Here is a 144,179-nt window from a genome sequence, read left to right as displayed (position 1 = left end):
GTACAAGGTTGGCCAAGGGATGCAAGGGATATATTATCTAAACAGTTCCCCAAGCCAGAAGGCCAGCAGTTGCTAAGCAACCGGCAAGTGCTGTCTCAGAAATAGCACAGCGTGGACCACTGCTGCCCCTGTCAGGACTTTACTTGCATGAAATCCCTGACAAATTTTGAATGCAGCTCCACTTGTTTACATTATTTTCAATCCAATATGGCCACGAGACCACGTGACCGATAACATCATAAATATATTTCTTTATTCACAGAACAGATGCCTGACATTTCAGGATAAGGGTTTTGATTCAACCAGTTTTAGCTGGAATACAACTTCACCGATGATCTCATCGTTATCACCCGATATACCCCATGGGGAGTTGATGAGATATGGCAAGCTTCAATCTTTTTCGTTGAGCGGATTTGGAATTATCCATTTTTTCCCTTTGATCCAATATGGCTGCCATACAAGGCGACCTATGACATCAGAAATATAAATAAAATATTCTCCAAGGGTACGCCCTCCTATGTTTAATGTTTTGCATTGATCAGACAGGCAGTTGCAAAGAAAACAAATTTTTTCAGTAAAAAATACATCTGGATAGAGAGTGGTGTTACAATTGTCTGGCAACTCCTTTGGAGTGAAAATATGAAGGAATATTGGGATGAAAATGGTTTGGAGAGGAGGGAAAAACTTTGGAATGAGATAGGCTTGTGGGTGGGAGGATTAACAAGGACAGAAAATATCATGATTTTGTATGAGGGATGATCCGAAATGATGGTGAACAGCTGTTTTTAAAACATGGAGAGAATAATGAGATTTAAGACAATGTGGAAGTTGGTTGCACAGGCTGGAAAAAAGAGGAACGAATGAGTGGAGGTGAGCAGAAGGGAATGATGTTTGGGACTTTGGGAGGACAGGAGTAAAGGAGCCATGACATAATCTCGGGAGTCTTAAATTCCGACACGTGCACCCTTCGGGGCCCGGTGATGATGTCATGCAGCACCTGGTGAGGAATAGGAAAGGAGAGGTGGACAAGAATCCGATTCCCAAAACGTAATTCAATTAGTCCGTGGGCTGAGTAGGGTTTACATGCACCCCCCCCCCCACAACTTAACTTCCCGGGTATGTCCATGTACCCCCCACCCTAGGGGTTAGGAAAAACCATGTTAACAGAAAAAAAACTCATTCCCAAGGTACCTCCCATGCATATTTTGATGTTACCCCCCCTGTGTCAGTGATTTCCGAAAATTAGGGGTAGGCGAAATTCAAATGGCCATAACTTTTTACCTAGTCATCCTATGGTTGCATATGACCCCTTAAAATGTTTGTCCTGGGACACTCTTTACAATGATATGTGTTATATGCAAATGAGGTCACTTATGAGGGAATGAGTTTTTTTTCTGTTAACATGGTTTTTCCTAACCCCTAGGGTGGGGGGTACATGGACATACCCGGGAAGTTAAGTTGTGGGGGGGGGGGGGTGCATGTAAACCCTACTCAGCCCACGGACTAAATGGCAAACTTCGGCTGGGAAAAACTAACTGAGGGAAGGCATGGTTTTTTTATGGTTTATTGGTCAAGGAACGAAAAATGTCTCATCTTGAGAAATCTCATCTTGAGAAAACGTCTCATCTTGGAAACGACGGCAGGGATTTTCGAAGCTCCACACAGTCTCCACGTTTTCAAAGTTAAGTCTGTTCACAATTGTATTTTATCGCAACTGTATTTATCTTTCGGTGTGTGAACATATAGTGTGCCCCTTGGAAGTTTCTCGGTGTTTATCTTTCATAAATTAGTCGTTTGTTTGCCGCGTCGCGAGCGAGGCCTTGCAGCCTCAGGCTTCCACCGTCAAAGGTTGTTCCTTCCTTCGCTGTTTTGCTAGGTTTTTTGATTTTCCCCTCTCCCCCCAACTTCACCAAACATCTACTCTTTGTCTAACGTTGTAACCCTCCCCCCGCCCCCCCCCCAAAAAAAACCAACTTATTTCCCTTTCTCCTCATGTGCTTTTGTTCCATCGTGCGCCTCTGTACATGTGCACTGTCCCGCCCCACCCCCATTATCCCCTTGCCTTCCACCTTCTGCCCTGTTCAAGTGACTCGTGGTGTCCCTCTCGGCTCCCTCTCCCCATTGGTATTTTTGTGAATATAACATTGTTCTTCAAGGTTCTGTTTAAATATGTTTAAACTTTCCCCTTCAGTGTTTTATTCAGTGGTTTATTACAACACGCTGTTTTTCTTCCTATTTAAAAGGCTCCTTTCAATTTCCTCTTCAACTCATTCCATATCAGAAAAATATTCAATATCTTATCATTCTTTCTCACTACATGCTCTAAATTCTCATTCATTCCAACCCTCCTCCATCGTTCTTAAACGGATCGCTAACTTGAAAATCACAGCAACCCCAATTTGTTATAAATGTTCATCTTTCATTAATCATCCACTTTCGAAACGTCCCCCTTGCCCCTCCCCTCCAAATCTCCCCCCTTGCCCCTCCCCTCCAAAACTCCCCCCTTGCCCCTCCCCTCCAAATCTCCCCCCTTGCCCCTCCCCTCCAAATCTCCCCCCTGGCCCCTCCCCTCCTAAACTACCCGCTTGCCCCTCTCCTCCTAAACTCCCCCCCTTGCCCTTCCCCTCCTAAACTCCCCCCTTGCCCCTCCCATTCAAAACTCCCCCCCAACCCCTCCCCTTCAAATCTACCCCCCAACCATCCCTCCCAAATTCTCCATCCTCCCACCTCCTTCTCAAAGCTGCCTCCTCCCCACTTTGTCTCCCTTCTATCTCATACCTCCACCTCCCCCAACTTTCGACCTTCCTCCGCCCCTCCTCAAACAACCCCTCACTGTGCCTCATCCCATCACCATCAAACCTTTCGTCCTCCTCATCCTTCCCTTTCTTGTAACTCTTCTGTAATCTCTGCCACACTATCAACTGCTCTTCCTACCTCCCCCTCACATCCTTCATCTGACCCTACCCCTCCCCTGTCCTGCACCCGATGCTCCCCTCTCTCCTCATTAACAGTATGGACCTCAAACATCCGGGGCCTTCGCTCAAACCTGATTGATCTCTCCATTCAGGTTGCTTCTGACAATCCAGACTTGATCTGCTTAACAGAAACTTTCCTCCTTCAAGATGTCTCTGATTCCTTAATATCTCTTCCTGGTTACTCCCTCCTCCGGTATGATAGACCTGAGCCTCATCCTGGTGGTGGGGTTGCTATCTTTATCAAAAACTCTCTTCCTCACTCTACTTGCACCGCCCTCTCTCCACCCCACCCCCAGGAGTACCTCTGGCTGCGGCTTCCTTTCCGCTCACACCTTTTGTTCATATGTGTTCTGTACCGTCCTCCAAACAGTGATGACTTCATTTACATTTCGCTGTCGGACAACATGGACCAACTTCTATCAACTCATCCAAACTCTCTCTTCCTCATATGTGGCGACTTCAACTGCCATCATGCCAGCTGGCTGGGTGTGGGTTCATCTCTCACCAGCCATGGCACCTCAGCAAAGGACTTCTGCGACTCATTGGGACTGACACAATCTGTCAATTTCCCGACCCGGATCTCAGTCAATGGAGTATCTTCTCTTCTGGACTTGGTTATGACTAACTTCCCTGCAAATGTCTGCTGCTCTTCTTCTGCTCCAATCGGTTCTTCTGATCACGTGCTTGTTAAAGTGGACATCTCTCTGGCCATTATCAGAAAGCCTCCTCAGCGTCGACGAGTCTGGCATTTCACTCAGGCTGACTAGCACGGTCTGCAGGCAGCCATCAATCATCTGGACTGGTCTCCCATCTCTAATGCCTCTGACATAAATTCTTCCTGGGAATTCTTCCAAAGTAAACTGCTCTCTCTCATGCACAGATTTATCCCATCTCGTCTTCAGTTGTCTTGCCCTTCCTCCTGTCCTTGGTACACTGAATCTTGTGGTGAGGCAGTTGCCCTGAAACAACTTGCCTTTGCCTCTTGGAAGGCAAATCCAACTGAAGGAAATCTCAGTTCCTTCCACCAAGCTTGGAACAAGTGTGTGTCTACCCTCAGGAGTGCCAGGAAGCACTATATCTCCACACTCAAGATTGAACTCTCAAGCCTATCTCCTTCCTCCAAATCCTGGTGGCGTCTGGTCAAATCCGTTTCTGGTGTTTGTTCCCCCTCAATCCCCTCCCTTACCTCAAAAGGCTACACAGTTGACACCGCACGTGACAAAGCCGAATGCATCAACTCTGTGTTTGCCTCAAAATCTTGTGTCCCAAACCCATCTCTCTCTGTTCCCACTTTTCCCAGTCGAACCCAACTGCTCCTGGACTCTGTGTCCTTCTCTCCTGACAAGGTGGAGAAGTTTCTGTTAAACCTTGACTCTGATTCTACAACTGGACCAGACGGCATCAGCCCACAGGTCCTAAAATCCTGCTCTGCCACTCTATCTCACCCTCTCTCTGTTCTTTTCACCCTCTCTTTTGCTCAAGGTCATCTGCCAGCATCTTGGAAATCAGCAAACATTACCGCTTTACACAAAAAATGTGCAAAAACAGATCCTTGCAACTACAGACCAATCAGCTTGCTTCCAATTATCAGCAAAGTCATGGAATCCATCATTGCTTCGGATATCAAATCCTTCCTCTTCTCCAATGGCTTGATCTCTGATCATCAATTTGGATTTAGACCAGGTCATTCTACTCTGGACATGTTGCTTCTGCTGTCTCAACAATGGATGGAGGTCCTCAATGCCAAACAGGAAATCAGAGCTGTCTCACTTGACATATCACGTGCCTTTGATACGGTCTGGCACCCAGCTCTGCTCACCAAACTCTCCTCCTATGGTATCCATGGAAATCTCCACTCATGGCTTGCAGACTTCCTCTATGGCCGAAGGCAACATGTGGTGTTACAGAGTCCTCAATGATCTCCTGGTCTCGGTAACCTCCGAACCCTGAGAGGAGCCCCGGCAGAAAAATATGTTACCCTGTGTGGAAAATCAATAGTGAAACCACACCAATGATTAATTATAAATGAACAAAATTGTATTAGAAATCACACACAGGAATAACGGTACCACAAATGGCATGCAAAGGAAATAGTGGCAAGCCAAGGCAATTTCGAGTGCACTCGATATATATCTTATTGCTTATGATGGTAACTCACTGCTCCCAGTGAAGGAAAAAGGACACTCCTCACTGTCTCTGCAACCTTTTCCAAGGCGAAGGTGATTCGCTCCAGCTAGTGTCAGAGCGAGGTCGAATCGAGACCGCACTCCGTGGATGCTGACGAGGCGTAGGCATAACGTAGGAAAAACGTAGCAGGTCACGTGGTCCGAAACCAGAGGCAAACTCGATGTGCCCGTTCACAGTTCAATCAGCGAACCGCAGCGTACTCTTCAAACGCAGCGTTTGCGCACACACATCCCCGACAGACGACAGGATGCAGAGAAAAGCAAACGCTTAGCAAGAACCTTTTCGGTGAGTGAAGCATGAGGTTCAAAATGGCCGACGGCTCGTAATTGAGTCGATGCGACCAGGCGAGGATTTGTCTCGAATCTCAGCGCCCAAAACCTGACTACGCAGATTTCACACTCCCATCGATAACTTCTACCGCAGGATGTCCTTTCAGGGAAGTCAAAATTCCATCGCGACCTTCGTTAGACAACGCTCGTTACAGAGCTCGACGTCACGCGTCTTGTCCGAATTTCCTCGCCACGCCGCTTCCTCTTCACCTCCTTCTCTTCCGGTTCGGTTTCCTGTTTCACTTAAAGTTATCCTTTTTAACTTTTGATGACCGTTCGTGACTAATAAACCTTTTGAAAATAATAATCGTACAATATCAGAAATATGTCAAGTGGATGAAAACCACAACAACGGAAGTGACGAATCCGTAACACTTCTCCCCCTCAAGAAAGAAAGTTTGAACACAGCGAAAACTTTCTTTTCATGCAAACTCTTTAAACAAACAAAAATAAACTCACAACCCAAATCATCAATTCCCATGAGCAACAATTATCAATACCTCCAAAAATAAAGCAACAAAAATTTCACACAACCCACAGAGATTTCTAAAGTTAATTCACTCTGGACAAAGCATCAGCAACAACATTGTCCCTGCCCTTTACATGTTCAATTTCCCAGATGGACTCCTGCAAAGCCAAACTCCATGTCATCCCCCTCTGATTTTAATTTTCATTTCTTTTGAATGAAGGTTAAGGGGTAGTAATCAAAATTCCAAGTCAAGCAAAACTACAACACTTTTCCTGGGAGGCCGAGCTGAAAGCCAGGTTCCATGATGGTTGGGGTGGTGAGGCCTGGAAGTATTCACTACATGGATGCCTTTAGGAACGTGGAGTTCACGGTTCATCCGTGTAGGAATCTTGGCTCGGCGGCTCCGCAGCATTCAGTGCTTCAACTTTTCCGAACTTTCCTAATAATTACGGTGGGACCGCTTGTCACTGTAGTCACATGAATAGCGGTCTCCTTCTCGGCCACTACTCTGACAATCCTTCCTTCGGGAGTTGCCGTAACTCTGGGAGCCTCCATAATAATATCGATTGCGGCCACCACCAAAACTACTACTCCGTGGTCCTCTTCTGTAGCTCCCACGACACCTATGAAATGCCTTCCCTACTGTTATGGTACGACCCTCCAACTCCTTGCTATACAGATCCTTTTCTGCATCTCTGGCGTCCTTTGAGTTTTCAAACATGACAAAGCCAAACCCTCTTGACTTTTGTGTCTCCCTGTCTTTTATCAGCAGCACTTCCAAAAGCGGTCCATATTTGCTGAAGGCAGACTCCAGAACATCTTCCTTTGTTTTGAAGTTCAGTCCACCTACAAATAACTTGCTAAATTTGTCGCCATCCCTAACTGGTGTGATGTTATTTTCCCTACTGGGCTTTTTAACAACCATTGGGTTACCATAAACTTGACCACTGGCCAAATCATTCCCGATAACAACAGATACTCCCTCTGCAGGAAGAGTGGCTTGTAAACCTACGGTGACCGGTCCTGACACCACATCGGACTCCAAATGGATGGTATGAAGTGGAGCTCAAACACAGCCACCAATCCTCTGTAAACGAACTCTATCACCAGTTGCTGTCTCCTCTGACAATGGCAAGATGCCTTCAAGCATTAAAGATTGATGTGCTCCGGTGTCCCTCAATACCCTAACAGGTTTCCGGGTAGTCGGGTCTCCATCCAGTGACACCAACCCCTCTGAAATAAATGGTTGGTAACCCTTTTGAGGGCGATTACTCACATTTGTCATTGCATTCGGAGTGGTACCAGTCGAACTCCGCTCCTGATTTTCCTTTCCCAGAGCATAACAGTGGGACATCAAGTGTCCAGGTTTATGGCAAAAAGCGCAAGTAGGCCCGGAGGAGAACCTCGTGGTTTGTCTCGAGCCCCCCGGAGGATAAGTCTGCCTTGGAACTGGTGTCTTCAGATTTCTAGAAGTCGTGGTATCAGAGTGGTCCTCATAGTCATCGTGAGGTCGCCCCCATGAAGTTTCTTTCTCTACCCCTGATGTACCATAGCTCCCCTGGCTAGGTCTAGGCGAGAAGTTAGGTTTGTGGAACCCCATCCTGTGGGTTAAGGCATAGTCATCAGCCATGGCTGCTGCCTCATACAGCTTTGGTACTTTCCTTTCCTCCAGATGAACTTTAATGTCCTCGTGGACACACTGTTGGAATTCCTCCACCAGGATCAATTGTCGCAATAGTTTGAAGTCTTTTCCAACCCCTTTGGAATCACACCACCTGTCAAACATGGTTTCTTTCATTCTGGCAAACTCCACATGAGTCTCACTCTCCCTCTTCCTGGCATTCCAGAATTTTTGCCGGTAAGCTTCCGGGACCAATTCATAGGCTTTGAGAATGTTTTTCTTCACTACCTCATAATCTGCACATTGGTCAATCGGTAAAGCCGAATAAATATCTTGAGCTTTACCCACCAGAACACTTTGCACTAATATGGTCCAGGACCCCTCAGGCCATTCTAGCAGTTGAGCCACTTTCTCAAAGTGTAAAAAAAACTTGGCTACCTCCTTTTCATTGAAGGGTGGAACCAGCCTCACGTCTGCCAACAACCCAGGTGTTTTGACTGGTTGTCGAACCAGTCGGCATGGGTGGTACCTCTCCTCATTCTCTCATTAAATCCAGCTCCTTGACTTTAATTTCCTGCTGAAGCGCCATTTCACGTGCCCTTAACTCCCTTTCGGCTTTTTCCCCCTCTGCTTCGAGTTCCCTTGCAACTCTCCTCTGTTCTTTTCTCTTCTAACCTTTCCTCGAGTTCTCTTGCAGCTTTCCTTTCCTCTGCTTTTTCCTTTTCTAACCTTTCCTGGAGTTATCTTTCAACTCTCCTTTCTTCTGCTTTTTTCTCTTCTAACCTTTCCTGGAGTTCTGTTGCAGCTCTCCTTTCCTCTGCTTTGATCCTTTCTTGGCTCTGCAATTGCATCTCCACTTGTTGGAGTTCCACAGTTTCTTGTTCTTCTGGTAACCAATCCAAGGCTACCTCTCTCCATGTTCCTAGTTCCACCATAGATTGCAACACCACTGTCTGCATCTCTGTTTTCTTCATTTTAGCTCGGACCGCCAAGCTAAAATGTTTGCCCAATATCAAGAGTTCCGATTTTAGAAATGCTCGGAACTGTGCCTCACTAGGGGTCGTTGCAAACTTCTCTGCGTCAAACTCCATGGTGACTATCCGTTAGCACCTGTTAACCTTCACACAAGAAATTTTAAAAAGGGGAAAAAAATTTTTTTGTTGTTTTTTGAAAAATTTGGGAATGTTGAAATATTTCCAAAATTGGAAAATTTGGGAATGCTAGGGAATTCTTTCCCAGACTAAATTTAGGTAATTTTAGATCCCGGACGAAGACCCAATTGTCAATTGGAGTCAATTGGACGAGCCCCCAATTTCTGTTACGGAGTCCTCAATGATCTCCTGGTCTCGGTAACCTCCGAACCCTGAGAGGAGCCCCGGCAGAAAAATATGTTACCCTGTGTGGAAAATCAGGAGTGAAACCACACCAATGATTAATTATAAATGAACAAAATTGTATTAGAAATCACACACAGGAATAACGGTACCACAAATGGCAGGCAAAGGAATTAGTGGCAAGCCAAGGCAATTTCGAGTGCACTCGATATATATCTTATTGCTTATGATGGTAACTCACTGCTCCCAGTGAAGGAAAAAGGACACTCCTCACTGTCTCTGTAACCTTTTCCAAGGCAAAGGTGATTCGCTCCAGCTAGTGTCAGAGCGAGGTCGAATCGAGACCCGCACTCCGTGGATGCTGACGAGGCGTAGGCGTAACGTAGGAAAAACATAGCAGGTCACGTGGTCCGAAACCAGAGGCAAACTCGATGTGCCCGTTCACAGTTCAATCAGCGAACCGCAGCGTACTCTTCAAACGCAGCATTTGCGCACACACATCCCCGACAGACGACAGGATGCAGAGAAAGGCAAACGCTTAGCAAGAACCTTTTCGGTGAGCGAAGCGTGAGGTTCAAATGGCCGACGGCTTGTACTTGAATCGATGCGACCAGGCGAGGATTTGTCTCGAATCTCAGCACCCAAAACCTGACCACGCAGATTTCACACTCCCAGCGATAACTCCTACCGCAGGATGTCCTTTCAGGGAAGTCAAAATTCCTTTGCGACCTTCGTTAGACAACGCTCGTTACAGAGCTGGACGACACGCGTCTTGTCCGAATTTCCTCGCCACGCCGCTTCCTCTTCACCTCCTTGTCTTCCGGTTCGGTTTCCTGTTTCACTTAAAGTTCTCCTTTTTAACTTTTGATAACCGTTCGTGAATAATAAACCTTTTGAAAATAATAATAGTACATAATATCAGAAATATGTCAAGTGGATGAAAACCACAACAACGGAAGTGACGAATCCATAACAGTGGCCCTGAATGGATTTCTCTCATCTCCCCTTCCTGTTCTGGCTGGAGTTCCCCAAGGCAGTGTTCTGGGCCCTGTGCTATTTCTGGTCTTCATCAATGATCTCTCTGACTCTCTGGAAAATCCTCTCTATCTCTTTGCTGATGACTCCACTCTCTGCCGCTCCATTCCTCATCCCTCAGATCGGCAGTCTGCAGCCTCCTCACTCTCTGCAGACCTGGAAAAAATCACAGACTGGTCAAACAAGTGGAACATGTCTTTCAATCCTGACAAATCTCACACTCTTACAATGTCTCTCCGAAAGGACCGACTGGAAAACCCTCCCATCTACTTTCTCAACAATCCTCTCCAAGAAGTTCTGTCGCTCAAGCTTTTGGGTCTCACTATCTGCCATGATCTTTCTTGGGAAAACCACATTTCCAAGCTGGCCTCCAAAGCCAGTCGTCGACTGGGCATCCTCCATCGTGCGAAGTCCTTCCTTGGCACACCTGAGCTCCTCACCACATACAAGGCTTTCATCCGCAGCTCAAGTGGAACCCGATGTCCCTGATCTCAAATGTTGTGTCTGTGTCCTTCCCCTTCTCTCCCCATCTTGTCCACCGCTCGCCTTATTATACGAGGTGTGTTCAAAAAGTATGCGACCTTAATTTGTCGTGCGTAAACAAATGAAGTTAGGGAGGCGTTGATTGGTGCACGTATGTAGGCGATCCTAATGCGCACGCGTGAATTTTTTCCCACCTGCAGAAGCTGTCATTCGACGGCAGACCGCCGATGAGTAAGGAAGTGTAAGTGAGCGCCGTCGGATTTTCATTTTTGACAAAATGACGGAAAAACTTGAACAATGCTACTGCATCAAATTTTGTGTAAAGCTTGGCGATTCCCAAGTGGAAACGATCCGCAAGATTCAACAGGCCTCGGGGACGAAGCAATGAGCACCTCACAGATAAAGGAGTGGTACAACCACTTCAAAGATGGCCGCCCATCAGTGGAGAGTGAAGCACGTTCGGGTAGGCCCTCAACATCCCGAAATGAGATCGTCATTGACCAATTGAGGACCCTGGTGATGCAGGATCGTCGAATCATGATCAGAGAACTTGCAGACGAGGTGGGCGTCAGCATTGGATCCGTTCATTCAATTATGAAGGAGGATTTGGGCTTCAGGAGAATCTCAGCGAAGTTCGTACCAAAGCTGCTAATGATTGAGCAGAAGCAACTCCGTTTGGAGATCGCACAGGACATGCTGGAGACTGTGAACAGCGATCCCACCTTCCTCAACACAGTGATCACTGGCGATGAGTCCTGGGTTTATGGGTACGACCCAGAAACCAAGTTGCAGTCATCACAATGGAAGCATCCAACATCCCCGAGGCCAAAAAACACAAAATTTGATGCAGTAGCATTGTTCAAGTTTTTCTGTCATTTTGTCAAAAACGAAAATCCGACGACGCTCGCTTACATGTCTTCACTCATCGGTGGTCTGCCGTAGAATGGCAGCTTCTGCAGGTGGGAAAAAATTCACACGTGCGCATTAGGATCGCCTACATACGTGCACCAATCAACGCCTCCCTAGCTTCGTTTTTTTTTTACGCACGAAAAATAAAGGTCGGATACTTTTTGAACACACTACGTACTTTGAAGGAGATTAGTGTAAGTTTGTTGTATCTGGATACGAGTATTTTTTATGAACAAAGGTCGGATACTTTTTGAACACACCTCGTATACTTTCTGTGTCTGTTTGATTTTTTTGTGTGATAAATGTTAGCTCTTTCATGAGCCTCGATCTTGTATACAAAAAAAATAATAAAAAATGGAATACTGTTCCCCCCTCTGGGCTGGTGCTCCTGCCTCACACCTAGCTCGGCTTCACGCTGTTGAAACCAAAGCTTTCAGAATCATTGGAATCTCCTGCGATGAAGTTAACTCCGAGGGCCTTTTTCTCACTCACCACAGGCAGGTTGGTGGTCTTTCTGTCTTCTGCCGACTCCTCTCCGGCCTTGCTCCCCCAGCTCTCTCTGTGCTCTGTTCCCCCAATATTCCTTCAGGTCGCACGAGATCTGCCTGCAACCCTCTTATGGTTAAACTGCCAAAATCTAGGCTCTCTGCTCACCTTCACTCTTTCATTCCCCTTTTCTCCCACCTCTGGAACAAACTCCCCCACTCCCTTCAATCCCACTCCTCCCTCCAGGTCTTTAAAACAGCTGTTCACCACCATCTCTTATCTTCCCCCATCCAAAACCTTGATCTTTTCTACCCCCACTAATTCACCCGATACTTTTTTTTTTTTTTTTTTATTCCAACTTCTTTCCTGGAAGTCCTTGCAGTGTTCATATGTTTTATACCTCTCCCACCTCCCCCAAAGCCCTCCCCCTCCCACATTTCTCCCGTTGTCCCTGCTCTCAAATGTTGTGTTTGTGTCCTTCCCCCTCTGTCCCCGTCTTGTCTGCCGCTCCCCTTATGTTTTGTGTTTTGTGTGTCGGTTTGACTTTTTGTGTGATTAATGTTAGCTCTTTCACGAGCCTCGATCTTGTATACAAAAAAAAAAAAAAATGTAAAAGGACCTTCAAGGTACAGCAGCTACATGTAACGTTCACCTGAACTGTGCTACACAGCGAAGGTGCACTGATTTACAAGATAAAACATCACTTTGTGAGGTGACGTACCTGTCGAGGTCGATCAGAACACAAAGGAAGGTTGTCATATCATTGGTCCTTGGACGAAAGACGTGTCACGTTGCCCCTAAATTACCACGTGGTGAAATCATCAACATGGTTTTTGAACTTCCTCTCTTACCTGAATAATCGGAAGGTGGGATTACGATTTGCAGTCCACAGGTATCGGGTTCACCTTCCATAATCCCCATCTCTCTGTCTCTCTCTGAGGACACCGGGAGGATATTAACCAAAAACCTCGTGATAAAACATCCGCCGGCCACGAGCAAGCACATATTGGGGATTCCGCGGGAGCAGATTCGTCACGTTCAAAAGCAAAGCAGGAATATTGAGTTTTTACCCACAATTCCAAGGCTGTGCTGGCTTAACCGGTAGGGCAGCTGGCTTAAGATCTTAGGCCTTAGGGTGTTGAGTTTGAGCACCTGTCGTGCTGTTGAAACAACACCAGGTGGGTTGACTCAGTCTTCTGTCATCTTTCCAAAGTCGGTAAAATCGGTATTACTATTAGCTTACTCGGAAAAGAGGCACTGCATCAGCGGCACAGAAAATAGGCCGCGCTTACCCAAAATGATGTAACTAGCAGCCAGAGTCCACATACCAAGTAACACCAACTACAATTCCGAGTCAAACCTTTCTCGTTAACTGTTAACGCCAGGAATAACACACCGCTGACACTCACTCTTTGCTGCTATGTTTACATGCGTGAACCTTTTTACTGCTGTGCTCAGAAATGTTTTTTTGCAATCTGTTGATGCCATGTCGTTGTAGTGTGTGCCTGTGATCATTGCCTTTTTATTATCATTTTTTTCCACTGGAAATGCGGCGGCTTCCTGCTTCCTGCTCACGTGAGCGAGATTGTTGCCACCATCTTTGTCCTTGCTTTATTGATCAGTTGTGCTGAAAAGGAAGTTTGGTGTCTCGTCTTATCCAAAGAATTTAATCATGCCATTATTCCTGGATCCACTGTTCTCTACTAGTACCGACTGCAAAGCCGCAATGAGCCGGCGAAGCCAAAGCCTCTTGCCACTATTTTACCCATCACCATGGCATCAGTAGGTTAGGTAGTTGGTAGTAGGTAGGTCGGTAGTTGGTAGTAGGTAGGTAGGTAGTTGGTAGTAGGTAGGTAGGTAGTTGGTAGTAGGTAGGTGTAGTAGGTACCGTACCTGGTAAGACTTGGTAAAAGAGAACAGCAGACAGTCCTCCCCAATACCTGCATACCTCTTGCCACTATTTTACCCATCACCATGGCATCAGTAGGTTAGGTAGTTGGTAGTAGGTAGGTAGTTGATAGTAGGTAGGTGTAGTAGGTACCGTACCTGGTAAGACTTGGTAAAAGAGAAGGGCAGACAGTCCTCCCCAATGGCAATACCTGCATACAATACAATAAATGTCACAAGAAGCTTAAGGAAGTAACTATACGATGTGCTAGCTTAAGGCCTATTTTTAACTGGGCTTAACATACGTTTTCACAGTAAGTGTGTAGTCTTCTAACTTCAGTCGCTGTCAGGCGCCAGGGCTGGTTCTCTGACTCTCCGGGCACGGCAGCTTCGTCCACCAGAAGACGTTAGCTTGCAGTGATTAATTCGGTGAATTCCATCTCAACTTCGGATATTTCCGGCCGTGAAAATCTATCCGTATTTCTAAACTAAATATGTAAACCGCTTATACCATATTTCTGGCCGTGAAAAACTATCCCGTACGGCCGCGAGATTTCTAAAAAATAATTCTTCGTCAATTTTAGAATATTTGACGCCGTTTTCACCGTCCGAAACGCGTAATAATATTTTTTCAAATGCTCGAATCTCATTGGTTCTGGTCTTTGATGACGATTTTCGTTGAAGATAACGAGGTTGGTCTTAACGTATTTTAATTACTAATGAGTAATGAGAGGTTTCATTAGATTATGAATCAAAGAACGGTGGGTGAAACAAGCTCCTATTGAACTTTTTTGCAATTGTTTTATGCAAACTTCCGCATCCGGTCGATGGCTGTCTCCAGCACTCCATCCAGTGAGTGATTTCATTTTAGACATATTTTTGCAAATGCTCGACTCTCATTGGGTCCGGTGTTTGGTGACGCGTTTTGTTGAAGATAACCAGGCCCGTGCGGGCCGATGTTGGTCTTAAATTATTTTATTAATACATCGGAGGTGCATAAGATTGTGAATCAAACGACGACGGGTGAAAGAAACTCCTAATGAACGTTTTAAATTTGTTATGCATACTTCCGCCTCCGCAAGATGGCTGCGTCCACTGCGCTTCGGATTCTCGAGCCAAGGCATAATCAGGTTTTCAACATAATACGTACTCGTTTATTGACAACACCGGCTTCGCCGGCTATTATCCTCCACACTAGCTAACCTTACAGTAGGAGTCCAGAGCCTACTTTCATGCTCCTTTGAGCCAGATGTCAAAAGCTGGACAAGGAAATAATGGATGAGAATATCGCCAACACCTTGACGACCAACTGTACTAGAATTGCAGACAATACCGGCGACATTATCGTGGGTCGTCCTTTAATCGCTGCTGTCACGAACCCTCTGTCGCCGTTTCCATGGCCGCCGTCGGTCTCATCACTGCTGTGTCCACATCGGCTCCCAAATTACCGACCTGGCCATCATCGGCATTGGCAATGAATTACCGGCGGCGCTTTCCCAAGCCGAACAGAATAGACGTATTCCTGAACATTTGAAAGGCCATGTTCTTCGTAACTTGGAACACGAGCGGTCCTTCCTTTAATCAGGAGAGTGGACCGAGTTCTTCCTTCAGACGATATTTGTCAGGAAGCCACCGGCCATAGACTGCCTCACCATGCAGTACACAGAGCTCACAACTCTGCCATTCTTCTGGCTACAGCCGTACATCTATTACATCCCAGCTGAGTGATTTCAATCGGCAATTCTAATGGAAACCTAAAACAGAAAGAGGAACCAACATGTCAAGTCGAGGAGGACAAGAGCTGAAAAATGTGGGCAACAGCTGCAGGGTAAAGGCGTGTCGTTGAAGTTGGAGGGGAGTGTCGTTGAAGTTGAAGGGAAAGGTGTATGCTGCATGTGTGAGAAGTGTTATGATTTATGGGAGTGAGACATGGGTAATGAACGTAGAGCAGCAACGAAGGTTGGAAAGGGTGGAAATGCGAATGGTTCGGTGGATGTGTGAAGTATCGTTGAGAGAGAGGAAGACAAATGATGAATTGCGAAAGATGATGGGAATAGAGGCTGTGATTGATGCTGTGAAGAGGAACAGGTTGAGATGGTTTGGTCATGTGTTGAGGAAGGATGAAAGTGACTGGTTGAGAAGAGTGATGGAAATGAATGTAGAAGGAAGTAGAGGACGGGGATGACCGAGAAAGACTTGGCTAAAGATGGTGGAAGAAGAAATGCGGGCAAGTGGGTTAACAAGGAGAGATGCAGAAAATAGGGCAAGATGGAGAAGATTGTCATGGGGACCGCAAGGCTAACCCCCGCTGTAGCAGGGAAAATGGCCTTAAAATGCATGTTGTTGTTGTGTTGTATGAAGACTTAGGTGAGTTATAAGTGTGACAAGCATGTGCACGGGATTCTTCCCAGAAGAATGAGTGGTCGCATTAGCTTGTACGACTTAAGATGAGCGAGTTTTGTTTTCACGTTTGGGCCAGTTTTACATGTTGTCTCCTTAAGGAATGAAACGAACGTTTTTCCTGGATTACAATTTTATTTGAAGTCACACATGCCTCAAAATACATTCACTTTTTAGAATTGAATGCTGAATCCGAAAATGTAAGTGAAATTGCCTTGTTTTTTTTTTAACATTATCTTCTATATATTCTATATATATATATATATATATATATATATATATATATATATATATATATATATATATATATATATATATATATGTTGGAACCCATCTGTGGATCGGTCCCATCGGCCGATGGGTCTGACCCATCTGTGGATGCACGAGAAATGACAATGCAGACCCATCGGCTGATGGGTCTGCGCCATCTGCGGATGTGTTCTTCACCTTGAAGGAATGTGTATGCATCATAATTCATCTCTGTTAAATTCTGTTTAACGTATTGTATCCGTATTCCGTAAATTGTATCCGTAATTGTATCCGTATTGTATCCGTAAATTCTGTTTAACGTATTGTATTGTTTGTGTTAAAAATCATCTCTGTTAAATTCCTACCACATGTAATTCCAATGACTGTGTACCTGATTGAAGAGCACCATTCTGTCAACACATTCCTTCAAGGTGAACAACACATCCGCAGATGGCGCAGACCCATCGGCCGATGGGTCTGCATTGTCATTTCTCGTGCATCCACAGATGGGTCAGACCCATCGGCCGATGGGACCAATCCACAGATGGGTTCCAACATATATACAGTCACGTGAAAAAATAAGTACACCCCATGTAAAGTTTTGGCTTTTACAACATATTTCAACATACAACAACATATTTCCTCCAATACATTCAGAACTCCGCTGCCCGTCTACTCACCCATTCCCGGACCCGTGACCACATCACCCCCGTCCTTTACAAGCTTCACTGGCTCCCCATCTCCCAGAGAATCCAGTACAAAATCCTCCTCTTGACCTACAAAGCCCTCCATAACCTGGCCCCATCCTACCTGGCTGACCTCCTCTCCAGACACACTCCCACCCGCAACCTCCGCTCTGCTGGTACCAACCTCCTGACCCCCCCCCCCCCCCCATCCGGACCAAATTCAGATCCTGGGGGGACAGGGCCTTCTCCATCGCTGCTCCCACACTCTGGAACTCACTACCTCACACCATCAGAGACTCCTCCTCACTCACCACATTCAAAACATCACTCAAGACCCACCTGTTCAGCACTGCATTCAACATTCAACCCACAGCATTTAACCCCTGACTATCACTTCTCCTTCTCCCTCCTTTTGCTTTAAATATTTCCCTATTGATTCTTGTCTTTTTGCAATTGTTGTTTCCATGTTTTGTTATGCATTATGTTTTGCACTCTGTCAAAGCGCCTTTGGGCTTCATGAAAAGCGCTATACAAAATAAATGAATTATTATTATTATTATTACAGCTATTTGGTCTTCATTTCAACAATATTGATAGATAAAGGTGATATTGTAGCGGTTGCCGCTGAGCATACACAATCGCCTTACACCTGCCGAAGACGCAACCAGGGAGCGATCACTGTACCGGGCTCGCCCAGGCATTCCCAGACTCGCCTTTCCCGGGCATGCCCAGACACGCCTTTCCCGGAAAAACGCTCCGGCATGACGTGTTTGATGGTGCTTATATATTGCTACCTGATAAACGGGCTGGGGAGAGTGTGCTGGGTTCTGTACGAATAAACAAGCTTTGAACTCAACCAAATGGCCTCGTTCTCTCGCCTTCCGCGACTCCTAAAATATAATACAACAAATATCATGAAACATTTACATTTTGTAGTCCATTGTATAATTTAAATAAACATAAATGCAAATTTCGCATGTGGAAAAAGTAAGTACACGCTTGGCCCTAATAGGTAGTATTGCCCCCTTTGGTAGAAACAACCTCAAGTCGGCATTTCTTATAACTGTCTACCAGTCTCTGACATCGACTGGGAGAAATTTTTGCCCACTCCTCCATGCAGAATTATTTCAGCTGTGCGATGTTTGAGGGGTTTCTTGCATGCACAGCTCCTTTCAAATCCCCCCACAACATCTCGATGGGATTTAGATCCGGGCTTTGACTTCGCCATTCCAGAACCCTCCATTTCTTTCTTTTTAGCCATTCCTTGGTGGATTTACTGGTATGTTTAGGGTCATTATCATGTTGCAAGGTCCACCTTCGGTTGAGCTTCAACTTTCCGCCAGATGGCCTCACATTATCCTCAAGCACCCTCTGGTACAATGAAGAATTCATAGTGGATTATATGATGGTGAGCTGTCCAGGCCCAGATGCAGCAAAGTTGCCCCAAACCATAATATTTCCACCACCACGCTTTACAGTTGGTATCAGGTTCTTGTGGTCAAATGCTGTCTTTGGCTTTCGCCAAACATGTCTTCTGGTACTATGGCCAAATAGGTCTACCTTTGACTCATCTGTCCAGAGCACATTGTTCCAGAAGTGCTGGTCTTTGCCTAGGTGTTCATTGGCAAACTTTAGTCTTGCCCTGATGTTCTTTCTGGACAGCAAAGGTTTCCTCCTGGCACACCTCCCATGGAGATCAAATTTGTGCAGCCTCTTTCTAATGGTAGACTCATGCCTTTGACATCAACAGTGGCAAGAGCTACCTGTAGGTCCCGTGATGACATTCTGGGGTTCTTAGAGACTTCTTTCAGCATCTTGCGGTCTGCTCTCGGGCTGAACTTGCTGGGACGGCCTGGCCTGAACAAGTTGGCAGTTGTTTGGAATCTTCTCCACTTGTAGATTATCTTCCGGATAGTCGAATGATTGATTTCAAATTGTTTGGAGATCTTTTTAAATCCCGTCCCAGACTCGTAGGCATCTATAACCTTCTTTCTGAAGGCCTCAGAGAGCTCTTTTGATCTAGGCATGGTGACGCCGCACACTTCAACAACAAAGAGCAAACCAAACTAAATGTCTGAGGTTTAAATAAGACGGGTTCCTCCAAGATCCTCTCTAACGATGTTCTCATCATTTGCACCTGAGCTGGTGCACCTGATTCTAATTTCAGGTATTTGAAGTAGTGATAAATGTAGGGGTGTACTTACTTTTTCCACATGCGAAATTTACATTTATGTTTATTTAAATTATACAATGGACTACAAAATGTAAATGTTTTATGATATTTGTTATATTATATCACCTTTATCTGTCAATATTGTTGAAATGAAGATCAAATAGCTGTATGTTGAAATATGTTGAAAAAGTCAAAACTTTACATGGGGTGTACTTACGTTTTCACGTGACTGTATATCTGTGCAGTGTCTTTCTTGTGTTGTCCCTCAAACTTTTGTGAAATCGTACTGTTCCAACGTGACCCACGGTCGGAGTAGGCGCTCTTCTGAGTGCCGTTCTAGTTCTATAATATGTTTCCAGTGAACAATTAACAATACACTGCTTAAATCTCGTAACTTTGATGATTCAGGAAATTGAGGAAGAAAACTTCATGGCAAACAAATCTACCTCCTTGGAGAGGAAGTTCTGCGAATGTAGAAACCCAAGAGGCCTGTGTTTATGTGTTATTGTTGGTATTTCCGGGACTTGGTGTTGTTGTTGGGAGTTTTGCCATTATCCGAGTGTGGAGCTGTAATGAGATCCCACATAGCAGTAATGTGATTCGGTGAGACATCAGTGGCTCATTGGGGTTTATTTACAGTTTACATTTACCATTTACAGCTTTACATTTTACCATTTACAGCTTTATCATGCTTATGTTTATACATGCTTTGTTTATGCTGCAGATCTCGCTTTGATTGGGTGGATTAAAGCCTTCATACTGAAGTCAGCTCATTTCTATTCCACATAAAGTCTGAAACTAATTGGCATTCTGCAAAATAAGCCAATAGGCAGTGTTTTCCATGCTAACAGAAAGAGTCTACAGTATCACACCCTGACAGGCAGTAGATTGGCAAGAAGATATTTTGCTGCTCAGTTGAGTGGATCAAAGATGGTATGAACAGGAATGTAGCGGGTCATTTGTGTGTGTTTTCCATCATGTCCTGTCAGGAACTAGACTTCTTTTGCAGGACATTTGTGGATCAGAACACAAAGACATCTGTGTCAGGACTGCATCGAACAAGCGTGGGCACCATTTTTAGCCACTGCTATTGCATGAAGAATAATTCTTGTATCAGCTTCGTCCTGGATTGAACACAATGATTCTATGTTTTTTACCTCATCTTGTCTGGTTAATGGTGTTGTTTCCTCTTGGCCACCACTGATATACATTGTCTGCTCAGCTTTCAGCTGTTCTGAAGCATGTTGCACAATATACTCCGTGTAGTAACCGTGCAAGGTTTGCTTTTTTGTCCATGGGTCAAAAACTGTTTCCAGTTTTGAGGGACTGCAACATCTCCCTGTACATGGTATGCCTGGCCTTGGCACGCTCCCCTCCTTGAACAGGCCTGGCCCTTGATACTGTTCTCCATTAACTTGTTAAAGATGATGTGAGTCTGCTTGCCATCGTCTTCTGGTGTGAATCTACCATTGTGCATGAGATGGCCAATAAAACATTCAGCCATGTATCTTGTAATGAAAATGTATCTAAGTTGAACCCAGGTGTGATGCTCTCTCTAACCACTGAGAGGCGTCTATAAGACGTCGGATGACTGCTGCTCCGGCACATTCCTGTGACATTTAATCTAAGACATGTAGACTCGGATGGTGCGTATACATACATATCTAGGCTTGTTTGCATTGATTGATATTACTGAACTTTCTTTATGATTCCATGATCCTGATATATATTGCATGATTGTATTTCTACAGGATATTGCCAGAGATCGAATTGTCATTAAACCTACATTCAGGACAATGTTGTGGAACTGATTTCCATTGCAATTAATGACAATTCGTCTCGCTGTCCAATCGAGAACAAGAGGTGAATGTGAACGACATGGCGGGACACAGAATGATTCAGGTGCCGCAATTTGCAGCCGACCCACAAGCAGCGGATGCGGGCGCGGAACTGACACATTGGCTTAAAACCTTGGACAATCAATTCAAGGCCCAGGAAACCGCCGTCACCGATGAAACGAAATTAGAGGTGCTACAGACTAAAGTGCATCATAACGTTTACCGGGCCATCGAACAGTGCGTGACATTCGATGCCGCCGAGACAGAGCTGAAGCGAATTTACATTAAGAAATGAAGCGCGGTTTATTCTCGGCATCTGCTCGCAATACGGAAGCAACAGCCCACGGAGACTCTAGACCACTTCGCGCAAGAGCTACGGCGTCTGCTGACCGATAGTGCACCGGCGGTTCGTACACATGAACAAGTTTGCGATGATCTTGTACGCGATTCTTTCGTCGCTGGACTCAAATCCCCAATCGTAAGACAACGACTTCTTGAAGAAGCCGACTTGACGCTCGCTGAAGCCCGACGGCTGGCTCACGTCTATACCCAAGCGAGGGAACAATCCGACACGTATGAACACCTATACGTCACTGCGGGGACATCTCGGCAAGCTCGACCGGAGAGAGCAAACGCCACGGACACGGATGCAGCCACGGCATCGCAGCCGGAATCGGAGACCCCAGCCGCTCCCAAGGACGACCCTGATCCGGGCTTGACAGCCGCAGCAGCTGCCGGACCGAAGCCTGGACGTAATGCTACGTGCTACTTCTGCGGGAAACGACAACACCCCGGGTCTGTTTGTCCGGCTCGTGAAGCGATATTTCATTTGTGCACAAAGACAGGGCATTTTGCGAAGGTTTGCCGAAAGGCGATGCAAGGCAAACGAACCCGCTCGACAATGAATGTGCTTATCGCCTCGGCAGCGCGCCGAGCGAAGAGCGGGGTGCCTCGCCCGACTTTGATGAGAATCGCACCTCCTCGTGGGCCCCTGGCTGTGCGCTCGACCTTGGTGAGGTCCATCGCGCCGACTAAACAAGTGGCGCAAACGCGACAGAACGCGGTGTGACCGTCCTTGGCCGACATCCTCCAGCACCCCTGCCAACTTCCCGGTTCAGCCACCCGAACGGCTAATATTGGCTTTGAAACTCCACGCATGACGCGAGCGCCATCCGAAGGCTGCTCATACAAACTACAAGCTCCTGCAATGGCACGGACACCTCTAGCTGGCTTTGAAACTCCGCGCGTGGCACGAGCGCCCTCCGGAGGCTGCACGTATGGACTACAAGCTACTGCGGCATGGAAAACTTTAGCTGGTGTTGGATCCACACGCGAAGCCCGATCATCTCGCCCGGATGGCTCGATACCTGCAGGACCACCTGGCCTGGCTCGGGCTATTATTCCACTTATGATCGAAGGGATTTTTGCCAGTGCTTTGATCGATACTGGTTCTACTGATAGTTATGTTGATTATCGGTTGGTGCAAAAACATGGATGGCCGATACTTGGGACAAGACGTCGGATCTTTATGGCCTCTCAAGGGCTTAGGCTCAGCACAAAAGGGGAATGTCGATTGAAGCTTGTGATAAAGGGACGAATGTTTCCAGACGTGCATCTCATGGTCTTACCAGCATTATGTGCAGATGTTTTGCTAGGACATGATTTTCTTAAGCGACATGGACGGTTGGAAATGGATTTCGGTGGCACTGACACACTTGCTGTGTGCGCTCTTGCAGGGATGGAAATTGAGCCGCTGTCGCTGTTCCCCAATATGACCACGGACTGCACACCTGTAGCGGTTAAATCGCGACGCTACTCACGAGCTGACGCGCAATTCAATGTGGAGGAAACGGCCCTGCTATTAAAGGAAGGTATCATAGAACCCAGTCGGCCGCCACGGCGGGCCCAAGTCCTGGTAGAACGAAGTGAAGCGCATCGCAAACGCAAGGTAATCGACTATTCACAGACGATTAATCGATTTACACAGCTGGATGTCTACCCCCTTCCGGGGATGGACGCCCTGGTTCGACAGGTGGCCCAGTACTCGGTCTATAGCACTCTCGATCTGCGTAGTGCATATCATCAAATCCCCATCTCCGAGGCTGACCGTATCTATACTGCGTTTGAATCAGGTCAAAGGTTATACCAGTTCACCCGGCTACCTTTTTGGGTCACGAACGGGGTCATGTGTTTTCAGAGGGCTATGGACGACCTCATCGCTAAGGAGAACTTGACCGACGTCTTTGTATATCTGGACAATCTTACGGTTTGCGGGCATGACCAGGAACATCATGATGCAAATCTGAAGCACTTCCTCGAGGTCGCGCAGAGGTATCGCTTAACTATGAATGAGGATAAATGTCGTTACTCCGCGAGCACGATAGATCTTCTGGGGTACACCGTGACCCACGGCTCTGTTGCTCCGGATAAGGAGCGTCTGCGACCCTTGCTTGACATGGCCCCGCCCTGTGATCGTGCTTCGCTGAAGCGTGCTCTCAGGCTGTTTGCCCATTATTCTAAGTGGGTGCAGAATTTCTCTGCAAAACTCCACCCGCTTGTGGACTGCGAAGCATTCACCATGAGCCTTGACGCCAAGGCTGCCTTTCATGGCCTTAAGTCCGACATCGCTGGGGCCTCTGTGGCGACGATTGCCGATAATACGTTTTTCGTTTTCGAAAGTGATGCCTCGGATCATGCGATAGCAGCGACTCTCTCCCAAGGGGGGTGCCCTGTGGCTTTCTTTTCGCGAACTCTCACCTCCGCTGAGCGGAGACATTCATCTGTCGAAAAGGAGCGTACGCGATCGTCGAGTCGATTAGGCGATGGCGTCCCTATTTGCTCGGGCGATGCTTCCAGATCATCATGGACCAACAGAGCGTTGCGTTTATGTATGACACTCTGCATGCTCAACGCATTAAGAATGAGAAAATCACTCGCTGGCGCATCAAACTCGCCGATTTCTGCTACACCATCAAATATCGCCCGGGGAGGGATAACCTGGTTGCCGACGCTTTATCGCGGCCGGCAACGTGTGCGGGTGCCGACGCTTTATCGGGGCCGGCAACGTGTGCGGGCTTCATATCTTTGGAGGGTCTGCGTGCTTTGCACGGCACTCTGTGTCATCCGGGAGTGACGCGTTTCGCTCATTTTGTACATTGTTGTTATCTGCCATACTCAGTTGAGGACATTCGCCAGGTCTGTCGCGACTGTGCTGAAAGTGCGGAACTCAAACCGCGTTTTTACAACCCTCCCATGGGGACGCTGGTCAGGGCTACTAGACCGTGGGAGCGATTGGCAATGGATTTCAAAGGGCAGCTGCCGGCGTCGGGTAACTCTCGTTATCTGCTCACTATCGCTGATGAGTACTCGCGATTCCCTTTCGCTTTCACATGCGCAGATATGACGGCCGCCACGGTTATAAGGTGTCTGCAGAACTTGTTTTCTATGTTTGGGAGTCCGGCCTACGTGCATAACGATTGAGGTGCAGTGTTCCTGTCCCGGGAAGTGAGGAGCTTCTTACTACAGCATAATGTCGCTTCGAGCTATACCACCCCGTATAGACCACAGGCGAATGGGCAGGTCGAACGTTTCAATGGGATTATATGGAGGGCCGTCATGCTAAGCCTTAGGTCCCTCGGCCGGGGCCTAGATAAATGGGCTTGGTCATTACCTGCGGCGCTGAACTCAATCAGGGCTTTACTATGTACGGCCACCAACCAGACTCCTCACAAACGGATGTTTCATCACCCGAGGAGCTCGGGGGGTATCCGATTGTACCTATTTGGCTCGCTGAGCCCGGGCCGGCCTACCTCAAATGTGCTGTTCGCACGAGCAAGTATGATCCACTAGTGGATAAGGTGCAGGTACTCCAGGCTAATCCCGAGCATGCTCGCATGTTGATGGCTGATGGACGCAAGTCCACTGTCTCCGTACGCCACCTGGCCCCTTGCGGGGCCATCGACCCTTGCGGGAACATCGACGAACCAATTTACGAGTCAATGGACTCTTCCGTGGCTCTGCCTATGGAACATCTGCCATCCCTCCCGTCGCAAAATACACCCCTGCCTGTAGGCAAGATTGAACCCAGGTGTGATGCTCTCTCTCTAACCACTGAGAGGCGTCTATAAGAACTCGGATGACTGCTGCTCCGGCACACTCCTGTGACATTTAATCTAAGACATGTAGACTCGGATGGTGCGTATACGTAGATAATCTGGGCTTGCTTGCATTGATTGATATTACTGAACTTTCTTTATGATTCCATGATCCTGATATATATTGCATGATTGTATTTCTACAGGATATTGCCAGAGATCGAATTGTCATTAAACCTACCTTCAGGACAATGTTGTGGAACTAATTTCCATTACATCTCTAAAACATATCTTCACCACAGTCACTGTTTTATGAGGTCCCATCATCTGTATGGTTAAATGTCCTTCAAAGATAATAGCATTGCATCTCTGGATTTCTGCAATCTTGTCTCCAGGTACGAACTCTTGAAGTTTGTGCATTAAATATGACTGGGTGCAGGACATAATGGCACCCTCCTCAATAAAGCGACTTGGTGGTAGTGGAGCATTCTCAAATGCAAGCACTCTTTTAAGAAGCACCTTCATGTGTGCATTCACAGCCAGAATTCTGAGATACACCACTTCACAATCGATGGATACATCCTTGTGATGCACCTTTACCTTTTGATGCATACCAGACATGGTCCTAATTTTTACGCTGTGCTCGCGAAGCAAAAAGTTAGGCGATCAGTTGCGCATTTTAAAAATACATTTTCTCGGCCACCGTTGGTCCAACTGACACAAAATTCAGCTGTTCTGAAGCATATTGCACGATCCCTTGTGTTGCAGGATGTGACCACAGTGCGGTGATGCTTGTTCAATTCTAATACCTGGCCATATTCCGAATTTTCAGGTTATAAATGTGGGATCCGACCCTGCTCATCGTCCTCCAGTTAGATCGAGGTAGATCGAGCCTCGAGTCCAGTTCTTGTAGAAGTAAAAAGTTTAATGAAAAACCAAGACACAGCTGCGGAGACACGTTAAGATGGTCGCCAGAATCAATCGTAACGCCTTCAAAACGATCTGAATTGTACCACAAAAAGGTCTTCTTTAAGTATAGTTCGACCTGTGATCGTTATCATAATTAATTCAAACAAAACATTCCTAAGGACAAAGAAACTGCTGCTCATCTCTCACTCACAGAGTGAGGTGATACAATCAAGTCATTGGTATTAGAACAATACCAGGATATCTCTTGCTGCAGATGTTGCAATCTTCAGAGATTGGAACACGGCGAGTCAACATTAAATGGAGACAGCAGTCTTCAAATATGTGCTGAGCTAACAATTAATGTTTCTATATAGAATTTCTCAATTTAAGTATCATTTTACCATTTGAATGGACCCTTGGTCTCCACATTTATACCAAAGTATGTAGGAACAGACACCTCAATAGCAATGCCGCCTTTTCTTTTTGTATAGGAGTCCTCTGCTAAGTTGTAATTCTTTGTTTTCTATGTTGAGAATGTGAATATCTTGTTGATTGTTGTCTCCATATTCAAGGAGGTGGAAGAAAGTTCTCCCAGAACTCAAAATCTCCACCTCCTTTTTTGGGAAGGGATCATAATTCATAAAACAGATTGTGAAACCTCATTCTCATAGCTTTGTTCCAAGGGGTCTTTTTAGTTTCGTCGCTGAACCGCTGACAGCCTCCAATTGTAGCTCATTTGTCGTGATATTCCCTGGAATGTTTTTTAATTACTCAGTGAGGGTTATCTTGATCATCCCTGTTGCTCCGACTATCACTGGCACAATTTTAACCTTCAATTTCTTGACATCATTCTTCAATTTCCAAGAGCTCTTGACCTCATTTTTCAGATCCTGGTATTTGAGCATTTTATTGCTTTCCACAGAATTTAGTTCAAAGTTATTTTGTCTTGTCTTGTATTATTGCGCGAATGTCTTGTTGCAGATTGTGCACTTAAAAGGCCTCTCTCCTGTATGAATTCTCTGACGAGAATGCAAACTGCCTGACAGCGTGAATGCCTTGTTGCAGATTGTGCACTTGTAAGGCCTCTCTCCTGTATAAATTCTAAGATGAGAATGCAAATTGTCTGACTGCGTGAATGTCTTGTTGCAGATTGTGCACTTGTAAAGCCTCTCTCCTTTATGAATTTTAAGATGAGATTGCAAACTGCCTGACTACGTGAATGTCTTGTTGCAGATTGTGCACTTGTAAGGCCTCTCTCCTGTATGAATTCTAAGATGAGAATGCAAATTGCCTGACTGCGTGAATGTCTTGTTGCAGATTGTGCACTTGTAAAGCCTCTCTCCTGTATGAATTCTAAGATGAGAATGCAAACTGCCTGACAGCATGAATGTCTTGTTGCAGATTGTGCACTTGTAAAGCCTCTCTCCTGTATGAATTCTAAGATGAGAATGCAAACTGCCTGACTGCGTGAATGTCTTGTTGCAGATTGTGCACTTGTAAGGCCTCTCTCCTGTATGAATTCTCAGATGAGAATGCAAATTGCCTGACTGCGTGAATGTCTTGTTGCAGATTGTGCACTTGTAAAGCCTCTCTCCTGTATGAATTTTAAGATGAGATTGCAAACTGCTTGACTGCGTGAATGTCTTTTTGCAGATTGTGCACTTGTAAAGCCTCTCTCCTGTATGAATTTTAAGATGAGATTGTAAATTGCCTGACCACATGAATGTCTTGTTACAGACTGTGCACTTGTAAGGCCTCTCTCCTGTATGAATTTTAAGATGGGATTGCAAACTGCCTGACTGCGTAAATGTCTTGTTGCAGATTGTGCACTTGTGAGGCCTCTCTCCTGTATGAATTTTAAGATGGCATTGCAAACTGCCTGACTGCATGAATGTCTTGTTGCAGATTGTGCACTTGTAAAGCCTCTCTCCTGTATGAATTTTAAGATGAGATTGCAAACTGCCTGACTGTGTGAATGTCTTGTCACAGATTGTGCACTTGTAAGGCCTCTCTCCTGTATGAATTTTAAGATGAGATTGCAAACTGCCTGACAGCGTGAATGTCTTGTTGCAGATTGTGCACTTGTAAGGCCTCTTTCCTGTATGAATTTTAAGATGATATTGCAAACTGCCTGACTGCGTGAATGTCTTATTGCAGATTGTGCACTTGTGAGGCCTCTCTCCTGTATGAATTCTGAGATGAGAATGCAAATTGCTTGACTGCGTGAATGTCTTGTTACAGATTGTGCACTTGTAAGGCTTTTCTGCAGTATGGATTTTAAGATGAGAATGCAAATTGCTTGAATGCGTGAATGTCTTGTTGCAGATCGTGCACTTGTAAAGCCTCTCTCCAGTATGAATTCTAAGATGAGATTGCAAACTGTGTCTCCGTGTGAATGTCTTGTTGCAAACTGTACACTTGTGCATCTTTTCTCCTGTGTGATGAAGCACGTGGTCTTTTAAAAGACTTGATTTTGAAAATGATTTGTCACAAAATTTGCACTCGTGAGGTTTTCCCACCATGTATCCTTTCAGCTCTCCTTGCAAAAACTTTGATGTACGGGATGACTTCTTAGCAACAATAGATTTTTCTTGATGCTTCCTCAACTTATCAACATATTCAGTTCTATTAAAGTTGTGTTTAGGTTTCTTGTTGCATGGTTGCTGTTCTTGCTTTTCCGAGCGAGGTCTGACTTGGACATTCGGAACGCAGCCTGGAACACTTTTATCAGAATTATACTGATTATGCTCAGTTTGACGGCCTGAGGAGGGGTTTAGGGTTAGAAACAAATCGGACATAAATTTCAATTGGTTAAGAAAAGGGTTCTTCATAGTTTTAACACAAATTATCTTTATTCCTTGAATGTACAATGTGGACAGTTAAAGTCCATCTCAAATATCCAATTTATCAAATGTCCAAATTTCTTAAACAATCTGATGAATTAGATAAACATGGAAGTTTGTTGCAATGAAAGAAAAACACATTGTTCTAAAAAGAAACGAGAAAGCATCTGATGATGCAAAGACTGTCCGCGTCCGCTTTGTATATTATATAGACTTCCTCTTGCGTATGCTAAACATGATTAAAAAAATTTTTTTTAAATTGACGATTTTATGCGACCTTACCCTTTAGACATCAAAACCATTAGGTTTCAGTCACCCAACATGCAAACCCTCCTCAAACCTCAAGTGAATCACATGGATATTGACGATTTTGTAACTTTCACCTTTTGACCTCAAAACAACTGGAGTCCCCCAGCATCTTATTGGTGAAGCAATTCAATGATGCAATATGCAAATTGTGTTCAAATTTAATCAAGTCAATCGGATGAACCCTGGTGTTGGGCTAGCGGCTAGGGTGCCGGCTTAGGATCCTGGGTTCGAATCCCGGTCGATCGCTGAATTAACGCCAGGGGGGTTGACTCAGCCTGTCATCCTTCCGAGGTCGGCTAATTGAGTACCAGTTCACTGGTAATTCCCTGTTTGTCGTTAAAGGCGGCAAAAAGGGTTGGCGTCAGGGGACCAAAAGGTCAAAAAGGGGACCAAAAAACAACAACAACCACGGTTCCCGAAAAAGGCCAACCCCCGCAAAATGGCCTCTAAAGGTGGTTTAATCGGATGAAAATTGATGATTTAGTCAGGTTCACACTGTTAACAAATATAATTTCGTTCAAATTTTTGGGAGATTAGCAAACGTATACATTTTTGGAATCATCAGAGCATGGAGAATCCGAAAATCAATGTTGGCATTTGCACAGACACAGATTTTGGATTTTCAAAATGGCCACCATAAAAATACATATTTTGCGCTATCTCGGCTTCTAGTCAACCTAGAAACTTAATTAAATATGCTAATCCTATGTGTTCTGGGTCAAGGAATCCAATAAAGGCCTCAAAATAGTGTTCAGGATTATAGAAAAGCAAGAAACAAAGGTAATTGAAAACCATTGTCTTTATATTTGTGATATAACTGTTGTCGCGCGAATCCCTCCGGTTAACACCGTGGACCGCGGATGACCGAACGGGCTTTAATGGAGGCGACGATCAATTACGGATTCAACTATAAAAGTGCGGGGGGAAGAATGAAGAGGAAGAAGCGGCAAGCGCGTACCTGTAGCGATCCGACGGCAGCTCCGATCCTGGAGGGAATGAACTCAAACGAACACAGGATTTGGAATAGACAATAAAATAACACAGGGGTTTATTTACAATAAATAGCGGGACAGGAAAATAACGTGCCGGTAAATAAATGTCCTAATCGGGACGTCCGCACACAGACTTCAAATACAGGACAAAGGACATTAATTAAATCAAATAAAACGTTCGCCATGGATTTGTGTGAGATGTCGTACGTGCTTATCTGTCTGGAGTCTGCAGTCAAGGAGGGTCCGGTGTTGGCACGAAGCAGGCCTCCGTCCGCCTTGCTCACGCCCGTGGCGTCCTTCGCACAGGAGGTCCGGTCTGCTCGTAGCGCCAAGCCTCGCTCCGAGCACCAAAAGCACCGAGCACCACGAAGATGACGAACCAACAGGGAAGAACACAGGAAAGAAGGCGAACGACCACCAGGGAAGAAGAAGCAACAGATCTCCAAGAGCGAAGCATGAAGGGTCCAGCACTAAGGGGCGAAATGCCTGTGAACCAGACGTTTTGTCACACGCGGTGTGACGTCAGTTCTGGCACGTTACCAATCAGAGCATTTATTCTTCGTGGTGTTTCACGCCTTCCGACGTCAGCGGCCCTCTTCCTCCAATTAGCGACCCCCTTCTAAATGGACGTTTGGCGCCTTCCGCGCTGATTGGCTGAAGGTTCGCGCCTTCTGCTCCAACCAATCACACGTTCCCTGGGCGTGTAGATAGCTTGCCACGATGTTCGTAGCCCATGGTGGCATTGTACGCGGCCGCTTCCTGCTTGGCTTTCCCATAAGTCTTTTTGTAAGGGAAGGGAATTATTTACTGTGTGCATTAAGGGACCTATCTAGTGTCTATGTGAATGTGTTGCCATAATGGACAGTGGACACTGGATTGGCGACAGAGGGAACCGACAAACGAGGGAATGTTATCCATAATCCCTGTACTATTTAGCACGACCCGCCCCTCGTGGGGGGGGGGACACAAATACGCACTTTACCGACGTCCGGGCTACACACAGAACTTATTACATATAGATTCCCTATGACAGTCGAGTTACCTACCTATACAGATCTACCTGGCTTTAGATATTCCTATACCCAAATTCATAACACTGTATTACATAATACATGATATTGCAAGTCCTTTGAAGTTATAAGTATGGGTTTATGAAGCAAGAAAGCAGCCTTGTTAGTATCAGATTGAACTGTAAGTCCTATACACAGGATCTACTACGTCTATACCATTCAGGATTATGCTTTTACAGATCTTCATCACTGTCCTGAGTGTCATTTTCACAAAGGTGTCTTCGCAAATGCCAACATTAATTTTTGGATTCCTCATGCTCTGAATATTCCAAAAATGTATAGTTTTGCTAATCTCCAAAAATTTTGAACGAAAAAACATCGTGAACCTGACTAATTGTATGCATCCTTGACCATTTGGAAAAAAAATAATTAGTCTCATCAGATCACAGAATATTTTGCCTCATGCTTTGAGTCTTTCGTGTGCCTTTTTGCCTTTTTCATGTGCCTTGCCTCTTTTTGCCTTTCATGTGCCTTTCATGTCATTTGCCTTTTTCACAGGAATGGCTTCTGTCTGGCCACTCTCCCATTAAGCCTAGATTTGTGAAGTGCTGCTGATATTTGTCCCTCCATCAGGTTCTCCCATCTCAGTAAACCAGCTCTGTAGTTCTTTCACAGTGGTCATTGGGTGCTTCGTCACCTCCCTGACAAACGTCCTTCTTGCCTGGTTGCTCAGTTTGTTCGGACCGCCAGCTCTGAGAAGAGTCTGAATAGATCCACACTATTTCCATTTCCTAATGATGGAGCTCACTTTGCTCTTGGGAACTTTCAACACTCGAAATTGTTTTATTGATCTGTGTGTCCTCACAATTATCTCGAAATTCTATGGACAGTTCCTTCATGGTAGAGTTTCAGCTCTGAAGTGCACTGTGAACTGTGGGACCTTATATCTGTGTGTTTGTTTCCAAATCATGTCCAATCAAGTTGTAGAGATATCTTGAGGATGATCAAAGGAAATTGGATGCCCATTAGCTCAATTTGGAGTGGCATCACCAAGGGGTTGAATACTTATTGCCTGAAGACATTTAAGCTTTTCAATTTTTTATTATTTTGTAAAAATGTCGAAATTTTTCTTTTCTTTTTCCTCATCTTCAAATACATATAACACCAAAAACACAGTCCGTGAAGCAGTGAGGCGGTGAAGCTGTGCAACTATTAATCACGTAGTTTGAATATTGGTTGCATCCTGGCTGTTAATTACATACATCAATGAATTACTTACTGTTGGAAATTACATTTCGACCCTTTAGACTGCTGAGTCCCCTTAGAACCTTGAAGTATTCCAAGACCATTAAGTCCCCCAAGACCGTGAAGACCATCAAGACCCCAAAAGACCCAAAATAACCAGAATACCTAACCTCACCTCTCCACCCCTCACTCTATTCTCCTTTCCACACCTCTCTCCTCTCCACTCAACTCCTCACTCTCCTCTCATCTCCACCCCTCAATCTCCTTCCTCCACTCACTTATCTCCTTCCCCACCTCCCCCCCCCCCCCCTCCACTCACTCCTCTCCTTCCCGCATCACTTCTCTCATCTCCTTCCTCACTCCTCTCTGAAGCTCCTCATTGCTCTCTCCCCATCACTCTCCTCTCCCCTCACTCCTCTCCTCCCCTTTTCCCACCCCTCCCTCCTCTCCTCTACCCACCTCTCACTCCTCTCCACCATGTCCCCGTTCCCCCTCCCATCATCACCCCCCTCCTTTCTTCCTCCTTCCTTCCCCTTCCCGTTACCATGTCCTCCCTCCCTCACTCCCCCATCCCCTCCTCCTCCCTTCTACTCGCCACCCCCTCTCCCATTCCCCCCTCCATTTCCATCCCCCTCTACCTTCTCATCCCCCTTTCCCTCCCCTCCTCTCCTCTCTCTCTCCCCTCTCTTCCTATTCCCGGCACAAAGCAACTCTGCGTTGCCCGGCAACGCTGGCTACCTTTGCTAGTTGTACATACATTACAAATAAACAATATCACCAATGTTACAAATAAATTTGCAGAAAACAATAGTTGTGTTATGATTGGTGTAAATCATAACAACATAGCAACTCAAGTTGTCAGGTCATTATCCTCAGTTAAAACAAGCCCATGCCTCTGTGGTGATGTGTGGGGAAGCAAGCGTAGCGAGGCGATGAAGTTCTCATAATAAAGCTTTGTTGAAAATTTGATGACAAAAGCTAAAATGGCAAAGAAGTTACGGCCCGGACAGGCACACAGACAGACAGACAGATACACACAGAAGTGATGACAAAACCCCTGCATGGTGAACAGGCTAAAAACACATCATACGCCACTGCTTGACATTCCTAGTCCTGCATGAAATATGGAAAAGCTTCTCCATGAGCCTTCGACAATGAAGACGAAAATTCTTCATCTTCTTGTCCACCTTCAAAAGTTTCCCTTCACTATAGTTTCACGTATTATTTTCATAGTGTTGCATGAATGGCCTCCACCAAGAAAGCATGCAATGTTGACAGAAAATCGCACACGCTCGGGTCGTCTGACATTAACATGACCGGCTTAAGACAAAATTTGACACGGACCACTCCAAGTTGTGGGAGATGCACCGCGTTTCAATGAGTATGTCTAAACACTCTCGTCATCACGATTCCAATTATCCAATTTTCGTCCTCCAGGGACGATAAAAAGTACAGAAATGATAAGCGCGGCAAGTACAGCAGTAGCTGGGTTGAAACGTAAGAACTGAAATCAGGCCACATTTACAACAAGTGCATACAGTCACGTGAAAAAGTAAGTACACCCGATGTAAAGTTTTGACTTTTTCAACATATTTCAACATTCAGCTATTTGATCTTCATTTCAACAATATTGATAGATAAAGGTGATATAATAAAACAAATATCATGAAACATTTCCATTTTGTAGTCCATTGTATAATTTAAATAAACATAAATGCAAATTTCGCATGTGGAAAAAGTAAGTACACCCCAACATTTATCACTTAAATTAAATACCTAAAATTAGATACCTAAAATTTAAACTTATTTAACTTAAACTTATTTAACTTAAAAAAACTTAAAATACCTAAAATTAGAATCAGGTGCACCAGCTCAGGTGCAAATGATTAGAACATCGTTAGAGAGGATCTTGGAGGAACCTGTCTTATTTAAACTTCAGACATTTAGTTTGGTTTGCTCTTTGTTGTTGAAGTGTGCGGCGTCACCATGCCTAGATCAAAAGAGCTCTCTGAGGCCTTCAGAAAGAAGGTTATAGATGCCTACGAGTCTGGGAAGGGATTTTAAAAGATCTCCAAACAATTTGAAATCAATCATTCGACTGTCCGGAAGATCATCTCCAAGTGGAGAAGATTCCAAACAACTGCCAACTTCTTCAGGCCAGGCCGCCCCAGCAAGTTCAGCCCGAGAGCAGACCGCAAGATGCTGAAAGAAGTCTCTAAGAACCCCCAGAATGTCATCACGGGACCTACAGGTAGCTCTTGCCACTGTTGATGTCAAAGTGCACGAGTCTACCATTAGAAAGAGGCTGTACAAATTTGATCTACATGGGAGGTGTGCCAGGAGGAAACCTTTGCTGTTCAGAAAGAACATCAGGGCAAGACTAAAGTTTGCCAATGAACACTGAGGCAAAGACCAGCACTTCTGGAACAATGTGCTCTGGACAGATGAGTCAAAGGTAGAGCTATTTGGCCACAGTACCAGAAGACATGTTTGGCGAAAACGAAAGACAGCATTTGACGACAAGAACCTGATACCAACTATAAAGCATGGTGGTGGAAATATTATGGTTTGGGGCAGCTTTGCTGCATCAGGGCCTGGGCAGCTCACCATCATAGAATCCACTATGAATTCTTCATTGTACCAGAGGGTGCTTGAGGATAATGTGAGGCCATCTGTTGGAGAGTTGAAGCTCAACCGAAGGTGGACCTTGCAACATGACAATGACCCTAAACATACCAGTAAATCCACCAAGGATAAATGGCACAAAACTTGGCACAAATGATATTTTGTATGTTGCAACTCAAATTTGTTCACAGCAATAAAAAGAGTTGGGGTGTAAGGGGGTCGACCGGGCATCAAAATGGGTTTTTGACATGTTTGACCCAGAAAAATAGGTATTTCCTTTCTTCTCTGAAACTACACTCACAATTTTGAAGAAACTTGACCACAACCTTTACCACCTATGATTTACCAAAGTTTGACATACTGGAAAACGACATACGACTTCCTGGAAGAAATACACACTTCTTTCTTTCCTTCGCTCCTGCGAGATTGATCGCCTGTTTTCGTGCCGCGGGCTTGTTTGAGAGAACTGTCCGGGGCTATACAACAACAACACTATACGAGCAGTATCCATGTGTTTTATACCTCTCCCCCCCCCCCCTTCCCATGCCCCCACCCCCAAGCCCTCTCCCTCCCACAGATCTTCCGTTGTCCCTGTTTTCTACTGTTGTACTTGTGTGCTTCCCTCTCTCTCCCCCTTTTGTCTCCGCTCCCTTTATTATATGTTTTATGTGTCCGTTTTTATTGTGATCAATGTTAGCTCTTACACGAGCCTAGATGTTGTATACAACAACAAAAAAAAAAGGTATGGCTGAAAAGAAAGAAATGGAGGGTTCTGGAATGGCCAAGTCAAAGCCCAGATCTAAATTCCATCGTGATGTTGTGGGGGGATTTGAAACGAGCTGTGCATGCAAGAAACCCCTCAAACATCGCACAGCTGAAAGAATTCTACATGGAGGAGTGGGCAAAAATTTCTCCCAGTCGATGTCAGAGACTGGTAGACAGTTATAAGAAACGCCTACTTGAGGTTGTTTCTGTCAAAGGGGGCAATACCACCTATTAGAGCCAAGGGTGTACTTACATTTTCCACATGTGAAATTTGCATTTATGTTTATTTAAATTATACAATGGACTACAAAATGTAAATGTTTCATGATATTTGTGAAATTATATCACCTTTATCTATCAATATTGTTGAAATGAAGATCAAATAGCTGTATGTTGAAATATGTTGAAAAAGTCAAAACTTTACATGGGGTGTACTTACTTTTTCACGTGACTGTGTAGTGTGTATGCTTGGTGGTGAGTGCATGAAAGCTAAGTGGTGAGTGCATGAAAGCTTTGTGGGGAGTGCATGAAAGCTTGGTGGTGAGTGCATGAAAGCTTGGGGGTGAGTGCATGAAAGCTTGGTGGTGAGTGCATGAAAGCTTGGTGGTGAGTGCATGTAAGCTTGGTGGTGAGTATTTGAAAGCTAGATGGTGAGTGCATGAAAGCATGGTGGTGAGTGCACGAAAGATTGGTGGTGAGTGCACGAAAGCTTGGTGTTGAGTGCATGTAAGGTTGTTGCATTTCTGTCAATGGTGTGGGTTTGATCTACATGGCTGCTGAATGGATATTCCAGCATTATGCGACAAAGCGTAACCAATCCAGGATCAATTCTAGCCTTGAAGTGTTCACGACTCACAAGTTACCAAAACTCTATCAAGTGTCGGGGAGCTTGAAGTTTGTATCTTGTAAATGTGCAAGTGTGAACCTCAACAAGGATAACTAGAGGTTCCAGGGAACCTGAACTCAACTGCTCTATATCAATATGGTTAGAATATGCATAATAGAACCACAAACGATATAGTTTATATGTGTGTTTATATGTTTATACGTGCGTTTATATGTGTGTTTTCAAATATCTTTAAGTGGCAAAAGGCACAAGTTTCATCAAATTTTATCAGTATTTGTGACTTTTAGAGCTTGGACATCGTCCAAACTGATGTTTATGGGTCGTCATGTCATAGGTCACGACGAGGTCATTTTTCGGACATCATGAAAACCCGTAATATATGTGTTGGGGTTTGTTAATACTGTCTACACACCAAGTTTCAGCCTTCTCGCTACATTAGGAAGTACCAGATTGACAAAAATTGTTTTTTCAATATGGCCGCCCTGCCACGCCCATTTTTGGGCGTGCAACGCCCAAATGCAATCCCAAACTAGTTTATGTCTTAAAGATGCTGCATAACAAGTTTCATCAAACTTTATCAATATTTGTGACTTTTAGAGCGCAGACGTCGAATTGTTTACAGACGACAGACAGACAAACAGACAGACGACAGACGACGGACACTCGGTGTCGACCAAAAGTCAGCTGGACATAGTCCAGTTGAGTTATAAAATACAAGGAAAGCAACCTTATTATTACCTGCAGTGTCCACAGCATCCCAATCAGGTCGTTCAATCTTCACAAGGGAAACTGAAAAAAAAGAGTAAATTGGTGTTGAGTTAAAATGTAAGGAAGTATTCCACGCACAAACAAATCAAATTGGTTTAACGTTACAAAGTAAGGAATTGCATAAAAAAGCAAATTTAATTATGCATGGAAAATACCCAAATAGCACACAGACGCTGGGACAATGTTGGCAATAGATCGAGGATCACTTTTTTAACTCAACTGGACTATATCCAGCTGAGTTTTTGTTGACACCCAGTGTCCGTCATCCGTCGTCCATCTGTCATCTGTCTGTCTGTCTGTCTGTCTGTCGTCTGTAAACAATTCGACGTCTACGCTCTAAAAGTCACAAATATTGATCGCACGGCAGGGCGGCCATATTGAAAAATCAATTTTTGTCATATATTTTTAGCACATATAAACTATATAGTTTGTGGTTCTATTATGCATATTCTAACCATATTGATATAGACCAGTTGAGATCAGGTTCCCTGAAACCTCTAGTTTATTTTTTACCATGATTCACCTTACTTGGGGTTTTAAACAGTCGTCTCACAAATCATAACTTAACACTGAGCCATCACCTGTCACAGGGAAAGGGTGGGAGATTCGAGGGAGGGTTGGAGGAGGTAGGGGAAAGAGTGGGAGGGGGGAGGGGAAGGGGTATGTGGCAGGACAGAGAGGGGGGTGGCTGGGTGGTTACGAGGGAGGGGAAGGGGTGGGATTCCAGAGGGGGTGGCGGTGGGAGGAGGCCAGTGGTGGGGTGGGATGAAAGAGGGAAATGGGTGGGTTGGTGGTCCATGGGAAGGAGAGAGGGGAATGGGTGGGGTTGGAGACCTGAGAGGTGGGGTGGGTGGAAGTAGGAAGAGGGAGGGGAACGGGTAGGAGGAGGTGTGAAGAGGGAGGGTGAGGGTGGAGTCTGGAGGGAGGAGGATGGAAAAGTTGGGGTGGGAAACCGGAGGGAGGTGTGTGGGTTGTGAGGAGGCAGGGGTGAGGTTGGGTTGACGGAGGGGAAGGGGAGAGGGTGAGATGAGGCAGGGTAAGGGGAGAGAGTAGGATGAGGGAGGGCAAGGGGAGAGGATGGGATTAGGGTGGGCAAGGGGGATGGGTGGGATGAGGGAGAGGAAGTGGTTGGAGGCTGCACATGGCGCTGCCTGGCTTATTCAACCAATTCATTCTAGTTTTGTATTTTTTATTTATTTTCTGACATTTGTAGAATGTGTTTTTCACCCGGAATTGTGGGTTGTGATGTGTAAATAAAGGTGGAAAAGTCTGATTTGATGAAATTTAATGCCAGGATTTCAGGCAACAAAAGGTCAATTTTTTGAAAGGGGGTGCAGACTTTCTATTGGCACTGTATATGTGAAAATTTTATTGAATAACCATCCACTCACGACCTCCCCCAGCACCACCCATTCAAATATACCCACTCCCCTTCCTGGCAGAATATCATGGCAAAAGCAAAGCAGTGAATCGCAAAGTTGTTAAATACTTTCAGCATTACTGTGTAATTTCCGCGAAGTGATTCATAAATCGATAGGTAACAAAATAAATTTGAAGAGAGTCCAAAAATTCTCATCACCTTTTTGATCCAAAGCTTCCAAAGCTTCAGGTTCAATCTTTATCATGTGAAGATCTGCAAACGCATCACATGAGAGACTAATAACAAAGTTTGTGTGCAGATAAAATCTAAAATTATAAAAACAGACATTCCTGCATTTAACAGTAACATTTTCTTTCCCCAACAATCTGAGATTCTCCACATTTTACCAAAAACAATAGATGCTGCACAGGTAATGCACGGCAAGCATGCATTTAAAAGGGCACGAATTACCTGCACACATGTGAAGTTCACTCGGAATTCGAGACATTGCGGGAAAACAACCTCAGGGTGAAAGGACCGAGATGAATGAAGACTTGTAATTCAAGAAAATGTGGATGAGAAATAATGAAATTAATTTGTATCAAACTGTATTTACATCCTTGTTGTTACCTCCACCACCAAAGGGCGAGGAGGTTATCATTTTACCCCTGTCTGTCTGTTGGTATGTCAATCGCCTGCAGGAGTTGTACGCTGATCTTCACGAGACGTTAACACCGAGTGGAAGTAGTGAGAAGCTGAAAGCCTATTGTTTTTGAGGGGCAATCGGTCAAGAGCGCATGAGGTCAAAAGGTCTAGGTCACAAAATCGTCAATTTTCATTGGATTCATTTGTTATCTCTGTTTATTTTCTGGATGTAAAACCGAAAAACATGGGCAGATGGTGAATCGTTGTCTAGATAAAGCCTTTGTCGTCCCATGTGAGTGCGTCTCTTAATTACATTTAACATATCCAAATACTGCAAAACCAGAGGTTCTTGAAGTGCAACGGAGAACATTTGTGTTCTTCAGTGATCAAGTATGTCATCCAATTTAAATAAAATATAAAGAGTGTAAAAGTTGTAGAAATTAATGAATTCTGGAATTTCCGATGTTAACACCGTTGAAGCAATGTCTGTCACACCACCCGATCTAAAACTTACATTAGTGTTTCATGCTTGTCGTTTGTGTTCTTAATGACATCCTAAAAAACAGTACGTGTCCTGTTTGGAATGATTTTCCATTTTGTTGGACAGCCAGACAGGCAGACAGATTGAAATAATTCTCTCACTACAATCTGCCCATGCGGGATCGGGATAAATTCAGAGCCAAGGTACTGTTAAATAGCAGGATTGTTTTATGATTCATATTCCGATTAGTGTTCAAAATATAACATTCAATTTAAACAAGTTGTTCCTAAACTGTCGATTGTAGACAGACAATGAGACAGACAGACGAATGGGCATGAACCAATTGCTTAACCCCACTTTTCACTAAAGGTGTTGAAATGAATGAGATGAACGAATGAAAGGCAATGGTGTGATCCTGGGGTGGAAAAATACTGAGAAGAAAAGGAGAAGCATGACTGGTCGGTTTTATGGTTTCTAATTGGCCTTGAAGTGTATCCAATCAAAATTGACAATAGGACACCATTTAACAACGGGACTCAAAAACACCATCATCATACTAAAATACGCAATTTGGTGTCTGTCTGTCTGTCTGTCTGATGATTTTTGACCGTGATGCATTCGGTCGTTAATTATCCAATCTCAACAAAACTTAACAGGAGGACAAACTAAGGGTAACACAATGAAGGTTGTAGCGAATTAATTTGCCCCATTCCCCAAGGGGGTTTTCTAAGCCAGGAGGGTTCCCCCGCCAACGGGGTTTTCCCACCAAGGGGGTTGCGTGTTGAGGTGTAATTCAATGTTAAGTTAGCTTTATCGTGGCGTTTTCCCAAGGACACTTCTCATGACAAAACTTATGATCACAGCATACTATTAATGTTATCATCAAATAATGTTAATATGAATAATATCCCACCTCACCAAGGGATGTTTCCTCATTGGCCAAATGCCGGGTGAACGTTAATAAACAGGTTATCCTGCCGTGTTTGTGGCAGCAACAGCCCATACCAGAAGTAAAAAGTTTATAAACCACAAACACATTATATTACCTTTATAAACAGTCGCTAATGCTGTTTAACACTAAACTGAAAGAAATTTGGAGGAATCCGTGCATCAAGATATGTATTTACGTCGATGCACACACCTGACGAAGATCTGCTGTAGTCTATATACCCCACAAAGATTAATAACACAACCCTTCCTGCCGCTTCTGTGGCGTTTTTCAAGGTGTTTTTTGTGGCGTTTTTCCAAAGCTGCTTCTCGTTAAAAAAAGTAATAACATTTATGATAATATCATCATATTATTGAAAGAGGAAAAACAATATCCCCATTCCCCAAGTGATTTTTTGACTTGCGATATTGCCACCCTCTCCCCATTACTCTCATGGAAGTAAATTTTATAATCGGGAATTTTGAATGATGCGGCACGGTCTGATCTTTCCAATTATCTGATGTAACATAAGTAATAGTACTAATAATTCGCAATAATAATAACGATAATAACGTGAACCCCTGCCTCTCCCGCAGGGAATGTGTGCATGAGTGATAATCAAAATTGTGTTGTTGACAACAACTCACTTCAACCTAAATATACGATCTTCACAATACAAATTACTCGATCGCTCCCGGGCAAAAACCCAGGCAGTGTACAAGCACAAGACACGACAAAGGCATGAAGGGTAATTATCTGGTTTTATCTGGGGTTATTTTCTTTTTCCAAGCAGAGACCTCGATCTTCCTCTGGATGAAAGAGGAGGCCATGAAAACTTTGGTTGTACTGGTTCCTGCAGGGTACGAATGCACAAATAAACATACAAATACACTTTCTTCCTTTTATAAAATAAGGGTGTGGGGACAACAAAGCAATATCAATTGGAGAACAATGAGCATGACAGTAACTGCTCACATAAAGTGAAAACGTTCTCATGCCAATCTTAAAACTAATCCTAAAGACACTTACTCGCACAGTTAGATACAGGACATGAGATGGGGAATAGAAAGAAAATGAGGATGTAGAGGAGGGTGGCCTTCCCTCCTTTGAGATGATGGAGGATGGCGCAGAGTGAGGCGAGATGGACCGGAATGGAGGCGTGGTCATCAATGTATTTCCTAAACTAGTACAGCATGAAGTCTGGCTCCAATCTTTGAGGCCACAACTCGACTAACTGCCACCTGGTGCAGCTCGGATGGTGACTTGCCTCTCTAGATTCGATACTCTAACTGCTGGTGAACATCGACGGCAGCTCTCGTCTCAATCTCCAAAACACTTCTGACTGATCTCCAAGTCATGACATGCCTCTGACGGGCCTGCCTCTCAAACTTGAGACTCCTTTGACTGGCCCTCATCAGAACCTCATGATGTGCCGCTGACTGGTTTCCAGGTTGTGATGCACCCTCTGACTGGTCTCCAACTTCAACTAGAGGTGCATGCTCAGTTGATGGGTTTTTATTGGCTTGATGTGTGATGTCACCACCACTGCTTGATTAGCCTCACTTGTCTTAATGTGACCTCTGGGGCACAGAGCACTGACCGTGGTGATATCACTCCCTGAGGGTGTCACCCACTCAGGCGCCATGACAGCAGGCACATGGTTGGGAAAATAAATCGAGTGGAGAGGAAATGGAAAACACATATAATAGAGAAAATATGGAGGGCTGCAAGGAAGACAAGGGACCATCTACATGCCATACAATTACTCCTGATGGCTAATTGGGGTTATTTTGAGATGGCGAATGGAAACATTCATTTGCAGATAACTGTCTAATTAATTAATCCCTTTTTCCCTCCTCCCCCCTCAAGTCATTTTCATTACAATATATAAATTGGAAAAATAGTGCTGAAGAAAAACTCACTCACGAGCTCTCCCAAAGCTACTTTAAGCAAACTTCTGAAGTGCAATTTGCCATGCAAACTGCTTGCTCTCCTTCCCTCCACCACCCAACCCAACCACCAAATATTCACACTCCCTCTCCCCCAAAAATTATAATGGGAAAAGCACAGCATTGAGTAGGAATACTACTGAATCAATTCAACAATACCAAGAAATCTCCACAAAGTGATTAACAAAACAAAAGGCAACAAAATATATTTAAAGAGTACAAAACTCTCATCACCTTTTTGATCCAAAGCGTCCAATGCTTCAGGTTCAACCTTTATAACGTGAAGATCTGCAAACACATCTTATTAGAGACTAATAATAACGTTTGTGTGCAGACAAAATAAAAAACTGCAAAAGCAGAAATTCATTCCTCCATTAAACAATACCCTCTTCCTTCTCCAATTTGTATTTTGTTGTTGCACACAAAGTCAAGGCTCGTGAAAGAGCGAGAGTGTAACAGAACAAAAGAACCAGTAGAACGAGGTGCGGGTACACCAATGGCAGCGTTGAAGGATAAAATCGAGGAAAACTTGGACAAACAGGAACGTCACTCGGTAGTGCGCACAGTCTCGCCTCACGCGCTCATTCTGAGCAAAAATACCATCGTGAACTGAACACGCTATTAATATGGCACAATGATATTGTAGCATAAGGTTGAAAGGTGCGAGGAGAGCTCGGCGGGTGAAGTACCAACCGAGAATGAAGGTGTGGAGGTTGAAAGAGGTGACAGTGAGGGAGGCATTAAAAGAGAGGCTGAGTATGGTAGACTGGTAGAGGATGATGTGGTTGAGCTTGAAAGTGGTGGACGTCAATGAAAGAAAGTCTGTTGGGAGCCGTTGGTGAGGTATGTGGATGGACAAAAGGACCACTGAGGCACTGGGAAACATGGTGGTGGGATGATGAAGTTGGAAAGAAGACTGACAAGAAGAGGAAGAAGTTCAAGGAGTGGCAGAAGGCGAAGGGTACGGGGGCAGAAAAGGAAGAGCATGAAAGTTATAAGGCAGCCAAGAAGGCTGCAAAGATAGAGGTAGCAAAGGCGCAGGAGGCATGTCGGAAAATGTTCGGAGAATGCTTGGATTTGGAAGAGGGTCAGAGAGCGGTATTCAGGATGGCAAAGCAGATAGCGAAAGAGAGGTGTGATGTGATGGGGGTGAGTTGCTTGAAGGATGAAGTGGGACAAATCGTTGTGGACCCAGATGGAATTAAAGGAAGATGGAAGAGATAGATGGAAATACTGTTGAATGCAGAGAATGAATGGGATAGCAACATAGAGAGTAACCCAGTTTTAGGACCGGCAGAGAAGATAACCGAGAAGGAAGTTGAGGAAGCGATTAAAGCATTGAAGAGTAGAAAAGCGGGAGGGCCGATGGGAGTTGTGGGAGATATGTTGAAGGCAGCGGGAAATTGGGGTGTGAAGAGAATGACAGAGATCTGCAATCTGGTGGTGAAAGAAGGCCGCATTCCAGTGGATTGGGAACTGAGTACCCTCGTCCCTCTATACAAGGGGAAAGGTGACCCTCTGGACTGTGGCTCGTATCGAGCGATAAAGTTATTGGAGCATGAAATGAAGGTATTGGAAAGGGTGTTGGAGAGGAGGATAAGGAAGAAAGTGAAGATTGACGAAATGCAGTTTGGATTTATGCCAGGAAGAGGAACGACAGACGTGCTTTTTATTGTGAGGCAGTTGCAGGAGAAGCACCTGGAGAAGAGGAAGAAGTTGTTTCTTGGGTTTGTTGATCTGGAGAAAGCATTCGATAGGGTTCCACGTGAAGTAGTGACATGGGCATTGAGGAAGTTAGGAGTGGAGGAATGGTTGATCAGAGTAGTGATGACAATGTACAAAAGAGGGCGCACAGCTGTAAGGACGAAGGACGGGAACAGTGGTAAGTTTGAAGTGAAGGTGGGAGTGCATCAGGGGTCGGTACTAAGTCCACTACTATTTGTAGCTGTGATGGAGGTGCTGGCTCGGAACGTAAAGAAGGGTTTACCGTGGCAGTTGTATGCAGATGATCTGGTGTGATTGCAGAAAGTATGGATGGACTGAAGGAGAAGATGAACAAGTGGAAGGAATGTATGGAGACGAAAGGTCTGAAGGTGAATATCAGAAAAACAAAGGTGATGGCAAGTGGTAAAGCATGTGGTGAGGTTGAAATAACTGAGAAGTGGCCATGTGCTATGTGCAGGAAGGGTGTCGGAGTGAACTCAATTCAATGTACAATGTGCGCTGGGTGGGTTCATCAAAAATGTAGTGGTTTGAGAGGGTCATTAACCAGTGTGGCAGCTACATTCAAATGTAAGGTGTGCACAGAGGAAGCTGCAGATGGAGGAAATGTTGAGTTGGATCTTGGAGACGGCGTGAAGCTGGAAGGTGTGAAAACATTTTGCTACCTCGGAGACATGCTGAATGGAGAAGGTGGATCAGACTTGGCAACGGTTGCTAGAGTGAGATGTGCATGGAAGAAGTTTCGGGAACGGAGTGCTGTGCTTACGAGGAGGAGAGTGTCGTTGAAGTTGAAGGGAAAGGTGTATGCTGCATGTGTGAGAAGTGTTATGATTTATGGGAGCGAGACATGGAAAATGAATGTAGAGCAGCAACGAAGGCTGGAAAGGGTGGAAATGCGAATGGTTCGGTGGATGTGTGGTGTATCGTTGAGAGAGAGGAAGCCAAATGATGAATTGCGAAAGATGATGGGAATAGAGCCTGTGATGGATGCTGTGAAGAGAAACAGTTTGAGATGGTTTGGTCATGTGTTGAGGAAGGATAAAAGTGACTGGTTGAGAAGAGTGATGGAAATTAATGTGGAAGGAAGTAGAGGACGGGGAAGACCGAGAAAGACTTGGCGAAAGATGGTCGAAGAAGAAATGCGGGCAAGGGGGTTAACAAGGGGAGATGCAGAAAATAGGGCAAAATGGAGAACATTGTCATGGGGACCGCAAGGCTCACCCCCACTCTTGCAGGGAAAATGGCCGTTTAAAATGCCTGTTGTTGTTGTTGTTGATATTGTGGCCCAAGTATCAATATAATCCATATGCACCCCATTATGTCACATATATTGCCATTATCCATAGTTTTTGTCGATCATTTTTGTGCACATTTATGCGAAATTGCATCAATTAAGATGTACTTTAAAAAAAATTCAAACTATATTCCCAATGGCGAGTCGATCATATGTATGAAGTTTTGCTTCAATCTGTGCAGTAGTTCTGGAGAATATTTGTGTGCGCTCTTTGTATTTTCGATTTTTGTACGTGACATCATCGGCAGGTGCAGAAGTCCTGGCAATGATGCACGCCGAAAGGGAAGACTCGGTTTTCATTCTGTTTGTTTGTTTTCTTTCTTTCTTGTTTGTTTGTTTGTCAGGGCAATATCTCAGCCATCCTTTGAGCTCGGAAGCTGAAATTCTGGCACAATAGTGAGCAAGTGCTCTGGCAAAACAGTATGTCTTGTTTTTTGATTAATCAATTAATTACTTAATTATTATCCATTTATTAAGCATTTATTTATTTATTTATTTGGCATGGCGGCGGTGTACTTGTCGCAGGCACCAGACTCCCCACCAGGAATAAGCACATTGTCGAACCCGGACAGTTTACAAAAGATTTATTAAAAGTACATGCATGGAAGAAGTTTGATTGGCGTGTAAGCGAGGAAAACCAATGCAATGATGAAGTAACATCAATGCCACTCAGTAACACAAATGCAACGATAAAGCAACATCAATGCAACGATAAAGCAACATCAATGCAACGATAAAGCAACATCAATGCCCCACACAGCAACACCATTTCTCAAAGAGCTGTGGCCAGCAATCAGTTTATATACTTTCCCAGGGCACAAAGGAATTCTCAACAACCAGCTGTGTTTTGCCTCACAAGGGAACAACTCTTTCTCACGAGAAAACTATTTGTCTCCTACTCAGAAGTGAACAAGATAAGATTCAGTCACGCCTCTGCATTAATAGACTTTGCCAAGTTAAAATGCATTGAAAATGAATGTTTGTACAAGGTTGGCCAAGGGATGCAAGGGATATATTATCTAAACAGTTCCCCAAGCCAGAAGGCCAGCAGTTGCTAAGCAACCGGCAAGTGCTGTCTCAGAAATAGCACAGCGTGGACCACTGCTGCCCCTGTCAGGACTTTACTTGCATGAAATCCCTGACAAATTTTGAATGCAGCTCCACTTGTTTACATTATTTTCAATCCAATATGGCCACGAGACCACGTGACCGATAACATCATAAATATATTTCTTTATTCACAGAACAGATGCATGACATTTCAGGATAAGGGTTTTGATTCAACCAGTTTTAGCTGGAATACAACTTCACCGATGATCTCATCGTTATCACCCGATATACCCCATGGGGAGTTGATGAGATATGGCAAGCTTCAATCTTTTTCGTTGAGCGGATTTGGAATTATCCATTTTTTCCCTTTGATCCAATATGGCTGCCATACAAGGCGACCTATGACATCAGAAATATAAATAAAATATTCTCCAAGGGTACGCCCTCCTATGTTTAATGTTTTGCATTGATCAGACAGGCAGTTGCAAAGAAAACAAATTTTTTCAGTAAAAAATACATCTGGATAGAGAGTGGTGTTACAATTGTCTGGCAACTCCTTTGGAGTGAAAATATGAAGGAATATTGGGATGAAAATGGTTTGGAGAGGAGGGAAAAACTTTGGAATGAGATAGGCTTGTGGGTGGGAGGATTAACAAGGACAGAAAATATCATGATTTTGTATGAGGGATGATCCGAAATGATGGTGAACAGCTGTTTTTAAAACATGGAGAGAATAATGAGATTTAAGACAATGTGGAAGTTGGTTGCACAGGCTGGAAAAAAGAGGAACGAATGAGTGGAGGTGAGCAGAAGGGAATGATGTTTGGGACTTTGGGAGGACAGGAGTAAAGGAGCCATGACATAATCTCGGGAGTCTTAAATTCCGACACGTGCACCCTTCGGGGCCCGGTGATGATGTCATGCAGCACCTGGTGAGGAATAGGAAAGGAGAGGTGGACAAGAATCCGATTCCCAAAACGTAATTCAATTAGTCCGTGGGCTGAGTAGGGTTTACATGCACCCCCCCCCCCCCACAACTTAACTTCCCGGGTATGTCCATGTACCCCCCACCCTAGGGGTTAGGAAAAACCATGATAACAGAAAAAAAACTCATTCCCAAGGTACCTCCCATGCATATTTTGATGTTACCCCCCCTGTGTCAGTGATTTCCGAAAATTAGGGGTAGGCGAAATTCAAATGGCCATAACTTTTTACCTAGTCATCCTATGGTTGCATATGACCCCTTAAAATGTTTGTCCTGGGACACTCTTTACAATGATATGTGTTATATGCAAATGAGGTCACTTATGAGGGAATGAGTTTTTTTTCTGTTAACATGGTTTTTCCTAACCCCTAGGGTGGGCGGTACATGGACATACCCGGGAAGTTAAGTTGTGGGGGGGGGGGGGGGGGTGCATGTAAACCCTACTCAGCCCACGGACTAAATGGCAAACTTCGGCTGGGAAAAACTAACTGAGGGAAGGCATGGTTTTTTTATGGTTTATTGGTCAAGGAACGAAAAATGTCTCATCTTGAGAAATCTCATCTTGAGAAAACGTCTCATCTTGGAAACGACGGCAGGGATTTTCGAAGCTCCACACAGTCTCCACGTTTTCAAAGTTAAGTCTGTTCACAATTGTATTTTGTCGCAACTGTATTTATCTTTCGGTGTGTGAACATATAGTGTGCCCCTTGGAAGTTTCTCGGTGTTTATCTTTCATAAATTAGTCGTTTGTTTGCCGCGTCGCGAGCGAGGCCTTGCAGCCTCAGGCTTCCACCGTCAAAGGTTGTTCCTTCCTTCGCTGTTTTGCTAGGTTTTTTGATTTTCCCCTCTCCCCCCAACTTCACCAAACATCTACTCTTTGTCTAACGTTGTAACCCTCCCCCCGCCCCCCCCCCAAAAAAACCAACTTATTTCCCTTTCTCCTCATGTGCTTTTGTTCCATCGTGCGCCTCTGTACATGTGCACTGTCCCGCCCCACCCCCATTATCCCCTTGCCTTCCACCTTCTGCCCTGTTCAAGTGACTCGTGGTGTCCCTCTCGGCTCCCTCTCCCCATTGGTATTTTTGTGAATATAACATTGTTCTTCAAGGTTCTGTTTAAATATGTTTAAACTTTCCCCTTCAGTGTTTTATTCAGTGGTTTATTACAACACGCTGTTTTTCTTCCTATTTAAAAGGCTCCTTTCAATTTCCTCTTCAACTCATTCCATATCAGAAAAATATTCAATATCTTATCATTCTTTCTCACTACATGCTCTAAATTCTCATTCATTCCAACCCTCCTCCATCGTTCTTAAACGGATCGCTAACTTGAAAATCACAGCAACCCGAATTTGTTATAAATGTTCATCTTTCATTAATCATCCACTTTCGAAACGTCCCCCTTGCCCCTCCCCTCCAAATCTCCCCCCTTGCCCCTCCCCTCCAAAACTCCCCCCTTGCCCCTCCCCTCCAAATCTCCCCCCTTGCCCCTCCCCTCCAAATCTCCCCCCTGGCCCCTCCCCTCCTAAACTACCCGCTTGCCCCTCTCCTCCTAAACTCCCCCCCTTGCCCTTCCCCTCCTAAACTCCCCCCTTGCCCCTCCCATTCAAAACTCCCCCCCAACCCCTCCCCTTCAAATCTACCCCCCAACCATCCCTCCCAAATTCTCCATCCTCCCACCTCCTTCTCAAAGCTGCCTCCTCCCCACTTTGTCTCCCTTCTATCTCATACCTCCACCTCCCCCAACTTTCGACCTTCCTCCGCCCCTCCTCAAACAACCCCTCACTGTGCCTCATCCCATCACCATCAAACCTTTCGTCCTCCTCATCCTTCCCTTTCTTGTAACTCTTCTGTAATCTCTGCCACACTATCAACTGCTCTTCCTACCTCCCCCTCACATCCTTCATCTGACCCTACCCCTCCCCTGTCCTGCACCCGATGCTCCCCTCTCTCCTCATTAACAGTATGGACCTCAAACATCCGGGGCCTTCGCTCAAACCTGATTGATCTCTCCATTCAGGTTGCTTCTGACAATCCAGACTTGATCTGCTTAACAGAAACTTTCCTCCTTCAAGATGTCTCTGATTCCTTAATATCTCTTCCTGGTTACTCCCTCCTCCGGTATGATAGACCTGAGCCTCATCCTGGTGGTGGGGTTGCTATCTTTATCAAAAACTCTCTTCCTCACTCTACTTGCACCGCCCTCTCTCCACCCCACCCCCAGGAGTACCTCTGGCTGCGGCTTCCTTTCCGCTCACACCTTTTGTTCATATGTGTTCTGTACCGTCCTCCAAACAGTGATGACTTCATTTACATTTCGCTGTCGGACAACATGGACCAACTTCTATCAACTCATCCAAACTCTCTCTTCCTCATATGTGGCGACTTCAACTGCCATCATGCCAGCTGGCTGGGTGTGGGTTCATCTCTCACCAGCCATGGCACCTCAGCAAAGGACTTCTGCGACTCATTGGGACTGACACAATCTGTCAATTTCCCGACCCGGATCTCAGTCAATGGAGTATCTTCTCTTCTGGACTTGGTTATGACTAACTTCCCTGCAAATGTCTGCTGCTCTTCTTCTGCTCCAATCGGTTCTTCTGATCACGTGCTTGTTAAAGTGGACATCTCTCTGGCCATTATCAGAAAGCCTCCTCAGCGTCGACGAGTCTGGCATTTCACTCAGGCTGACTAGCACGGTCTGCAGGCAGCCATCAATCATCTGGACTGGTCTCCCATCTCTAATGCCTCTGACATAAATTCTTCCTGGGAATTCTTCCAAAGTAAACTGCTCTCTCTCATGCACAGATTTATCCCATCTCGTCTTCAGTTGTCTTGCCCTTCCTCCTGTCCTTGGTACACTGAATCTTGTGGTGAGGCAGTTGCCCTGAAACAACTTGCCTTTGCCTCTTGGAAGGCAAATCCAACTGAAGGAAATCTCAGTTCCTTCCACCAAGCTTGGAACAAGTGTGTGTCTACCCTCAGGAGTGCCAGGAAGCACTATATCTCCACACTCAAGATTGAACTCTCAAGCCTATCTCCTTCCTCCAAATCCTGGTGGCGTCTGGTCAAATCCGTTTCTGGTGTTTGTTCCCCCTCAATCCCCTCCCTTACCTCAAAAGGCTACACAGTTGACACCGCACGTGACAAAGCCGAATGCCTCAACTCTGTGTTTGCCTCAAAATCTTGTGTCCCAAACCCATCTCTCTCTGTTCCCACTTTTCCCAGTCGAACCCAACTGCTCCTGGACTCTGTGTCCTTCTCTCCTGACAAGGTGGAGAAGTTTCTGTTAAACCTTGACTCTGATTCTACAACTGGACCAGACGGCATCAGCCCACAGGTCCTAAAATCCTGCTCTGCCACTCTATCTCACCCTCTCTCTGTTCTTTTCACCCTCTCTTTTGCTCAAGGTCATCTGCCAGCATCTTGGAAATCAGCAAACATTACCGCTTTACACAAAAAATGTGCAAAAACAGATCCTTGCAACTACAGACCAATCAGCTTGCTTCCAATTATCAGCAAAGTCATGGAATCCATCATTGCTTCGGATATCAAATCCTTCCTCTTCTCCAATGGCTTGATCTCTGATCATCAATTTGGATTTAGACCAGGTCATTCTACTCTGGACATGTTGCTTCTGCTGTCTCAACAATGGATGGAGGTCCTCAATGCCAAACAGGAAATCAGAGCTGTCTCACTTGACATATCACGTGCCTTTGATACGGTCTGGCACCCAGCTCTGCTCACCAAACTCTCCTCCTATGGTATCCATGGAAATCTCCACTCATGGCTTGCAGACTTCCTCTATGGCCGAAGGCAACATGTGGTGTTACAGAGTCCTCAATGATCTCCTGGTCTCGGTAACCTCCGAACCCTGAGAGGAGCCCCGGCAGAAAAATATGTTACCCTGTGTGGAAAATCAATAGTGAAACCACACCAATGATTAATTATAAATGAACAAAATTGTATTAGAAATCACACACAGGAATAACGGTACCACAAATGGCATGCAAAGGAAATAGTGGCAAGCCAAGGCAATTTCGAGTGCACTCGATATATATCTTATTGCTTATGATGGTAACTCACTGCTCCCAGTGAAGGAAAAAGGACACTCCTCACTGTCTCTGCAACCTTTTCCAAGGCGAAGGTGATTCGCTCCAGCTAGTGTCAGAGCGAGGTCGAATCGAGACCGCACTCCGTGGATGCTGACGAGGCGTAGGCATAACGTAGGAAAAACGTAGCAGGTCACGTGGTCCGAAACCAGAGGCAAACTCGATGTGCCCGTTCACAGTTCAATCAGCGAACCGCAGCGTACTCTTCAAACGCAGCGTTTGCGCACACACATCCCCGACAGACGACAGGATGCAGAGAAAAGCAAACGCTTAGCAAGAACCTTTTCGGTGAGTGAAGCATGAGGTTCAAAATGGCCGACGGCTCGTAATTGAGTCGATGCGACCAGGCGAGGATTTGTCTCGAATCTCAGCGCCCAAAACCTGACTACGCAGATTTCACACTCCCATCGATAACTTCTACCGCAGGATGTCCTTTCAGGGAAGTCAAAATTCCATCGCGACCTTCGTTAGACAACGCTCGTTACAGAGCTCGACGTCACGCGTCTTGTCCGAATTTCCTCGCCACGCCGCTTCCTCTTCACCTCCTTCTCTTCCGGTTCAGTTTCCTGTTTCACTTAAAGTTATCCTTTTTAACTTTTGATGACCGTTCGTGACTAATAAACCTTTTGAAAATAATAATCGTACAATATCAGAAATATGTCAAGTGGATGAAAACCACAACAACGGAAGTGACGAATCCGTAACACTTCTCCCCCTCAAGAAAGAAAGTTTGAACACAGCGAAAACTTTCTTTTCATGCAAACTCTTTAAACAAACAAAAATAAACTCACAACCCAAATCATCAATTCCCATGAGCAACAATTATCAATACCTCCAAAAATAAAGCAACAAAAATTTCACACAACCCACAGAGATTTCTAAAGTTAATTCACTCTGGACAAAGCATCAGCAACAACATTGTCCCTGCCCTTTACATGTTCAATTTCCCAGATGGACTCCTGCAAAGCCAAACTCCATGTCATCCCCCTCTGATTTTAATTTTCATTTCTTTTGAATGAAGGTTAAGGGGTAGTAATCAAAATTCCAAGTCAAGCAAAACTACAACACTTTTCCTGGGAGGCCGAGCTGAAAGCCAGGTTCCATGATGGTTGGGGTGGTGAGGCCTGGAAGTATTCACTACATGGATGCCTTTAGGAACGTGGAGTTCACGGTTCATCCGTGTAGGAATCTTGGCTCGGCGGCTCCGCAGCATTCAGTGCTTCAACTTTTCCGAACTTTCCTAATAATTACGGTGGGACCGCTTGTCACTGTAGTCACATGAATAGCGGTCTCCTTCTCGGCCACTACTCTGACAATCCTTCCTTCGGGAGTTGCCGTAACTCTGGGAGCCTCCATAATAATATCGATTGCGGCCACCACCAAAACTACTACTCCGTGGTCCTCTTCTGTAGCTCCCACGACACCTATGAAATGCCTTCCCTACTGTTATGGTACGACCCTCCAACTCCTTGCCATACAGATCCTTTTCTGCATCTCTGGCGTCCTTTGAGTTTTCAAACATGACAAAGCCAAACCCTCTTGACTTTTGTGTCTCCCTGTCTTTTATCAGCAGCACTTCCAAAAGCGGTCCATATTTGCTGAAGGCAGACTCCAGAACATCTTCCTTTGTTTTGAAGTTCAGTCCACCTACAAATAACTTGCTAAATTTGTCGCCATCCCTAACTGGTGTGGTGTTATTTTCCCTACTGGGCTTTTTAACAACCATTGGGTTACCATAAACTTGACCACTGGCCAAATCATTCCCGATAACAACAGATACTCCCTCTGCAGGAAGAGTGGCTTGTAAACCTACGGTGACCGGTCCTGACACCACATCGGACTCCAAATGGATGGTATGAAGTGGAGCTCAAACACAGCCACCAATCCTCTGTAAACGAACTCTATCACCAGTTGCTGTCTCCTCTGACAATGGCAAGATGCCTTCAAGCATTAAAGATTGATGTGCTCCGGTGTCCCTCAATACCCTAACAGGTTTCCGGGTAGTCGGGTCTCCATCCAGTGACACCAACCCCTCTGAAATAAATGGTTGGTAACCCTTTTGAGGGCGATTACTCACATTTGTCATTGCATTCGGAGTGGTACCAGTCGAACTCCGCTCCTGATTTTCCTTTCCCAGAGCATAACAGTGGGACATCAAGTGTCCAGGTTTATGGCAAAAAGCGCAAGTAGGCCCGGAGGAGAACCTCGTGGTTTGTCTCGAGCCCCCCGGAGGATAAGTCTGCCTTGGAACTGGTGTCTTCAGATTTCTAGAAGTCGTGGTATCAGAGTGGTCCTCATAGTCATCGTGAGGTCGCCCCCATGAAGTTTCTTTCTCCACCCCTGATGTACCATAGCTCCCCTGGCTAGGTCTAGGCGAGAAGTTAGGTTTGTGGAACCCCATCCTGTGGGTTAAGGCATAGTCATCAGCCATGGCTGCTGCCTCATACAGCTTTGGTACTTTCCTTTCCTCCAGATGAACTTTAATGTCCTCGTGGACACACTGTTGGAATTCCTCCACCAGGATCAATTGTCGCAATAGTTTGAAGTCTTTTCCAACCCCTTTGGAATCACACCACCTGTCAAACATGGTTTCTTTCATTCTGGCAAACTCCACATGAGTCTCACTCTCCCTCTTCCTGGCATTCCAGAATTTTTGCCGGTAAGCTTCCGGGACCAATTCATAGGCTTTGAGAATGTTTTTCTTCACTACCTCATAATCTGCACATTGGTCAATCGGTAAAGCCGAATAAATATCTTGAGCTTTACCCACCAGAACACTTTGCACTAATATGGTCCAGGACTCCTCAGGCCATTCTAGCAGTTGAGCCACTTTCTCAAAGTGTAAAAAAAACTTGGCTACCTCCTTTTCATTGAAGGGTGGAACCAGCCTCACGTCTGCCAACAACCCAGGTGTTTTGACTGGTTGTCGAACCAGTCGGCATGGGTGGTACCTCTCCTCATTCTCTCATTAAATCCAGCTCCTTGACTTTAATTTCCTGCTGAAGCGCCATTTCACGTGCCCTTAACTCCCTTTCGGCTTTTTCCCCCTCTGCTTCGAGTTCCCTTGCAACTCTCCTCTGTTCTTTTCTCTTCTAACCTTTCCTCGAGTTCTCTTGCAGCTTTCCTTTCCTCTGCTTTTTCCTTTTCTAACCTTTCCTGGAGTTATCTTTCAACTCTCCTTTCTTCTGCTTTTTTCTCTTCTAACCTTTCCTGGAGTTCTGTTGCAGCTCTCCTTTCCTCTGCTTTGATCCTTTCTTGGCTCTGCAATTGCATCTCCACTTGTTGGAGTTCCACAGTTTCTTGTTCTTCTGGTAACCAATCCAAGGCTACCTCTCTCCATGTTCCTAGTTCCACCATAGATTGCAACACCACTGTCTGCATCTCTGTTTTCTTCATTTTAGCTCGGACCGCCAAGCTAAAATGTTTGCCCAATATCAAGAGTTCCGATTTTAGAAATGCTCGGAACTGTGCCTCACTAGGGGTCGTTGCAAACTTTTCTGCGTCAAACTCCATGGTGACTATCCGTTAGCACCTGTTAACCTTCACACAAGAAATTTTAAAAAGGGGAAAAAATTTTTTTTGTTGTTTTTTGAAAAATTTGGGAATGTTGAAATATTTCCAAAATTGGAAAATTTGGGAATGCTAGGGAATTCTTTCCCAGACTAAATTTAGGTAATTTTAGATCCCGGACGAAGACCCAATTGTCAATTGGAGTCAATTGGACGAGCCCCCAATTTCTGTTACGGAGTCCTCAATGATCTCCTGGTCTCGGTAACCTCCGAACCCTGAGAGGAGCCCCGGCAGAAAAATATGTTACCCTGTGTGGAAAATCAGGAGTGAAACCACACCAATGATTAATTATAAATGAACAAAATTGTATTAGAAATCACACACAGGAATAACGGTACCACAAATGGCAGGCAAAGGAATTAGTGGCAAGCCAAGGCAATTTCGAGTGCACTCGATATATATCTTATTGCTTATGATGGTAACTCACTGCTCCCAGTGAAGGAAAAAGGACACTCCTCACTGTCTCTGTAACCTTTTCCAAGGCAAAGGTGATTCGCTCCAGCTAGTGTCAGAGCGAGGTCGAATCGAGACCCGCACTCCGTGGATGCTGACGAGGCGTAGGCGTAACGTAGGAAAAACATAGCAGGTCACGTGGTCCGAAACCAGAGGCAAACTCGATGTGCCCGTTCACAGTTCAATCAGCGAACCGCAGCGTACTCTTCAAACGCAGCATTTGCGCACACACATCCCCGACAGACGACAGGATGCAGAGAAAGGCAAACGCTTAGCAAGAACCTTTTCGGTGAGCGAAGCGTGAGGTTCAAATGGCCGACGGCTTGTACTTGAATCGATGCGACCAGGCGAGGATTTGTCTCGAATCTCAGCACCCAAAACCTGACCACGCAGATTTCACACTCCCAGCGATAACTCCTACCGCAGGATGTCCTTTCAGGGAAGTCAAAATTCCTTTGCGACCTTCGTTAGACAACGCTCGTTACAGAGCTGGACGACACGCGTCTTGTCCGAATTTCCTCGCCACGCCGCTTCCTCTTCACCTCCTTGTCTTCCGGTTCGGTTTCCTGTTTCACTTAAAGTTCTCCTTTTTAACTTTTGATAACCGTTCGTGAATAATAAACCTTTTGAAAATAATAATAGTACATAATATCAGAAATATGTCAAGTGGATGAAAACCACAACAACGGAAGTGACGAATCCATAACAGTGGCCCTGAATGGATTTCTCTCATCTCCCCTTCCTGTTCTGGCTGGAGTTCCCCAAGGCAGTGTTCTGGGCCCTGTGCTATTTCTGGTCTTCATCAATGATCTCTCTGACTCTCTGGAAAATCCTCTCTATCTCTTTGCTGATGACTCCACTCTCTGCCGCTCCATTCCTCATCCCTCAGATCGGCAGTCTGCAGCCTCCTCACTCTCTGCAGACCTGGAAAAAATCACAGACTGGTCAAACAAGTGGAACATGTCTTTCAATCCTGACAAATCTCACACTCTTACAATGTCTCTCCGAAAGGACCGACTGGAAAACCCTCCCATCTACTTTCTCAACAATCCTCTCCAAGAAGTTCTGTCGCTCAAGCTTTTGGGTCTCACTATCTGCCATGATCTTTCTTGGGAAAACCACATTTCCAAGCTGGCCTCCAAAGCCAGTCGTCGACTGGGCATCCTCCATCGTGCGAAGTCCTTCCTTGGCACACCTGAGCTCCTCACCACATACAAGGCTTTCATCCGCAGCTCAAGTGGAACCCGATGTCCCTGATCTCAAATGTTGTGTCTGTGTCCTTCCCCTTCTCTCCCCATCTTGTCCACCGCTCGCCTTATTATACGAGGTGTGTTCAAAAAGTATGCGACCTTAATTTGTCGTGCGTAAACAAATGAAGTTAGGGAGGCGTTGATTGGTGCACGTATGTAGGCGATCCTAATGCGCACGCGTGAATTTTTTCCCACCTGCAGAAGCTGTCATTCGACGGCAGACCGCCGATGAGTAAGGAAGTGTAAGTGAGCGCCGTCGGATTTTCATTTTTGACAAAATGACGGAAAAACTTGAACAATGCTACTGCATCAAATTTTGTGTAAAGCTTGGCGATTCCCAAGTGGAAACGATCCGCAAGATTCAACAGGCCTCGGGGACGAAGCAATGAGCACCTCACAGATAAAGGAGTGGTACAACCACTTCAAAGATGGCCGCCCATCAGTGGAGAGTGAAGCACGTTCGGGTAGGCCCTCAACATCCCGAAATGAGATCGTCATTGACCAATTGAGGACCCTGGTGATGCAGGATCGTCGAATCATGATCAGAGAACTTGCAGACGAGGTGGGCGTCAGCATTGGATCCGTTCATTCAATTATGAAGGAGGATTTGGGCTTCAGGAGAATCTCAGCGAAGTTCGTACCAAAGCTGCTAATGATTGAGCAGAAGCAACTCCGTTTGGAGATCGCACAGGACATGCTGGAGACTGTGAACAGCGATCCCACCTTCCTCAACACAGTGATCACTGGCGATGAGTCCTGGGTTTATGGGTACGACCCAGAAACCAAGTTGCAGTCATCACAATGGAAGCATCCAACATCCCCGAGGCCAAAAAACACAAAATTTGATGCAGTAGCATTGTTCAAGTTTTTCTGTCATTTTGTCAAAAACGAAAATCCGACGGCGCTCGCTTACATGTCTTCACTCATCGGTGGTCTGCCGTAGAATGGCAGCTTCTGCAGGTGGGAAAAAATTCACACGTGCGCATTAGGATCGCCTACATACGTGCACCAATCAACGCCTCCCTAGCTTCGTTTTTTTTTTACGCACGAAAAATAAAGGTCGGATACTTTTTGAACACACTACGTACTTTGAAGGAGATTAGTGTAAGTTTGTTGTATCTGGATACGAGTATTTTTTATGAACAAAGGTCGGATACTTTTTGAACACACCTCGTATACTTTCTGTGTCTGTTTGATTTTTTTGTGTGATAAATGTTAGCTCTTTCATGAGCCTCGATCTTGTATACAAAAAAAATAATAAAAAATGGAATACTGTTCCCCCCTCTGGGCTGGTGCTCCTGCCTCACACCTAGCTCGGCTTCACGCTGTTGAAACCAAAGCTTTCAGAATCATTGGAATCTCCTGCGATGAAGTTAACTCCGAGGGCCTTTTTCTCACTCACCACAGGCAGGTTGGTGGTCTTTCTGTCTTCTGCCGACTCCTCTCCGGCCTTGCTCCCCCAGCTCTCTCTGTGCTCTGTTCCCCCAATATTCCTTCAGGTCGCACGAGATCTGCCTGCAACCCTCTTATGGTTAAACTGCCAAAATCTAGGCTCTCTGCTCACCTTCACTCTTTCATTCCCCTTTTCTCCCACCTCTGGAACAAACTCCCCCACTCCCTTCAATCCCACTCCTCCCTCCAGGTCTTTAAAACAGCTGTTCACCACCATCTCTTATCTTCCCCCATCCAAAACCTTGATCTTTTCTACCCCCACTAATTCACCCGATACTTTTTTTTTATTTTTTTTTATTCCAACTTCTTTCCTGGAAGTCCTTGCAGTGTTCATATGTTTTATACCTCTCCCACCTCCCCCAAAGCCCTCCCCCTCCCACATTTCTCCCGTTGTCCCTGCTCTCAAATGTTGTGTTTGTGTCCTTCCCCCTCTGTCCCCGTCTTGTCTGCCGCTCCCCTTATGTTTTGTGTTTTGTGTGTCGGTTTGACTTTTTGTGTGATTAATGTTAGCTCTTTCACGAGCCTCGATCTTGTATACAAAAAAAAAAAAAATGTAAAAGGACCTTCAAGGTACAGCAGCTACATGTAACGTTCACCTGAACTGTGCTACACAGCGAAGGTGCACTGATTTACAAGATAAAACATCACTTTGTGAGGTGACGTACCTGTCGAGGTCGATCAGAACACAAAGGAAGGTTGTCATATCATTGGTCCTTGGACGAAAGACGTGTCACGTTGCCCCTAAATTACCACGTGGTGAAATCATCAACATGGTTTTTGAACTTCCTCTCTTACCTGAATAATCGGAAGGTGGGATTACGATTTGCAGTCCACAGGTATCGGGTTCACCTTCCATAATCCCCATCTCTCTGTCTCTCTCTGAGGACACCGGGAGGATGTTAACCAAAAACCTCGTGATAAAACATCCGCCGGCCACGAGCAAGCACATATTGGGGATTCCGCGGGAGCAGATTCGTCACGTTCAAAAGCAAAGCAGGAATATTGAGTTTTTACCCACAATTCCAAGGCTGTGCTGGCTTAACCGGTGTCCGGTAGGGCAGCTGGCTTAAGATCTTAGGGTGTTGAGTTTGAGCACCTGTCGTGCTGTTGAAACAACACCAGGTGGGTTGACTCAGTCTTCTGTCATCTTTCCAAAGTCGGTAAAATCGGTATTACTATTAGCTTACTCGGAAAAGAGGCACCGCATCAGCGGCACAGAAAATAGGCCGCGCTTACCCAAAATGATGTAACTAGCAGCCAGAGTCCACATACCAAGTAACACCAACTACAATTCCGAGTCAAACCTTTCTCGTTAACTGTTAACGCCAGGAATAACACACCGCTGACACTCACTCTTTGCTGCTATGCTTACATGCGTGAACCTTTTTACTGCTGTGCTCAGAAATGTTTTTTGCAATCTGTTGATGCCATGTCGTTGTAGTGTGTGCCTGTGATCATTGCCTTTTTATTATCATTTTTGTCCACTGGAAAGGCGGCGGCTTCCTGCTTCCTGCTCATGTGAGCGAGATTGTTGCCACCATCTTTGCCTTGCTTTATTGATCAGTTGTGCTGAAAAGGAAGTTTGGTGTCTCGTCTTATCCAAATAATTTAATCATGCCATTATTCCTGGATCCCCTGTTCTCTATTATCCTCCGTACGAGCTAGCCTTACAGTAGGAGTCCAGAGCCTACTTTCATGCTCCTTTGAGCCAGGTGTCAAAAGCTGGACGAGGAAATAATGGATGAGAATATCGCCGAAAGCTTGACGACCAACTGTACTAGAATAGCAGACAATACCGGCGACATTATCGCGGGTCGTCCTTTAACCGCTGCTGTCACGAACCCTCTGTCGCCGTTTCCATGTCCACATCGCCATCACTGCGATAACCGCTGCTGTCAGCCCCATCACTGCAGTGTCCACATCGACTCCCAAATTACCGACCTGGCCATCATCGGCATTGGCAATGAATTACCGGCGGCGCTTTCCCAAGCCGAACGGAATAGACGTATTCCTGAACATTTGAAAGTCCATGTTCTTGGGAACTTGGAACACGAGTGGTCCTTCCTTTAATCAGGAGAGTGGACCGAGTTCTTCCTACAGACGATATTTGTCAGGAAGCCACCGGCCATAGACTGCCTCACCACGCAGTTCACAGAGCTCACAACTCTGCCATTCTTGTGGCCACAGCCGTACATCTATTACATCCCAGCTGAGTGATTTCAATCGGCAATTCTAATGGAAACCTAAAACAGAAAGAGGAACCAACATGTCAAGTCGACGAGGACGAGAGCTGAAAAATGTGGGCAACAGCTGCAGGATAAAGTCCTTCAAGTTCAAGAGATCAAGTGCCATTCTCTGAGGGAACGCAAAGCTTGGGCTGCCCATCTAACAAGACAGAGACGTCTGAGGAAGGCTCAACGGGAACTGGAGGAAGAACGGATAATAGTGTCGTTATTCGATGCAAGAGATGAGTCCCGTACGTCTCCATCCAGGTAGCCGACCGTCAACCCGCAGCATGCGATTTTGCTCAGTGGAGAATCATCATTTACTCCATCGTCTCAACCAAGCAAACTGTTGCCAGTGCAGCTACCGCTAGTGCAGCTAGAGACTGCAATATATACAGACTTGGCATTTAAGATGGAATATTTTTTTTGTGGTTGTGAACTTACTTTTCAAGGTGACTTAGAACCAAAAGTTCATTGGAATTATGTTGAAATTATTCTAGATTTTGTTAATGTGACCTTTAAAAGAAACAAAAACCACATTTGACATTTCGAAGCAAATAAATTGATCCTTGAAAGTGATGTAAACCGATATCGAACTCAATTCACGGACAGTACTGTGTTAAACTTCTGTACGTTTTCCAGAAGTATCTCTTTATTTTGCACATTAGCCAAATTTTCTTTCAACAAAAACAAAAGCTAAATTATGACTGGGATTACGGACAGTAAAATTACAGTTCAGTACTTCGTGTAACCCCCACGAGCATTCAGGAGAGCACGTACACATTGAGGCATGCTGTTCACGAGATTTACCAAGGTTTGGACAGGAATCGCGTGCCATGCAGTGACAATAGCCTGCTGCAATTCACGCACAGAGGTAGGCTGCTGGTCCAAGTTGTCGATTTGACGCGTTAATTCTGCCCACAAGTTCTCTATCGGATTCATATCCGGGGACATGGCAGGCCACTCCATATGCTCTACACCACGGTCAGCAAGAAAGTGTTGGATCATGCGAGCACGATGAGGCCATGCATTGTCATCTTGGAAGACAAAGTTTCCTCAAAAGGCTGTACGAGCAAATGGAAGCAATGTTTCTTCCAGAATGACCCTGTACTTGAACTGGTTCAGGTTTCCATTCACAACAATCAGGTCAGTTTTGCCCCCTGCATGAAAAGCAGCCCAAACAGTCACCCCACCACCTCCAGCTTGGACTCTTGGCACTATACAATCTTCGTTGTGGGCTTCATGCGCTTGTCTGCGCACTCGGACGCGGCCATCTTGACGATAGACCAGAAATCTAGACTCGTCACTGAAGGTCACGTGATTCCAGTGTCCTGGCTGCCATTGGCGGTGCTCTCTGGCCCACTGCAATCGGCGCTGGCTTTCTCAGGGGATGCCTGGCACGACAGCCTGCTTGAACCAGTCGTTGGTTGACTAGCCTTCTGGATACAGGCACATTTGTCAGTTGCTGCCACTCAGCCCTAAGCCAATTAGCTGACTTGGTACGGCCATTGCAGACTAACCGGTCCAGCTGGCGATCATCTCTCCTTGTGGTTCTGTGTGGACGTCCTGGCCTCGGTATTGGAGTAGGGACACCCCTCTGAACATTTCGTTTCAGGATCTTTGACACCTGACCTTGAGTGATGCCATACTGCCGAGCAATAGCACGCTGTTTCATGCCAGAATTTCGTAAAACCACCACTCCATGACAAACAGCATTGTCAAGTTGACGGACTATCTCCAGAGGAAGTGGCAATAACTTTTGTAGACGTGCAGCAGTTGTTTTCCACTAATACAGAACGCAACAACCCTTATATACCCGATTGTGAAGCCAATCGTCAAATGTACCTGTCCTTACATTTTGTCACGCCACCTGTGATATAATCCTGTTATTGACTTCTTGCTGTGAAAGACAATCAGTGACATGGTTCTTTCAACAAAGACATCACCGAAGGGTAAAAGGAACTCACCAGATTGATATACTGAGTTCAGAAAGTAAACCCAAGTCAAGGAAAAAAAATATTCCATATTAAATGCCAAGTTTGTATATCACTGCGGACCTACAACCCACTCTTCAATTAATCATGAATGACAATACATCACCCAATGAGAATGTGAAGAAGACGCATCAAACTACGTGTTTTGATGGAGTCTGATCAAACCTGGGACCCATGAGATGGCTACAGGGATGTCAACAGGTGGATATGCCCTGGCATATTCATCCACTATAACCGCTCCATTCCAACCTTCAAATTTTAATCCCAACATGTTAACACATCCTCAGGCACCGCACCTACCACCTTTGACTTCACCACACGGGCATCCAGCTTATCCATCCACGACGCCTGCCACATCCAACATCATGGACTTGTTAATAGCTTCATACTTTGCGGTACCGAATAAGAGTTTGCCTTATTTTCAGTGGCAGAGAAAGTGATTTTGCCCTTCTCAAGCTGTAATTGATACCCTAATGAGTAATCACACATCGAGCCCTGCAGGACAAGTATGGACAGCCGAGGCAACTCGTACAGAGTGAAAGTGGCGCTATCATGAACATGGCACCAGTGAGGACTGGAGATGCAGAGGCCTTTGAAGACTTTGCCCCTGCAGTGCACTCCCTTGTGGGTATGTTGCAATCTGTCAAGGGTGAACATGGATTTCAACGACGATGTGGCTCACATATAGACAGGCTAATTAATTAGCAAACGGCCACAAAGTTATCGTGATGGATTTGTCGAGCACTGCATTAACTTAGGACTCTTGAATGTAGATTATAAATCAGACCTGCACTTTGCACCATCTGGCAGGTTCTAAAATCCTCAATTTTCATCCGATTGACTTGAAATTTGAATAGGATAAACATGTCGGCGAAGTGAATTCAACCACCAATTATTGTTGAGATCAATATAGGCCAAAAGGTAATATAGGCCAAAGGTCAACCACTTTTTTAGAATTCCTAAAATCCTCAATTTTCATCCGATTGACTTGAAATTTGAATAGGACTTTCATAGCAGATAACTGATTTCAACCACCAACTATTTTTGAGATCAGCGTCGGCCAAAAGGTCAACAAAGGCCAAAGGTCAACCACTTTTTTTGAATTTCTAAAATCTTCCAGTTTCATCCAATTGACTTAAAATTTGAGTAGGACTTTCATAACAGCTAACTGAATTTAACCACCAACTATTTTTGAGATCAGCATCGGCCAAAAGGTCAACATAGGCAAAAGGTCAACAATTTCAAATTTCCAAAATCCTCAATTTTCATCCCATTCACTTGAAATTTGAATGGGATTTACATATCTGTGAACTGAATTCAACCAACAACTATTTGAGGTCAACATAGGTGACAAGGTCAACATATGCCAAAGGTCACCCACGTTTTTCAAATTTCTAAAATCCTCAATTTTCATCCGATTGACTTGAAATTTGAATAGGATTTTCACGTCAGCAAACTGAATTCAACCACTAACTATTTCTAAAATCAAAATCGGTCATAATGTCAACATAGGCCAAAGGTCAACCACTTTTTTAGAATTCCTAAAATCCTCAATTTTCATCCGATTGGCTTGAAATTTGAAAAGGATTTTCATTCAGCTTACTGAAAGCAGCCACTAACTATTTTTGAGGTCAAAAGGATGCTCCACTGAGTGCCATGCTACTTTGTTTTGTTTGGCCAAGTTTCACTCCACGAGTGATTTTTCATTTGTGTGTTTGTCTGTCCGCTCACTTATACTTGCCTGCAGGTCACAATTTTAAACTGATTCTCACGAAACTTCACCAAATGGTAGAGTTCGTGGTCTGACAAAATCCTATATATTTCTGGATCAAAAAGTCAACATAGGCCAAAGGTCAACCACTTTCTTTTCAAATTTCTATAATCCTCAATTTTCATCCGATTGGCTTGAAATTTGAATAGGATTTACATGTCGGCTAACTGAATTCAACCACCAACTATTTTTGAGATCAGCATAGGCCAAAAAGACAACATAGGCCAACGGTGAAGAACCATTTCAAATTTCTAAAATCCTCAATTTTCATCCGATTGGCTTACAATTTGAAGAGGATTTACATGTAGGCTTACTGAATTCAACCACCAACTATTTTTGAGATCAGCATAGGCCAAAACTTCAACATAGGCCAAAGGTCAACCACATAATTTCAAATTTGTAAAATCCTCAAATTTCATCCCGTTTAATTGAAATTTGAATCGGATTTTCATGTCAGCTAACTGAAATCACCCACCAACTATTGTTGAGATCAGCATAGGCCAAAAGGTAAAATAGGCCAAAGGTGAACAACCTTTTCAAATTTCTAAAATCCTCAATTTTCATTCGATTGACTTGAAATTTGAATAGCATTTTCAAATCAGCTTACTGAATTCAACCACCAATTACATTTGAGGTCAACATAGGCCAAATTTCTAAAATTGTAAATTTTCATCTGATTAACTTAAAATTTGAAGACAATTTGCATATCAGGTTACTGAATTCAACCACCGATTATTTTTGAGGTGAAAAGGATGCTCTACCGAGTGCCATTCTACTTTGTTCTGTTTTGCCAAATGTGATTTTTCATTTGGCTGTCTGGCTGTTTCTCGACACAGAACGTGAGTATGGTTTTCTCTGCAACCGTTGGACTGATTGCCAAGAAATTTTCACCATCGGAATTCAAGATGGCGCCCCCTTTAGTATAATTTTTAAATGATAGTAATGACGTCCTAGGTGGTACAGGTACAGGCGCCATCTTGGAAAAATCCAAAAACTTTGCATCTCTATATCTCCGAAACCATGAAACTCCATGGGAAATTTTTTGAAAGATATCTTATTGCAAGTACTCCCCATGGGGAACAACATGTATTCATGATGTCATAAGTGCCTTCATTATGACATCATAATCAGACAAGTAGAACACTTGATCCGATCAGTTTTAAATTTATTGAGAAAAATTATGTGGGAGAAATTGATGACGTCATCAGTCAAGTGTTTGGCAGCCATGTTGGATTGAACATAAATATACATCATCAATAAACCACACAAACACAGCTGCCAATAAACATCACACAAAATCGACCTGGCAAGTCTGCAATCTTTGATTGCTCTTTCTTGTTCTATATGTTTCAAGTGAACAATACACCGCTTCAATCTAGTAACTTTGATGATTCAGGAAGTTGAGGAGGAAAACTACATGGCGGACATCTCTACCTCCTTGGAGAGGTAGTTCTGGGAAAGTATAAACCGAAGAGGCTTGTGTTCATGTGTTATTGTTGGTATTTCCGGGACTTTGTGTTGTTGTTGTTGTTGGGAGTTTTGCCGTTATCCGAGTGTGGAGCTGTGATGAGATCCCACGTAGCTGTAATGTGATTCGGTGAGACGTCAGTGGATCAGAGGTTTATTTACAGTTTACATTTACCATTTACATCTACACATTTTACCATTTACAGCTTAATTATGCTTATGTTTACCTCCGCCACCAAAGGTGGATGGAGATGATGTTTTCACCCCTGTCTGTTTGTCCATTTGTTTGTGAACAAAATATCGCAAAAGTTGTGGACGGATTCAGACGAAATTTGGCAGAGATGTAGCGTATGTCACAAGGACGAAATGATGAGCTTTTGGTGAAGATCCGGATTTGGATCCTGCTCCTATAATTTTAAAGTGATTTTTCACCATTTGGAGATCGGGCCAAAAACTATACGTTGCGGGATATCTCAAAAAGTTATGGATGGATTTGAACGAAACTTGGTTGACAGGTTGTGTGTGTGAGAAGCAAGAATCGATTTGATTTTTGGTGAAGATTTGAATATGGATTCGGATATGCGAATTTATTAATTGATTCTTCACCATTGAGTGACATGGCCAACCAGGCAACAAGAGATGTTTTGCTGCTCAACGTTGAGTGGATCTAAGATGGCATGAACAGGAATGTAGCGGGTCATTTGTATGTGTTTTCCATCACGTCCTGTCAGATGTCTTTGTCTCCTGATCCATAAATGTCCTGCAATAAAAGCAAAAAAGTCTAGTTACTGTGTCAGGACTGCATCTAATAAGAGTGGACACCATTTTTAGCCACTGCGATTGCATGAAGAATAATCCTTTATCAGCTTCGTCCTGGATTGAACACAATGATTCTATGTTTTTTTTACCTCATCTTGTCTGGTTAATAGTGTTGTTTCCTCTTGGCTACCACTGATAAACATTGTCTGCTCAGGCTTCAGCTGTTCTGAAACATGTTGCTCAATATACTCCATGCAGTAACCGTGCAAGGTTTGCTTTTTTTGTCCATGGGTCAAAAACTGTTTCCAGTTTTGAGGAACTGCAACATCTCCTTGTACATGGTATACCTGGCCTTGGCACGCTCCCCTCCTTGAACAGGCCTGGCCCTTGATACTGTTCTCCATTAACTTGTTAAAGATGATGTGTGTCTGCTTGCCATCGTCTTCTGGTGTGAATCTACAGTTGTGCATGAGATGGCCAATGAAACATTCAGCCATGTCTCTAAAACATATCTTCACCAGGGTCACTGTTTTAGGAGGTCCCATCATCTGTATGGTTGCATGTCCATCAAAAATAATAGCATTGCATCTCTGGATTTCTGCAATCTTATCTCCAGGTACTAACTCTTGAAGTTTGTGCATTAAATATGACTGGGTGTATGACATAATGGCACCATCCTCAATAAAGAGAGTTAGTGGTAGTGGAGCATTCTCAAATGCTAGCACTCTTTTAAGAAGCACCTTCGTGTGTGCATTCACAGCCAGAAGTTTGAGATACACCACTTCACCATCGATGGATACATCCTTGTGACGCACCTTTACCTTTTGATGCATATCATACATGGTCCTAATTTTTACCATGTGCTCGCGAGGCAAAAAGCAGGGTTAGGCGATCAGTTGCGAATGTGCGTGTCTGAATTTTTAAAATTCATTTTCTCGGCAACCGTTGGTCCGACTGACACGAAATTCAGCTGTCCTGACGCATGTTGCTCTATACCTTGTGGTGCAGGATGTGACCACAGTGTGGTGATGCTTGTTCAATTCTAATACCTGACCATATTCCTGATTTTCAGGTTGTTTATACAAAAGTATGTGGGTACAGACACCTCAATCGCAATGCCGCCTTTTCCTTTTGTATACGAGTCCTCTGCTAAGTTGTAATTCTTTGTTTTCTATGGTGAGAATGTGAATATCTTGTTGGTTGTTGTCTCCATATGTGGGTTCCTTGAGGTGGAAGAAAGTTCTCCAAGAACTCAAAATCTCCACCTCCTTCTTTGGGAAGGATCATAATTGATAAAACAGATTGCGAAACCTCATTCTCATACCTGTGGCTTTGTTCCAAAGGGTCTTTTTAGCATCCTCACTGAACCACTGACAGGCTCCACCTGCAGCTCCTTTGTCGTGATATTCCCCTGAATGTTTATTAATTACTCAGTAAGGGTTATGTTGATCATCTCTGTTGCTCCGACTATCACTGGTACAATTTAACTTTCTTAAATTTCCAAGGGCTCTTGACGTCATTTTTCAGATCCTGGTATTTGAGCATTTTGTTGGTTTCTGCAGCATTTAGTTCAAAGTTATTGGCAAATCTCTTCTGTTTGAGATTTAAGATGACAATGCAAACTGCTTGACCATGTGAATGTCTTGTTACAGAAAGTGCAATTGTGAGGTTTCTCTCCTGTATGAACTTTTAAGTGAGAATGAAAATTGTCCCCCCGCTTGAAAGTCTTGTTACGTATCGTGCACTTTTAAGGCCTATCTCCTGTGTGAATTCTAAGATGGGACTGCAAACTGCTTGACCATGTGAATGCCTCGTTACAGAAAGTGCACTTGTAAGGCCTCTCTCCTGAATGAATTCTAAGATGAGAAAGCAAACTGCCTGACTGCGTGAATGTCTTGTTGCAGATTGTGCACTTGTAAGGCCTCTCTCCTGTATGAACTCTAAGATGAGAATGCAAACACCTTGACTGCATGAATGTCTTGTGGCAGATTGTGCACTTGTAAGGCCTCTCTCCTGTATGACTTTTAAAATGATAATGCAAATGTCCTGACCGCGTGAATGTCTTGTTGCAGATTGTGCACTTGTAAAGCCCCTCTCCTGTATGAATTTTAAGATGAGATTGCAAACTGCCTGACAGCGTGAATGTCTTGTTACAGATTGTGCACTTGTAAGGCCTCTCTCCTCTATGAATTCTAAGATGATATTGCACACTGCCTGACTGGGCAAATGTCTTGTTGCAGATTGTGCACTTGTAAGGCCTCTCTCCTGTATGAATTCGAAGATGACATTGCAAATTTCCTGACCGCGTGAATGTCTTGTTGCAGATTGTGCACTTGTAAAGCCCCTCTCCTGTATGAATTTTAAGATGAGATTGCAAACTGCCTGACAGTGTGAACGTCTTGTTGCAGATTGTGCACTTGTACGGTCTCTCTCCTGTATGAATTCGAAGATGAGAATGCAAATTTCCTGACAGCGTGAATGTCTTGTTGCAGATTGTGCACTTGTAAGGCTTCTCTGCAGTATGAATTTTAAGATGAGAATGCAAACTGCCTGACTGCGTGAATGTCTTTTTGCAGATTGTGCACTTGTAAGGCCTCTCTCCAGTATGAATTCTCTGATGAGATTGCAAATGGTCTCTCCGCGTGAATGTCTTGTTGCAAACTGTACACATGTGCGTCTTTTCTCCTGTGTGATTAAGCACGTGGTTTTTGAAAAGACTTGATTTTGAAAATGATTTGTTGCAAAATTTGCACTTGTGAGGTTTTCCCACCATGTATCCTTTCAGCTCTTCTTGCAAAAACTTTGATGTGTGGGATGATTTCTTCACAACAACAGATATTTCTCTATGCTGCCTGAACTTATCAACATATTCAGTTCGATTCAAGTTGTGTTTAGGTTTCTTGTTGCATGGTTGCTGTTGTTGCTTTTCCAAGCGAGGTCTGACTTGGACAACAGGAACGCAGCCTGGAAAACTTGCATCAGAATTATACTGAGTATGCTCAGTTTGATGGCCTGAGGAGGGGTTGGGGGGCAGAAACAAATCAGACATAAATTGGAATTGGTTAATAAAGGGTTATTCAAAGTTTTAACACAAATTATCTTTATTCCTTGTAATTACAATGTGGACAGTTACAGTCCATCTCAAATATCCAATTCATCAAATGTCCAAATTTCTTAAACAATCTGATTAATTAGATAAACACGGAAGTTTGTTGCGATGAAAGAAAAACACATCATTCTAAAAAGAAACTAAAAAGCATCAGATGATGCAAAGACCGTCTGCATCCGCTTTGTATTTAGACTTCCTCTTGAGTATGCTAAACATGACAAAAACAGCAAAAAAAATAAAAATTGACAATTTCATGCGACCTTACCCTTTCGACATCAAAACCAATTGGTTTCAGTGACCCATTTTGCAAACCCTCCTCAAACTTCAAGTGAATCACATGGATAGACGATTTTGTGACCTTCACATTTGACCTCTTGACCTCAAAACAACTGGATTTCCCAGCATCTTATTGGTGAAGCAATTCAATGATGCAATATGCAAATTGTGTTCAAATTTAATCAAGTCAATCGGATGAAAATTAACGATTGTATGCATTCTTGACCATTTGAACAAAAAGAAATGTTTTCGTCTCATCTGATCACAGAATATTTTGCCTCATGCTTTGAGTCTTTCACGTGCCTTTTTTGCACCAGGCATGTTGTCATGTGCCTTTTTCTCAGGAGTGGCTTCTGTCTGGCCACTCTCCCATAAAGCCTAGATTTGTGAAGTGCTGTTGAGACTTGTGCCTCCATAAAGTCCTCCTATCTCAGTCAAGGAGTTCTGCAGTTCTGTCAGAGTGGCAATTGGGTTCTCGGTCTCCTCTCTGACCTTGATGCCAAAGATTACCACACCAAACACCAAAATTACCAAATTACAAAATGACCTCATTTAATTGTCAATTTACCCCGAGTATATTGTTATGAATTTTGGGGTGGAGTGATATATAGATCAGGTAGATCTGTGTAGGTATCATGCTCTGATTGTCATGATAGGGAATCCCACATGTAATAAGTTTGTTTGGGCAGTTTGTTCGTGCAAGTGTATATTTATGGTCATACAAGCCTTGTGTTAAATAGAGTAGGGATTATGTTAATTCCCCTGTGTGTGAGACCTGGTGATCTATCCTTTGGCCCGTATGGCACTACACCATAGACACGAGGTAGGCCCAATAGCAGCGTACACACTAATTAAATCTCCCCCAACAATAAAACTAACCGGAACCCAGATGATACACTTGGACTGACAACCCCGACTTGCAGACACACATTACTCAGGCAGGCTGAGGCCATGCCCACCTCACGACGGATTGGTCGAAGGGCTGGATGGGGAGATGACACCATTGGTAGGGAGGGCCAATCAGCACGCAGCTGAAGCCCAGAGACAAGGAGCCAGCTGATTGGCCAACGGGAGATTATAAAAAGGTGAAGAGATACTGACATTTTCCTCTCCTTCTTCCCTCTCGTTTTGGACTTCCTTCTTGATCTGGTTCCCTCTCGTTTGGACTGCCTCTCATTTTGGACTGCTTTCTCGTTTGGACCTCCTTCTTGACCCTGGACCCTTGCTTGTTGGGCAACGACGGATGGTGGAGACAGTGGAGCGCTGACGATTCTCCTCCCCTGTGTTCACGAGCGAGCGACGAGTGTACAAGCAAGGCTTGCCACTGCAGCGTACGCTGGCCTAGCAGCGCGCAAACAAGGGCGCATCGAGGCCTATTTCGCACCAACGACCGGACGGCCTTCCTTCCGCCAACACCGGAGCCGCGTCCGGACTGCATGTTCGAGCCTGGCGATCCCCGACACACCTCAGCCGAGTTGAGATAAGCCCACACACACACACACACACACACACACACACACACACACACACACACACACACACACACACACACACACACACACACACACACACACACACACACACACACACACACACATACACACACATGACCCCTTTATTTTTATATATTCTCCCTTGTTTGTTTTAGACGTCTGGTGTGGGAGCGCTCCATTTTGGAATCATAGTTATTTAACCGGCGCGTTTCATTCTTCTTGGGTTCCGTTAATAAAATATTGTGTCATGTAGACAAACTATCTGCTGCTAGACATCAGGTGCGAACCTTCTGCTTGACAGAATTTTTTTTAGAAACGGGCACTAAAAATTTGACTTTGAAAAAAACAAAAAAACATCAACAAGCATTCTGAAATATGCCGAGACCATCGAAAACTACTCTACCAAATTTCGCCTGAATTATGTCCGTAACTCTTCAGAATGAAGGCTGCCGCGCGGGACAGACAGATAAAAGCTTCCCGCTTCTTTTCCTTCTCTCTCGCCCCTTCCCCTCGCCCCCCCCCCCCCCCACTATTGAACAATGCCTCGAATAACGCTTGATTTGCTGTCCATGATCTCCCGGTCTTCACCAAGGGGAATCACATGACAATATGTACTGCAAACCAATGGGCAAATAGTACTCTGTCAGAACGCCTTACATATTTTCCAAATTGACTTGAAACTCATATCGTTTAATGCCTGTTTATGAAACAGCAACTTATCAGGAGAAAGAACAATTTTCTTCATCTTCATCCGTTTTTTTCCCCCGATAAGATTATCTTGATAATTCAAATATGTCTCCTATTTGTCAATATTTCATCAGTACTATATTCCTTAAAAAAACAATTCTTGTTTATGTTCTGTGCTTTATTAGTGACACAGCAAGATAGATATTAACATTATAAAGTCCCGTTAGATATGGGTGATAATCATGTGATCCCCACTTCTTATTTCACTCAACATCCATTTATCCAGGAGTCCGATATGACTCTCCCAAAGGAAATGTAGCTATGAAGTCTTAAACTTGATGTGGGGAAGGTGTTTATCATTTAAATGAGACTCTTGGTGGTTTATTGCCTGTATATATACAGGTGTATGGTTGTGTCATGTAGACAAACTATCTGCTGCTAGACATCAGGTGCGAACCTTCTGCCTGACAGAATTTTTTTTACAAACAGGCACTAAAAATTTGACTTTGAAAAAAACCAAAAAACATCAACAAGCATTCTGAAATGTGCTGAGAACATCAAAAACTACTCTACCAAATTTCGCCTGAATTATGTCCATAACTTTTCAGATTTTTTTGCGAGGTTATTGCTCTTACATCTACACCTTAAATGTCATCTTATAGCAATTTTATAATTCCTTCAGTTATTAAACCAAATAGTATGTCATTTTCCCTTGAAACAATCCAGCCATAAATATTATTTCGAAGTCTTCTGCTGTCAGAACACAATTTCTCTGCTGTAAAAGGTGAGAGTTTGGCCCTAAGTCACGACTCAGATAATTGTCACTTTTTCTGGGCAAAAAGTAAAATATCTTTTAGATTTAACTCATCCAAATCCCATTACAAATCCCATTAAAATCCCATGTCTTGTCACCCTTCCCATGGTGAAAGATTACTCATTTAAACTAGATGGTATTCATGGAATACTTACCCTGCGAAGTCAACTCTTCTATTTTTGAACGTTTCTTTTTTTTTTGATCCAATATGGCTGCCAGGCCACGTGAGCGATGACATCATCAATTTATATTCTCTAAATAATTGTTGCATAGATCATGCCCAATAAATTTTAAACTGATCAGACTAAGCGTTGTCCCTGTGAAATTTTGACGTCATAATTATGGCACCAAAGACGTCATCATTAACCCTTTGAGTACGGGATTTTTTTTTTTGATAAAAATTCCCCCGGTACGGGATTAATTTGGCATTTTCGTACGGGAATGCAACCACGTACTGACGATCTATTTATAGGTATAGTCGATGACGTGTAGTAACGTCATCTGTACACAAAACTTTTTTGCGGGTTGTGGCACTGGACGTCATCCGTACTCAAAGGGTTAACAACACCTATTCCCCATATGGAGTTATTTACAATGAGCCACGTTTCAATTTTTTAAATGCTGACATGGCACACACTTTACTGAAATGCAGACACAAATGTTATATTTTCGTCAAAAATCATTGGAATTTCGCCAAATCTGTTTTGGTCATGTGTTAATATACCTCAGCGATTGACAAATCTGAAATCGGAATTTTATTTGAGGTCAAAATGACCCCGGGAGGTCGCGCCATACTTTGCCTGCTCGTCAGGTGCAGTGTGGTAATTAATTCCATGCCCACTCTAGAAGACTCTTCTTCTTCACGCAATAACAACTTCTAGCTTCCAGACCGTACATCCAATCATCTTGAAATTTTGCACACTTGTTACACTTCATTACCTCTTTATAATATAAAGTTCTCGGAGACGATGGGAGGGATTTTCGAAGCTCCACACGGTCTCCACGTTTTTCGAAGTTAAGTCTGTTCACAATTGTATTTTGTCGAAACTGTATTTATCTTTCGGTGTGTGAAGTTATTGTGTGCAACTTTGGTTGTTTCTCGGTGTTTATCTTTCATAAATTGATCGTCTGTTTGCCGTGTCGTGTCTTGAGGCCTTGTACAGTGTGCACTGTACAACCTTGAGGCTTTGTTTTTCTCTCAGCGGTCCGTCGTTTGTGATCCAATAACTTTCGTTCTCTGTATTCCCAGGCTTTTCACTCATAGCCTACTTCCTTGTGTAAATCTCAACTCAAAAAAAACAAAAAAAAAAAAAACAAAAAACATTTCCTTCTCTGTTCTCATTCGTTTATTCATTCTTATTCGTTCGTTCGTTCTTCGACCACGTGTTTCTCCCCCATTTCCCCAGATAGTTTTCACTCATTAACCTTCAATGTTTACACTTTCCCCTCAAGTTATGTATTCCGTCATATTTTATAACACCTTTTTCTTCTTCTTCTTTAAAAGGCTGCTTTCGACTTGCTCACCAAATCAATTCATCCCCAAAAAAATATCCATCTCCTATAGTGCCTTTTTTCTACATTCCCTAAACTCTCCTGCACTCCATCCTCCATCCAGCGTCCTTAAACGTATTTTTAACTCGAAGGTCACAAGAAACTCATTTTGCAATAAATGTTCGTTTCCCATAAATCGTACACTTTCAAAAATCCAATCTCACCCCTCCCCTCCAAATCTTCCCCATAACCCCTCCCCTCCAAATCTTCCCCATCACCCCTCCCCTCCAAATCTTCCCCATCACCCATCCCTTTCAAATCTCCCCCCTTGCCCCCTCCCTCCTAAACTACCCCCTCACCCCTCCCCGCCAAGACGCCCCCTCGCCCCTCCCCTCCTAGACTCCTGCCTCACCCCTCCCCTCCAAATCTCCCCCATATCCCATCCCTTTCAAATCCCTCCCCTTGTCCCTTCCCTCCCAAACTCCCCCCTCACCCCTCCCCTTCAAATCTCCCCACCCTCATTGCTTCTCAATTTCCCCCCTCTCATTCCCCCTCCTCAAAGCGTCCTCCCCGCTTCTTCCCCCTTCAAACTCTCACCTCCATCTCCCCCAACCTTCTGCCTCGCTCTTCCCCCTCCTCAAATAACACCTCATTGTGGCTCACCCAATCACCATCAAACCTTTTGTCCGCCCCATCCTTCCCTTTCTCTGAGCTATTCTGAAATCTCTGACACACCTTCAACAGCTCTCCCTATCTCTTCCACCTCTTCCACATCTTACCCTACCCCTCCTCCCCCCTGTTCTGTATCTGATGCTCCCCCTTCCTCTTCATTAACGGTATGGACCTCAAACATCCGGGGCCTTCGTTCAAACTTAACTGATCTCTCCATACAGGTTGCTTCTGTCAAACCAGACGTGATCTGCTTAACAGAAACTTTCCTCCTTTATGATGTCTCTGATTCCATAGTATCTCTCCCGGGCTACTCCCTCCTCCGGTATGATAGACCTGAGCCTCGTCCTGGAGGCGGGGTTGCTATCTTTATCAAAAACTCTCTTCCTCACTCGCCCTGCACTGCACTCTCTCCACCTCACCCCCAGGAATACCTCTGGCTACGGCTTCCCCTTCGCTCCCACCTCTTGTTCATATGTGTGTTGTACCGTCCACCAAACAGTGATGACTCCATCTACATCTCGCTGTCTGATGATATGGACCAACTTCTATCTACTCATCCCAACTCTCTCTTCCTCATATGTGGTGATTTCAATTGTCACCATGCCAGTTGGCTGGGTGTGGGTACCTCTCTCACCAGCCATGGCTCTTCAGCAAAGGACTTCTGCGACTCACTGGGACTGACACAATCTGTCAATTTCCCGACCCGGATCTCAGTCAACGGAACATCTTCTCTTCTGGACTTGGTTATGACTAACTTCCCTGAAAATGTCTGCTGCTCTTCTTCTGCTCCGATCGGATCATCTGATCATGTCCTTGTTAAAGTGGACATCTCTCTGACCATCCTCAGGGAGCCTGCTCAGCGTCGACGAGTCTGGCATTTCACTCAGGCCAACTGGCACGGTCTTCAAGCAGCCATCAATCATCTGGACTGGTCTCCCATCTCTACCACCTCTGACATCAACTCATCCTGGGAATTCTTCCAAAGTAAATTGCTCTCTCTCATGCACAGATTTATCCCATCTCGTCTTCAGTTGTCATACCCTTCCTCCCGTCCATGGTACATGGAATCTTGTGGTGAGGCTGTTGCCCAGAAACAACTTGCCTTCGTCTCCTGGAAAGCAAATCCAACGGAAGGAAATCTCATTTCCTTTCACAAAGCCCGAAACAAGTGTGTGTCCACCCTCAGGAGAGCCAGGAAACAATATCTCTCCGTTCTCAAGACCGAACTCTCTTATCTGTCTCCCTCTTCCAAATCCTGGTGGCGTCTGGTCAAATCCGTTTCTGGTGTTTGTTCCCCCTCCATCCCCTCCCTTACCTCAAACGGCTACACAGCTGACTCCGCACGTGAAAAAGCTGAATGCCTCAACTCTGTGTTTGCCTCTAAATCTTGTGTCCCAAACCCATCCCTCTCTGTACCCACCATACCCAGTCGTACCCTGCTGCTCCTGGACTCCGTGTCCTTTCCTCCTGACAAGGTGGAAAAGTTTCTGTCAACCCTCGACTCTGATTCTGCAACTGGACCCGGCGGCATCAGCCCACGGGTCCTAAAATCCTGCTCTGCTGCTCTATCTCACCCTCTCTCTGTTCTCTTCACCCTCTCTTTTGCTCAAGGTCAACTGCCATCTGCTTGGAAATCAGCCAACATCACCGCTTTGCACAAAAAAGGTGCAAAAACAGATCCTAGCAACTACAGACCAATCAGCCTTCTCCCAATTATCAGCAAAGTCATGGAATCCATCATTGCTTCGGATATGAAATCTTTCCTCTTCTCCAATGGCTTGATCTCTGATCATCAATTTGGTTTCAGACCAGGTCACTCTACTCTGGACATGCTGCTTCTGCTGTCTCAACAATGGATGGAGGTCCTCAATGCCAAACAGGAAATTAGAGCTGTCTCCCTCGACATATCACGTGCCTTCGACACGGTCTGGCACCCCGCTCTGCTCACCAAACTCTCCTCCTTTGGTATCCATGGAAATCTCCACGCATGGCTGGCGGACTTCCTCTCTAGTCGTCGTCAACGTGTGGCCCTGAATGGGTTTCTCTCATCTCCTCTTCCTGTTCAGGCTGGAGTTCCCCAAGGCAGTGTTCTGGGCCCCGTGCTTTTTCTGGTCTTCATCAATGATCTCTCTGACTCTCTCGAAAATCCTCTCTATCTCTTTGCTGATGACTCCACTCTCTGCCGCTCCATTCCTCTTCCCTCAGATCGGCAGTCTGCTGCCTCCTCACTCTCTGAAGACCTGGACAAAATCACAGACTGGTCAAACAAGTGGAACATGTCTTTCAATCCTGACAAATCTCACACTCTTACTATGTCTCTCCGAAAAGATCGACTGGACAACCCTCCCATCTACTTTCTCAACAATCCTCTCCAAGAAGTTCTGTCGCTCAAGATTTTGGGTCTCACTATCTGCCATGATCTTTCTTGGGAAAACCACATTTCCAAGCTGGCCTCCAAAGCCAGTCGCCGACTGGGCATCCTCCGTCTTCCGAAGTCCTTCCTCGGCACACCTGAGCTCCTCACCACATACAAGGCTTTCATCCACAGCTCAATGGAATACTGTTCTCCCCTATGGGCCGGTGCTCCTGCCTCACACCTAGCTCGGCTTCACGCTGTTGAAACCAAAGCTTTCAGAATTATTGGAATCTCCCGCGATGAAGCTATCTCTGAGGGCCTTTCACTCACTCACCGCAGGCAGGTAGGTGGTCTTTCTGTCTTCTACCGACTCCTCTCCGGCCTTGCACCCCCAGCTCTCTCTGTGCTCTGTCCCCCAAATATTCCTACATGTCGCACAAGATCTGCCAGCAACCCTCTGATGGTTAAACTGCCGAAATCTCGGCTCTCTGCTCACCTTCACTCTTTCATTCCTCTTTTCTCCCGCCTCTGGAACAAACTCCCTCACTCCCTTCAATCCCACTCCTCCCTCCAGGTCTTTAAAACAGCTGTTCACCACCATCTCTTATCTTCCCCCATCCAAAACCTTGATCTTTTCTACCCCCGCTAATTCACCCCAGATCCACCTTGTTTGAAATTCCAACTTCTTTCCTGGAAGTCCTGGCAGTGTCCATATGTTTTATACCTCTCCCACCGCCCCCTTCCCATGCCCCCCCCCCAAAGCCCTCGCCCTCTCTCAGATCTCTCGATGTCTCCATGTCTCTCGGTCCCTGCTCTCAAATGTTGTGTTTGTGTCCTTCCCCCTCTCTCCCCATCTTGTCTACCGCTCCCGATGTTATATGTTTTATGTGTCGGTTTGTCTTTCTGTGTGATTAATGTTCGCTCTTTCACGAGCCTCGATCTTGTATACAAAAAAAAAAAAAAAACAAACAAAAAAAAGTTTTACGTCGATCAATGAAGCAGTTCAAGAGTTATAAATGTTTAAATATTTTCGTTTGATTAATTATATCTGCCAAACCATGTCACCTATCGGAAATTCCAAAAGGTCATTTTAGTAGACTGATTTGCTGAACACATCTGTGAAGCTTCCCCTCGATAGGATAAAAAATAACGGAGGAGCTAGGTTTTAAAAGTTTATACTTAAAAACGTCATAACTCCGAAACCATGTGATGCATGACGTCATGCTCGTCGACTTTTTTGTTCGCCAGGGGTATGCGATTCTGCCTGCAAAGTTTGGCCTCGATCTGTTCAGTCGTTTTGGAGAAAATTCGAATTTCGTGGTTTTTCAGGCCTTTCACTCAAGACAATATGGCGGCCGAACCATGTGACCTACGACATCATTATAATTTTATTTCTGCATCAATTTATACCAAGAAGATGCTCAAGAAATTTCATCCTGATTGCTTAAAGTTTTTTACTTGTCAAATTATGACGTCATAATGGCGGCACCTATGACATCATCATTCACATATGTTATTCCGCATGGAGAGCTCTTTGCAATGAGACCTGTCTCAATTATTTATGTGCAGCTGTTTTTGAGATATAGAGGTGCAAAGTTTTTTGGTTTTTCCAAGATGTTGCCCGTACCACGTGACCTGTGACATCATAATATTCACTAAAATATTCTACAGGAGGCCCTCCTATGGTGAAAATTTCATGTTACTCGGACCAACGGTTGCCGAGAAAATGAATTTTGAAAATGCTGACACGGCAGACACTTTACTTTACTGAAATGCAGACACACAGGTACGTACGTACGTACCCGAATGCTTAACCCTGCCTTTCGCTTCGCGAGCACGGGCTAACAATTAATTCCACAACTCAATTTTACCTTACATCCTTACCAAACAGTTGAATCACACACCCACTTTTGTCCACCAAAATTTTATCTAATCTTGTCCACAATTTTAAGACACACAGGTCCATGTCCACAACAATTTTAGAAGTGAAATAAAAGATTCACCTACACTTTGTCTCATAGAATTAACAATGGGGTAACAGAATTGGGTCACCCATTAAAGCTAGTAATTGTTCTTTTTTTCCCAATATCCAAAATGTTCAATGTTTAACTTGCCCAAAATGAACTTTAACAAGTCACATATTTTCTACAAAATCATTTTTCTCACCTTTGAATAAAAAATATATGTACCAACCCATCTGTTTCCTGAGCCTGGACCTGCATCGTACAGCTAAATAACCTCAATCAGATTGAACCCACCTGTCATCCTTCAAGGCCCACAAAACGTGCAGAAATTTACAAGAATAACATCGTAATTTCACTTTATATTTCCCCCATTCACAAATTGTGTACACAATTTTAGCCTGCCCATTTAACAGTTAAATTTTCCCCATCTTTCCACGGGTGTTCACCGTTCCAGGTGAACCTGAACTGCAGGACTGCTGCAATGTCTCATTAAATTTTAAATCCCTTTTCATTTCCACCTGTTCACATAATTTCAACCACCTGTCATACAATGATCATATACATGTAAACAAGCGTTACGCCTAGTTCCCCCGTCAGTGAAGTGATGCAAGTTGACAAAGTGGAAGACGCAAGGCGGCCATCTTGGATTTTGACGTGGCGACCAAATTTTCAATAGCGTTCTCCCCTATGCGTCGATACACCCACACATCAGATTAGAAGTTAGTAGTTCGTTTATTTTTCAAGATATTTTGCTCACAAGGTTCAGACATATATATGGTGGCGGCCATCTTGGATTTTGACGTGGCGACCCAATTTTCAATAGCGTTCTTCCTTATGCCTAGACACACCCACACACCAGATCAGACGTTTGTAGTTCGTTTATTTTTCAAGATATTTTGCTCACAAGGTTCAGACATATATATGGTGGCGGCCATCTTGGATTTTGACGTGGCGACCCAATTTTCCATAGCGTTCTTCCGTATGCCTAGATACACCCACACACCAGATTAGAAGTTGGTACTTCTTATTTTTCAAGGTATTCCGCTCACAAGGTTCAGACATACATGGCGGTGGCCATCTTGGATTTTGACGTGGCGACCCAATTTTCAATAGCTTTCTTCCTTATGCCTAGATACACCCACACACCAGATTAGAAGTTGGTACTTCGCTTATTTTTCAAGATATTCCACTCACAAGGTTCAGACATACATGGTGTCAGACATACATGGCGGTGGCCATCTTGGATTTTGACGTGGGTTGCACCCACACACCAAATTTGAATGCGGTCCTTCACTTATGCACGCACGCACGCCCGCACGGACGGACGGACAGACACACGGACGGAGGGGAAAACCATAGTCCCCCTTTCGCTCCGCGTTGCAACGGGGAACAATAAGGTAGAATCTTACTATAATTCACCAAATGTCCGTCCGTCTGTCTGTCTGTCTGTCTGTCCGTCCGTCCGTCCGTTCGAAGGTACCGTAAAAACTGCTGAACCGATCGCAACGATATTTTGGGTGGATAATCCTGGGATCTCCAGGAGTAAAATAGGCCATTTAGTTTTCCCAATTTCAGCTTTAGTCTCCAGCATTCTCAGGTTTGGACTCCCGCATAACATTCGCGTTCGCATAACGTTCATTGTGACGATGTTTTCATTGTGACGATGTTGTTTTCCCGGGTGCCGCACAAACGGCTGCACCGATCGAACTCGGTGACCTCGGACAAAGACCTTTTATAAGGACACGGGTTGAATCCCTGCTTGAGAGAATTCTAACCTATTTCAACTGAAGGAAACACGTATCGGGAGTACATACGACATAGCGATTGTGAACACGATTATCGATCACGATTCACGATCATGATAATCACGATCATAGTGTATCGATCACTGTGGGACATTTGGTGAATTATAGTAAGATACTGCTTAGATTTTGATGATTTGCGTGTGATATGATTTTATATGAATGAATATGAATGAATATGAATTTTATATGAACGGATGTTTATATGAATCGTTTAAAATCAAAAAAAGCCTTCAATTTCCGATATTTTACCTTTTCATTTGGGCCTCCCAATTGAAACCCCGCCCGTAGGGCAGGTACCGTTGCTAGTATCTATACATTGAACAAAAGGTCAACATGCAAATCACACAGAAAAGCTTGCATCCTTAAAATTGATCACAAACAAAAAACAGTTCCAAATCGTCACTCAGAACGTTCCGCTTGATCAAAAATACTTGCCCATTTCTGTAACTGGAATCACACGTGTGCACCCTTTTGTCATTAATACATCCATTCATACAAAGGCCAGCTTCAACCACCATCTGAGTGAATGTTAGCTCTCAGCCTGTCTGTAAGACACCAAGAAAGCATTTTGCAGTCACACCCAGGTTAAACACGGCCTGACCTTTTGTACACCGCTCCTTTCCTATGCCATTTCCAGGCACTGCAAAACGTCATTGCCAGGCACCGAAGAGGGCTTGGCAGTGACGCACGCTGAAAGGGAGTACTCAGTTTTCACTCTGGTTGTTGTACACCGCTCCTTTCCTATGCCATCTCCAGGCATTGCAAATCGTCATTGCCGGGCACCAAAGGGGGCTCGGCAGTGACGCACGCTGAAAGAGAGTACTCAGTTTTCACTCTGGTTTCTTTCTTGTTGTACACCGCTCCTTTCCTATGCCATCTCCAGGCATTGCAAATCGTCATTGCTGGGCACCGAAGGGGGCTCGGCAGTGACGCACGCTGAAAGAGAGTACTCAGTTTTCACTCTGGTTGTTGTACACCGCTCCTTTCCTATGCCATCTCCAGGCATTGCAAATCGTCATTGCCGGGCACCAAAGGGGGCTCGGCAGTGACGCACGCTGAAAGAGAGTACTCAGTTTTCACTCTGGTTTCTTGTTTGTTTGTTTTCTTGGTTGTCCGGGCGATATCTCAGCCATCCTTTGAGCTAGGAAGCTGAAATTTCGGCACAGTAGTGAGCAAGTCCTTTGTCAAATACGGTATTTTTTGTTTTTTGAATAATCAATTAATTGAGGAGTTATTTAATTATTAGCGTTTAATTAAGTACTTATTTAATTAATTAAATTTCATTTATCTTCTGACCATTATTAACTCAGGCACCTTTTGAGTTAGGAAGCTGATATTTGGACATGCCAATGACCAGGTGATTTGGCTGCAAAGGATATTTTTGATTTATTAATTAATCAATTAATCGAATAATTATTTAATTATAGGATTAATGACAAAAAAATTTTTTTTTTTTTAGTTACAGATTCTGATGAAATAGTGGTAGTTTATGTGTTCTCTGACCAAATTGATTAATAATTTAATTTTTTTATGATTATTATTTATTTATTTTCATTATTAATCATTTATTTATTTTCTTTCTCATTTGGCCAATATCTCAGGCACCTTTTGAGCTGGGAAGCTAATATTTGGACATGAGTGACCAAGTGATGTGGCTATCAAGGATATTTTTGATTTATTGATTAATCATTTCATCTATTAAGTATTTATTGATTAATCGATTAATTATTTATTGAGTAATCAATTAATTATTTAATTTTTTATAAATGACTTATTTAATTAAATTTCTAAAAGATACATCTTCGGATGAAGCACTACTGGTTTAGTTATGCGATTAGCCAATTGATTATGAAAATATTTTGTGATAATCTTTTATTGATTTTAATTATACAATTAATCAATCAATTAGTGTACACCTCTCCCTCCCAATGCAGCCTCAATGAGCTGCACTGCGGTATTGCCGGGCGCCGGAGGCGCCCCGGCAATGCCGCGCTGCAGCATATTTAATTATTTGGCATGGGGCGGTGTACTTTGAATGTATGTGTACTTGTTTGTTTGTTTGTTTTCTTGCTTTCTTTCTTGTTTGTTTGTCCGGGCGATATCTCAGCCATTCTTTGAGCTAGGAAGCTGAAATTTCGGCACAATAGTGAGCAAGTCCTTTGTCAAAAACGGTATTTTTTGTTTTTTGATTAATGAATAAATTGAGGAGTTATTTAATTATTAGCGATTAATTAAGTACTTATTTAATTAATCAAATTTCCTTTCTCTTCTGACCATTAACTCAGGCACCTTTTGAGTTAGGAAGCTGATATTTGGACATGCCAATGACCAGGTGATTTGGCTGCAAAGGCTATTTTTGATTTATTAATTAATCAATGAATCGATTAATTATTTAATTATTCGATTAATGACAAAAAAAAATTTTTTTTTTAGTTACAGATTCTGATGAAATAGTGGTCGTTTATGTGTTCTCTGATCAAATTGATTAATAATTTAATTTTTTTATGATTATTATTTATTTATTTTCATTATTAATCATTTATTTATTTTCTTTCTCATTTGGCCAATATCTCAGGCACCTTTTGAGCTCGGAAGCTAATATTTGGACATGAGTGACCAAGTGATGTGGCTATCAAGGATATTTTTGATTTATTGATCAATCAACTAATCGATTAAGTATTTAATTATTCGAGTAATTACTAAAAAAAAAAAAAAAAAATTTCAGTTACAGATTCTGATGAAATGGTGGTGGTTTCTGTGTTCTGTGACCGAATTGATTAATAATTTAATTTTTTAATGATTATTATTTATTTATTTTCATTATTAATCATTTATTTATTTTCTTTCTCATTTGGCCAATATCTCAGGCACCTTTTGAGCTGGGAAGCTAAAATTTGGACATGACAGTGACCAAGTGATGTGGCTATCAAGGATATTTTTGATTTATTGATTAATCATTTCATCTATTAATTATTTATTGATTAATCGATTAATTATTTATTGAGTAATCAATTATTTAATTTTTTATAAATGACTTATTTAATTAAATTTCTAAAAGATACATCTTCGGATGAAGCACTCGTGGTTTAGTTATGCTATTAGCCAATTGATTATGAAAATATTTTGTGATAATCTTTTATTGATTTTAATAATACAATTAATCAATCAATTGGTGTACACCTCTCCCTCCCAATGCAGCCTCAATGAGCTGCACTGCGGTATTGCCGGGCGCCCCGGCAATGCCGCGCTGTAGGATATTTAATTATTTGGCATGGGGGCGGTGTACTTTGAATGTATCTGTACTTGTTGTACACCACTCCTTTCCTATGCCATCTCCAGGCATTGCAAATCGTCATTGCCGGGCACCAAAGGGGGCTCGGCAGTGACGCACGCTGAAAGAGAGTACTCAGTTTTCACTCTGGTTTCTTTCTTTCTTGTTGTACACCGCTCCTTTCCTATGCCATCTCCAGGCATTGCAAATCGTCATTGCCGGGCACCAAAGGGGGCTCGGCAGTGACGCACGCTGAAAGAGAGTACTCAGTTTTCACTCTGGTTTCTTGTTTGTTTGTTTGTTTTCTTTCTTGTTTGTTTGTTTGTTTTCTTTCTTGGTTGTCCGGACGATATCTCAGCCATCCTTTGAGCTAGGAAGCTGAAATTTCGGCACAGTAGTGAGCAAGTCCTTTGTCAAATACGGTATTTTTTGTTTTTTGAATAATCAATTAATTGAGGAGTTATTTAATTATTAGCGTTTAATTAAGTACTTATTTAATTAATTAAATTTCATTTCTCTTCTGACCATTATTAACTCAGGCACCTTTTCAGTTAGGAAGCTGATATTTGGACATGCCAATGACCAGGTGATTTGGCTGCAAAGGATATTTTTGATTTATTAATTAATCAATTAATCGATTAATTATTTAATTATTCGATTAATGACAAAAAAAAATTTTTTTTTTAAGTTACAGATTCTGATGAAATAGTGGTAGTTTATGTGTTCTCTGACCAAATTGATTAATAATTTAATTTTTTTATGATTATTATTTATTTATTTTCATTATTAATCATTTATTTATTTTCTTTCTCATTTGGCTAATATCTCAGGCACCTTTTGAGCTGGGAAGCTAATATTTGGACATGAGTGACCAAGTGATGTGGCTATCAAGGATATTTTTGATTTATTGATTAATCATTTCATCTATTAAGTATTTATTGATTAATCGATTAATTATTTATTGAGTAATCAATTAATTATTAATTTTTTTATAAATGACTTATTTAATTAAATTTCTAAAAGATACATCTTCGGATGAAGCACTACTGGTTTAGTTATGCGATTAGCCAATTGATTATGAAAATATTTTGTGATAATCTTTTATTGATTTTAATTATACAATTAATCAATCAATTAGTGTACACCTCTCCCTCCCAATGCAGCCTCAATGAGCTGCACTGCGGTATTGCCGGGCGCCGGAGGCGCCCCGGCAATGCCGCGCTGCAGCATATTTAATTATTTGGCATGGGGCGGTGTACTTTGAATGTATCTGTACTTGTTTTCTTTCTTTCTTGTTTGTTGTACACCGCTCCTTTCCTATGCCATCTCCAGGCATTGCAAATCGTCATTGCCGGGCACCAAAGGGGGCTCGGCAGTGACGCACGCTGAAAGAGAGTACTCAGTTTTCACTCTGGTTGTTTGTTTGTTTTCTTTCTTGGTTGTCCGGGCGATATCTCAGCCATCCTTTGAGCTAGGAAGCTGAAATTTCGGCACAGTAGTGAGCAAGTCCTTTGTCAAATACGGTATTTTTTGTTTTTTGAATAATCAATTAATTGAGGAGTTATTTAATTATTAGCGTTTAATTAAGTACTTATTTAATTAATTAAATTTCATTTCTCTTCTGACCATTATTAACTCAGGCACCTTTTGAGTTAGGAAGCTGATATTTGGACATGCCAATGACCAGGTGATTTGGCTGCAAAGGATATTTTTGATTTATTAATTAATCAATTAATCGATTAATTATTTAATTATTCGATTAATGACAAAAAAATTTTTTTTTTAAAGTTACAGATTCTGATGAAATAGTGGTAGTTTATGTGTTCTCTGACCAAATTGATTAATAATTTAATTTTTTTATGATTATTATTTATTTATTTTCATTATTAATCATTTATTTATTTTCTTTCTCATTTGGCCAATATCTCAGGCACCTTTTGAGCTGGGAAGCTAATATTTGGACATGAGTGACCAAGTGATGTGGCTATCAAGGATATTTTTGATTTATTGATTAATCATTTCATCTATTAATTATTTATTTATTAATCGATTAATTATTTATTGAGTAATCAATTAATTATTTAATTTTTTATAAATGACTTATTTAATTAAATTTCTAAAAGATACATCTTCGGATGAAGCACTAGTGCTTTAGGTATGCTATTAGCCAATTGATTATGAAAATATTTTATGATCATTTATATATTTAAATTTCACAATTAATCAATCAATTATTGTACTCCTCTCCCTCCCAATGCAGCCTTAATGAGCTGCACTGCGGTATTGCCGGGCGCCGGAGGCGCCCCGGCAATGCCGCGCTGCAGCATATTTAATTATTTGGCATGGGGCGGTGTACTTTGAATGTATTTGTACTTGTTGTACACCGCACCTTTCCTATGCCATCTCCAGGCATTGCAAATCGTCATTGCTGGGCACCGAAGGGGGCTCGGCAGTGACGCACGCTGAAAGAGAGTACTCAGTTTTCACTCTGGTTGTTTTCTTGTTTTCTTTCTTTCTTGGTTGTCCGGACGATATCTCAGCCATCCTTTGAGCTAGGAAGCTGAAATTTCGGCACAGTAGTGAGCAAGTCCTTTGTCAAATACCGTATTTTTTGTTTTTTGAATAATCAATTAATTGAGGAGTTATTTAATTATTAGCGTTTAATTAAGTACTTATTTAATTAATTAAATTTCATTTATCTTCTGACCATTATTAACTCAGGCACCTTTTGAGTTAGGAAGCTGATATTTGGACATGCCAATGACCAGGTGATTTGGCTGCAAAGGATATTTTTGATTTATTAATTAATCAATTAATCGATTAATTATTTAATTATTCGATTAATGACAAAAAAATTTTTTTTTTTTAAGTTACAGATTCTGATGAAATAGTGGTAGTTTATGTGTTCTCTGACCAAATTGATTAATAATTTAATTTTTTTATGATTATTATTTATTTATTTTCATTATTAATCATTTATTTATTTTCTTTCTCATTTGGCCAATATCTCAGGCACCTTTTGAGCTGGGAAGCTAATATTTGGACATGAGTGACCAAGTGATGTGGCTATCAAGGATATTTTTGATTTATTGATTAATCATTTCATCTATTAAGTATTTATTGATTAATCGATTAATTATTTATTGAGTAATCAATTAATTATTTAATTTTTTATAAATGACTTATTTAATTAAATTTCTAAAAGATACATCTTCGGATGAAGCACTACTGGTTTAGTTATGCGATTAGCCAATTGATTATGAAAATATTTTGTGATAATCTTTTATTGATTTTAATTATACAATTAATCAATCAATTAGTGTACACCTCTCCCTCCCAATGCAGCCTCAATGAGCTGCACTGCGGTATTGCCGGGCGCCGGAGGCGCCCCGGCAATGCCGCGCTGCAGCATATTTAATTATTTGGCATGGGGCGGTGTACTTTGAATGTATGTGTACTTGTTTTCTTTCTTGTTTGTCCGGGCGATATCTCAGCCATCCTTTGAGCTAGGAAGCTGAAATTTCGGCACAATAGTGAGCAAGTCTTTTGTCAAAAACGGTATTTTATTTTTTTTGATTAATCAATAAATTGAGGAGTTATTTAATTATTCGCGATTAATTAAGTACTTATTTAATTAATCAAATTTCTTTTCTCTTCTGACCATTAACTCAGGCACCTTTTGAGTTAGGAAGCTGACATTTAGACATGCCAATGAATAGGTGATTTGGCTGCAAAGGATATTTTTGATTTATTAATTAATCAATTAATCGATTAATGATTTAATTATTCGATTAATGACAAAAAAAATTTTTTTTTTAAAGTTACAGATTCTGATGAAATAGTGGTAGTTTATGTGTTCTCTGACCAAATTGATTAATAATTTAATTTTTTTATGATTATTATTTATTTATTTTCATTATTAATCATTTATTTATTTTCTTTCTCATTTGGCCAATATCTCAGGCACCTTTTGAGCTGGGAGGCTAATATTTGGACATGAGTGACCAAGTGATGTGGCTATCAAGGATATTTTTGATTTATTGATTAATCATTTCATCTATTAATTATTTATTGATTAATCGATTAATTATTTATTGAGTAATCAATTAATTATTTAATTTTTTATAAATGACTTATTTAATTACATTTCTAAAAGATACATCTTCGGATGAAGCACTAGTGGTTTAGTTATGCGATTAGCCAATTGATTATGAAAATATTTTGTGATAATCTTTTATTGATTTTAATTATACAATTAATCAATCAATTAGTGTACACCTCTCCCTCCCAATGCAGCCTCAATGAGCTGCACTGCGGTATTGCCGGGCGCCGGAGGCGCCCCGGCAATGCCGCGCTGCAGCATATTTAATTATTTGGCATGGGGCGGTGTACTTTGAATGTATTTGTACTTGTTTGTTTTCTTGTTTGTTTGTTGTACACCGCTCCTTTCCTATGCCACCTCCAGGCATTGCAAATCGTCATTGCCGGGCACCGAAGGGGGCTTGGCAGTGACGCACGCTGAAAGAGAGTACTCAGTTTTCACTCTGGTTTCTTGTTTGTTGTACACCGCTCCTTTCCTATGCCATCTCCAGGCATTGCAAATCGTCATTGCCGGGCACCAAAGGGGGCTCGGCAGTGACGCACGCTGAAAGAGAGTACTCAGTTTTCACTCTGGTTTCTTGTTTGTTTTCTTGGTTGTCCGGACGATATCTCAGCCATCCTTTGAGCTAGGAAGCTGAAATTTCGGCACAGTAGTGAGCAGGTCCTTTGTCAAATACGGTATTTTTTGTTTTTTGAATAATCAATTAATTGAGGAGTTATTTAATTATTAGCGTTTAATTAAGTACTTATTTAATTAATTAAATTTCATTTCTCTTCTGACCATTATTAACTCAGGCACCTTTTGAGTGAGGAAGCTGATATTTGGACATGCCAATGACCAGGTGATTTGGCTGCAAAGGATATTTTTGATTTATTAATTAATCAATTAATCGATTAATTATTTAATTATTCGATTAATGACAAAAAATTTTTTTTTTTTAAAGTTACAGATTCTGATGAAATAGTGGTAGTTTATGTGTTCTCTGACCAAATTGATTAATAATTTAATTTTTTTATGATTATTATTTATTTATTTTCATTATTAATCATTTATTTATTTTCTTTCTCATTTGGCCAATATCTCAGGCACCTTTTGAGCTGGGAAGCTAATATTTGGACATGAGTGACCAAGTGATGTGGCTATCAAGGATATTTTTGATTTATTGATTAATCATTTCATCTATTAATTATTTATTGATTAATCGATTAATTATTTATTGAGTAATCAATTAATTATTTAATTTTTTATAAATGACTTATTTAATTAAATTTCTAAAAGATACATCTTCGGATGAAGCACTAGTGGTTTAGTTATGCGATTAGCCAATTGATTATGAAAATATTTTGTGATAATCTTTTATTGATTTTAATTATACAATTAATCAATCAATTAGTGTACACGTCTCCCTCCCAATGCAGCCTCAATGAGCTGCACTGCGGTATTGCCGGGCGCCCGAGGCGCCCCGGCAATGCCGCGCTGCAGCATATTTAATTATTTGGCATGGGGCGGTGTACTTTGAATGTATTTGTACTTGTTTGTTTTCTTGTTTCCTTGGTTGTCCGGACGATATCTCAGCCATCCTTTGAGCTAGGAAGCTGAAATTTCGGCACAATAGTGAGCAAGTCCTTTGTCAAAAACGGTATTTTTTGTTTTTTGATTAATCAATAAATTGAGGAGTTATTTAATTATTAGCGATTAATTCAGTACTTATTTAATTAATCAAATTTCCTTTCTCTTCTGACCATTAACTCAGGCACCTTTTGAGTTAGGAAGCTGACATTTGGACATGCCAATGACCAGGTGATTTGGCTGCAAAGGATATTTTTGATTTATTAATTAATAAATTAATCGATTAATTATGTAATTATTTGATTAATGCCAAAAAAAAATTTAAATTTAAAGTTACAGATTCTGATGAAATAGTGGTAGTTTATGTGTTCTCTGACCAAATTGATTAATAATTTAATTTTTTAATGATTATTATTTATTTATTTTCATTATTAATCATTTATTTATTTTCTTTCTCATTTGGCCAATATCTCAGGCACCTTTTGAGCTGGGAAGCTAATATTTGGACATGAGTGACCAAGCGATGTGGCTATCAAGGATATTTTTGATTTATTGATTAATCATTTCATCTATTAATTATTTATTGATTAATCGATTAATTATTTATTGAGTAATCAATTAATTATTTAATTTTTTATAAATGACTTATTTAATTACATTTCTAAAAGATACATCTTCGGATGAAGCACTAGTGGTTTAGTTATGCGATTAGCCAATTGATTATGAAAATATTTTGTGATAATCTTTTATTGATTTTAATTATACAATTAATCAATCAATTAGTGTACACCTATCCCTCCCAATGCAGCCTCAATGAGCTGCACTGCGGTATTGCCGGGCGCCGGAGGCGCCCCGGCAATGCCGCGCTGCAGCATATTTAATTATTTGGCATGGGGCGGTGTACTTTGAATGTATGTGTACTTGTTTGTTTTCTTGTTTGTTTGTCCGGGCGATATCTCAGCCATCCTTTGAGCTAGGAAGCTGAAATTTCGGCACAGTAGTGAGCAAGTCCTTTCTCAAAAACGCTATTTTTGTACACCGCTCCTTTCCTATGCCATCTCCAGGCACTGCAAATCGTCATTGCCGGGCACCAAAGGGGGCTCGGCAGTGACGCACGCTGAAAGAGAGTACTCAGTTTTCACTCTGGTTTCTTGTTTGTTGTACACCGCTCCTTTCCTATGCCATCTCCAGGCATTGCAAATCGTCATTGACGGGCACCAAAGGGGGCTCGGCAGTGACGCACGCTGAAAGAGAGTACTCAGTTTTCACTCTGGTTTCTTTCTTGTTTGTTTGTTTTCTTGTTTGTTTGTCCGGGCGATATCTCAGCCATCCTTTGAGCTAGGAAGCTGAAATTTCGGCACAGTAGTGAGCAAGTCCTTTGTCAAATACGGTATTTTTTGTTTTTTGAATAATCAATTAATTGAGGAGTTATTTAATTATTAGCGTTTAATTAAGTACTTATTTAATTAATTAAATTTCATTTCTCTTCTGACCATTATTAACTCAGGCACCTTTTGAGTTAGGAAGCTGATATTTGGACATGCCAATGAACAGGTGATTTGGCTGCAAAGGATATTTTTGATTTATTAATTAATCAATTAATCGATTAATTATTTAATTATTCGATTAATGACCAAAAAAAATTTTTTTTTTAAGTTACAGATTCTGATGAAATAGTGGTAGTTTATGTGTTCTCTGACCAAATTGATTACTAATTTAATTTTTTTATGATTATTATTTATTTATTTTCATTATTAATCATTTATTTATTTTCTTTCTCATTTGGCCAATATCTCAGGCACCTTTTGAGCTGGGAAGCTAATATTTGGACATGAGTGACCAAGTGATGTGGCTATCAAGGATATTTTTGATTTATTGATTAATCATTTCATCTATTAATTATTTATTGATTAATCGATTAATTATTTATTGAGTAATTAATTAATTATTTAATTTTTTATAAATGACTTATTTAATTAAATTTCTAAAAGATACATCTTCGGATGAAGCACTAGTGGTTTAGTTATGCGATTAGCCAATTGATTATGAAAATATTTTGTGATAATCTTTTATTGATTTTAATTATACAATTAATCAATCAATTAGTGTACACCTCTCCCTCCCAATGCAGCCTCAATGAGCTGCACTGCGGTATTGCCGGGCGCCGGAGGCGCCCCGGCAATGCCGCGCTGCAGCATATTTAATTATTTGGCATGGGGCGGTGTACTTTGAATGTATGTGTACTTGTTGTACACCGCTCCTTTCCTATGCCATCTCCAGGCATTGCAAATCGTCATTGCCGGGCACCAAAGGGGGCTCGGCAGTGACGCACGCTGAAAGAGAGTACTCAGTTTTCACTCTGGTTTCTTTCTTGTTTGTTTGTTTTCTTGGTTGTCCGGACGATATCTCAGCCATCCTTTGAGCTAGGAAGCTGAAATTTCGGCACAGTAGTGAGCAAGTCCTTTGTCAAATACGGTATTTTTTGTTTTTTGAATAATCAATTAATTGAGGAGTTATTTAATTATTAGCGTTTAATTAAGTACTTATTTAATTAATTAAATTTCATTTCTCTTCTGACCATTATTAACTCAGGCACCTTTTGAGTTAGGAAGCTGATATTTGGACATGCCAATGACCAGGTGATTTGGCTGCAAAGGATATTTTTGATTTATTAATTAATCAATTAATCGATTAATTATTTAATTATTCGATTAATGACAAAAAAATTTTTTTTTTTAAAGTTACAGATTCTGATGAAATAGTGGTAGTTTATGTGTTCTCTGACCAAATTGATTAATAATTTAATTTTTTTATGATTATTATTTATTTATTTTCATTATTAATCATTTATTTATTTTCTTTCTCATTTGGCCAATATCTCAGGCACCTTTTGAGCTGGGAAGCTAATATTTGGACATGAGTGACCAAGTGATGTGGCTATCAAGGATATTTTTGATTTATTGATTAATCATTTCATCTATTAATTATTTATTGATTAATCGATTAATTATTTATTGAGTAATCAATTAATTATTTAATTTTTTATAAATGACTTATTTAATTAAATTTCTAAAAGATACATCTTCGGATGAAGCACTAGTGGTTTAGTTATGCGATTAGCCAATTGATTATGAAAATATTTTGTGATAATCTTTTATTGATTTTAATTATACAACAAGTACAAATACATTCAAAGTACACCGCCCCATGCCAAATAATTAAATATGCTGCAGCGCGGCATTGCCGGGGCGCCTCTGGCGCCCGGCAATACCGCAGTGCAGCTCATTGAGGCTGCATTGGGAGGGAGAGGTGTACACTAATTGATTGATTAATTGTATAATTAAAATCAATAAAAGATTATCACAAAATATTTTCATAATCAATTGGCTAATCGCATAACTAAACCACTAGTGCTTCATCCGAAGATGTATCTTTTAGAAATTTAATTAAATAAGTCATTTGTAAAAAATTAAATAATTAATTGATTACTCAATAAATAATTAATCGATTAATCAATAAATAATTAATAGATGAAATGATTAATCAATAAATCAAAAATATCCTTGATAGCCACATCACTTGGTCACTCATGTCCAAATATTAGCTTCCCAGCTCAAAAGGTGCCTGAGATATTGGCCAAATGAGAAAGAAAATAAATAAATGATTAATAATGAAAATAAATAAATAATAATCATAAAAAAATTAAATTATTAATCAATTTGGTCAGAGAACACATAAACTACCACTATTTCATCAGAATCTGTAACTTTAAAAAAAAAAATTTTTTTGTCATTAATCGAATAATTAAATAATTAATCGATTAATTGATTAATTAATAAATCAAAAATATCCTTTGCAGCCAAATCACCTGGTCATTGGCATGTCCAAATATCAGCTTCCTAACTCAAAAGGTGCCTGAGTTAATAATGGTCAGAAGAGAAATGAAATTTAATTAATTAAATAAGTACTTAATTAAACGCTAATAATTAAATAACTCCTCAATTAATTGATTATTCAAAAAACAAAAAATACCGTATTTGACAAAGGACTTGCTCACTACTGTGCCGAAATTTCAGCTTCCTAGCTCAAAGGATGGCTGAGATATCGCCCGGACAAACAAACAAGAAAACAAACAAACAAGAAAGAAACCAGAGTGAAAACAAGTACACATACATTCAAAGTACACCGCCCCATGCCAAATAATTAAATATGCTGCAGCGCGGCATTGCCGGGGTGCCTCCGGCGCCCGGCAATACCGCAGTGCAGCTCATTGAGGCTGCATTGGGAGGGAGAGGTGTACACTAATTGATTGATTAATTGTATAATTAAAATCAATAAAAGATTATCACAAAATATTTTCATAATCAATTGGCTAATCGCATAACTAAACCACTAGTGCTTCATCCGAAGATGTATCTTTTAGAAATTTAATTAAATAAGTCATTTATAAAAAATTAAATAATTAATTGATTACTCAATAAATAATTAATCGATTAATCAATAAATAATTAATAGATGAAATGATTAATCAATAAATCAAAAATATCCTTGATAGCCACATTACTTGGTCACTCATGTCCAAATATTAGCCTCCCAGCTCAAAAGGTGCCTGAGATATTGGCCAAATGAGAAAGAAAATAAATAAATGATTAATAATGAAAATAAATAAATAATAATCATAAAAAAATTAAATTATTAATCAATTTGGTCAGAGAACACATAAACTACCACTATTTCATCAGAATCTGTAACTTTAAAAAAAAATTTTTTTTTGTCATTAATCGAATAATTAAATAATTAATCGATTAATTGATTAATTAATAAATCAAAAATATCCTTTGCAGCCAAATCACCTGGTCATTGGCATGTCCAAATATCAGCTTCCTAACTCAAAAGGTGCCTGAGTTAATAATGGTCAGAAGAGAAATGAAATTTAATTAATTAAATAAGTACTTAATTAAACGCTAATAATTAAATAACTCCTCAATTAATTGATTATTCAAAAAACAAAAAATACCGTATTTGACAAAGGACTTGCTCACTACTGTGCCGAAATTTCAGCTTCCTAGCTCAAAGGATGGCTGAGATATCGTCCGGACAACCAAGAAAACAAACAAACAAGAAAGAAACCAGAGTGAAAACTGAGTACTCTCTTTCAGCGTGCGTCACTGCCGAGCCCCCTTTGGTGCCCGGCAATGACGATTTTCAATGCCTGGAGATGGCATAGGAAAGGAGCGGTGTACAACTGAGTACTCTCTTTCAGCGTGCGTCACTGCCGAGCCCCCTTTGGTGCCCGTCAATGACGATTTGCAATGCCTGGAGATGGCATAGGAAAGGAGCGGTGTACAATTAATCAATCAATTAGTGTACACGTCTCCCTCCCAATGCAGCCTCAATGAGCTGCACTGCGGTATTGCCGGGCGCCTGAGGCGCCCCGGCAATGCCGCGCTGCAGCATATTTAATTATTTGGCATGGGGCGGTGTACTTTGAATGTATTTGTACTTGTTTGTTGTACACCGCTCCTTTCCTATGCCATCTCCAGGCATTGCAAATCGTCATTGCCGGGCACCAAAGGGGGCTCGGCAGTGACGCACGCTGAAAGAGAGTACTCAGTTTTCACTCTGGTTTCTTGTTTGTTTGTTTGTTTTCTTGGTTGTCCGGGCGATATCTCAGCCATCCTTCAAGCTAAGAAGCTGAAATTTCGGCACAATAGTGAGCAAGTCCTTTGTCAAAAACGGTATTTTTTGTTTTTTGATTAATCAATTAATTGAGGAGTTATTTAATTATTAGCGTTTAATGAAGTACTTATTTAATTATTTAAATTTCATTTCTCTTCTGACCATTAACTCAGGCACCTTTTGAGTTAGGAAGCTGATATTTGGACATGCCAATGACCAGGTGATTTGGCTGCAAATGCTATTTTTGATTTATTAATTAATCAATTAATCGATTAATTATTTAATTATTCGATTAATGACCAAAAAATCTTTTTTTTTATAGTTACAGATTCTGATGAAATAGTGGTAGTTTATGTGTTCTCTGACCAAATTGATTAATAATTTAATTTTTTTATGATTATTATTTATTTATTTTCATTATTAATCATTTATTTATTTTCTTTCTCATTTGGCCAATATCTCAGGCACCGTTTGAGCTGGGAAGCTAATATTTGGACATGAGTGACCAAGTGATGTGGCTATCAAGGATATTTTTGATTTATTGATTCATCATTTAATTGCTTAATTATTTATTGATTAATTGATTAATTATTTATTGATTAATCAATTAATTATTTAATTTTTATTAATGACATTTAATAAAATTTCTAAAAGATAGGTCTTCGGATGAAGCACTTCTGGTTTAGTTATGCTATTAGCCAATTGATTAAGAAAATATTTTGTGATAATCTTTTATTGATTTTAATTATACAATTAATCAATCAATTAGCGAACACCTCTTCCTCCCAATGCAGCCTCTATGAGGTGCACTGCGGTATTGCCGGGCGCCAGAGGCGCCCCGGCAAAGCTGCGCTGTAGGATATTTCATTATTTGGCATGGGGGCGGTGTACTTTGAATGTATGTGTACTTGTTGTACACCGCTCCTTTCCTATGCCATCTCCAGGCATTGCAAATCGTCATTGCCGGGCACCAAAGGGGGCTCGGCAGTGACGCACGCTGAAAGAGAGTACTCAGTTTTCACTCTGGTTTCTTTCTTGTTTGTTTGTTTTCTTGTTTGTTTTCTTTCTTGTTTGCTTTCTTGGTTGTCCGGACGATATCTCAGCCATCCTTTGAGCTAGGAAGCTGAAATTTCGGCACAGTAGTGAGCAAGTCCTTTGTCAAATACGGTATTTTTTGTTTTTTGAATAATCAATTAATTGAGGAGTTATTTAATTATTAGCGTTTAATTAAGTACTTATTTAATTAATTAAATTTCATTTATCTTCTGACCATTATTAACTCAGGCACCTTTTGAGTTAGGAAGCTGATATTTGGACATGCCAATGACCAGGTGATTTGGCTGCAAAGGATATTTTTGATTTATTAATTAATCAATTAATCGATTAATTATTTAATTATTCGATTAATGACAAAAAATTTTTTTTTTTTTAAGTTACAGATTCTGATGAAATAGTGGTAGTTTATGTGTTCTCTGACCAAATTGATTAATAATTTAATTTTTTTATGATTATTATTTATTTATTTTCATTATTAATCATTTATTTATTTTCTTTCTCATTTGGCCAATATCTCAGGCACCTTTTGAGCTGGGAAGCTAATATTTGGACATGAGTGACCAAGTGATGTGGCTATCAAGGATATTTTTGATTTATTGATTAATCATTTCATCTATTAAGTATTTATTGATTAATCGATTAATTATTTATTGAGTAATCAATTAATTATTTAATTTTTTATAAATGACTTATTTAATTAAATTTCTAAAAGATACATCTTCGGATGAAGCACTACTGGTTTAGTTATGCGATTAGCCAATTGATTATGAAAATATTTTGTGATAATCTTTTATTGATTTTAATTATACAATTAATCAATCAATTAGTGTACACCTCTCCCTCCCAATGCAGCCTCAATGAGCTGCACTGCGGTATTGCCGGGCGCCGGAGGCGCCCCGGCAATGCCGCGCTGCAGCATATTTAATTATTTGGCATGGGGCGGTGTACTTTGAATGTATGTGTACTTGTTTTCTTTCTTGTTTGTTTTCTTTCTTGGTTGTCCGGACGATATCTCAGCCATCCTTTGAGCTAGGAAGCTGAAATTTCGGCACAGTCGTGAGCAAGTCCTTTGTCAAATACGGTATTTTTTGTTTTTTGAATAATCAATTAATTGAGGAGTTATTTAATTATTAGCGTTTAATTAAGTACTTATTTAATTAATTAAATTTCATTTCTCTTCTGACCATTATTAACTCAGGCACCTTTTGAGTTAGGAAGCTGATATTTGGACATGCCAATGACCAGGTGATTTGGCTGCAAAGGATATTTTTGATTTATTAATTAATCAATTAATCGATTAATTATTTAATTATTCGATTAATGACCCAAAAAAATTTTTTTTTTAAGTTACAGATTCTGATGAAATAGTGGTAGTTTATGTGTTCTCTGACCAAATTGATTAATAATTTAATTTTTTTATGATTATTATTTATTTATTTTCATTATTAATCATTTATTTATTTTCTTTCTCATTTGGCCAATATCTCAGGCACCTTTTGAGCTGGGAAGCTAATATTTGGACATAAGTGACCAAGTGATGTGGCTATCAAGGATATTTTTGATTTATTGATTAATCATTTCATCTATTAATTATTTATTGATTAATCGATTAATTATTTATTGAGTAATCAATTAATTATTTAATTTTTTATAAATGACTTATTTAATTAAATTTCTAAAAGATACATCTTCGGATGAAGCACTAGTGGTTTAGTTATGCGATTAGCCAATTGATTATGAAAATATTTTGTGATAATCTTTTATTGATTTTAATTATACAATTAATCAATCAATTAGTGTACACCTCTCCCTCCCAATGCAGCCTTAATGAGCTGCACTGCGGTATTGCCGGGCGCCGGAGGCGCCCCGGCAATGCCGCGCTGCAGCATATTTAATTATTTGGCATGGGGCGGTGTACTTTGAATGTATGTGTACTTGTTTGTTTTTTGATTAGTCAATTAATTGAGGAGTTATTTAATTATTAGTGATTAATTAAGTACTTATTTATTTAATTAAATTTCCTTTATCTTCTGACCATTAACTCAGGCACCTTTTGAGTTAGGAAGCTGATATTTGGACATGCCAATGACCAGGTGATTTGGCTGCATAGGCTATTTTTGATTTATTAATTAATCAATTAATCAATGAATCGATGAATGATTTAATTATTTGATTAATGACTAAAAAAAATTTCTTTTTTAAGTTACAGATTCTGATGAAATGGTGGTGGTTTATGTGTTCTATGACCGAATTGATTAATAATTTCATTTTTTCAATGATTATTATTTATTTATTTTCATTATTAATCATTTATTTATTTTCTTTCTCATTTGGCCAATATCTCAGGCACCTTTTGAGCTAGGAAGCTAATATTTGGACATGACAGTGACCAAGTGATGTGGCTATCAAGGATATTTTTGATTTATTGATTAATCATTTAATCGATTAATTTATTTATTGATTAATCAATTAATTATTTAATTTTTTATTAATGACTTATTTAATTAAATTTCTAAAAGATACATCTTCGGATGAAGCACGAGTGGTTTAGTTATGCTATTAGCCAATTGATTAAGAAAATATTTTGTGATAATCTTTCATTGATTTAAATTGTAGAATTATTCAATCAATTAGTGTACACCTCTCCCTCCCAATGCAGTCTCTATGAGCTGCACTGCGGTATTGTCGGGCGCCGGAGGCGCCCCGGCAATGACGCACTGTAGAATATTTAATTATTTGGCATGGGGGCGGTGTGCATTGAATGTATCTGTACTTGTTTACATTATTTTCAATCCAATACGGCCACCAGACCATGTGACCTCTGACGTCAGAATTATAAATAAAATATTCTCCAAGGGTACTCCCTCCTTTGTTTAAAGTTTTGCATTGATCGTGCAAAGAAAACAATTTTTGGAAGGATATGGGGAAAAACTTTGGAAGGATATGGGCTTGTGGGTGGGAGGATAAACAAGGACAGAAAATATTATGATTTTGTATGAGGGATGATCCAAAATCATGGTGAACAGCTGTTTTGAAAACATTGAGAGAAGAATGAGATTTAAAAGAATGTGGAAGTTGGTTCCACAGGCTGGAAAAAAGAAGAACAAACAAGTACAGATACATTCAAAGTACACCGCCCCCATGCCAAATAATTAAATATTCTACAGCGTGGCTCATAGAGACTGCATTGGGAGGGAGAGGTGTACAATAATTGTTGATTAATTGCATACTTAAAATCAATAAAAGATTGCCATGAAATATTTTCTTAATCAATTGGCTATAGCATTACCATTCTCCCATAACGCATAGATTTGTGAAGTGGCGTTGAGACCTGTCCCTCCATCATGTTCTCCCATCTCAGTCAAGGAATTCTGCACAATTCCATTTTCATTTCCTGATTCTGCATCCTCCATTTCACTGAGTAGTTCCATTTCCATTTCCTAATGGTGGAGTTCACTGTGCTCTTGGGAACTTTCAACACTAGAAATTGTTTTATACCCTTCCCCAGATCTATGCCTCCTCACAATTATCTCAGAATCATACGGACAGTTCCTTCATGGTGGAGTTTCAGCACTGAAGTGCATTGTAAACTGTGGGACCTTATATCGGTGTGTTTGTTTCTTAATCATGTCGAATCAAGTTGTAGAGACATCTCGAGGATGATCAAAGGAAATTGGATCACCTGAGCTCAATTTGGAGTGGCATCGCCAAGGGGTTGAATACTTTTTGACTTAAGACATTTAAGCTTTTCATTTTTATTTTTTTTTGTAAAAATGTCGAACTTGTTTTTTCTATTTCCTCATCCTCAAATACATATGACACCAACCGGTCCGTGAAGTCTGTGAAGTCCGTATAACACCGGTCCGTGAAGCCATGAAGCTAAGTAACAATGCATCTATTAATTATGTAGTTTAAATATTGGTTGCATCCTGGCTATTAATTACAAACATCAATTAATTCCTTACTGTTGGAATATAGATGTTGACCCTTTAGACTTCTGAGTCCACTTAGAACTTTGAAGTCCCCCAAGACCTTTGAGTCCTTAAGACCCTTACGACTATCAAGACCCCTAAAGACCCAAAATAACCAGAATACCTAACCACACCTCTCCACTCTTCACTCTGCTCTCCTTTCCTTTCCACTCCTCACTCTGCTCTCCTCTTCACTCCTCACTCTGCTCTCCTCTCCACCCCTCGCTCTGCTCTCCTTTCCACTCCTCACACTGCTCTCCTCTCCACCCCCTCACTCTGCTCTCCTCACTCTGCTCTCCCCTTCACTCCTCTCCACCCCTCACTCTGCTCTCCTTTCCACTCCTCACTCTCCTCTCCACCCCTCACTTTGCTCTCCTCTCCTCTCCACCCCTCACTCTGCTCTCATCTCCACTCCTCACTCTTCTCTCCTTTCCACTCCTCACTCTGCTCTCCTTTCGACTCCTCACTCTGCTCTCCTTTCGACTCCTCACTCTGCTCTCCTTTCGACTCCTCACTCTGCTCTCCTTTCGACTCTTCACTCTGCTCTCCTTTCGATTCCTCACTCTGCTCTCCTTTCGACTCCTCACTCTGCTCTCCTTTCGACTCCTCACTCTGCTGTCCTTTCCACTCCTCACTCTGCTCTCCTCTCCTCTCCACCCCTCACTCTCCTCTCCACCCCTCACTCTCCTCTCCTCTCCACTTGCCTCCCTTCACTCACTTATCTGCGTACCTCCCCCCCCCCCCCCCCCACTCCTCTGATCTCCCTCCTCACTCCCCTCTACACCTCCTCACTGCTCTCGCCCCTTCACTCCTTTCCTCACCTTTTCCCACCCCTCCCCCCTCTGCTCTCCTCTCACTTCTTTCCACCATGTCCTCGTTTCCCCTCTCTCTCCCCTTCCATCATCACCACTCTCCTTTCTTCCTCCTTCCCATCCCCTCTTTCTCTCTCCCTCTCCCCATTCCCATTCCCCCCACACTCCCCCATCCCATCCCATCCCCTCCCTTCCACTCGCCACCCCCCTCTCCCATTCCCCCCTCCCTTTCCATCCCCGCTCGACCCTCCCCTCCACCCTCCCATCCCTCTTTCCTCCCCTCCTCTCTCTCCTATTCCTGGCACAAAGCGACTCTGCGTTGCCCGGTAACGCTGGCTACTTTTGCTAGTTTCACATAAATTACAAATAAATGATATCACCAATGTTAGAAATTAATTTGTAGAAAAAAATAGTTGTATTATGATTAGTGTAAATCATAACACAGCAACTCAAGGTTTCAGGTCATTAACCTCAGTTAAAACAAGCCCGTGCCTCGATGACGATGTGTGGGGAGGCAAGCATAGCGAGGTGATCCACGCTAATTCTCGTAAAAAAGCTTTGTTGAAAATTTGATGACAAAAGCTAAAATGGCAAAGAAGTTACGGACAGACAGGCACACAGACAGACAGACAGACAGTCAGTCAGACAGATAGAAACACACAGAAGTGCATGCAAAACTCCTGCATGGTGGACAGGCTAAAAACACATCGTACACCACTGCTTGACATTCCGTGTCCTGCATGAAATATTGAAAAGCTTCTCCATGAGCCTTCGACAATGAAGACTAAAATTCTACATCTTCTTATCCACCTTCAAAAGTTTCCCTTCACTATAGTTTCACGTATTCCTTTCATAGTGTTGCATGAATGGCCTCCACCAAGAAAGCATGCAATGTTGACTGAGAATCGCACACGCCAGGGTCGTCTGACATTAGGATGACCTGCTTAAGACAAAATTTGACATGGAACACTCCAAGTTGTTGGGGATGCACCACATTTCAATGAGTGTCAAAACACACTCATCATCACGATTTCAACGATCCAATATTCGTCCTCCAGGGACGATAAAAAGTACGGAAATTATTTGTGCGGCAAGTAGAGCAGTAGATGGGTAGAACGTTAGAACTGAAATCAGGCCACATTTACAACAAGTGCATATACGCTTGGTGGTGAGTGCAAGAAAGCTTGGTGGTGAGTGCATGAAAGCTTGGTGGTGAGTGCATGAAAGCTTGGTGGTGAGTGCATGAAAGCTTGGTGGTGAGTGCATGAAAGCTTGGTGGTGAGTGCATGAAAGCTTGGTGGTGAGTGCATGAAAGCTTGGTGGTGAGTGAATGAAAGCTTGGTGGTGAGTGAATGAAAGCTTGGTGGTGAGTGAATGAAAGCTTGGTGGTGAGTGAATGAAAGCTTGGTGGGGAGTGAATGAAAGCTTGGTGGTGAGTGCATGAAAGCTTGGTGGTGAGTGCATGAAAGCTTGGTGATGAGTGCACGTAAGATTGGTGGTGAGTGCATGTAAGATTGGTGGTGAGTGCATGTACGCTTAGTTGTGAGTACATGAAAGCTTGGTGGTGAGTGCATGAAAGCTTGATGGTGAGTGCATGAAGCTTGTTGAATTTCCATCAATGGTGTGGGTTTGATGTCCATGGCTGCTGGGTGGATATTCCAGCATTAACCGATAAAGCGTAACCAATCCAGGATCAATTCTCGGCTTGAAGTGTTCATGACTCGCAAATTACCAAAACTCTATCAAGTGTAGAGGAACTTGAAGTTCTTGTATTTTAAATGTGCAAGTGTTTGGGTTCCTCGAGCAAGGAAGTGACTTTGACCTCTGCACGGCATCAAAGTTAAAGTATTTTTCCATTCGTGTCTTTGTCAAATTTCCACTCGTTATTTTATTGTGCATGACTGTGTTATTGTGTGTTTCTAGTTGGTGTTGGTTTGGAATTCCTGCAAACTTGTCTATAATTAATCGTTTTCTGTTCGCACCACATGCGCGTCCTCGTAACTTGAGGCTTCCCTCCCCCCATCGGTGTTTTGTAAATTTAAGTTCTTTCCTTCACTGTATTGTTTATTTCTTGGATTTTGTCTTCTCCCCCTAACTTCCCCGAACATCTGCCCTTTGTCTAACGTTTTAAATACAAAAAAAGAAAAAAAAGAATTCTTTCCTTCTCTCCTAGCAGGCCCCCACGTGTGCTTGTTGTCTCGCCCTGCCCCCTTTATCTTCTTTTCTTCCACCTCTTCCTTCCATCTCCAGCAGAAACTCACCTTTCCAATTCCAGTTTCCTCCATCTCATTTAACCCTTTCTCTGATCCACGCCCTTACTTCAGGGACTTTTCCCAGATGGTTTTTCACGGTTTTGTTTAAATATGTTGAAACTTTCCCCTGCAGTGTTTTATTCAGTGGCTTATTACAACACGCTGTTTTTCTTCCTATTTAAAAGGCTTTTTTCCTCATCAAATCATTCCATTAAAAAAAAATAAAAAAAAATCAATCACTCACAGTCATTCCTTTCAACATTCTCTAAATTCACCTTCATTCCACCCCTCCTCTATCATTTTCAAATGGATCTCTGACTTGAAAATCACAACAAACCCAGTTTGTTATAAACGTTCGTTTTTCATTAATCATCCACTTTCTAAACTACCCCCTCACCCCTCCCCTCCCCTCCAAAACTCCCCCCCTCACGCCTTCCCTCCAAAATCCCCCCTTTCAATTCTCCCCCTTAACCCCTCCCCTCCTAAACTCCCCCCTTGCCTCTCTCCTCGCCTCTCCCCTCCGAAACTCCCCCCTCGCCTCTCTCCTCCGAAACTCCCCCCTCGCCTCTCCCCTCCGAAACTCCCCCCTTGCCTCTCCCCTCCTAAACTCCCCCCTTACCCCTCCCCTCTAAATCTCCCCACTCGCCCCTCCCCTCAATCTCCCCACTCACCCCTACCCTTCAAAACTTCACCCTCACCCCTCCCCTTCTAATCTCCCCCCTCTACTATTTTTCTCCAATTCTCCCCCTCCCCCCTCCTCCTCAAAGCTGCCACCTCCCCACTTCCTCTCCCTTCCATCACATATCTCCACCTCCTCCAACCTTTGACTTTGCTCTGCCCCCCCTCAAACAACACCTCACTGTGCCTCATCCTATCACCATCAAACCTTTCATCCTCCTCATCCTTCCCTTTCTTGTAACTCTTCTGTAATCTCTGACACACTATCAACAGCTCTCCTTACCTCCCCTCTCACCCCTCATCTTACCCTACCCCTACCCTCCCCTGACCTGTACCCGAAGCTCCCCCTCCCTCTTCCTTAACGGTATGGACCTCAAACATCCGGGGCCTTCGCTCAAACCTGATTGATCTCTCCATACAGGTTGCTTCTGACAAACCAGCCGTAATCTGCTTAACAGAAACTTTCCTCCTTCAAGATGTTTCTGATTCACTCATATCTCTTCCTGGTTACTCCCTCCTCCGGTATGATAGATCTGAGCCTTGTCCTGGTGGTGGGGTTGCTATCTTTATCAAAAACTCTCTTCCTCACTCTCCTTGCACTGCCCTCTCTCCACCCCACCCCCAGGAGTACCACTGGCTACTGCTTCCTCTCCGCTCTCACCTTTTGTTCATATGTGTTCTGGACCGTCCTCCAAACAGTGATGACTCCATTTACACAGTGATGACTCGCCCTGTCTGACAACATGGACCAACTTCTATCCACTCATCCGAACTCTCTCTTCCTCATATGTGGCGACTTCAACTGTCATCATGCCAGCTGGCTGGGTGTGGGTACCTCTCTCACCAGCCATGGCCCAAGCAAAGGACTTCGGCGACTCATTGAGTCTGACACAATCTGTCAATCTCCCGACCCGGATATTAGTCAATGGAGCATCTTCTCTTCTAGACTTGTTTATGACAAACTTCCCTGCAAATGTCTGCTGCTCTTCTTCTGCTCTAATCGGTTCATCTGACCATATGCTTGTTAAAGTACACATCTCTCTGGCCATTCTCAGAGAGCCTCCTCAATGTCGACGAGTCTGGCATTTCACTCAGGCCAACTGACACGGTCTTAAAGCAGCCATCAGTCATCTGGACTGGTCTCCCATCTCTACTGCCTCTGGCATCAACTCATCCTGGGAATTCTTCCAAAGTAAACTGCTCTCCCTCATGCACAGAATTATCCCATCCCGTCTTCAGTTGTCATAACCTTCCTCCCGTCCATGGAACACGGAATCTTGTGGTGACGCAGTTGCCTTGAAACAACTTACCTTCGCCTCCAGGAAGGCAAAACCAACGGAAGGCAAACTCATTTCCTTTCACAAAGACCGGAACAAGTGTGTCTACCCTCAGGAGAGCCAGGAAACAATATCTCTCCACTCTCAAACATGTCTCCATCTTCCAAATCCTGGTGGCATCTGTTCAAATCTGTTTCTGGTGTTTGCTCCCCCTCCATCCCCTCCCTTACCTCAAACGGCTACACAGCTGACTCTGCACGTGAAAAAGCAGAATGTCTCAACTCTGTGTTTGCCTAAAAATCTTGCATCCCAAACCCGTCTCTCTCTATACCCACCTTACCCAGTCGTACCCAGCTGCTCCTGGACTCTGTGTCTTTCTCCCCTGACAAGGTGGAGAAGTTTCTGTCAATCCTCGACTGATTCTGCAATTGGACCAAACGGCATCAGCCCACGGGTTCTAAAATCCTACTCTGCTGCTCTTTCACACACTCTCTCTGTTCTCTTCACCCTCTTTTTTGCTCAAGGTCATCTGCCATCAGCTTGGAAATCAGCCAACATTACCGCTTTACACAAAAAAGGTGCAAAAACAGATCCTTGCAACCACAGACCAATCAGAATGCTCCCAATTATCAGCAAAGTCATGGAATCCATCATTTCTTCGGATATCAAATCCTTCCACTTCTCCAATTGCTTGATCTCTGATCATCAATTTGGATTCAGAGGAGGTCACTCTACTCAGGATATGCTGCTTCTGCTGTCTCAACAATGCATGGAGGTCCTCAATGTCAAACAGGAAAGTAGAGCTGTCTTCTTTGGCATACCACGTCCCTTCGATATGGTCTGGCACCATGCCCTGACGACCAAACTATACTCCTATGGTATCTATGGAAATCTCCACGCATGGCTTGCGGACTTCCTCTCTGGTCGTCGTCAACATGTGGCCCTGAATGGATTTCTCTCATCTCCCCTTCCTGTTCAGGCTGGAGTTCCCCAAGGCAGTGTTCTGGGCCCTATGATTTTTCTGGTCTTCATCAATGATCTCTCCAACTCTCTGGAAAATCCTCTCTATCTCTTTGCTGATGACTCCACTCTCTGCCGCTCCATACCTCATCCCTCAGATCGACAGTCTGCAGCCTCCTCAATCTCTGCAGACCTGGACAAAATCACAGACTGGTCAAACAAGTGGAACATGTCTTTCAATCCTGACAAATCTCACACTCTCACGATGTCTCTCCGAAAAGACCATCTGGGCAACCCTCCCATCAACTTTCTCAACAATCCTCTCCAAAAAGTTCCGTCACTCAAGCTCTTGGGTCTCAAAATCTGCCATAATCTTTCCTGGGAAAACCACATTTCCAAGCTGGCCTCCAAAGCCAGTCGCTGACTGGGCATCCTCCGTCGTGCCAGGTCCTTCCTTGGCACACCTGAGCTCCTCACCACATACAAGGCTTTCATCCACAGCTCAATGGAATACTGTTCTCCCCTCTGGGCCAGTGTTCCTGCCTCACACCTAGCTCGGCTTCACGCTGTTGAAACCAAAGCTTTCAGAATCATTGGAATCTCCCGCGATGAAGATAACTCCGAGGTCCTTTCACTCACTCACCGCAGGCAGGTTGGTGGTCTTTCTCTCTTCTAACGACTCCTCACTGGCCTAGCCCCCCCCCCCCCAGCCCTGTCTGTGCTCTGTCCCCCAAATACTCCTGCAGGTCGCACAAGATCTGCCAGCAACCCTCTTCTGGTTAAACTGCCAAAATCAAGACTCTCCATTCACCTCACTCTTTCATTCCTCTTTTCTCCCACCTCTGGAACAAACTCCCTCACTCTCTTCAATCGCACTCCTCCCTCCAGGTCTTTAAAACAGCTGTTCACCACCATCTCTTATCTTCCCCCATCCAAAACCTTGATCTTTTCTACCCCTGTTAATTCACGCCAGATCCACTTTTTTGAAATACCGACTTCTTTCCTGGAAGTCCGAGCAGTGTGCATGCCTCTTTTTACCTCTCCCACCCCCCTCCCCTTACCATACCTCCTCCCCCCCAACCCCTCTCCCTCCCACAGATCTCCCGATGTTCCTGCTCTCCATCTTGTCTCCTGCTCCCTTTATCATATGTTTTATGTGTCAGTTTGTCTTTTTGTGATCAATGTTAGCTCTTCCACGGGCCTCGATCTTCTATACAAAAAAAACCAACAAAAAAACAAAAAACAAAGAACCTCATCAAGGATAACAAGTACAAAAAGTTTTAATTAAAACAAAGGCCGCGTCGATGTTACACAATGCCTAGATGCAGCTGTGCCTATAACGTCGATGTTATAGGCACAGGACATTCCTATTGATTCGATTACTTGATGTTATTTTTGTGCAACGTGAAAATATATCTCGGCAATTTCCCGTGCATGGCGACGAATTTTTAATATATCTCGGCATTTTCCCGTCTGTTATTTCAGGCGGTGTATGACTGACCATGCGCGATTTTAAAAAAATATATCTCGGCAATTTCTCGTGTGTAGCGACACGTGAACGAAGCTATGCTCCTCTCTCCACATTATTGTGACGACGTATAAATTAAATATTTCATCGTGACGATTGTCATCAAATGGACGAATTTTTAATATATCTCGGCATTTTCCCGTCTGTTATTTCGGGCGGTGTATGACTGACCATGCCGCGATTTAAACAAAATATATATATATCGGCATTTTCCCGTCTCTTATTTCGGGCGGTGTATGACTAACCATGCCGCGATTTAAAAAAAAAAATATCTCAATGGACTTGAAGTTACAGGCCTTTGAGAATTCATTTCGTTCTATAAAGGGCAACTTCCATCGGATTTTCTTCCCGTTTTTTTCAACCGAGTCTAAAACTATGTTAGCGACTGTGAAAAATGAAATGATATATCGAATTTGATTTGAAATAAAACTGTGTGAGAGAGGAAGACACCACGGGCCTACAAAACAGGCCTCAAAGCTATGCGAGTTAATAAAATGGTGGATATTTGTTTATATGAAGCCTCTCCCACAATGGGTGGAGCTATGGTTCCCAGAATGGGTGGAGCTTTGAGGTTTTGTCTTCTCTGCAAGAACAAGAAGAACAAGAAGAAGAAGAAGAACAACAACAACAGCAGAGGGCACTCTTTGACCAGCGTCTTGCGACGCGGCTAAAAATGCAAGTAAAGGAACTTCATGATTACCTGCAGTGTCCACAGCATCCCAATCAGGTCGTTCAATCTTCACAAAGGAAACTGAAAAAATAGAGCAAATTGGTACATCAGGTTAAAATGTAAGGAAATATTCCATGCATCAGCAAATCAAATCGGAAAAACGTCACAAAGTAAGGCCTATAATGCATAAAAAAGCAAATACGTTTATGCATGAAAAATACCCAAAGGGGGTGTCGACTTTCTATTGGCACTGTATTTGTGAAAATTTTATTGAATAACCATCACCTCACGACCTCCCCCAGCACCACTCATTCAAATATACCCACTCCCCTCCCTGGCAGAATATCATGGCAAAAGCAAAGCATTGAATAGCAATGTTATTAAATACTTTCAACATTTCTGTATAATTTCGAGCAAGTGATTCATAAATCGATAGGTAACAAAATAAATTTAAAGAGAGACCAAAAATTCTCATCACCTTTTTGATCCAAAGCTTCCAAAGCTTCAGGTTCCACCATTACAATGTGAAGATCTGCAAACACATCAAATTAGAAACTAATAACAAAGTTTGTGTGCAGATACAACAACAACAACAACAACAACAACAACAACATGCATTTTAAAGGCCATTTTCCCTGCTAGAGCGGGGGTTAGCCTTGCGGTCCCCATGACAATCTTCTCCATTTTGCCCTGTTTTCTGCATCTCTCCTTGTTAACCCCCTTGCCCGCATTTCTTCTTCCACCATCTTCAACCAAGTCTTTCTCGGTCTTCCCCGTCCTCTACTTCCTTCTACATTCATTTCCATCACTCTTCTCAACCAGTCACTTTCATCCTTCCTCAACACATGACCAAAGCATCTCAACCTGTTCCTCTTCACAGCATCAATCACAGGCTCTATTCCCATCATCTTTCGCAATTCATCATTTGTCTTCCTCTCTCTCAACGATACTCCGCACATCCATCGAACCATTCGCATTTCCACCCTTTCCAACCTTCGTTGCTGCTCTACATTCATTACCCATGTCTCGCTCCCATAAATCATAACACTTCTCACACATGCAGCAGACACCTTTCCCTTCAGCTTCAACGACACTCCCCTCCTCATCAGCACGCCACTCAGTTCCCGAAAATTCTTCCATGCACATCTCACTCTAGCAACCGTTGCCGAGTGTGATCCACCTTCTCCATTCAGCATGTCTCCGAGGTAGCAAAATGTTTTCACACCTTCCAGCTCCACGCCGTCTCCAAGATCCAACTCAACATTTCCTCCATCTGCAGCTCCCTCTGTGCACACCTTACATTTGAATGTAGCTGCCACACTGGTTCATGACCCTCTCAGACCACTACATTTTTGATGAACCCACTCAGCGCACATTGTACATTGAATGGAGTTCACTCCAACACCCTTCCGACACACAGCACAGGGCCACTTCCCAGTTCTGTCCACCTCACCACATGCTTTACCACTTGCCATCACCTTCGTCTTTCCGATATTCACCTTCAGACCTTTTGTCTCCATACATTCCTTCCACTTCTTCATCTTTTCCTTCAGTCCATCCATACTTTCCGCAATCAACACCAGATCATCTGCATACAACAACTCCCACGGTAAACCCTCCTTTACGTTCTGAGCCAGCACCTCCATCACAGCTACAAATAGTAGTGGACTTAGTACCGACCCCTGATGCACTCCCACCTTCACCTCAAACTCACCGCTGTTCTCGTCCTTCGTCCTTACAGCTGTGCGCGCTCTTTTGTACATTGCCATCACTACTCTGATCAACCATTCCTCCACTCCTAACTTCCTCAATGCCAATGTCAATACTTTGCGTGGAACCCTATCGAATGCTTTCTCCAGATCAACAAATCCAAGAAACAACTTCTTCCTCTTCTCCATGTACTTCTCCTGCAACTGCCTCACAATGAAAAGCGCGTCTGTCGTTCCTCTTCCTGGCATAAATCCAAACTGCATTTCGTCGATCTTCACTTTCTTCCTTATCCTCCTCTCCAACACCCTTTCCAATACCTTCATTCCATGCTCCAATAACTTTATCGCTCGGTACGAGCCACACTCCAGAGGGTCACCTTTCCCCTTGTATAGAGGGACGAGGGTACTCAGTTCCCAATCCACTGGAATGCGGCCTTCTTTCACCACCAGATTACAGATCTCTGTCATTCTCTTCACACCCCAACTTCCTGCTGCCTTCAACATATCTCCCACAACTCCCGTCGGCCCTCCCGCTTTTCTACTCTTCATTGCTTTTATCGCTTCCTCAACTTCCTTCTCAGTTATCTTCTCTGCCCGTCCTAAAACTGGGTTACTCTCGATGTTGCCATCCCATTTATTCTCTGTATTCAACAGCATTTCCATATATCTTTTCCATCTTCCTTTAATTCAATCTGGGCCCACAACGATTTGTCCCACTTCATCCTTCAAGCAACTCACCCCCATCACATCACACCTCTCTTTCGCTATCTGCTTTGCAATCCTGAATACTGCTCTCTGACCCTCTTCCGAATCGAAGCGTTCTCCGAACATTTTCCTACATGCCTCCTGCGCCTTTACTACCTCTTTCTTTGCAGCCTTCTTAGCTGCCTTATAACTTTCATGCTCTGCTGTTTCTGCTCCCGTGCCCTTCGCCTTCTGCCACTACTTGAACTTCTTCCTCTTCTCGTCAATCCTCTTTCCAACTTCATCATCCCACCACCATGTTTCCGAGTGCCTCGGTGGTCATTTTGTCCATCCACATACCTCACCAACGGCTCCCAACAGACTAGCTTTCATTGACATCCAACCACTTTCAGGCTCAACCACATCATCCTCGACCCTACTCAGCCTCTCTTTTAATGCCTCCCTTACTGTCACCTCTTTCAACCTCCACACCTTCATTCTCGGTTGGTACTTCACCCGCCGAGCTTTCCTTGCACCTTTCACCCTTATGTCGCAGACAACCAAGTTGTGCTGTGAAACAGCCTCCACTCCCGGGATCACCTTTGTGTCCCGGAGGTGCCCCCTATCTCGCCTATGCACCATCAGGTAGTCAACGGTTGTCGTCGACCCACCTGACGTGTATGTAACAAGCTTATTATCCTCTTTCTGGAACTGAGTGTTACAAATCAACAAATCAGCTCCATCAGCAAACTCCAAAATCCTTTCACCTTCTCCATTTCTCACACCATATCCGTAACCCCCATGAACTCCGTCAAAACCATCCATACTCCTTCCCACATGTCCATTTAGGTCTCCTCCTACCACAACAACTTCCTCATCTTTCACGTTTTCCATCAGCTTCTCTGTCGCACACCAGAACTTGTCCTTCTCTTCATCGCTCCGACCAACCTGCGGAGCATATCCCGAGATGACGTTCACCAAGAGCTTTCCAATCATCATTTTCACCATCATCAACCTATCACTCACTCTAGTCACACTCACCACACTGTCTACAAACTCCTCCGAAAACAGGACACCAACACCATTCACGCCCTCCAGGCACCCTTGCCACACAAACTTGTATTTCTGTCCCTGCCTACCCTTCACCATTCTCACACCACTTCCCTTCCATCTCGTCTCTTGCACACATATGTCCACTCTTCTTCTGACCAATACTTCCACCACTTCTCCTGATCTCCCTGTCATTGCCCCTACATTCCATGTCCCAAACCTCAGAAACCGATCTCCACTTCGGGCTGTACCCTGCCCATATGTACTTGTAATTGTCATGGTTCTCTTTTTGAGGCAATGTTTTTATGGCCGGATGTCCTTCCTGACGCCAACCCTCTTAGCCATCTCTTACGACACGCAGGGATACGGTGTACCTATTCTAATCCAGGGTACACACTGGGAAACGTTTAAAACATGGAAATGGAAATGATGGGGGGGGGGGGGGGGCGTGAGAGGGGGAGGGCGGCGTCAGCATCACGGCTGTGGGGGCCCCGTCAGCACCACGCCACGGCGGCCCGGTCAGCACGACACCACGTCGGCCCGGTCAGCACCACACCACGTTGGCCCGGTCAGCACCACACCACGGCGGCCTGGTCAGCACCACACCATGTCGGCCTGGTCAGCACCACACCACGTCAGCCCTTCAAACACTTGAGACTTGGCTCAAGTGACTTGTTGACACCCTTGGTCGATGGGTCTTTAACTTCGCAATCGGAGTCGATGTCTTCTACCGCCTCCTTTGTGGTCTTGCACCCTCTGCTCTTTCCGTGCTTTGTGTCTCCCACGAGGTTTCAAGGATCTTCAATCATCTGAACCTACGCCTCTCGTCTCCTCCGGCTGCGTCCGTCCCACGCGTTGGTCATGCCTCGTTCCAGGGCTGAGTGAGCTCATGGCGTCACGGGATGGTTCATGATGTGTCCAGGGTGCTCATTCTTCTCCTCGTATTCTTATCTCTCGGAATCACCAAGGGTCCAATATGTTCCTTCAGAGGCAAAACCTCCCAATACTCCGCCAGATGCCTGCACCAAGTGTCTGAACCCGCGGTTACGCTCGGACCCACACAGTTATGTGCAGATAAAATCTGGAATTATAAAAACAGACATTCCTGCATTTAACAGTTACGTTTTCTTTCCCCAGCAATCCGAGATTCTCCACATTTTTTGACGGGGCGACCCAATTTTCAATAGCATTCTTCCTTATGCGTAGATACACCCACACACCAGATTAGAAGTTAGTAGTTCCTTTATATTTCAAGAAATTTCGATCACAAGGTTCAGACACATATATGGTGGCGGCCATCTTGGATTTTGACGTGGCGACCCAATTTTCAATAGCGTTCTTCCTTATGCGGAGATACAGCCACACACCAGATTAGAAGTTAGTAGTTCGCTTATTTTTCAAGATATTTCGCTCACAAGGTTCAGACATATACTACTGTGTTCAAAAAGTATCCGACCTTTATTTTTCGTGCGTAAAAAAGAAGAAGCTAGGACGGCGTTGATTGGTGCACATATGTAGGCGATCCTAATGCGCACGCTTGAATTTTTTCCCACCTGCAGAAGCTGTCATTCGACGGCAGACCGCCGATGAGTGAGGACATGTAAGCGAGCGCCGTCGGATTTTCGTTTTTGACAAAATGACGGAAAAACTTGAACAACGCTACTGCATCAAATTTTGTGTAAAGCTTGGCGATTCCCAAGTGGAAACGATCCGCAAGATTCAACACCGTTCATTCCATTATGAAGGAGGATTTGGGCTTCAGGAGAATCTCAGCGAAGTTCGTACCAAAGCTGCTAACGATTGAGCAGAAGCAACTCCGTTTGGAGATCGCACAGGACATGCTGGAGACTGTGAACAGCGATCCCAGCTTCCTCAACACAGTGATCACTGGCGATGAGTCCTGGGTTTATGGGTACGACCCAGAAACCAAGTTGCAGTCATCACAATGGAAGCATCCAACATCCCCGAGGCCAAAAAACACAACATTTGATGCAGTAGCGTTGTTCAAGTTTTTCCGTCATTTTGTCAAAAACGAAAATCCGACGGCGCTCGCTTACATGTCCTCACTCATCGGCGGTCTGTCGTCGAATGACAGCTTCTGCAGGTGGGAAAAAATTCACGCGTGCGCATTAGGATCGCCTACATACGTGCACCAATCAACGCCTCCCTAGCTTCTTTTTTTTTACGCATGAAAAATAAAGGTCGGATACTTTTTGAACACACTACGTATATGGTGGTGGCCATCTTGGTGTTTGACGTGGCGACCCAATTTTCAATAGCGTTCTTCCTTGTGCCTAGATACACCCACACACCAAATTAGAATTCGGTCCTTCACTTACGCACGCACGCACGTCCGCACGCACGGACGGATGGACGGACGCACGCATGGACGGAGGGGAAAACCATAGTCCCCCTTTTGCTCCGCGGTGCGATGGGGGACAACTAGCTGAGGTACCCGGTGTTGCTGAGGAAAATTAAATGAAAAAAATATATATATATGTACATTTCCTGCATGAAAATTGGGGAATATTTCCTTCATGGTTTCGTATGAATTCCCAATCTTGTGCGTTGCATAATTTATCCGGAAAGGTGAAGTCGGTTGAATGAATGAAAGGAAAGGAATTGGTGGAATCATGGGGTGGAAAATTACTGAGAAGAAGAAAAGGAGAAGCATGACTGGTCAGTTTTGTTGTTTCCAATTGGCTGGGAAGTGCCCCGAATCACAATTGACAACAGGACACAATTGACAATGGCACACAAAAACACAATCATATTGTCGTGTCCACCCTGTTGTGAAGACCTCAGGGCGACAGATGACCAAAGGAGCTTTAACTCTGAGGCGGTACTTTGTGCGTGTGCGAGGGGGGGGGGGGGGTAGTGGAGGGCAGCGGGGTCCTTACCTGTACAGACGGACGCGACTGTGGTTTATTCCGCGAACCCACGTACAAATAAACGTACAAGACTGACAAGGAATTGAAAATGTAACAAATCATGTGTTTAATGAAAATATATGCAAGGACAACAAAGAATGTGCGATAAAACCAATTCCTAATTGAGGCACCTCCATATGGACGCACATACAACACAAGGGGATGATAAAATAATGAAAGTAACAAAATGTAGCTTGGTGCGTTTGCCTGGTACTCAGCTCCGGCATCCTTGACCATCCGGGACCGTCACAGGTCCCGCATCCCTGCGCGAGAAAACACGCTTTGGCGCGGTCACGTTCACCGAAGCGAAGTCAACAGGCCCGAGCTCCTCCCTCACCCTTCTCCGAACGTCCCGAACTCCCCAGGTGTGCATGGCATGAGAGAGAGAGAAGAGAGAAGAGAGAACAGAGGAGAGAGGAGAGAGAGAGACATAAACAAACGCACCCTCCCCTCTTCGCTGACATCACCCCCGAATCAATCCCCGCGCCCCACCACTTCAGTCCATGACCATTCGTTCCTTTGGGGGTGGGGCCTCACGGCCTTTCTTGACGCCCATCAATAACATTTGGGGGCGGGGTTCCCTTGCCGATCGGCAAATGTGATGGGTTTCTGTCGGGCTTGTCGGTGTTGTAATGGGCCGAGGTCAAGGCTGGCCAAGTGTGCTTTATAAGAAATGAAGGGAAAAATCACAAGGGCAATTACACACTGGGGATTATTCTTAAGCCCTACCTAATTAGCATAGCTCCACCCCTCGCATGGAGACACATATACGATGTTTCCGGATATGCGGCCTAACAGATTCCCCACTTAGTTACATGAAGGTTCTTCTTCTTCTTTGCGACATTTGAGGCATGCTAATCTATACAATTCTATCTGGACGAAGGTATTTCAATACATACCCCTCCACAAATGTAACAATATTAATATACTTAATTTGGTGTCTGTCTGTCAATATTTGACTGTGATACATTCTTCTCCTCATCCAATCTCAACCAAACTTGACAGGAGGACGAAGGGTCACACAATGAAGATTGTAGCGAAGTAATTCGCCCCCTTCCCCAAAGGGGTTTTTCCCGCCAATGGGGTTGCGGATTGAGGTGAATATCAGTGTTAAGCAAAGATGGTAGAGCGCCGCAAGATAACTCAGTCAACCAAATCAGCAAAGTAGCCAAAGGGAGTGCCAGGCCGCCATTTTAGAAAGCAAATTACCGTTCCGTACTTCTGTACTTTTCAGTCAACATGGCGTCGATCTAGTTCTCACTGTTCTGCGATAAATTGTTCAAATCGACAGTCCAATCGCCTGATGTGTCATTCTTCAGGTTTCCGAAGAACAAAGAGAAGTTAGTAGTTTGATTTTAAAGGATTAAAAATGTAGCTTTTAAATGTAAGTGTTGGGTTCCAGCTTTAGAGGGATTTGTGTGTGGTTGATTGTGCATGTACGAAAACGCATAGATTAGACTCTAACTGTGTGTGACAGTATCTGTAGGAGCAGTCGATATCATTAGGAAGACCAGTTTAGAGGTCTGAAGGGGTCTACATGGTTTTTGATAGATTTACACCATGATATGAATATGAAGGTGTGCTACAGGAACACGCATCGGTAATAAATCGTGCAGAAATCGATAAGGTTACCGGCAGAAGCGGTACACACTGCCGAGTTTAAAGAAACTGTCGACAGTCTTTTTGATTCATTCAACAGCAAATTCTTCAGGGACAAGAAGAGACTGAATCGCCCCATGTGAACCAAATCAGAGCATGCGCAGTTTTTGGAAACGTGCATGCCAGTCTTCGCAAGCCTGAAAGTGGTGGGAGCAAGGAATGTGCTATTTATTGAAGAATTGTGCCTTGCTGTTTCCTTTCTGACACAGTTGTGACCGCATTTGCAGGCAGACTTAGGTGTGAAGTACTTATTCACATCCCGACTCAACCAGGACGTCGTTGAGAATTTGTTTTCTACAGTGCGGAGGAAGTCTCACTATATCACTCTCACTATAGTCTCACTATAGTCTCACTCCCCCCCCCCCCCCTTCCCACGCCTCCTCCCCCCAAGCCCTCTCCCTTCCACACATCTCCCTGCTCTCAAATGTTGTGTTTGTGTGCTTCCCCTTCTCTCCCCATCTTGTCTTCCGCTCCCTCTTTTTATATATTTTGTTTGTCTGGTTGATTTGTTTGTGAAGTAAATGTTAGCTCTTTCACGAGCCTCGATTCAGTATACAAAAAAAAAAAAAAGGTGGTTTCAGAGACAATCAATCTGCAAAAGAGTTTCGTTGTGCATTACCAATGGTGATGGTTGCAGAACTCCTGAAACTAGCTGCAGGAGCCAATTGCAGGCCAGATACAGATAAATGTGTGATAACACTTCAAAGTCGAACAAATAGGAGAAGGACATGGAGAAATCAGTCTGCAGACATGTCGAATCAAACAAGCAACAAACATGCTCTCAATGTCCAGCTCAGCTTACCAGAGCTGAACACACTCGAATACATTGCTGGTTACCTGTCCCACAGAGTTCTTCGTTGATATGAATTGTTTTCATCATGTCAGGTGTGCAGGTCGGCTCTTCAAGCAAGTGATACTGAGTTGCATGACCCCACCCTTCTTTTCACTCACAATAAGGCATACGACACTTCAAAGTTGGACTTTGGATCCCTTGCAGTTCCATCAGATGAATTTGTTACTTCCTGTTCTCAGTGCAAGGAGGTGTTTCACACAGAGTTTGATGATGTCAAGATGACGAGAGAGAACATCTGCCTCCTGCTCAATCAGGGTATGTGGGAGCTGGATGAATGCAAGGCTCTTGCTACTTGTAATGAAAGAGTAAAGTCCAGAATTGTGTCTGTGTTTGTAAATGTGACTGTCAAAAGGAAGTGCAGCAAAGTTCAGAAAGTATCGCACAAGGAGAACTCAATCGTGAACATACTGAAGTAACTCACTGCAGTGAATCTGCAAATGGGAAGGCAGCTTTTGAAATACGAACAGTCTATCCATGTACATGTACTTCCCTATCACATGTATATGTAGAGAATGTGATATCATTCAATTCCACCATGAACAAGTTGACTTCCATGAATTTCATTTCTTGATATCATTTGAATTATTGTGATTTTGACAAAGTTAGCTGATTTCACACCAAAGCTGAGCAAACATGAAAAATTCATGTACCTGCAAGTACATTTACATGATTGTGGATATTCACAGTTTGACGAGGAAGATATTGTTGCAGTTTTGTGAATAAAGGCAACCCCCCTATAGTTAGTTACACCACAACATGTAGCCTCCTATAGTTAGTTCTTTCTTATTAAATGTAAAGCATAGTCCCCTTTCCAGTGTTAGTATGTGTTGATATGCGTTGAGGCAGGCAGGATGATAGTAGGCCTCATTGAAGCCTAAAGTGCCTCATCATGGGACTAGGCCAGGCCCTGCAGGCCCGAAGAAGGTGAGCATCCAATGGGAGCTAAAGGGAGTGGCTGAGGGAGTGGCCCATGAGCTGCAACCAATGGGAGCTAGGTTAATACCTAGCTTAGCCTAGCACGCTAATATACCCGCCCGCCTAGCCTAGCACGCCTAGCACGCCTAATATACCCGCCGAGCACACTAGTCGCACCGCGCCCGTCGCACAGCGGAGCGAAAGGAGGACTATGGTTTTCCCCTCCGCCCGTGTGTCCGTCCGTCCATCCGTCTGTCCGTGCGTGCATGCATGCGTGCGTAAGCGAAGGACCGCATTCGAATTTGGTATGTGGGTGCAACCCACGTCAAAATCCAAGATGGCCGCCGCCATGTATGTCTGATGCCATATATGTCTGAACCTTGTGAGCGGAATATCTTGAAAAATAAGCGAAGTACCAACTTCTAATCTGGTGTCTGGTTGTATCGAGGCATAAGGAAGAACGCTATTGAAAATTGGGTCGCCACGTCAAAATCCAAGATGGCCGCCTCCATATATGTCTGAACCTTGTGAGCGAAATATCATATCATAGCATGTTTTCTGCGTCTTTTTTTTTTTCTTTTTTTTTGGGGGATACTGAATTGAGGCTCGTGAAAGAGCTGACATTAACTTCGCAAACAAATCTACCAGACAAACAAAATATATAAAAAGAGGGAGCGGAAGACAAGATGGGGAGAGAAGGGGAAGCACACAAACACTTGAGAGCACACAACATTTGAGAGCAGGGAGATGTATGGGAGGGAGAGGGCTTGGGGGGAGGAGGCGTGGGAAGGGGGGGGGGGGTTGGGAGAAGTATAAAACACAAGGACACCAAGCACTTCCAGGACAGAAGTTGGTTTTTCAAAAAAGTGGAATTGGGGTGAAATTAGCGGGGGTAGAAAAGATCAAGGTTTTGGATGGGGGAAGATAAGAGATGGTGGTGAACAGCTGTTTTAAAGACCTGGATGGAGGAGTGGGATTGAAGGGAGTGGGGAAGTTTGTTCCAGAGGCGGGAGAAAAGAGGAATGAAAGAGTGAAGGTGAGCAGCGAGTCTTGATTTTGGCAGTTTAACCATAAGAGGGTTGCAGGCAGATCTTGTGCGACCTGTAGGAATATTTCCGGGACAGAGCCCAGAGAGAGCTGGGGGGGGGCAAGGCCTGAGAGGAGTCGGTAGGAGACTGAAAGGCCACCAACCTGCCTGCGGTGAGTGAGTGAGAGGCCCTTGGAGTTAGCTTCATCGCGGGAGATTCCAATGATTCTGAATGCTTTGGTTTCAACAGCGTGAAGACGAGCTAGGTGTGAGGCAGGAGCACCAGCCCAGAGGGGAGAGCAGTATTCCATTGAGCTGCGGATGAAAGCCTTGTATGTGGTGAGAAGCTCAGGTGTGCCAAGGAAGGACTTTGCACGACGGAGGATGCCCAGTCGGCGACTGGCTTTGGAGGCCAGATTTGAAATGTGGTTTTCCCAAGAAAGATCATGGCAGATAGTGAGACCCAAAAGCTTGAGTGACAGAACTTCTTGGAGAGGATTATTCAGAAAGTGGATGGGAGGGTTGTCCAGTCGGTCTTTTCGGAGAGACATCGTAAGAGTGTGAGATTTGTCAGGATTGAAAGACATGTTCCACTTGTTTGCCCAGTCTGTGATTTTGTCCAGGTCTGCAGAGAGTGAGGAGGCTGCAGACTGCCGATCTGAGGGATGAAGAATGGAGCGACAGAGAGTAGAGTCATCAGCAAAGAGATAGAGAGGATTTGCAAGAGAGTCAGGGAGATCATTGATGAAGACCAGAAAAAGCACAGGGCCCAGAACACTGCCTTGGGGAACTCCAGCCTGAACAGGAAGAGGAGATGAGAGAAACCCATTCAGGGCCACACGTTGACTATGACTAGAGAGGAAGTCCGCCAGCCATGCGTGGAGATTTCCATGGATACCAAAAGAGGAGAGTTTGGTGAGCAGAGCGGGGTGCCAGACCGTATCGAAGACACGTGATATGTCAAGGGAGACAGCTCTAATTTCCTGTTTGGCATTCAGGACCTCCATCCATTGTTGAGAAAGCAGAAGCAGCATGTCCAGAGTAGAGTGACCAGGTCTGAAACCAAATTGATGATCAGAGATCAAGCCATTGGAGAAGAGGAAAGATTTCATATCTGAAGCAATGATAGATTCCATGACTTTGCTGATAATTGGGAGAAGGCTGATTGGTCTGTAGTTGCTGGGATCTGTTTTTGCACCTTTTTTGTGCAAAGCGGTGATGTTGGCAGATTTCCAAGCAAATGGCAGATGACCTTGAGCAAAAGAGAGGGTGAAGAGAACAGAGAGAGGGAGTGAAAGAGCGGAAGAACAGGATTTTAGGACCCGTGGGCTGATGCCGTCAGGTCCAGTTGCAGAATCAGAGTCGAGGGTTGACAGTCTTCCACTTTGTCAACCACTTCCACTTCCACAGTCTTCCACTTTGTCAACTCGCATCACCTCCCCGACAGGGGACCTAGGCATAATGCTTGGGTTACGTACGCACGCACGCACGCACGCTAGTATTCAGACCCCTTCACATTTTTCACATTTTGTTATGTTGCAGCCTTATGCTGAAATCGTTTAAATTAATTTTTTCCCTCATCAATCTACACTCAATACCCCATAATGACAAAGAGAAAAAAGGATTTTAGAAAGTTTTGCAAATTTAATAAAAAGAAAAAACTGAAATATCACATTGACATAAGTATTCATACCCTTTGCTATGACACTTGAAATTTAGCTCAGGTGCCTCCCATTTCTGTTGATCATCTTCGAGATGTTTCTACACATTGATTGGAGTCCACCTGTGATAAATTCAATTGATTGGACATGATTTGGAAAGGCACACACCTGTCTATATAAGGTCTCACAGCTGACAATGCATATCAGAGCAAAAACCAAGCCATGAGGTCGAAGGAACTGCCTGCAGAGCTCAGAGACAGGATTGTGTCGAGGCACAGATCTGGGGAAGCCGACAAAAAATCTCTGCTGCATTGAAGGTTCCCAAGAGCACAGTGGCCTCCATAATTCTTAAATGGAAGAAGCTTGGAACAACCAGGACTCTTCCTAGAGCTGGCCGCCCGCCAAACTGAGCAATCGGGGGAGAAGGGCCTTGGTAAGAGAGGTGACCAAGAACCCGATGGTCACTCTGGCTGAGCTCCAGAGATCCTGTGTGGAGATGGGAGAAACTTCCAGAAGGACAACCATCACTGCAACACCTCACCGATCTGGGCTTTATGGCAGAGTGGCCAGACGGAAGCCAAACAGTTCAATCTTGGTTTCATCAGACCACAGAATCTTGTTTCTCACAGTCTGAGAGTCCTTTAGGTGCTTTTTTGCAAACTCCAAGCGGGCTTTCATGTGTCTTTCACTGAGGAGAAGCTTCAGCTGCCACTCAACCACTGCTTGAGTAGCCTCACTGGTCAGGGAAATGGAGAGGAAATAGAAAAGTACATATGACAGAGAAAATATAGACGGCTGGAAGGAAGACTAGGGACTGTCTACATTCCACACAATTATTCCTGATGGCTAATTGTGATTATTTTGAGATGAGGAATGGAAACATTCATTAGCAGATTTATTTATTTATTTATTTATTGTATACAAGATCGAGGCTCATGTGAGAGCTAAAATTAATGACAAAAAAAAAAACGGACACATACGACAAAATAAAGGGAGCGGGAGACCAGATGGGGAGAGGGTGAAGCACACAAGTAAATTTGAGAGCAGGGCTATCGGGAGATCTGTGGGAGGGGCTAGGGTGGGAGGTGGCGTGGGAAGGGGAGTGGGGGGGGGGGGGGGGGTGAGGGAGGTAAAAAACACATGGATTTAAAAAAACAAAAAACACATGGACACTGCTAGGACTTCCAGGAAAGAAGTCGGTATTTCAGAAACGTGGATCTGGGGTGAATTAATGGGGGTGGAAAAGATCAAGGTTTTGGATGGGGGAAGATAAGAGATGGTGGTGAGCAGCTGTTTTAAAGACCTGGAGGGAGGAGTGGGATTGAAGAGAGTGAGGGAGTTTTGTTCCAGAGGTGGGAGAAAACAGGAATGAAAGAGTGAAGGTGAGCAGAGAGTCCTGATTTTGGCAGTTTCACCAGAAGAGGGTTGCTGGCAGATCTTGTGCGACCTGTAGGAATATTAGTGGGACAGAGCACAGACAGGGCTGGGGGGAGCTAGGCCAGTGAGGAGTCGTTAGAAGAGAGAAAGACCACCAACCTGCCTGCGGTGAGTGAATGAGAGGCCCTCGGAGTTAGCTTCATCGCGGGAGATTCCAATGATTCTGAAAGCTTTGGTTTCAACAGTGTGAAGCCGAGCTAGGTGTGAGGCAGGAGCACCAACCCAGAGGGGATCGCAGTATTCCATTGAGCTGCGAATGAAAGCCTTGTATGTGGTGAGGAGTTATAATATGTGGTGATATAATATGTCTTGTATGCGGTGAGGAGATATGAGGAGATAATTGTCCTTTTGACAAATACCTTTATCTGTCCCCCCCCCCCCCCCTCCCCCTTTAAATCATTTCCATCAGAATATATAAATTTGATAAATAGTGCTGAACAACAACTCACTCACGAGCTCTCCCAAAGCTACTTTAAGCAAACTTCTGAAGTGCAATTTGCCAAACTGCTTGCTCTCCTTCCCTCCACCACCCAACCCAACCACCAAATATTCCCACGCCATCTCCCCAAGAAAATATCATGGAAAAAGCACAGCATTGAGTAGGAATGCAACTGAATCAATTCAACAATACCATGAAATCTCCACAAAGTGATTCACAAAACAAAAGGCAACAAAATATATTTAAAGAGTGCAAAAGTCTCATCACCTTTTTGATCCAAAGCTTCCAATGCTTCAGGTTCAACCTTTATAACGTGAAGATCTGCAAACACATCTCATTAGAGACTAATAATAACGTTTGTGTGCAGACAAAATCAAAAACTGTAAAAGCAGACATTACTACATTAAACAATACCCTCTTTGCTCTCCAATTGTATTTTGTTGTGTACAAAGTCAAGGCTTGTGAAAGAGCGAGGGCGTAACAGAACAAAAGAACCAGTAGAAGGAGGGGCGGATACACCAATGGCAGCGATGAATGACAAAATCGAGGAAAACTTGGACAAACAGGAACGGTACTCGATGGAGCGCACAGTCTCGCCTCGTGCGCTCATTCTGAGCAAAAATACCATCGTGAATTGAACATGCTATTATTATGGCACAATGATATTATGGCCCAGATATCCATATGAACCCCATCTTCTGTCACCGACATTGCCATCATCCATTGTTTTATTGATTATTAGGATATTTCTCGACCATTTTTGTGCACATTTAGGCAAAATGGCATTAATGAAGATGCATACGAAAACAAAATGAAAACTACTAGCAACGGTACCCGCCCTATGGGCGGATCTTCAATTGGGAGGCCTAAATGAAAAGGCAAAATATCAGAAATTTAAGGCTTTTTTTATTTTAAACGATTCATATAAACATCCGTTGCATCATATCACATGCAAATCATCAAAATCTAAACAGTACATGGCACCCATTTTGAAAAAAAGATTGAATTCTGCAAAACGGAAGCGGCCGCTTAACGTCTTTCTCAGTCGCACGTTTATGTGTGAAGAGTGCGTGCCGAATCTGTAACATGGAAGCGGCCGCTTCAACTATTTCTCAGTCGCTTTGCACACGCTGCCATGTTACTTCGGAGCTGCACGTTTATATCAGAAGAGTTCATCAGGAGTCGATCTACTTTCTCCTGGTTCGTAGAATTTCAACAAAAGCCACATCACTGTTCATATCGGTAAATATTATTCCATCGTGTTTGGAAAAACTGGAAAATTGGAAAACTTGGAAAATTGGGGGGAAAAAATGGAAAAACAATATAGCCTATTTCACCCAAAGGGGTCCCAGGAATACCCACCCAAAATATCGTTGCGATCGGTTCAGCCGTTTTTGCGGTACCTTCGAATGGACAGACGGACATTTGGTGAATTATAGTAAGATCCTCCCAATGGCTAGTCGATCATATGTATGAAATTTCGCTTCGATCTGTACTGCAAAAGTATAGATCTGGCTGCAGGATGAAGTCTTTCAGGTTCAAAAGATCGAGTGCCAGGCCAAAGAGATCAAGCGCCAAGCCAAAGAGATCAAGCGCCAGTCTCTGATGTAACAAGAAGCCTTGACCGTCTGTCTAGCAAGAGAGACGTCTGAGGAAGGCTGAACGGGAACTGCAGGAAGCACGGATGATAGTGTCATTCTTGTATGTCGGAGATGAGTCGCCTACCTCTTCATCCAGGTGTCCAACCGTCACCCCTCAGCATGCAATTCTGCACAGTGGCGAATCATCACTTACTCCATCAGCTCAACCAAACAAACTGTTGCCAGCACAGCTACCACTACTGCAGCCAGGGCAGGCAATAGATATCACTGCGGACCTACAACGCACCCCTTAATTAATCATTAATGACAATACATCACCCAATGAGAATGTGAATAAGACGCATCAAACTACATGTTTTGATAGAGTCTGATCAAATCTGGGACCCATTAGAAGGCGGCAGAGATTTCAACAGGTGACATGCCCTGGCATATTCATCCACAACAACCGCTCCATTCCAACCTTCAAATTTTAATCGCAACATGTTAACATGTCCTCAGGCACCGCACCTGCCACCTTTGACTTCACCACACGGGCATCCAGCTTATCCATCCATGACGCCTGCCACATCCAACATCATGGACTTGCTGATAGCTTCATCCTGCGCGCTACTGAATAAGTGTTTGCCTTATTTTTAGAGTAGCAGAGAAAGTAATTTTGCCCTTCTCAAGCTGGCATTGCATACCCTGATGTGAAATCACACATACGAGCCTGGCAGGACAAGTATGGACAGCTGAGGCAACTGTGATCTCGTGAGATCTTGCCGGCGATGGCACGGTTTTTCGAAGCTGTACAAGTTCTCCACGTTTTCAAAGTTAAGTAATTGGTCACAATTGTATTTTTGTCGAAACTGTATTTATCTTTCGGTGTGTGTACCTATAGTGTGTCCCTATGAAGATTCTCGGTGTTAATCTTTCATAAATTAGTGGTTTATGTTTGCCCCGCATGCGCGTTCTTGCAGCTTGAGGCTTCCTTCACCGTCGAAGTTTGTTCACTTAAGTTCCTTCCTTCGCTGTTTTCGCTTGGTTCTTAGATTTTTCCCTTCTCCCCCGAACATCTACTCTTTGTCTAACGTTTTAAACCCCCCCCCCCCCCCAAAAACAAAAAAAAACAACAACATTTATTTCACTTTCTCCACTTGTACTGTTGTCTAATTGTGTGCTTCTGTCCACGTGCGTTGTCTCACCCCGCCCCCATGATCTCCTTGCCTTCCACCTTTTGCCCTGTTGACGTGACTCGTGGTTGTCCCTCTAGGCCCTCTCCCCATTGGTATTTTTGTGAATATAAGATTGTTCTTCACTGTTCTGTTTAAATATGTTTAAACTTTCCCCTGCAGTGTTTTATTCAGTGGTATATCACAACACGCTGTTTTTCTTCCCATTTAAAAGGCTTTTTTCAATTTCCTCTTCAATTCATTCCAATTCAAAAAAAAAAATTAAATCTTACAATGCTTCCTCACTACATGCACTAAATTCACATTCACTTCCACCCCTTCTCCATCGTTCTTAAACGGATCGCTAACTTGAAAATCACAATAAACCCAATTTCTTATAAATGTTCGTCATTCATTGATCATCCACTTTCTAAACTCCCCCCGAGCCCCTCCCCTCCAAATCTCCACCCTTGTTCCTCCCCTCCTAAACTCCCCCCTCACCCCTCCCCATCAAAACTCTCCCCCAACCCCTCCCCTTCAAATCTCCCCCCCCCCCTACCATCCCTCTCCAATTCTTGCCTCTTCCCCTTCCTCCTCAAAGCTGCCTCTTCCCCACTTTGTCTCCCTTCTATCTCATACCTCCACCTCCCCCAACCTTCTACTTTCCTCTGCTCCCCCCTAAAACAACCCCTCACTGTGCCTATTCCCATCACCATCAAACCTTTCGTCGTCCTCATCCTTCCCTTTCTTGGAACTCTTCTGTAATCTCTGACACACTATCAACTGCTCTTCCTACCTCCCCCTCTCATCCTTCATCTGACCCTACCCCTTCCCTCCCCTGTCCTGCACCCGATGCTCCACCTCTCTCCCCATTAACGTTATGGACCTCAAACATCCGGGGCCTTCGCTCAAACCTGATTGATCTCTCCATTCAGGTTGCTTCTGACAATCCAGACTCGATCTGCTCAACAGAAACTTTCCTCCTTCAAGATGTCTCTGATTCCTTAATATCTCTTCCTGGTTACTCCCTCCTCTGGTATGATAGACCTGAGCCTCGTCCTGGTGGTGGGGTTGCTATCTTTATCAAAAACTCTTCCTCACTCTCCTTGCACTGCCCTCTCTCCACCCCACCCCCAGGAGTACCTCTGGCTACGGCTTCCTCTCCGCTCCCACCTTTTGTTCATATGTGTTCTGTACCGTCCTCCGAAACAGTGATGACTCCATTTACATTTCACTGTCTGACAACATGGACCAACTTCTATCAACTCATCCAAACTCTCTCTTCCTCATATGTGGCGACTTCAACTGTCATCATGCCAGCTGGCTGGGTGTGGGTTCCTCTCTCACCAGCCATGGCACCTAAGCAAAGGACTTCTGCGACTCATTTGGACCGACACAATCTGTCAATTTCACGACCCGGATCTCAGTCAATGGAGTATCTTCTCTTCTAGACTTGATTATGACAAACTTCCCTGCAAATGTCTGCTGCTCTTCTTCTGCTCCAATCGGTTCTTCTGATCATGTGCTTGTTAAAGTGGACATCTCTCTGGCCATTCTCAGAGAGCCTCCTCAGCGCCGACGAGTCTGGCATTTCACTCAGGCTGACTGGCACAGTCTTCAAGCAGCCATCAATCATCTGGACTGGTCTCCCATCTCTCCTGCCTCTGACATCAATTCTTCCTGTGAATTCTTCCAAAGTAAACTGCTCTCTCTCATGCACAGATTTATCCCATCTCGTCTTCAGTTGTCTTACCCTTTTTTTTCTTTCTTTTTTTTTGTATACAGGATCGAGGCTCGTGAAAGAGCGAACATTAATCACACAGAAAGACAAACAGACACATAAAACAAATAACATCGGGAGCGGTAGACAAGATGGGGAGAGAGGGGGAAGGACACAAACAACATTTGAGAGCAGGGACCGAGAGACATGGAGACATCGAGAGAACTGTGGGAGGGAGAGGGCTTTGGGGGGAGGCATGGGAAAGGGTGGGGGTGGGAGAGGTATAAAACATATGGACACTGCCAGGACTTCCAGGAAAGAAGTTGGAATTTCAAACAAGGTGGATCTGGGGTGAATTAGTGGGGGTAGAAAAGATCAAGGTTTTGGATGGGGGAAGATAAGAGATGGTGGTGAACAGCTGTTTTAAAGACCTGGAGGGAGGAGTGTGATTGAAGTGAGTGTGGGAGTTTGTTCCAGAGGCGGGAGAAAAGAGGAATGAAAGAGTGAAGGTGAGCAGAGAGCCGAGATTTCGGCAGTTTAACCATCAGAGGGTGGCTGGCAGATCTTGTGCGACCTGTAGGAATATTTGGGGGACAGAGCACAGAGAGAGCTGGGGGAGCAAGGCCGGAGAGGAGTCGGTAGAAGACAGAAAGACCACCTACCTGCCTGCGGTGAGTGAGTGAAAGGCCCTCAGAGATAGCTTCATCGCGGGAGATTCCAATGATTCTGAAAGCTTTGGATTCAACAGCGTGAAGCCGAGCCAGGTGTGAGGCAGGAGCACCAGCCCATAGGGGAGAACAGTATTCCATTGAGCTGCGGATGAAAGCCTTGTATGTGGTGAGGAGCTCAGGTGTGCCTAGGAAGGACTTCGCACGACGGAGGATGCCCAGTCGGTGACTGGCTTTGGAGGCCAGCTTGGAAATGTGGTTTTCCCAAGAAAGATCATGGCAGATAGTGAGACCCAAAAGCTTGAGCGACAGAACTTCTTGGAGAGGATTGTTCAGAAAGTAGATGGGAGTGTTGTCCAGTCGATCTTTTCGGAGAGACATAGTAAGAGTGTGAGATTTGTCAGGATTGAAAGACATGTCCCACTTGTTTGACCAGTCTGTGATTTTGTCCAGGTCTTCAGAGAGTGAGGAGGCTGCAGACTGCCGATCTGAGGAAAGAGAATTGGAGCGGCAGAGAGTGGAGTCATCAGCAAAGAGATAGAGAGGATTTTCCAGAGAGTCGGAGAGATCATTGATAAAGACCAGAAAAAGCACAGGGCCCAGCACACTGCCTTGGGGAACTCCAGCCTGAACAGGAAGGGGAGATGAGAGAAATCCATTCAGGGCCACACGTTGACTATGACCAGAGAGGAAGTCCGCAAGCCATGCATGGAGATTTCCATGGATACCATAGGAGGAGAGTTTGGTGAGCAGAGCTGGGTGCCAGACCGTATCGAAGGCACGTGATATGTCAAGGGAGACAGCTCTGATTTCCTGTTTGGCATTGAGGACATCCATCCATTGTTGAGACAGCAGAAGCAGCATGTCCAAAGTAGAGTGACCTGGTCTGAAACCAAATTGATGATCAGAGATCAAGCCATTGGAGAAGAGGAAGGATTTGATATCCGAAGCAATGATGGATTCCATGACTTTGCTGATAATTGGGAGCAGGCTGATTGGTCTGTAGTTGCAAGGATCTGTTTTTGCACCTTTTTTGTGTAAAGCGGTAATGTTTGCTGATTTCCAGGATGCTGGCAGATGACCTTGAGCAAAAGATAGGGTGAAAAGAACAGAGAGAGGGTGAGATAGAGCGGCAGAGCAGGATTTTAGGACCCGTGGGCTGATGCCGTCTGGTCCAGTTGCAGAATCAGAGTCGAGGTTTGACAAAAACTCCTCCACCTTGTCAGGAGAGAAGGACACAGAGTCCAGGAGCAGTTGGGTTCGACTGGGAAAGGTGGGAACAGAGAGAGATGGGTTTGGGACTAAGGATTTTGAGGCAAACACAGAGTTGAGGCATTCTCCTTTGTCACGTGCGATGTCAACTGTGTGGCCATTTGAGGTAAGGGAGGGGATGGAGGGGGAACAAACACCAGAAATGGATTTGACCAGACGCCACCAGGATTTGGAGGAAGAAGACAGGTTTGAGAGTTCATTCTTGAGTGAGGAGAGATAGTGCTTCCTGGCACTCCTGAGGGTAGACACACACTTGTTCCGAGCTTGGTGGAAGGAACTGAGATTGCCTGCAGTTGGATTAGCCTTCCAAGAGGCAAAGGCAAGTTGTTTCAGGGCAACTGCCTCACCACAAGATTCAGTGTACCATGGACGGGAGGAAGGGTAAGACAACTGAAGGCGAGATGGGATAAATCTGTGCATGAGAGAGATCAGTTTGCTTTGGAAGAATTCCCAGGAAGAATTGATGTCAGAGGCAGTGGAGATGGGAGACCAATCCAGACGATTGATGGCTGCTTGAAGGCCGTCCCAGTCGGCCTGAGTGAAATGCCAGACTCATCGACGCTGAGGAGGCTCTCTGAGAATGGCCAAAGAGATGTCCACTTTGACAAGCACATGATCAGAAGAACCGATTGGAGCAGAAGAAGAGCAGCAGACATTAGCAGGGAAGTTTGTTATAACCAAGTCTAGAAGAGAAGATACTCCATTGGCTGAGATCCGGGTCGGGAAATTGACAGATTGTGTCAATCCCAGTGAGTCACAGAAGTCCTTTGCTGAGGTGCCATGACTGGTGAGAGAGGAACCCACACCCAACCAGGTGGCATGATGACAGTTGAAGTCACCGCATATGAGGAAGAGAGAGTTGGGATGAGTGGATAGAAGTTGGTCCATGTTGTCAGACAGTGAAATGTAGATGGAGTCATCACTGTTTGGGGGACGGTACAGAACACATATGAACAAAAGGTGGGAGCGGAGAGGAAGCCGTAGCCAGAGGTACTCCTGGGGGTGAGGAGGATAGAGGGCAGTGCAAGGAGAGTGAGGAAGAGAGTTTTTGATAAAGATAGCCACCCCACCACCAGGCCGAGGCTCAGGTCTATCATACCGGAGGAGGGAGTAACCAGGAAGAGATATTAAGGAATCAGAGACATCTTGAAGGAGGAAAGTCTCTGTTCAGCAGATCAAGTCTGGATTGTCAGATGCAACCTGTATGGAGAGATCGGTCATGTTTGAGCGAAGGCCCCGGATGTTTGAGGTCCATACCGTTAATGAAGAGAGAGGGGGAGCATCGGGTACAGGACAGGGGAGGGGAGGAGTAGGGTAAGATGAAGGATGAGAGGGGGAGGTAGGGAGAGCAGTTGATAGTGTGTCAGAGATTGCAGAAGAGTTCCAAGAAAGGGAAGGATGAGGAGGATGAAAGGTTTGATGGTGAAGGGATGAGGCACAGTGAGGGGTTGTTTGAGGGGGGGCAGAGGAAAGTAGAAGGTTGGGGGGGGTGGAGGTATGAGATAGAAGGGAGACGAAGTGGGGAGGAGGCAGCTTTGAGGAGGAGGGGGGAGGAGGGAGAATTGGAGAGGAATGGTATGGGGGGAGTTTTGAAGGGGAGGAGTGAGGGGGGAGTTTAGGAGGGGAGGGGCAAGGGGGGAGTTTAGGAGGGAAGGGGCAAGGGGGAAGTTTAGAAGTGGAGGGGCAAGGGGGGAGTTTAGGAGTGTAGGGGCGAGGGGGGGATTTGGAGGGGAGGGGCAAGGGGGTAGTTTAGGAGGGGACGGGCAAGGGGGGAGATTTGGAGGGGAGGGGCAAGGGGGGAGTTTAGGAGGGGAAGGGCAAGGGGGGAGTTCAGGAGTGGAGGGGTAAGGGGGGAGTTTAAGAGTGGAGGGGCAAGGGGGGAGTTTAGGAGTGTAGGTGCAAGGGGGGGGATTTGGATGGGAGGGGCAAGAGGGGAGTTTAGAAAGTGGATGATTAATGAAAGACGAACATTGAAAACAAATTGGGTTTGTTGTGATTTTCAAGTTAGCAATCCGATTCAGAACGATGGAGGAGGGATGGAATGAATGTGAATTTAGACCATGTAGTGAGGGAGACGTATAAGATATTGAATTTCTTTTTTTTGAAGTGGAATGAGTTGGAGAGGAAATTGAGAAAAGCCTTTTAAATAGGAAGAAAAACAGCGTGTTGTAAAATACCACTGAATAAAACACTGAAGGGGAAAGGTAAAACATATTTAAATAATATTTAAACAGAACCGTGAACAATCTTATATGCACAAAATACCAACGGGGGGAGAGCCTAGAGGGACCACCACGAGTCACGTGAACAGGGCAAACGGTGGATGGCAAGGAGATAATGGGGGCGGGGCGAACAGCACACCTGGACAGAAAATACAGGACGAGACAACAGTACACATGGAGAAAGGAAAATAAATGTTTTTTTTTGTTGTTTTTTTTGGGAGGGGGGCGGGGGGGTGGGGATTTAGAATATTAGACAGAGTATTATGTTCGGGGTAGAAGGGAAAAAACTAAGAGCCAAGCAAAACATGCTTAAGTTAACAAACACCGACGGGGGTACAACTACAAGGCCGCACACGAGGAGCAGAACACGATTAATTAATTACGAGTTACAGGAAATTCAAACCAAAACTAACTATAATCAAACAATAACGCATGGACGATAAAATAACGAGTTGAAATTTGACAATCTATCTGGGGAAATGGGGGAGAAACACGTGGTTGAAGAATGAACGAACGATTAAGAATGAATAAACGAATGAGAACAGAGAAGGAAATGTTTTTTTTTTGTTTTTTTTTAGTTGAGATTTACATAAGGAAGTAGGCTATGGGGTGAAAAGACTGGGAAAACAGAGAACGAAAGTTATTGGATCACAAACGACGGACCGCTGAGAGAAAAACAAAACCTCAAGGTTGGACAGTGTACACTGTACAAGGCCTCAAGACACGACACGAATTAACACGATTTTCAATATCGGTATGAAAGATTTGCACCGAAAATCTTCGTCGGGAGACAATATATACACCATAAAATAAATACAGTTATAACGAAAATACAAATGGCAACAATTACTTAACTTCGATTTCGATGGATAGCGTGGAGAGCTGAGAATAAACGAACCCTCGCCAGCAAGACCGGAAACGGAAGCCCTTCCTCCCGTCCATGGTACACTGAATCTTGTGGTGAGGTAGTTGCCCTGAAACAACTTGCCTTTGCCTCTTGAAAGGCAAATCCAACTGAAGGCAATCTCAGTTACTTCCACCAAGCTCGGAACAAGTGTGTGTCTACCCTCGGGAGTGCCAGGAAGCACAATCTCTCCACACTCAAGAATGAACTCTCAAACCTGTCTCCTTCCCCCAAATCCTGGTGGCGTCTGGTCAAATCCGTTTCTGGTGTTTGTTCCCCATCCATCCACTCCCTTACTTCAAATGGCTACACAGTTGACACCACACATGACAAAGCCGAATGCCTCAACTCTGTGTTTGCCTCAAAATCTTGTGTCCCAAACCCATCTCTCTCTGTTCCCAACTTACCCAGTCGAATCCAACGGCTCCTGGACTATGTGTCCTTCTCTCCTGACAAGGTGGAGAAGTTTTTGTCAAACCTCGACTCTGATTCTGCAACTGGACCATATGGCATCAGCCCACCGGTCCTAAAATCCTGCTCTGCCGCTCTATCTCACCCTCTCTCTGTTCTTTTCACCCTCTCTTTTGCTCAATGTCATCTGCCAGCATCTTGGTAATCAGCAAACATTACCGCTTTACACAAAAAGGTTCAAAAACAGATCCTAGCAACTACAGACCAATCAGCCTGCTCCCAATTATCAGCAAAGTCATGTAATCCATCATTGCTTTGGATATCAAATCCTTCCTCTTCTGCAATGGCTTGATCTCTGATCATCAATTTGGATTCAGACCAGGTCATTACTCTGGACATGTTGTTTCTGCTGTCTCAACAATGGATGGACGTCCTTAATGCCAAACAGGAAATCAGAGCTGTCTCCATTGACATATCACGTGCCTTCGATACGGTCTGGCACCCAGCTCTGCTCACCAAACTCTCCTATGGTATCCATGGAAGTCTCCACGCATGGCTTGTGGACTTCCTCTCTAGTCATAGTCAACGGGTCGCCCTGAATGGATTTCTCTCATCTCCACTTCCTGTTCTGGCTGGAGTTCCGCAAGGTAGTGTTCTGGGCCCAGTGCTATTTCTGGTCTTCATCAATGATCTCTCCGACTCTCTGGAAAATCCTCCTCTGTCTCTTTGCTGATGACTCCAGCCTCCTCACTCTCTGCAGACCTGGACAAAATCACAGACTGGTCAAACAAGTGGAACATGTCTTTCAATCCTGGCAAATCTCACACTCTTACTATGTCTCTCCGAAAAGACCGACTGGAAAAACCTCCCATCTACTTTCTCAACAATCCTCTCCAAGAAGTTCGGTCGCTCAAGCTTTTGGGTCTCACTATCTGCCATGATCTTTCTTGGGAAAACCACATTTCCAAGCTGGCCTCCAAAGCCAGTCGCCGACTGGGCATCCTCCAACGTGTGAAGTCCTTCCTTGGCACACCTGAGCTCCTCACCACATACAAGGCTTTCATCCGCAGCTCAATGGAATACTGTTCCCCGCTCTGGGCCGGTGCTCCTGCCTCACACCTACCTCGGCTTCACGCTGTTGAAACCAAAGCTTTCAGAATCATTGGAATCTCCTGCGATGAAGCTAACTCCGAGGGCCTTTCACTCACTCACTGCAGGCAGGTTGGTGGTCTTTCTGTCTTCTACCGACTCCTCTCCGGCCTTGCTCCCCCAGCTCTCTCTGTGCTCTGTCCCCCAAATATTCCTACAGGTCGCACATGATCTGCCAGCAACCCTCATATGGTTAAACTGCCAAAATCTAGGCTCTCTGCTCACCTTCACTCTTTCATTCCCCTTTTCTCCCGCCTCTGGAACAAACTCCCCCACTCCCTTCAATCACACTCTCCCCCCCCCCCAGGTCTTTAAAACCGCTGTTCACCACCATCTCTTATCTTCCCCCATCCAAAACCTTGACCTTTTCTACCCCCACCAAGTCACCCCAGATACACTTTTTTGAAATTTCAACTTATTTCCTGGAAGTCCTTGCAGTGTCCATGTGTTTTATACCTCTCCCACCTCCCCCCAAGCCCTCTCCCTCCCACATTTCTCTCGATGTCCCTGCTCTCAAGTGTTGTGTTTGTATCCTTCCCCCTCTCTCCCCATCTTGTCTACCGCTACCGTGATTTTGTTTTTTGTGTCAGTTTGACATTTTGTGTGATTAATGTTGGCTCTTTCACGAGCCTTGATCTTATATCAAAAAAAAAAAAAAAAAAGTCATATAGAGTGAAAGTGGCACCATCATGAACAAGGCACCAGTGAGGACTGGAGATGCAGAAGCCTTTGAAGACTTTGCTCTCGCAGTGCACTCCCTCCTGGGTATGTTGCAATCTCTCAAGGGTGAACATGGATTTCAACGACGACGTGGCTCACATGTAAACGGGCTAATTTGCAAATGGCCACAAAGTTATCGTGATGGATTTGTTGAGCATTGCATTAACTTAGGACTCTAGAATGCCGATTACAATCAGACCTACATTTTGCACCATCTGGCAGGTTAACTGCTGGGGAAGATCCGAGCTAAACTTATCGGGAACCAAGCTGCTGTCTTCTACAAATGCAAGGGCCAGGGATCAGAGAGAAAGGAACAGCCTTCTTCATCTTTCATGGAGAAACAATCACACACGTATGTGTTTTACAACTCCGACTTGCCAATGGCTGGCACAAGCACCCAGCCGTCAAGTAATGTTTCTTCAACAACCAAGCACAACCCTCATTGTCCTCACGTTAACACCAGTGGCCATTACCACGGTTCATGTGCAGAATTCAGGAAGCTTTCCGGAGACCATATCAATTGCTGGAGGTGCAGACAGACACACACAGCTGATGGCTGTGCACTGAGGAAGTCGTGCATTACTTGCAAAGAGTTGCATCTAACTATCCTCCATGATGCAGCACAGAGATCCAGCTACACTGTCCTAATCCTGAAGATACAGACTGGCACAGTTAGATGCAGGACATGAGATGGGGAAGAGAAAGAAGAGTAGGATGCAGAGGTGGATGGCCTTCCCTCCTTTGAGGTGGTGGAGGACGGAGTGAGGCAATCTGGACGAGAGTTGAAGCATGCTCATCAGTGCGCTCCCCAAACCAGTACAGGTTGAAGTCTGGCTCACCACCTGCAGTGTACCTTTTTTTCTTCTTTTTTTTTGTATACTGAATCGAGGCTCGTGAAAGAGCTAACATTTATTTCACAAACAAATCAACCAGACAAACAAAATATATAAAAAGAGGGAGCGGAAGACAAGATGGGGAGAGAAGGGGGCACAACAAACACACAACATTTCAAACACAACATTTGAGAGCAGGGAGGTGTGTGGGAGGGAGAGGGCTTGGGGGGATGAGGTTTGGGAAGGGGGGGGGGGGTGGGAGAAGGATAAAATACAAGGACACCAAGGACTTCCAGGACAGAAGTTGGTATTTCAAAAAAGTGGATTTGGGGTGAAATTAGCGGGGGTAGAAAAGATCAAGGTTTTGGATGGGGGAAGATAAGAGATGGTGGTGAACAGCTGTTTTAAAGACCTGGAGGGTGGAGTGGGATTGAAGAGAGTGAGGGAGTTTGTTCCAGAGGCGGGAGAAAAGAGGAATGAAGGAGTGAAGGTGAGCAGAGAGTCTTGATTTTGGCAGTTTAACCATAAGAGGGTTGCAGGCAGATCTTGTGCGACCTGCAGGAATAGTTGGGGGACAGAGCCCAGAGAGAGCTGGGGGGGCAAGGCCAGAGAGGAGTCGGTAGAAGACGGAAAGACCACCAACCTGCCTGCGGTGAGTGAGTGAAAGGCCCTTGGAGTTAGCTTCATCGCGGGAGATTCCAATGATTCTGAACGCTTTGGTTTCAACAGCGTGAAGACGAGCTAGGTTTGAGGCAGGAGGACCAGCCCAGAGGGGAGAGCAGTATTCCATTGAGCTGTGGATGAAAGCCTTATATGTGCTGAGGAGCTCAGGTGTGCCAAGGAAGGACTTCACATGACGGAGGATGCCCAGTCGGCGACTGGCTTTGGAGGCCAGATTTGAAATGTGGTTTTCCCAGGAAAGATCATGGCAGATAGTGAGACCCAAGACCCTTGACAAGGATCCACAGATAATTATGCCATCTTTGATGATGATTCTGAAAGGACCATGCTTTTGAATTCAACAATGGAGCAGCTGAACTTAGTCGGTAAACTTGAAACATTACTGCTCAAGACAGTACAGGTAAATGCGGTGCAATGTACTCGTGCTTCTGTTAAGCTTGAAATATCTTTGGTCGCGAACCCGAACCAAATGTATGCGATAGATGCAGCATTCACTGCCACAATGCTGTGCTTATGAGTGTTCTTACCTCGTGGCTTCTCTTCAGAGATGGTACCTCCACCTAGCTGGGATACCACTCCCTCTGATTATCAAGGCTCAACCAACAATATTAATCAGGTCAGATTACCGCACCTCATATTACCAAGGCAACCAATGTGCTACGACCTATAGGGTGCTCCAGTGGCAGTTTCTACCAACCTGGGCTGGTCACTACAAGGACCAGCCAGTGGACTGCAACAAAGGACAATTCAGTAACATTGCCTGCTTGCTGCCTTCATGCCTTAATCACCAGATCAACTGAAAAATGTGTAAAGACTCTGGCAGACTGAATTCCAGAAGTCGACCTTTTGGGGAACAATGTCGGTGGACATACAGGCCTCACCCGACCCTTCACAGAACAAAACTTGGAATGACCTGGTTGTGGCTGCACAGCAGTGTCTCAACCGGGTGGCCTCAAATAAAGACTGTCCTACCTTAAGCGCACACTTGTTTTGGGAGAAAGAGAATATTCTGTTCCAATGCTCACAGCACAATAGTTTTCCAGACAAAGTCCAGACACTTGCCACGGGAAAGGATTTACCCCTCTGAGGCCGACTGATCTCATCAGAGTAGGAGGAAGACTACAACAGCTGGATATCCTTGAACAAGATGTTGTGCATCCTATTGTTTTGAATCCTCATCATCGAGTAACCAAGCTCCTCATTCGAGAATATGATGACCAACTGCTTCACTGTGATCCAGAGCGAATTCTCCCTGAATTGCGTCGCAAATACTGGCTTCTGCGTGGTCGAAAGGCTATTCGTCATTGCCAACATCAATGCCATGAGTGCCGAGTGTGGCGTGCCAGCCCAGAGGTTCCAAGGATGGCTGATCCACCACCTGCTTGGTTACGGCTATACAAGCTTGCCTTCTACCCCACTGCAGTGGATTGCTTCGGTTCTTTCACCATATAATTGGAAGACCAAAGAAACACTGGCGTATCATCTTCAAGTGCCTCACCTCACCAAAGTGTATATCTGAACCTCCTGGATGGCTGTCGATGCTGATGCCTTCATAATGTCCGTCCGTCGTTTCATTGCTTGCAGGGAGAAACCTCATGAGATCTTTTTGGGTGGAGGCACCAACTTCAGAGGGGGAGATGCGGAACTTCGACAAATCTTCTCTGCCCTCAAACATGTTCTCACCCACTGGCAGGTGAGCTTTTCCTTAATCCCACCCAATGCACCACATTTTGGTGGAGTATGGGAGTGAGAAATCAGGTCAGTGAAGAACAGCCTATGAGTGGTACTTGGAATGTGATCGTAATGTGACGGATCCTGTGTTGCGTACAGTCCACAATGAGGTCGAGGGCATCCTCCACTCTAAGCCTTTGGGTTATGTATTGTTTGGCATTGCTGAAATCTTCCTTGTTACGCCTACTGTGCTACTGATGGGACATCATGATGCATCACTAACTTACGTGGTATATCCTGCTACGGAGCTCCTCGGCACCACCGCTGGCGTCACAGCAGATCCTTGCATATTCTTGCCAATCATTTTTGGTCCAACTTTATTAATTATTACCTTGTGGCGGACACGATGGCTCGCTGGCGCAGTGACATAATTCCGCGCACCAGTGGGTGTCGGCCACGCCCCAGGTGAGGCGTGGCCTCCAGATATACACGCGGGCTCGCAGCCCCGAGCACGGCAGTGCTGACGAGTGAGCAACCAATAAAGAGCTCGACTTAACCTAAAGCGTTGTGGCCTACCTTTGTTTAACGTGTGTGCCCAGCACCACACTGGTGACCTCCGACTGGTTCAGCCGTTGCTGTTCCCCGAACTCGCCATGGCCATCAACGCTGTCGCGATCAAGCTCCTGGAGTTCTGGGAAGTGCAGGCCGACACCTGGTTTCTACAGGCCGAGGCCCAATTCCAGCTCTGGGGCGTCACGGCGGACGACACGAGGTACTTTTACGTGGTCGCTGCCCTTGGATCCGGCACGGCCGCACGAGTCGTGTCCTTCCTCCGGCACCCGCCGGACGAGAGCAAGTACACGGCGCTCAAGCGGCTTCTCCTCGACACGTTTGGCCTCACAGAGGCCGACCGCGCTGACCGTCTTTTTGACCTTCCTGTCCTCGGCGACACACGACCGTCCGCCTGCATGGATTACATGCTGTCCCTGCTCGGCGACGGCCACGTGGATTTCCTTTTCCGTGCTCTCTTCCTCCGCCAGCTACCTGTACAGGTGCGGCTCGCGCTGGCCGGTTCGACCATTACGGAACCGCGCGCCCTGGCCAGGGAGGTGGACAAGTTTTTCGCAGCCCACGATGCACGGCCAGCATATAGCACGGCCGTCGTGGATCCCGGCGCCGCGCACGGCGCAGAGTGGTTCGGATCGCCACGTGGCATGGCGTTCGGATCCTCCCGAAAACGGCGCAGGTTTGGTGGATCCGCGCGTGCGTTCGGATCCTCCCGAACATGGCACAGGTTTGGCGGATCCGCGCGTGGCCGCCGCCACGCCCCGCCCACCACCGTCATCACGACCGGCGCGACAACCACCACCGGGCCAGACCTGGTGCCACTTCCATACCAGGTTCGGCCACAAGGCCAGGTCCTGCCGCCCGCCTTGTACTTTTGGCAGGCCGGGAAACAGCCAGGCCGGCGCTCGCTTCCTGCCATGAGCGTCGGCCATACTGGCAGCCTTCTGTTCATAACAGACACCTCCTCGGGTTGTCGCTTCCTGTGCGACACGGGAGCGGAGGTGAGCGTCCTCCCTGCCTCCGCGTCCGACAAGCAAGCTGAGGGCCGGGGCCCCACTTTGCTTGCCGCCAACGGCACGCCCATCCGCACGTTCGGGAAGCATTGTCTCTCGCTGCGGTTCGGGGGGCAGCGCTTTCAGTGGTCGTTCGTTACCGCTAGTGTCCCCATGGGCCTACTCGGAGCGGACTTCCTCTGTGCGCATGGGCTGTTGGTGGACGTGAGGCACAGACGCCTTGTCCAAGCCGAAACCTTCAGCTCGCTTGCTTGCGCGCTGAGCAGTTCGTTGAGCAGCTCCCTGGGCGGCTCACCGAGCGGCTCGCCAAGCGGCTTGCTGAGCGGTTCGGTCCCGGCGAGGTTGGTCTGCACGCTTCCGGCAGCGGACGAGTTCACCCGCCTCCTCGCCAGTTTCCCGGCCCTCACGCGGCCCACTTTCTTGGCGGTGGCCGTCAAGCACGGGGTGGAGCATCACATCCCCACCATCGGGCCACCGGTCTACGCCCGGGCGCGCCGCCTCGACCGACGAAGCTCGCCGTGGCGCAGGAGGAGTTCGCCACGCTGGAGTGACTGGGCATCGTCCGGCGCTCCAACAGCGCATGGGCATCGCCGCTGCACATTGTGCCCAAGCCCGGCGGCGGGTGGTGGGCGTGCGGAGACTACCGCCGCCTCAACGATGCTACCACCCCCGACCGCTACCCGGTCCCTCACATCCAGGACTTTTCCGCCCGGTTGGCGAAAATGTCCCTCTTCTCCAAGGTGGACCTCATCCGCGGATACCACCAGGTCCCCGTCAGGCCGGAGGACATACCGAAGACGGCCATCATCACACCATTCGGCCTCTTCGAGTTTCTGCGGATGCCCTTCGGGTTGAAGAATGCGGCCCAGGCGTTCCAGCGGCTTATGGACAGTGTCTTGCGTGACTTGGACTTCATGTACGTCTACCTGGACGACATCCTCGTCGCAAGCGCGTCCCGTGAGGAGCACCTCCGCCATCTCCGCACGCTCTTCGAACGCCTGGGCCGGCATGGCCTGATCATCAACCATGCCAAGTGCCGGTTCGGCGTCACCCAAATCGACTTTTTGGGGTACCGCATCACCAGGCACGGGGCCATCCCTTTACCAGCCAAGGTGGAGGCGGTCAGGGGTTTTCCGCGCCCCCGCACGATCAAGGGGCTCCAGGCGTTCCTGGGCATGGTGAACTTTTATCACCGTTTCCTGCCATGCATCGCCCAGCCCCTGCGCCCCCTGCACGAGGCCCTCCGGTGGAAGCCGGGCAAAGGAGACGTTGCCTGGACCGAGCCGATGGACGCGGCATTCGCGTGCGCGAAGCTCACCTTGGCTAACGCCACCATGCTCGCGCACCCGGCGCCCGATCGCCCTCACCACTGACGCGTCGGACTACGCGGTGGGCGCGGTGCACGAGCAATGGGTGAAGGGAGCTTGGCAGCCGCTGGCGTTTTTTAGCCAGCAGCTCCGCCCGCACGAACGGCGGTACAGTACCTTCGACTGCCAGCTGCTCGGGCTCCACCTGGCGGTCCGGCACTTCCGCCATCTGCTCGAGGGCCGCCCGTTCGCGGCCTTCGTCGACCACATGCCCCTGGTCTTCGCGATGGCCAAGGTCGCCGAGCTGTGGTCGGCCCGGCAGCAGCGTCACCTCTCGGCCGTGTCCGAGTACACGACGGACATCCGGCACGTCGCGGGGAAGGACAACCCAGTGGCGGATTGCCTTTCCCGGTCCGTCGCCCACGCGGTCCACCTCGGGATCGACTATGCCCGGAAGGCGGCGGACCAGTCCGCCGACCCCGCCGTCCAGGCTTTTCGGACCGCCGTCACGGGCCTCTGCGTCACCGAGGTACCGTTCGACGGCGTGGGCGCGGCCCTCTTGTGCGACGTCTCCCTCGGCCGGCCTCGCCCCATCATGCCCGCTGGCTGGCAGCGCCGGATTTTTGACGCCATCCACGGCCTGTCCCACCCGGGCACGAAGGCCTCCCAGAAGCTGGTCGCCGACAAGTTCGTCTGGCATGGCCTCCGAAAGGCCGTCCGCGATTGGGCCAGGACGTGCCTCGCGTGCCACCGCGTGAAGGTTCACCGCCACACCCAGGCCCCGCTGGCCCCGTTTACGGTGCCCGAACGTAGGTTCGACCACGTTCACGTGGACTTGGTGGGACCTCTGCCCCCCTCGCGGGGTTTCACCCACGTCCTCACCATGGTGGACCGCACCACCCGGTGGCCGGAGGCCGTGCCTTTGGCAGCAACGACGGCGGCGTACGTCGCGCAGGCGTTCATTGCCACTTGGGTTGCCCGGTTCGGCGCCCCCTCGGACATCTCGTCCGACCGCGGCCCCCAGTTCACCTCGGAGCTCTGGGGGGCGGTAGCGCGGGGGCTCGGCGTCCAGCTGCACCACACCACGGCCTACCACCCCCAGGCCAACGGCCTGTGCGAGCGCTTCCATCGCGCCATGAAGGCCGCGCTCCGGGCCAGCCTCCGCGACGGCGGCTGGGTCGACAGGCTCCCCTGGGTCCTGCTGGGCTTCAGGACGGCGCCCAAGGACGACCTGCGCGCATCCGCGGCGGAGTTGGTCTTCGGACAACTGCTGCAGGTGCCGGGCGAGTTCCTCCCCGACTCCACGGCACAATGGTCCGCGGCGCAGCAGCGCTCCGCCCTGCAGGAGACCGCCCGGAGGTTCGCCCCGGTGCACCTCGGTTGCCCGCCAACGCACGTCGCCCCAGAGCTTCGCACGGCCGAGTACGTGTTCGTCCGCCGCGACGCCCACCGGACACCGCTGCGGCCCCCGTACGACGGGCCCTACCGCGTGCTGGAGACCGGAGTGAAGCATTTCACCCTGGACATCGGAGGTACTCCTGACCGCGTCTCCGTGGACCGCCTCAAGCCGGCCCACCTCGACTTGGACCACCCCCCGCCAGCGGCTCTGCCCCCGCGTCGGGGCCGCCCCCCGGCGGGCGGACCCCCGGCACCGCCCAACCCTGCCGTCACGCCACCCCCCTGCCCTGCACCCATCCCAGATGCCGCCAGAGGCATCCCAGATGGCATCCCGGCATCCCAGACGCCGCCAGCCGCCAGAGGGCGCTTCGGCCGGGTCATCCGGTTGCCCCGCAAACTGACCCTTCAGGTGCGCGGGAATTCGGGGGGGGCGCGTGTGGCGGACACGATGGCTCGCTGGCGCAGTGACATAATTCCGTGCACCAGTGGGTGTCGGACACGCCCCAGGTGAGGCGTGGCCTCCAGATATACACGCGGGCTTGCAGCCCCGAGCACGGCAGTGCTGACGAGTGAGCAACCAATAAAGAGCTCGACTTAACCCAAAGTGTTGTGGCCTACCTTTGTTTAACGTGTGTGCCCAGCACCACAACCTCCCAAATGTCCAGCTTTGTCAGAAGTGTCAGAAGAAGAATGGAGTTGACCACGGACGATGTGGTGCTGATCGTCGATTCCCAGCTGCCTCGTTCCCAGTTGGTAAGGTCATGGAAACCTTTCTGGGCCGAGATGGCCGTGCTTGAACTGCCAGTGTTGAAGTTCGTGACAAGAACTGTTTGACCCCTCACTAAATTGATCTGGCTGTCAAAGTTTAAAGATAATGTATCAGGTTTGAATGGACTGAAAGACTTTCTTAATTCTACAAATTTACATCACAAATTTGGGGATGGCTGTTTGGAAGTCTTTGCTGCTTTATTTACACACGTGAACGTTTTTACTGCTGTGCTTAGAAATGTTTTCATGCAATCTGTTGATGCCATGTCGTTGTAGTGCGAGCCTGTGATTATTACCTTTTTCTTATCATTTATTTCCACCGGTAAAGGGTCA

General features: G+C 44.4%; 1 protein-coding gene across 1 annotated transcript; it reads right to left on the bottom strand.

The window, feature by feature from the left end:
- Positions 1-27,275: 27,275 nt before the first annotated feature.
- Positions 27,276-118,285, bottom strand: LOC137432451 (uncharacterized). The gene is made up of 9 exons (XM_078774913.1): positions 118,261-118,285; positions 109,905-109,958; positions 109,457-109,507; positions 68,689-69,946; positions 67,084-67,780; positions 63,327-63,432; positions 39,048-39,101; positions 37,439-37,489; positions 27,276-28,825 (listed from the first exon to the last, which is right to left on the bottom strand). Exons 1-9 carry the CDS (start codon positions 118,283-118,285, stop codon positions 27,276-27,278), a joined length of 3,846 nt encoding a protein of 1,281 aa, XP_078631039.1.
- Between the last annotated feature and the right edge of the window lie 25,894 nt (positions 118,286-144,179).

This window comes from Myxine glutinosa, chromosome 1 (genome assembly GCF_964187855.1).
Source record: "Myxine glutinosa chromosome 1, kmMyxGlut1.1, whole genome shotgun sequence".
NCBI lineage: Eukaryota > Metazoa > Chordata > Myxini > Myxiniformes > Myxinidae > Myxine > Myxine glutinosa.
The sequence above is the reverse complement of the archived record's forward strand: the minus strand, read 5'-3'. Positions and strand labels throughout refer to the sequence as shown.

Coding starts and splice junctions, on each gene's coding strand:
- LOC137432451 (XM_078774913.1), bottom strand. CDS start 118,285: ATGTATTCGAGTGTGTTCAGCTCTG. Junction 39,102..63,326: donor CTCTTATTCGGTACCGCAAA/GTATGAAGCTAT, acceptor ATGCGTTTGCAG/ATCTTCACATGATAAAGATT. Junction 37,490..39,047: donor GGAAGCTTTGGATCAAAAAG/GTGATGAGAATT, acceptor CTTTTTTTTCAG/TTTCCCTTGTGAAGATTGAA.